At 37.1% G+C, this 144,179-nt stretch overlaps 6 protein-coding genes and 1 pseudogene across 8 annotated transcripts; 2 read left to right on the plus strand and 5 right to left on the minus strand.

Moving 5' to 3' along the window:
• Nucleotides 1-14,698: 14,698 nt before the first annotated feature.
• LOC104211223 (aspartic proteinase PCS1) lies at nt 14,699-16,474 on the plus strand. The gene has a single exon (XM_009760245.2). It carries the CDS (start codon nt 14,871-14,873, stop codon nt 16,161-16,163), a length of 1,293 nt encoding a protein of 430 aa, XP_009758547.1. The 5' UTR covers nt 14,699-14,870; the 3' UTR covers nt 16,164-16,474.
• An 8,274-nt stretch (nt 16,475-24,748) lies between these two features.
• Nucleotides 24,749-36,520, minus strand: LOC104211224 (peptidyl-prolyl cis-trans isomerase PASTICCINO1). 2 transcript variants are annotated; one of them, XM_009760247.2, is made up of 22 exons: nt 36,344-36,520; nt 36,155-36,204; nt 35,919-36,018; nt 35,264-35,348; nt 35,066-35,135; nt 34,223-34,320; nt 33,313-33,435; nt 32,623-32,655; nt 32,338-32,396; nt 32,129-32,213; nt 31,690-31,848; nt 30,445-30,502; nt 29,254-29,402; nt 28,989-29,086; nt 28,776-28,845; nt 28,592-28,651; nt 28,169-28,225; nt 26,745-26,813; nt 26,479-26,556; nt 26,289-26,390; nt 25,639-25,710; nt 24,749-25,558 (listed from the first exon to the last, which is right to left on the minus strand). In XM_009760247.2, exons 3-22 carry the CDS (start codon nt 36,002-36,004, stop codon nt 25,304-25,306), a joined length of 1,866 nt encoding a protein of 621 aa, XP_009758549.1. In that variant the 5' UTR covers nt 36,005-36,018; nt 36,155-36,204; nt 36,344-36,520; the 3' UTR covers nt 24,749-25,303. The 2 variants fall into 2 exon arrangements, with proteins under 2 accessions (XP_009758549.1, XP_009758548.1); XM_009760246.2 differs by having other exon boundaries at nt 36,155-36,207.
• A 26,261-nt stretch (nt 36,521-62,781) lies between these two features.
• Nucleotides 62,782-69,312, minus strand: LOC104218033 (nudix hydrolase 17, mitochondrial-like). 2 transcript variants are annotated; one of them, XM_070145714.1, is made up of 7 exons: nt 69,191-69,312; nt 68,962-69,050; nt 68,327-68,442; nt 64,001-67,842; nt 63,294-63,888; nt 63,123-63,207; nt 62,782-63,044 (listed from the first exon to the last, which is right to left on the minus strand). In XM_070145714.1, exons 4-5 carry the CDS (start codon nt 64,340-64,342, stop codon nt 63,382-63,384), a joined length of 849 nt encoding a protein of 282 aa, XP_070001815.1. In that variant the 5' UTR covers nt 64,343-67,842; nt 68,327-68,442; nt 68,962-69,050; nt 69,191-69,312; the 3' UTR covers nt 62,782-63,044; nt 63,123-63,207; nt 63,294-63,381. The 2 variants fall into 2 exon arrangements, with proteins under 2 accessions (XP_070001815.1, XP_070001816.1); XM_070145715.1 differs by having other exon boundaries at nt 63,294-67,842; nt 68,962-69,033; nt 69,191-69,311.
• Nucleotides 69,313-69,324: 12 nt separating this feature from the next.
• LOC104218034 (TMV resistance protein N-like) lies at nt 69,325-76,033 on the minus strand (annotated as a pseudogene).
• Nucleotides 76,034-96,924: 20,891 nt separating this feature from the next.
• On the minus strand, nt 96,925-97,203 carry LOC104218036 (auxin-responsive protein SAUR21-like). The gene has a single exon (XM_009768434.1). The coding sequence runs from the start codon at nt 97,201-97,203 to the stop codon at nt 96,925-96,927; it is 279 nt and encodes a 92-aa protein (XP_009766736.1).
• Nucleotides 97,204-98,132: 929 nt separating this feature from the next.
• LOC104218032 (auxin-responsive protein SAUR68-like) lies at nt 98,133-98,588 on the plus strand. Its single transcript, XM_009768429.2, has one exon. It carries the CDS (start codon nt 98,133-98,135, stop codon nt 98,586-98,588), a length of 456 nt encoding a protein of 151 aa, XP_009766731.1.
• Nucleotides 98,589-105,068: 6,480 nt separating this feature from the next.
• On the minus strand, nt 105,069-105,347 carry LOC104218035 (auxin-responsive protein SAUR21-like). Its single transcript, XM_009768433.1, has one exon. The coding sequence runs from the start codon at nt 105,345-105,347 to the stop codon at nt 105,069-105,071; it is 279 nt and encodes a 92-aa protein (XP_009766735.1).
• Between the last annotated feature and the right edge of the window lie 38,832 nt (nt 105,348-144,179).

The following is a 144,179-nucleotide window of genomic DNA, read 5'->3' on the forward strand; positions in this document are numbered from 1 at the left end:
CCCGTGCTATTTTTACATTTGTTTTAGAACGAAGAAATTAAGGAAAAATGACATTGTATATATAGCCGCTGTAAAAATAATATATATATATATATATATATATATATATATATATATATATATATATATATATATATATATATATATACACACACACATTATGTATGTTATATACAAAAATTAAGCAAATTTTATACATTTTTTCGGCTACCAGATCACATACTTATTCTGAATCTACTAACATAAATCCTGGATTTGCTTCTAGCAATCACATTCTTATGTCTTATTTTGGAAAAGCGTCAATCAACTTCGTATTCAGTCAAATATCACATATAACACGGGGACAGAAGAAATAGCTTTCAATGACATCCATGCATTATATTGTCTCAATCGTAATAATTATAACTTATAAATACAATTAAATTGTTCAAACTCAGTTGAATTAATATTCAAACTTCTCTCTCCTAGGTCCCTTTTTCTTTCTCTTAAATTAGAGGATAAGCATTGGAAAATTAATGATGCATAATTATATGTGAATGGGTTAGATAACGTGGTCCAAAATGGCATGCAAATATTTAGTATAGCAATATGGGCAATATGCATGTATTTAAATTGGTTTAAAATATGGTCCTAAAATTCTTTAAAGGAACTGAACTGGAGATTAATTGTGAGACATTGACTATCTCTACTCTAATGACTGATGTTGATGGAAAATACTTACATTTCGACTAGGAATTTCATTAATAACTGGTCGTTTTGATCCTTTTTGGAACAACTCGTTACTTCTACAAAATAAAAAATCTGGAAAATAGCTTACTGTAGATAGAGGCGGAGTCAGGATTTCAAATTTATGGGTTCAGGATTCTAATCGTTTTAAGTTACTGGATTATAAATTAATAATTTATACATATTTAATAGATTTTGAAGACAAATACAGAGTTGGAATCAAAGCTATTGAGTTCAGCCGAACCTGCTCCCGACACTCTAGTTCTGCCGCTCGTTGTAGAATTGATGGGTCTGATATAGTTGCAAGGTTCCAACCAACATGCACATTGAAAGAGATTTTATTTATGGAAAATTAACGAGTCTTCTCAATATTGTTCGTGTAGTACATTTATGAGTTTAAGTTTTGTTTCCCAATAATGCATAAAGTTTTTATATCATCAGTTAAGTTAACCTACAATAAAGCACAATTTTTTTCCCTATAATACCGATTAAAGTAATCCGAAAAAATAACAATAACTTGTTATAATCGATTTAATTTCAATATCAAGAGTATTGCATATATAAGTTTGAAAGGGTGCATCCATAAATTTTTAAAATCTCATAAGCTCCATGTCAAATATTCAGACAAAAACATCTAGAAAATCTTCATATACATTAAGCTATTATAATTCATCCAACACTTAATCTGTCGCTAAATTGATCATAACTAATCGAATTTTCTGATAATCTATCGCTAAGCAAAAATAGCAACGAACTTTAATGTTTAGCTACAGAATTTGTCCGTCGCTAATTCTTGTATTTTTAGTAGATATAATGCAAAATAATATAATGGAGACAAAGTGCCTAATGGGCGGATTATTTTTTTCCTTGTATTTATCCGGTTGGTATGCAATATAAACAAAATATTTACATATTCATATAAAAAATAAAAAATGAGAAGAATATACTAAAATTATAATCCTTGACACGAATGCTAATTTTAGTCACTAGGTTAAGAAGTTGTTCCCCTAGACCTTAGCCTTAGGGCAGGTCCCTACCATCAATTGACCAAGACAATAATAAAAAATCTTAACAGGAATTTATTATTTTAGTTCATTGAACGAGAATGCTCGAGTGCGTAATAATAAATTATATTTTCTTTTTATCATTTGTAATGTAGTGAGAATGTCAGACAACACAACAAACATTCTGCAGATTATTTTTTATTTATTTAAAAAAAAAAAAAAAAGAGAATCTTATTAGGTTACAGTTCTTATCTTGAAGACTGTCGTTAGCTAATGGATTTCTTAAAAAAGATACGTATCTTTATAACAATAGTCGTCCCAATTCACTATTTACTTTTTATAATCAGTATATATAAATTATAGAATAATTATATATTTTTTATATTTATTATATATATTTGTCGATTATTTTTAATTTAAGCGGTTGATAGACAAATATTTAAATTTCAGGTAGAAGTAAGGTCCGCCTACACACTACCATTTGCAGACCCCACTTGTGGAATTATATTGGGTATGTTGTTGTTGTAGTAGTAATTTGGACAAATATTTAGATTAACTCTTCTTAAAAGTAATAAATGTAGTTTCTTTTATTTAGTAGATAATTTAATCATATGGAGCTAAATAAAGGATACATCTTTTGGTGGTACAATGAATTATTTCGTAAAGAAAATAGTGACATTCAAAAAATAATAAAAAAATGATTCAAATTTGTCCATGTACTATTTGATGTATAATTGTAATTTTACTTTCCATTCTCGAACTCACTTTGTTGTTATATTTTATTCATGCTTTTATTGTTAGCAGATCCATCATAAAATTAAATGGGTGGATTTTATTTGTCCAAATATATATACTTCAAGGAAAAATATCCAAATTCAACCCTTTATTTTGACTAAAATCTAAAATTATCGTCATGTTGGAGCTTTATTAGGGGTCAAGTGTACAAACGAATATTTATTTTAATGAAAAGGGTAAATTAGATTATAACGGAGGAAAAAAGTTACTTAATTTTGAATAATACTAGGACAAATTCGAGCCATTTTTCCAAGAGAAAAAAAAATTAAATTAAAGATACCATTGGAATTGGAAAAATTTTGATAGGATTATTCAAATATTGTAGGATTCTAACATCATGAATTTGTATAACTAAACTAATGATATCATAAAAATAAATTATTTAAGCAATTCAATCAAGCAAGAAAACTTATAATTTAGTGTACTTGTTCAAATTCCTTCAACAGTTCGATGCACAAAGTATTTCGCATTCAGTTATTTAAGCAGGATCCGAGAAAGAACCGCACCCAAGGAGGGCGCTCGTCTCCCTTAGTGTACTTGTTCCAAACTCCATGGCTGCAAAATCTAAGGTTTTAATTTCTTCTTTTATTTTCCCTATATTGCAATCCACTCAGAAAAATTATATATCTAAAAATTTAACATTAGTCATAGTACCAATAAGTGATCATCATGTCTCATTTAAGGGAGGCAGCAACTTGAATGGATAAAACTTGACCTGCCACAGAGTTTGTTGCATGCATTCATTTTCAAATTTATTGTTAATTCAATGCTCAATTCGGACTAATTCAATAGTTTTTGCTTAAACTTTTTATTTATATTAAAAAAGCTATTAAATATATAAAAATATTTAATTGCATATTCAATAACTAAAACGAACTAAGGTTCAATGACAAAATCTGAACCCATAAACTTCAACTCCTAGCGCCGCCTCTATATAAAAAATGGTCAATGGATTTTTGGTTCAAAGTTCCAACTTTGCAATGTAATTTTTTTTGGTCTATTTGGAATTTTGAATTCAGTTTCTCTTTGGTACTTTCTCATATTCTTTTAGCATTTTATGTATTTTAACAAGTTTAAATTTTGTTCACTAATAATATATATACAGATTTTCTTACCCTATGATCAAGTTAAGTTAATTACTACAATAGTAATTAACTCTTTATAGAAAGTATAATATAGTAATTAACTTGAGATATAGAATAATTTTTTTGTAGCAAACTAAATTGCATTCAAACCTAAAAGTATATCTTTATTGTTAAAAGATTATACATAATTTGAACCTTTTATTTCTAAAGCAATATAAAGGATTATATATCTTGTTAAGATTACCCCAACTTAACCACCAACCACCACTGGAGCGGAGACACAAGCTGCCCTACGGTTCGGCCGAACCCAATAACTTTTAGTTAAACAGTATAAATCTAGAATCCAGTCATTTGAAGTCGTGATCCAAAAATCCTGAACCCATAAAATTAAAATCCTGGCTTTGCCTCTGCCAACCACTAACCTCCAAAAAGTTTTTTATTTAAAGAAAATTAAAATAAATATTTTCCCATACTTAATTATGTTGCATTAGAGCTTGTGGTAATTGGACAATAATTTTTATTCGTCTTGGTTAATATAGTTTCTTGCCTCAATCGACAAGGTAGAGTTAGCCTTTAGGTTGCGAGTTCGACCAACTTCAATAGCTTCAGTCGAAATTTTGTATTTGTCAATTTATTGAATAAATACAAATTATTATAAAGTTATAACTCGAACTCATAAGCTTCAAATCCTCATCCGCCTCTAATAGCGACTCGTGCTAAGTTAGAAATATATCCCTATCTTTTCTTGTTATTAATAAATGAAACAACAAAGCTTGGCCCAAAATTTCGTCCCTCGTTATTTTTGTCGAAGTACATTAATTAAGATATGCCCACCCCAGAAAAATACACTATTCATATATTTTATAAAGTTAAGAAAAGTTTATGTTACTATCTTCCCAAGGGAGAATCTTCCACCAATTTCTCTACATCTGTCCAAGACAATTAATAAAAAAAGTTGAAATTAACAAGAAAATATTAATGGTGTTTATTACTTGTTATGTCGAGGAAGAGGCAAACCCGAAAATAAAGAAGATAAAGAACACCAAATTTTAACGTGAAAAACCCTTCAAATCGAAGGTAAAAACCACGGGATCACAAAGATCCAAAAAGCTCAACTATAACAATAAGAGGGTTACAAAAGTTCTCCAAATTGGCTACACAACAAGTGTCAAACACGGAGTAACAATAGCAATAAGAGCAACAACTAATCAATTGAAGAAAAAATATAATCCACAAAAACGAAGCTGCTTTCAAGGCTCGAAATAAGATGCTACGAGCCTCCAAATCCGATATTCACCGTTCAAATCTAAGACCAAGATGTTACAAACACTCAATCAAAATTTCAGCCCGATCCAACGGTTAACGAATTGGTAAACGTGATTTGAAGTTGGCTGGTCGGAATAAAAATCTGCAGCAAAACAAATATTTTTCTTCTCTCTTCTCTCTTGACGAAATCTCTCTCAAAAACCACTCTTATGTGCTTAAGTCTTTCAAAGACTTGTATCAATAAGCCTAGAATAATTCTCCAAGGTTGTCATATTTATAGATCATGAGTGGTGCTTTCTCTTAAAGCCAAAACCCACTCAAAATAGGAATAAACCGAATCCAATTCCAAATAGGAATGGAAAACAAAAGAGAATAGGATTAGGTCATTGGGCCTTTGGCTGGACAACATGGACATGTGCCCAACAAACTCCCCCTCCAGCCAAGGGGCCAAATGTGTCTTTAAGTAGAGGAACTATTGACATGCTCCATGCCTGCCAATTTTCTACAAAATTCATATTTATCTGTAACCACCGCCTTTGTCAGCATATCCGAAGGATTTTCATCAGTGCGTATCTTCTCAACCTCAAATAATTTCTCTTCCACGACCATTCTTATCCAATGATACTTTCTATTTATATGTTTGGTCTTAGAATGAAAAGTGGAGTGCTTGGTAAGACAGATAGTACTCTGATTATCACAAAATAAGATGTACCTTGGCTGCTCAAAGTCAAGATCATTAATAAACTCCTTCATCCATAATAGTTCTTTCGCACCTTCTGTGATAGCAATATATTCGGCTTCTGTGGTGGATAGAGCTATGCACTTTTGTAGTCTAGGTTGCCAAGAAACAACTCCCCCTGCAAAAGTGATCAAATAACCAGAGGTGGATCTTGAATTATCAAGATTGCCTCCTAAATCAGAGTCTGTGTAACAAACAAGTTCAGGCTTGCCATTGCCAAAGCACAACTTCAAATCTGCAGTACCTTTCAAATACCTTAATATCCAGAATCTACTATTCATCATAAAACCTTCATCCCAAATTGTTAGGTATTTGCCATAATTTTCTTACCATATTTGGTTTTCCTATTTGTTGAAGGAAACGACAATATACTTACCTTAATTGGGTTTCTTTTTTGTAGAAAGAAATTATAATTCTCCTATACTTGGCTAGTCCTTTTTCTTGTAGGAAAAGGTTTGGACTTCTATAAATTGAGGATCCGTCCTTCTCATTCAGTAGCATCCACAATGTAGCCATAAGGGGCTTGAGAGTCAAGTTTAGGGGGAGAACTTTATGGGACAAGTGTTAGTGTGTCACTTGTGTTTGCCTCTTCGTGAGGTTGTTCTCTCGATATTTTGTACTCTCTTTTTATATAGTGGATTGCTCATCTCCGCCGTGGATATAGGTCAGTTGACCGAACCACGTTAAATGTTTGTGTCTCTTTTGGTATATTTCTCTTTTGTTGTCTGACTTATCATCGTTCAAGATTTGCTTTGCTAGCTTCCGCACGACACCTGATTTTTTCGGTCCTAACAAGTGGTATCAGAGCCAGCTTCGAGCGAGATTCAAGACAGGTTCATCTTGGAGGGTTTAGTTCTAGCCACAACATATTTGACGATAATCGTAATTTTTTTCTGAGAAATTTGACCGGTGTGCAACGCACGTTGAGACAAACTTTGTGGTGGAGATTTGGAGATGCGACCTGTTGAAGGTTATGTGAAGAAGGTGGATCAAGTTTATTTTGTCAGAAAAATCCGGCCAAGGGGGAGAATTGTTAGGTGTTTGCCATAATTTTCTTACCATATTTGGTTTTCCTATTTGTTGAAGGAAACGGCAATATAATTACCTTAATTGGGTTTTCCTTTTTGTAGAAGGAAATTATAATTCTCCTATACTTGGCTAGTCCTTTTTCTTGTAAGAAAAGATTTGAACTTCTATAAATTGAGGATCCGTCATTCTCATTCAGTAGCATCCACAATGTAGCCATAGGGGGCTTGAGAGTCGTGTTTAGGGGGAGAATTTTATGGGACGTGTGTTAGTGTGTCACTTGTGTTTGCTTCTTCGTGAGGTTGTTCTCTTGATATTTTGTACTCTCTTTTTATATAGTGGATTGCTCATCTTCGCCGTGAATGTAGGTCAGTTGACCGAACCACGTTAAATGTTTGTGTCTCTTTTGATATATTTCTCTTTTATTGTCTGACTTATCGTCGTTCAAGATTTGTTTTGCTAGCTTTCGCACGACACCTGATTTTTTCGGTCCTAATATTACTAACCTCTAAATCTAATGATTAATGTGACATCTCGTCTTTTTCATATCATAGGAGGAGTGTGAAATTGCAAACTTTTTTTTTTCAAACTCATTATGCATGCATTAATAGAAAGCCCGTGACTCACTTTTTTTCCTTTTTGATGACATTAATCCGTGAAAATTACATACTATATATATATATATATATATATATATATATATATATATATATATAGTTTTTAGTTATCAATAGTATTTTTTGTTAAATTATAAAATCTGTTTGTCTTTTTCCATGGTTGAGTCAGCTTTGCGTGCACTTTGATTTATCACGATGCGGAGTGTTCTCAGCGTTCATTAGGAGCTACTCCTATTGCCGCCACTATTTTTTTATATCTTATCATGAATTTAGGAATAAATATAACATATATTCTTTTTAAATTATATCATAGTAAAATATTAATTTTTATGACTAGTTTCAAAAGATTTAATTAATATATGCATATAACCATCAATACAATATGTTCTGAAATCATGCTTATTTTATGGCCAAATACACGACTAAGTAATGGTAAAATAAAAATTCTTTTTCCTCCTCATATAGCTCGGGGTTTAACAAACTAGAAAAATTAGTCATGATAATGATTAGCCAAGACGAAATTTTTTCGAAGGTACGTAGCTGAAATAAAGGAAATTTAGATAGAGATGTCTATTAATTAACATCAAATCTGAGTAAGAGTAATTTTCATGAGAGTGGCTTTCTTTCCTTATCCTAAAAAAAGAAAAGACTTCTTGATAGTTTGATTGTCGCACCATAATTATGTTGTTATTTTTTATTTGATGTTCGATATTCGCTTTGAATTCGACTAATTCAAATTTTTTCTGTGTAAGGCCCATGACTCTCTGTAATAAATTTTTCATACTTAAAATTTTCGAGACTTTTAATTATTTTTACCAGAACTATTGATAATTTATTTTTACACATATAGTAGTGGTGATATGTGGACACCTTTATGAAAGATTTGGAGAAAAAATTAATTAATTAAGATAGTTACTCTTCTTTTAACAATTTTTTTTTAATAAAGTTTTCTTGAAAGATCCAACTAACTATTTTTTTGTCTTTTTGAAAGAATAGAACCAAACAAGCAGATAGAGAAAGTTTGTACACCTTTTTAAGCACAAACATTAACAAAAAAAATTTGTAGGTTTTAGAGCAAAATGTGGGTGGAGTTGATTGTGCCATATGGCTTGAACTTGCCCATAATTCAAAGCTTGATTGTTACTTCAATTTATGGCTTTTTTATGCTACGTGTTAGAAATTAAGAGACTCTTTAAACCTTTCACATAGATAGAGTGAAATGATCGATAAATGTATGATTTAGATAGTGACTAGAGTAGCTTCTCATTGTAAACTCAGACGTGATGGCATGGATGAGATCTCTTACTCGTTAATTAGATGCTTCAGGTTCGAACTTGAAAATTAAGAACCTCTTGATAGGAAACGCTTCCTCTCGAACGTGCGTAACTCGATGCTATCCGACTTACTTAGCTAGTAGATTCCGGATTACGTTGATTACACAAAGGGTGTTTGACTAAGCTTATAAAGTGGTCAAACTGGCTTATACGCAACTTTTGGCTTATCTACGCGTTTGTTAAATACCCAAACAGCTTATAAGCCAAGTGCTTATAAGTTAAAATCGGTCATAAGTCATAAGTTGGTCACCCCCAACTTATGACTTTTTAGCTTATAAGCACTTATTGTTTGACCAAGACTTTTATTAGTATAGCCTTAATAATATTTTCTAATCACAAAATAACTTTCTTTTCATTCCATTTCCGTGGGTCATCTTTTTCTTCACAAAGAAACTTTTTAATTTATTATCTTCTGTAAAGTTTTAAGGATATTTTAGTCATTTTAATAAAAGAACAACTTATCAACCCTTTTCTACCAAACTTATTAACTGCTTATTATCAGTTTCGGCACGTCTATCCAAACACATAAATGTTTATTTAAAAAATCAGTTTAAGCACTTAAAATGCTTTTCAGCACTTCAAGTTTATCAGTTATTTATAATCAGCTAATCCAAGCGGGCTCACAAAACAAAAAAGATTCAGAAGTTGTCAATAATGAATATAATTTCTATGCATAAGTTGTGTTAAAAATTATTGACACTATATATCAAGTCACTTAATTAAAAGATAATAACAGGTAATAGTTCAGAAAATAGGATTAATAAGCTGGAAACAATATAAATTATCTTATATTTACCACTACAAGTTAAAATACACTTACTAGCATAACGGTTCTTCCCACTACTAATAACAGGTATTCCATAGAATTAATTGAGGTGGACACAAGCTGAATGAAAATCACCGTAATAAAAAAAAAAATGATGAACTAAAGAAGCTTTCATTGAACTCAATAGCGGTGGAGCCACGTTATAGCAAGGGGGTGTCAGTTATAGGCGGCTCAAGAACAATGGGGGCCTAAAGCTAAAGTTTATTAAGAGGTATTTTCTAAACCAATATTAAAAGGCTTTAAACTTTAAAAAATATCATATTAAGTAACACGATTCATATTTATAGTTGACATATTTAAATTCTGATAAAATAATGAAAAGCAATACACTATTATTGGTAAAGATACACAAATAAATTTCAAATTTGAAGAAAAAGATAGTAACAAGTTAGAATAATCGAACCCGATTCTAAATGTTGATAATTTGATATCAAATCAAATTTTAATATTTTTAATTTGTTTGTTGAAATGCTTGAGAAATAGAGAAAGAACCAGAAATGCAATTTTAATTTATTCAATGCCTTTCGTTCGTGTGTTTTTTAGAAAATAGAAAATTTAGTGATGACGAAGGAGAATTTAAAATACAAGATTTTTAATAAGAAAGAAAAAGAATATTAACATTAGAATATAAATTAATCATCAGTCATCATCAATCTTATACTTTTTTACCATGAATATTAAATATTTTCTAAGATAATTACCATAGATTAACCTATTTTTACTATTAATTTAAAAAATGGGGCCTTAGAAACTTAGGGACCTAAAGCCCTTGCTTCGGCCGCTTGGCCCTTGAGCCGGCACTGGTGTTAGTTTGTGGGAAAAATACAATGTAGATAGATAAAAAAAAATTATATGCATATATACTATATGTTATTTCCCTTGATTTTTTTAATATATTTATTTTTATATATTTTGGTACTCCTTAATAAAATTCTGGCTCCGCGAAACTCGACCCTAGAATTAAAACTGGGTACAGCAGAGAGATCATTGAATTCATGTCCAATATACATCATTATTTGTACTTGTTTAAAAACCCATGATAGTTTTGAAAGACACCATAGGACAGAATTCAATGGAGGAAATAATTGCTACTCCTAATTATCATATTCAATTCTATGGGTTTACCTACAAGTTTGTGTTATAATTTATGAAATGATGCCAATGAGCTAGTACAATCTCTTATAGCGTTTGGTCATAGATTCTCAAATTTATTTTGAAAATTTTGATTTGGGTGAAGTTTGATTTGAAGATAAAAATATGTTTCGACATACGTTTTCAAAACATATTTCCCAAATTTATTTTGGAAAAACATGTATATTATTAGTGTTTGTGAATATTTTGGTTCAAAACCAGCTATTGGGATTTGAGATTTGGGATTTTGCCAAATTATAGGCAAAATCTATGACCAAAGATATGTTTCCCAAATAAAACCTAAATTTATTTTGGCAAAATCTATGGCCAAACGGGTCCTTAATATCCTTCAACTTCCATTTTACGTTTTTTTTAATCATGCAACAAAGCAAACTAATGTTTTTCCTCTCTTTTAATTATTTTTCCAAGAAAAAAAAGGTGTTTACACTGTCATGCATAATCTCTCAGGCTATCTTCTTATTGATATTAACCTATGATTATTTTTTTCTTGGATATATAGGTTCATCGATCTGTATACTTTTTTGTATATATATATATATATATATATATAATCCCTTTAATGGGATTATATATAGTAAGAATCATGGATATTTATTATATGATTCATATAATTGCTTTTCCAAACAATTTGAGAAGTCTTGATAATTTTTTTTATTTTTGTTTTATTATTATTATTATTATTATTATTATTATTGTTGTTGTTGTTATTATTATTTGATTTGCAATATGCGACCTGTAATACGTTCTTGCATTTTTTTGGTGGGGTGGGTTGGGGTGGGGGGACAAACTAAAGGTAAATATATTATCATCATTATCATTATCATTATCATAAAATTGAAAACTAATAATTAAGCACTAGACACTTGTTGCTAGATCTTTATTTATCATTATTCAAATCAAATCAAAACAAAATTAAAATTTCCACATAATATATTTTCTGCTCAATGGTCTCAGACAAGGGATGTCAATTGGCAAATTATGATTGATGTCTGCAAAACACCAACTATTTGAAATAGACCTTATACCAATCCTTCTAATTTTTTTAAGCATTTGCATTATATTATACACTATGAAATTTAGTGCCAAATTATGTGATTTAACATACTAATTTTCAACTGTATGATTGGAACAACGGGGCCCCACCATTTCAACTGGGTCCCATTAACAAGAACATTAGTCAAGAAAAGAAATATGAACAGAAAATGACTGGTTAATAGAAGAAGATTCTATATATGTTCTAAACCACCTTATAATTTTAAGCAAGATTGATTTCCACTTTAATGCTTTTGATAAATAACTTTTAATTTTCTTAATAAGAAAGGAAAATTTTAAAAATATAAAAAAAAAAAAAAAGATAGCCAAAAGACATGTTCTCCCCTTTTTTCTATCGAATTTTATCATTTTTGTGTCTAGAAGATACCAATTCTTGATTAGGTGAACAACAAAGGATTATAACTAAGAAAAAATTAGGCCATAGGCTGTTTCTTTTACTATTATAATAATATAGCCCCTTAATATTTATAAAATTTATATATTCTAACTTTATATAAATCTGTAAGTGGAGAAAAAGGTGGAGCTAAAAGAATTACAAAAATTAGAAAAGAGAGAATTAAGAACAAAAAAGAAGAAAAATAAGAGAAAAAGAAGAATGCAATGATTACTGTTCTTGATTGTCCTAAAATGATAAGTAGAAAATGTTTGAACATTAAATTAAAATATACTCCCTCCGTTCACTTTTAAATTTCAAGTATTCCAAAAATAAATTTTAATTTTTATTTGCCACTTTTCTCATATCAAAAGAAAAATAATTTATTTTTCCTATTTTGTTCTTAAAATTAATTACTCATTTCAAATTATTTTTCAAATCCATTATGACAATACACCAATTAGTATGGTTATCATGATAAATTATGCACTTTATTTATTGTTTCTTAAGAGCGCGCTAAGTCCAAAGTGGACAAGTTCTGATTCTGCCTCATCTGATAATATAGGTACTTTCGTAAGGACTCCATCTCAATATCAATTCGCAAGGCCTAATTCCATCGATGAGTCATTCGAGAACGAATATAGCGAGACTAATCTAATCTTATTCAACCTTAGAAAGGAATTAGGGCGAAGCCTGGGGCGGTCTCTGCCTTCATAACACACGGCACACCAACTTGAAGTTTGATTTTAAATCTCTCTCTACCTTCACAAAACTTCTCGCGCGCTTCTCGTAGTTTTGACTTGTCCTTAGGCTACTGGAATAAAAGTGAACGGGTGAAGTAATTAAGAAAGAGTAGTGGATGAACAAAAATATACTCCCTCCAGTCCATAATAAATGATTTTTTGGCTATTTTTTTGTTGTCCAAAATAAGTGATTTTTCCAGATTTCAAGAATGAATTAATTATTTTTTTTCCTACATTGACCTTGGAGTAAATAGTATGGAGTATGTGTTAGGAGTGTTTATGTGAAGAGATAATAGACGTTAATATGGTCAATTTTATTGCTAATTAATGTTAAAAGGTGAGTTTTTTAATATGTGTGAAAAACAACTAAAAAATATCTAACTTTTTTTCATTACTTTCATGGTCTGTCTCGTGGCACGATATTACCCGTATTAATAAAATGGTTCGTCAATTGTCTAAAATACTTGGAAAAAGATATGGAGAAAACTATAAAGAAGATAGTGAAAGGAAAGAAATAATTAATGGCTAGTGAAATGGTTCGTCAATTTTCTTAAATAGTTGGAAAAAAATATGGAGAAAAATTATAAAGAGGATAGTGAAAGGAAAGAAACAATAGCTAGAGGACAAGTAATTGCTAACCAAACATCCACCTTTTTGGATGTGCCTTGTGCTTTGAGGAAATTAAAAATTTGTTCCTTGTGCTTAGAAAATCTTGTCCTCGTAAAAAGCTAAATACTTAAATTTCTAAATTTGTCTTCCTGATTAATACAATAGAATATAAAATTATTTCATCTATTTTTTGTTATTTTCCACCTTTCAACTTCATTCACTTGTTTTAATTGTGGATGTTAATAAATTTATTTTCCTTAGAAACAGAATGAAAGAAAAGGAGAATTCCCTAACTAGAAAACCAAAGCTAATTTTTTCAAAAAGAAATTCTTGTTCCAAATAAAAACTCTTTTTTAATTTATTTTTTTCGTTTTTAAGGTAATCGTATGTTGATAGAAGGGTCATTTCATAGGGAAAGAGTATATGGCTCACAAAAGGAAAGAAAAGAGGAATTCTCTATGAAGAGAAACAAAAGCTTTTTAATTTATTTTTTTTAAAAATCTTTTTATTTAATTTTAGATATTCACTTAATCTTGTTAGGTCTAGCGTTTTTTTTTATATATAGTATTCAAGGCTCTTTATTTTGTAGGCGTATATGATATTTGAGCTCCGGGAGGGAGAGATGTCATTCAGGTGAAATCCAATATTATAGATCCAACTTTCGATCGAGGAATCCTTCATCAATGATTGTGAATGACTAATTTTTTTCAATCTTTTTTACCTTAGTTTCAGAGGTGCAAGTCAGAAAAATTTAGAAATAGAATCATTTGAGCTAAATTCTTTATTTCATCTTCCTTTTTCTTTTTTCCTTTTTAGGTTCTCATAGGGTTGTAGAAGGATTATTTCATAGGGAAAGAGTCTATGACTATGAATTTATCGATGACTATAGTAAGACGATTAAAATTTCTTTATCTTTAACTAAAAAAATTAGGTTTGAACAATCGGAATAAAAAAACTCCTAACAGATAGTACTGCTTTCATCTTAGTGAATCTTACACGATACGAATATAAATTAGCGTCATCAATGGCGAAGCCAGAAATTTCATTTAGAGTATTTAAACTTGAAATAAATAAATAAAAAAAACCCAGATAAAAGATATTCAATATATGTTATATACCATTAAAATCTAATATTTTACCTATACATATAGTGTAATTTTTTAACGAAAGATGGTTAGTTGACCATCCTTAAGGCTATGTACCTTTTCCGCTGAGCGCAATATCAATTAATTTTTATTATCACATAGAAAAAGAAAGAAAAATAACAATCAGTGGCTCAACTACAATTTTCAGTAGGTAACTATGATCATTATAAAACAGCTTACAAACAACTCAAAATATTATCTTCAAAACCGCGTTTGGCTTTTGCTTTTCTTTTTCCCTTTTTTCCTCTTTGCCTTTCCTTTTCCTCTTTTTTCCTCTTTACAAAATCCATATAAATAGCCAAACATCCACTCCACTTTAACTCCAAATACCAACCACCCCCTTCTTCAACCCCTACCCAAATTCTTGAATTTTCTCCATGGAAATTTACAAAGCTTTCTTGCTTCTATTTCTTAGTTTTCTTCATATAACAATAGCTAAAAAATCCCATGAAAATAAACCATTTTCACTTTCTTTTCCTCTTACTACAACCCCTTTATTATCTCAAAAATCTTCTACTAAATCCATTTTTCAATCTTCTAAAACCATGACAAGAATGGCATCTTTAAGTTATAAATCAAATTTCAAATATTCAATGGCTTTAATTGTTACACTTCCTATAGGAACACCTCCACAAAATCAAGAAATGGTTTTAGATACTGGAAGTCAACTTTCTTGGATTCAATGTAATAAAAAAATTCCAAAAAAACCACCTCCTACTACTTCATTTGATCCTTCTTTATCCTCTTCTTTTTCTGCTCTTCCTTGTAATCATCCACTTTGTAAGCCACGAATTCCCGATTTTACCCTCCCAACATCGTGTGACCAAAAACGTTTGTGTCACTATTCTTACTTCTATGCTGATGGTACTTTAGCTGAGGGTAATTTGGTACGAGAAAAATTTACCTTATCAAATTCCCAAATTACCCCTCCTTTGATTCTTGGTTGTGCTACGGAGTCTAGTGATGATAAGGGTATTTTGGGAATGAATCTTGGACGGTTTTCTTTTGCTTCCCAAGCTAAGGTACAAAAATTCTCTTATTGTGTGCCTAGTAGACAAGGGAAAATATTACCTAGTGGAACATTTTACCTAGGTCAAAACCCTAATTCATATATGTTTCAATATATAAATCTTTTGACTTTTCCTCAAAGTCAACGCATGCCAAATTTGGACCCCCTAGCTTATACTATTGATATGGTGGGGATAAAAATTGGCGGGAAAGGATTGAATATCTCCGAGAGGGTTTTCCGGCCGAACGCTGGTGGTTCCGGCCAGACGATGATTGATTCCGGCACCCAGTACACTTTCCTGGTGGAAGAAGCATATAATAAAGTCCGAGAAGAAATTGTTAAGTTAGTAGGTTCGAAATTAAAGAAGGGGTACGTTTATGGTGGTTCACTCGATATGTGCTTCGATACTATAAATTCCATACAAGTCGGACAATTAATAGGCGATATGACGTTAGAATTTGGAAATCGAGTTGAGATTATGATTAATAAAGAGAAAATGTTGGATGATGTAGGTGGAGGAGTTCATTGTATAGGGATTGGACGATCGGATTCACTTGGAATAGCAAGTAATATTATTGGAAATTTTCATCAACAAAATTTATGGGTAGAATTTGATTTGAGTAATAGAAGAGTTGGTTTTGGGAAAGCAGAGTGTAAGTAGGGTATATTAGAGTAGTGTAGTGGGTGTTTCGAGTATATATTTTTATGAAACTTTTTAAAAAGTGTACTCCTTCCGTTCCAATTTATGTGAATCGGTTTGACTGGACACAGAGTATTAAAAAAATGAATTTTTTTTGGAATAAAGACCAAAAAAGAAATAGATTCACATAAACTGAGGTGGGAGTATATGTTAGTCCGGAGGAGTTGTTGGGGGCTTGTGTTTTGTACATATAAAATATTTTCTTGGTCAAAGAGATAATGTTATAAAATATGGATGTACACGTACTATGTATAAATTATTTTCTATTTTAATCTTCTTCCACACTATCGAATATTATTGGTAGGATCGAACTCTCTTGTTTTTTATTTTATTTATTAACGATGATATTCGAATTAGCTTGAACGTATCTGAGATTATGTGTTCAACCGATCGAACTATATAACCTCTCGCTAGTCTAAGCTAGCGTTTGGACATAGATTTAATTGAAACTTAGAGAAAGAGTTTTTGAAGTTGTGTTGAAATATAATTTTTGAAAATTGAAGTTGTGTTTGGACATGCATTTTATTTGAAGAAAAATTGAAGTTTTGTGAGTGAAAGAAAAAAAAATTTGAAAAACTATCGTGAATTAGTTTTTGGGAACTTAGAATTTTTTTTTCCCCAAAACATAATCATATTTCATAAACAAACAATATTTTTAATTTTTTTTGAAAAACAAAGCCAAAATCTATGGCGGCGCTAAGTATCAGATAATTATTCTTATTAAAATTAAGAAAAAAAGAATTTTATTCATTTTACCACAACTCTCGATTGCATTACTAGTCAATTTGATGATTGTGACATGACGAGATCACTCAAATTTCGTTAGTTAAAATTTTAGAAACTATGTATACTCTCCTTATTCGTTTCACTGCTATATATATGGATGACTACACATGAACCTAATTAAAAGGACAAGAAAAAATAAACACACAGGGAGAAAAAATTGTACATATGTCCTTGTCCATTAATTAATTTGCCGTGGCCAGTCACGTAAAGATTTAATTTTTGGACAGACTTTAGTGGATAGTTGTACTAACCACTACTACTCCATAATTTTTACGGTAGTTTGAGGCTAGTAAAAGAAATTAAGCTAGCGTTTGCATATAAATTTGGTTAAAATTTGAAGATGATATAAAAATAATTTATAAAAGTTAAAATTATATTTAGACATACATTTTAATGGAAAAGTAGTTGAGTTTTTTGAGTAAATAACTTCAAAAACTTGAAAACCTAGTCTAACCACTTTTTAAAAACTTGGAAAATACATTTTTAAAAATTGCCCGAAAATTGATCACTTTTTATAATCAAGCAATGTTTTTGAATTTTCTTTTAAAAAAAGTAAAAAAAATAAAATTTATGCCAAACGGGACCTTACCATTATAGAAATATGTGGTGGTCAAATAATAGTGGCGAACACAAAATTTTTAAAAACTGAAATAAGTCAATATCTGAAAAAGTTAAAAAGATTTAATATCTAATATATATGTCCATCTATCAATCGCCGGCATAACAATAAAAAGATCATTAAAAAAGCGTAAGTCGTTATTAAAACATTATAAAGTTGATGATTCCCACCAAGTATTTGATAGCCGGATCATTCCATACGAATCATTTATATATATACCATAAAATTTAATTTCTAACGGACAAAGTTCGAATGAACCCCTTCCGCTCCTAACTCCGCCAGATAGACTCAAGCAAAAAAACAATGATTACATGCAAAATAATGGTAGGGTTTACCATATCGGCAATTTGCATGCAACTAATAAGAATTAGAAGACAAGCACTTTAGAGTCTTTTGCCGGACTTTGTTAAAAGTGTATTCCCAACACTTGCATGATTAAGACGATTTTAGGTGTTAATTGAAGTCATTTAAATTAATCCCCCTTTCTAATTTTGTTTTCCTTTTGCACAAGTCTATTTGTACTTGCGTCATTATGTCGCGAATAGTTTATTAACGTCTAATTTCATTTAACCACGTTTAGAGAATGATCTCCTTTTGGGTTTAATTTTACCTTATACATAAAATTATTTAAAATCATAAATTTTAAAAGTTTTTTTTCTTTCATAAATTATGTGCCAAATCAAAAAACTGAATCGCAAGTTATGCGTTCGACCAAACTCAGTAGGTTTGTCCTAAAGTCTATATTTGTGTTAGGGGTGTGCATTCGAATCGATTTATCGATAAATCGAATCGATTAGTTGTTATCGGTTTATCGATTTCGATTTCAAAATTTTCCTTATCGAGTTATCGATTTCGATTTTGTCCTCTTCGGTTATCGGTTTATTGATAAACCGATAAGATACTAAAAAGAATTAATATTATTATTATTATTATTATTATTATTATTATTATTATTATTATTATTTACCCTTATTCTATAATACCCTTTCCTTTACCCTAAGTCCCTAAACCTATTTTTTCCTCTACCACATTTAAGGAATGATCATATTTAAAGTTCAAGGGAATGAAGTTCAAATTAATGGAAACCAGAATTAGCCGTGATGACGTATTTTTTTTATACCGTTGGAGTGTTGGTGGCATACATTTGATCTCTTACTTTAGTTTCGTTGCATGTGTTTGTTGACACAATTTTTATGTCATAAACGGTGTTCGTCTTATTTTTGCTTCTTTTTGTCCATATTAGTTAGGCGTGTTTATAGCGATATACTTTCCGTGGAATCCCGCAATTTTTCTTGTTGGTGTAATCGATAACCGAATCGATAAGCCCCAAAAATAAAAAAAATCGAAATCGAAAAATCGAAACCTTATTGAAACGATAACGATAAGCATATGTAAAAATCGATAATCGATAAGTAATTATTGATAAGGGTCAAAATCGAATCGATAAATCGAATGCGCACTCCTAATTTGTGTTATGAAAGTCACCAAACACTACTAAAAGATCAGATTTTAGCGACACACAAATTCTGTAGTTAAATAGAAAAATCTGTCGCTAATATCATTTCGCGATAAATTATCAAGAAATTCTGCTAGCTACTTAGCAACGAAATTCGTAGCTAATTTCAATTTTTTTTTAGTGAAAATGCACAATTTTAAATTTAAACTCAGTTATTAACACTAAATATTGTACATTATTATAGAATTTGAAACTCATAAAGTTTAAATTCTAACTCTGATCGAAATGGGTAGAATAATATATTAATGTGAAAAATAAATTAAATAGAAAAGGGGAAACCAGTTACCTAGGCTGGAAGGCAGTAGATATTTGGCTTTTTATCTTGTCTCGTCATACAATTATTACTATTTTTGGTCGGTACCTTAACTTCTCTTTATATTTGCCAACAAAATATAAAGTTTTAGGTAATCAGTAAATTGTAGACTTAGAATAAACTTCTTAGCTGTAAAAACATATGCATCTAAGAACAAAAAGACATTACTGTCACATATACTTTGAGAAAAACTTCTTAGCTGTAAAAACACACACTTGCAAGTAAGAACAAAATGATATTTTTCCTTTTTGGTTTTTCACTTAGGGTGTGTTTGGTATAACGGAAAATGTTTTCCGCAGAAAATGTTTTTCGAGAAAATATTTTCTTATAAAATAAGTAGTAATCTTATTCATTTTCCAGTGTTTGGTACGCAAATTAAGGAAAATGACTTCTCAAGAGTATTCACAAATAGTTTAGATATAATAAACATGAAGCCATAAACTTTCAAACCAATAACCGTCTGAACCCACAAATTTCATAAACTTTCGAACCACTAAACTTTCAAACCGCGGAATTTCGAACCCGTAAACTTTATAATTTCTACACTCGTAAACTTCCAAACACATAAACCTCCGAACTCATAATTTTGGAATTTATAAAATTTTGAACCTTTAATCTGATAAATAAAAAAATTAAGACTGAAAAATATATTTAAAAAATATTTTTTTAGGGGAGGGGGCGGCAGTAAAACTAAAAAAACAGGGGTAGTAACGGAAAAACTGAAATTTGATGAGAAGAAAAAAAAAGACTTTTTTGTAGAGGGGGTGAGGGTGGGGAAGGTTGAGAAGAGTTTTGGATAAGGAAAACATTTTCCTCCAATTGGAGGAAATGAATTGATAAGGAAAATATTTAAGCCAAACCAACATGGGAAAATTGAAAAATTCCTTCATACCAAACACACCCTTAGTGTTCTATATTAGTACTAGAAATTCAATTAATTCGGATTCGTATTGCGTAAAACTTTTTTTTTATTATTAAAGAGGAAAGCGTTTCCTATCAATATTTTTTTCGTATCTTGAGTGCAAAATTTCTGAGTAAAGACAGAAGAATCATATTCATCTCACTGTAATCTTTTACAGTAAAAAGAGAATATAATTAATTACTATCAACAATAATAGTAATAAATATAACGAAATTTACGAGTGGGGTCTAGGAAAAATAATGTATACGCATATCTTACCTCTAATTTCGGGAAGATATAATACTATCACATCATTAAATATCTTTGGTCTTGATTCTTTAGCAACTTGACTTCTCAGCTAGAAGAGGACTTTATTCTTTTCTTTTTGTTATAATTGACTAAACATTTGAAAAGGAAATTCTTTTCTTCTTTGAGGTCGAGAATTATTTTGTTCTTTTTTTACTATTACTGATCCTTTGATCTTTAATAAAGGAGTGTATTTTACTATGGAAAATAGGAGAATTGAAAGTGACAAATTTTTGACGTTCGATAAGGTTTCATAGAGGCTCTTTAATTAATTTTATCTTTTTCCCATGCCAAGAAAGTAAAATCTCAATAATTTTACTAATAGTTAAGTCTTGAAATCTAAATTATGTGGACAATCACACCTCTCTATAACAACGTCGCTATAAAATAACCATTGAAAATAAAAGCCCATTTTTTTTACGGAACCAATCTTTATGCTATGTTATAATATATGTTCTCTATAACAACACTTCGTTATAACATCCAAAAAAAATCCGGAACAAATGAGGCTATTATAGAAAAGTTTGACTATATATCATAAGTTACATGTGAAAAAAGATAACGACATATTTTAATAATAATTTGCTTTTTCTAATTGATTTCTAGTTGTTTTTTTTTATACTTGTTATATAGTTGACTCTTACCCAATCTTTTGTTAGTTTATTTATTTTAGAAAGGTACTCAAAAAAGAATAGCTGGCTCCTATTAGCATACAATTAAATTAAAAATATCTTTTCTCCCCTCAGTCAAAATTTAGACAATCTTTTGTTACTTTATTTTAAAAATGTCAAAAGAAATGAATAAAGTATCACGAGACTTAAATTTGGAAGAGCAAGACATTAGCTGGTACCAAACCTAAACGATAAATGCAAACCAAATACAACTAAAAGGAGCTAGTCTAAATATAGAGAAGCCAACGGCAGATAAAGAAAAATGAAAGGAAATTTAAAAGGAAACAGCTGGCTATAGCTATATAGATAAAAGAAATAGGGTTTAGGTTCAAGTTGTCCGATGACTTTGGTTCAGTAGTAAGAACGTATCGCATGATGTGTACGCAAATGCGAGACGCATATCATAATTGTTGGAACTTTGCCGTGCACAAAAACCTAATTTTAAGTCGAGAAAAATGGACGGATATTGAATTTATTATCCATTAAGTTAAGAATTGTAGTATACCACCAAGCATCGGAGGTTTCTCAATTATAAAAGAAAAAAAGAGAGAAAAAAGGAGAGAAAGAGAGATCGTCTTCAAAGTTGTCCCATGACTTTGGTTCAGTAGTAAGAACGTATATCATGATGTATGCATTAAACGCAAGGAGCATATCATAAGTTCGAACTCTGCTGCAACAACCTAGTTTTAAGTTGAGAAAATGGACGGGTAAATTTTTTATCTATTAAATTACAAACTGTATAACACTGACTTTTCGAGGGTTTTTAATTATAGAAAGAAGGAAAAAAAAGGTGAGAGAGAGATCGTCTTCAAAGTTGTCCCATGACTTTGATTCGGTAGTAAGAACGTATATCATGACGTGTGCGTTAAAGGTAAGACACACATCATAAGTTCGAACTCGATTGCGATAACCTAGTTTTAAGTCGAGAAAGATGGACAGTTTGATTCATTATCCATTAAGTTACGAACCGTATAACACTATTTTCGAGGGTTATTATTAATTATAAAAAGAAGAAAAAAAAGGTGATTGAGAAATCGTTTTCAAAGTTTTGATTTTAATAATAATTGCCAACTGTAGTTTACACGCACGCTTGGAAAATCTTACTTTAATTAAATGAAAAAGGAGACTGCAGAGAAATAGTAGATAAGCAAAGTATATAATAAATAATAGAAAAAATATTTTGGTCTGCTATGAACAAACGCCCACTACTTTTGACTCGATATCTTCACCAAATTTTGGTCCCCCTACCCCTACCAACCACTCCATAATTCTTTAAATCTTTTTTTTTCTTCAAAAAATATGTAAGTAAGTCAACTCATACATATGCGGATTCAGAATTTGAAGTCGGCATATATATATATATATATATATATATATATATATATATATATATAAATACGAACACATATAAATGATGCAAGAAAGTTTCTATTTTAATTGTTGATTTCGATCCGAAAGTAATATACGCCTTAGTTGTCAGTTTGATTTATTTGGATCTTCATTTTTATGATCATCTTTATTGATTTTGACGATTGAATCTCTTTACGAATGAAAAATAAATACTTTGAATAGCAACCACTAACATTAAGGCAAAAGGGACGACACTCGCTAGTGGCGGAACTAAGCTCGTCGGAAAGTTAATACTATGTAAATATAGTAAAAAATAATCTTTTTATTTATATGTGAGATGTTAAATCCCCTTGACACGAAGAAACAATCAAGTATAGTAATAAAAGGGGTAAAGAATTGTTTTAGGTCATAATTAAGTTCAAATTCCAAACTATTACATTTTAGAATTGTTTTGAATTCCCTTATATAAATTCCTGATTTCGCCCATGTTAATATTGTATCTAAGATTACCCGTCGCCACGCCGAATTCAAGATTGAAATCAAGGCATTTTACAAGTTTTGCACATTGAAAATAAAATCTAACTCTAACTTACTAATAGTAGTTTTTTACATTATTTTCTAAGTTATTAATCTAGGCTTTTATCACTTTTAGCTCGCGCCAGAAACTATTTATATTCGATAGCCAAAAAAGTATATAAAATTTGTATAATTTTTGTATATAACATACATAATGTATATATAAAATATATATTTTTTCTGCTATTATTTTGAGAGCGACTATACAGTATTATTTTTTCAATAATTAATTAATTAATCTACTTGCAATTGTAATTGGTTATTTAAATAACCTGAGTGTAACATATTTCAGTCAATGCAAAAATCCCAAAATCTGTTAGAATTAATAAAATCTTTTGATATGGTGTATAAAATAATGGGAAAATTGAGGCTTTTTATGTGCTTTATATGCTGAATTCAAACTAAAACTTTCTGAGCTTCAAAATTTTCAAAATCGACGGCAATTTTTGTTGTTACATTGTGCTGTTCTCCATTTGCTCCATTGAGTTAATCCCCAGGCACTTTTCCCCCTTTATTGGGACAATCCCTGTGCTCTAGTTTCTTATATCTGAATTCTATTTAAAATTCTATGAGAATATAATAATATAATATAGTGGATTCTTTGGCTTATTATTAGCCTATGGGACCAGTTTCACTAGACCTTGGCAGTTGCTATCCATTTTAGACTTGAAAATAGTGACATTCTACTTTGCTTTTTGATAACCATAGTGTCCCGACCAACTTGGTTATACCTCGATTAATTCCACACATCAATATTTGAACAGATAAGGCACACATATTTTATGTGACTATAAATTATCCTATAGAGTTATTATTTTCAGCACGAATTAAAAAAGAAATAAGTTCACATAAATAGAGAGAATAATATTTTTGTCTCCGTCGAGATTTGAACCTGACACCTCGTAGTTCTCAACCAACTTCATTTCATTGACTACTAAGTCATACCCTTTAGTGCCTTATAATTTTCTTTGATGGGGAAATAGTGACTTTTTCTTATACTTTTATTTTCCCCATCTCAATTGCAACAGTAAAAATGACAATTATCAATTAGTGTATGATTAGAAAACAATGTAGAAGCTAAATTTTACAGCAAGTGAAAAAAGTGTGGTAAATGGCGACATGAAGCAAATAAATTAATTTTTTTGACTTCTATGGGTGGAAAATTGAATTTGGTAACAATTTTTTGAACATTTTTTTAATTGCATAAGGAGACAAGGAACATTTTTTAATTGCATACGTCTACCTGAGACAAAGAAAGAACTGCAAAATGTTAATACTAGTAGTATTAAGCATCCTACACCCATGCTTTGCTAGTTGGTTTACTACTTAAACTTTATAATGCACATAGAAACACTTTGAGCCGAGGGTCTATCGGAAATAATCTCTCTATATCTATAAGGTCGGGTAAGGTCTGCGTACACACTACTATCCCAAGACCCCATGTATGGGAATACACTGGATTTTTTGTTGTTTTGTATCATTGACAGAAGATAAGTGCACATTAGAAATTGAAGTAAACTGGAAGTTGAAATGATTCAGATTAGTCATTCCTCAACAGAGCTATAAAGGGCAATCTGGTGCACTAAGCTCCCGCTATGCGTGGGGTCCGAAGAAGGACCGGACCATAAGGGTCTATTATACACAGTCTTACCCTGCATTTCTGCAAGAGGTTGTTTCCACGGCTCGAACCCGTGACTTCCCGTTGACATGGCAACAACTTCACCAGTTACGCCAAGCCCCCTTCAACCTCAACAAAGCTATAATTTGTAAAATTCTCATACACTGGCCTCATTGGTAGAAATGAAAATCCCATTTTCAGGAGCAAGGATTCCATAATATCTATCAACAACTCCAGCAACATCATCTATGTCAAAGATAATTTCTGTTTTTTGTTTTCTCATCAGTTTATTTTGTTGCTATCACAGTGAACAATCACTGCCAAAACTTGCCGGTTGGACTATGCTTTCTTAAGAAAAACTGACTAAATACCCGGCTCTCAAGGCTAGGGTGTAAATGACACGATGTTGAGAGATCGTTGCAGGGTATTTCGTGTTTTTGAATCCTCACAATATGGTGCATCGCTTCAGGCCAACAGATGCAAAAAGCTTTCTCAATTGGGACAAAATACCTGAGCGAGGTGGAGGCACTGTTGTCTGATGAGTTCTCTCTTCATGGCCGTCTAAATTGTCAAGATCGTCCTTCTCAAGATTTTCACCTGTAGCCTCATCCTCTCTGTCAATAGTCCCGACTTCAGAGATCTCACCAGGCCTTTTGTCAAACAGTCCCTTAAATTGCTTACGAACCCTCCTCTCGACTTCCTGGCTTGTCCAAATGATTGGGAATTACAGTCAAACAACTTAAAATGGATAAAAGGTTTGTGCACGGTACAACTACTAACCTGTTCCTCCTTTTTCAGTTTCAAAAGTGCTGCCTTAGCACTCGCCTCGGATGACTTGTCGATGCTCATCATCTACAAGCATTGCACGCGTAACTTAGAATGTCTCAGCATCCAATTAAGCATAATATTTAACTCTATCTTAAATTGAGCCAGGAGCACTTAACTACTCTAAATGTGGCACTGAACCCCTTTTGTCTTTGATCTATTCAGCACCTAAACTTCGAAAATTGACCTCATTAAAAGTTCTTACAATAACATTCAAAAGTGAGACATATCACTCGGTATTTGCTAGTCATTTCGGCCGACCTTGATGACAAAGACTAAGGGGATGATGTTCATGTTACTCGGTATTTGTTAGTCATGGCACCCAACATTGATAAGAGAGACTAAAGGGGAGTGACGTTCCGTGTTAGTTATTCCAAACCCTCGGAAAAAACTTCTGAAATCTCTATTTTAAGACTATCTAATTTAACATTTTTGCCATTGTTTACGGCATTTCTCACAAATGACAGTGGAAGCCTAGACGGACCTAGACCATCTGAAAGGTTAAGAACTATAATACTGTCAACGGGGTAAGTTATCTGTTCGTAAAATTCCAAATGCCCCAGTTCCTTTTGCCTAATAGCCTAAATACAAGAAGAAGAAACTACCTTATTAAAATCAGCTCTTGCTTCTTCGAAATCTCCAGAAGCCATGTAGGCCATCCCACGTCGATAGAGAGCTTTCACATGAACAGGATTTGCATCTAACACCTACACAATACCATCAGAAACAAGTCTAGCTAGATTCAAAAAAGAGAGGCCTGCATATATGCCAGCTAGCACAAAGTTCCAGGGTCACCTTATTGCACGCCTCAATTGACTTCTTATGCTCTCCCAGTTTCAGAAAGCAGGCAGCAACATTAAGATGCAACAAGTTCTTTGTACATTCACAAGGGAAAAAAAGCCTTTAAGAAGTTGAAAATTGACAGAAAGGAAATATTCAATCATTTTGATTGTAATGAAAGCAAAATTTTCCTCTTTTTTCAAAAAAGTAATAATAATAAAATCTTCTTTTTTGATAAGTTGAAATAATAATTATATAATCTGTTCTGCGAACAAAATTACCCTAGTGTTCGAAAATTCCTTTCCCTCCTCGTCATCTTGAGGATGAACATGATTAAACTCGCGAAGCACCTGTAAGAAAAATACAAGTTTAAAGTTCATCCCTCAAGTTTAGAATTCCTCATCAATCCAAATAGAAATGCCGCATAAAATGAAATATCTAACTTTATGGGAACCTTGTTTCTCATAAATGTGAAGTAGTTTGAGGAATCAATAGCTAGCAACGTCTTTAATTTCAAATAGATATTTATAAGAAGGCAAATTCCAAGGTTCTTGATTGCTTTGAAATATAGATCAAAACACAATGGAATGGAGGAGGAATCAATCAGAAGTCTTAAACAGGCAGTCCTTGAGAAACAAAACTCTGGCGATTATGATTAATCAAAAACCAAATAACTTAAAAACTTATTTAGTAGCAACAAACAGTTCGTTAGAGCTCTTTTGCTTGCCCAAGGTATGTGTAGTAAATTAGATCACGATGCTAACAGTACAAAAAACCAACATTAAGTCACATTATTAAACCCTCCTAGAAGTGACAATAGAATGTAATAGAGCTCCAACTTCAACCAGTAAAAAAGAACAACCAATATGAACACTGATCCCAACTGAAGTTAATCCGGGAGTTGGAGGGAAAAACACCAAAACAACTTCTGGTCAAGAACAGAGGCGGCTTAACCCCCAAGCCACTAAAGCGGCCGCTTTATGCCTCACAAAATTAGAGGCCCCAAATGCTACTCTTTTTATATGTAATTAAAATATTACTTATATTTATTACTATTAAATAGTGATAAAAAAATTCAACCATCTTTTGCTACCTCATCACCGATCGTTAATAACATAGTTTTATATTTTATGTTGTCTTTTTTCGGATTTAGTTGAGAAAATTCAAATGAAAGTGAAAGGCAATTAAATCTGCAGTTACTTTCTAGTTCTTCTTACTCCAACTTGAATAAATTTTATTTACAACTCTAACTTTGTAAGATATTTTCTTTCAAGATCTCTGTAGGCACGCTTCAAGCTAGTTAGATCATAAAATATTTATCATCTTTGTAAATACAAATTTCTATTTGATTGTTACTTTGGGAGGCAATGCTATATAGTAAGTTATGTTGACGGTCATGTGAAAAGAAAAAATTCAAAATTAAACTCTTAATAGAATCTTATCAAAGGTTAGTAATGTTTCAACAAAGATTAAAGGGGTTAGATTACACCGTAAAGATGAAATTGCATCTCAAAAAGTAAAAAAATAAAATAAAATAAAAAAATTCAACAAAAATATCTAGGATTATTAAACAAGTTTAAGGCCTTTTATTACGTCTTGGCTTTTGGCCTCCAATACTATTGAGCCGCCTCTGGTCAAGAAGAAAACCAAAAAAGAAGGGAAGAAAGAAAGGAAAAAGAACAGGAAAAGAGAAGAGAGCACTTGCCTTCTCATACTTTGCTTTCGCTAGTTCAAATTTCTCTTCCTTGAAAAGCCTGTTACCCTGAAAAGGAACATGTCGCAGCAAATGACTTCCCTTAGAATGGCATACCAGCTCTGTATTAACCAACTTATATCCAGGTATGACAGACTAAACTGGGAACTAGACTACGTGTTTCCAACTACAAAAGCAAACTTTCTTAAAGGATCAAATATATCCAGATTACAGGTTAACAGCTGAGGCCCTAAACCTAGTCCAAGCATCCAAATAAATATTAGGACAAAGCGCCTGTTTATTGAACGGATGCATATACCAACCATACTCCAAGCTATAGACATGTATCTACCGTGGAAACTCAATAATCATTTAAAAAGCAGGCAGAATATCTGTATTAATCAAAGTTTCTGCAAACATACACTTGATACATACCGTGCCTTTGATCTTCTCTACATCTTCCATAATTTCTCTGAAACTGAAACCAGTCCAGTCCTGCAATTTGGCACGGAGAGTACAAGCATTCAGTCCTATGAATCAGCAGAGCATGAAGATTCTTTCCCCTTCTCTCACCCTATCAAATTACTATCTTTTACATCGCCATTATTGATAATTTTACCTTCGGTGTGTTAAAGTCAAGAAGCTCAATTTCCCACTGCACATAAGCACCTTCAGGAACATTAGCTGGCCTGAGCACATGAAAAATGAATTATAAAATGCTACGATTAGTGGAGAGTTCTCATCAGAAAAGACGTGTTCGTGATGATCAGATTTCAAATCGAGAGCACCAAGAAAAGGCAAAAGTACAAGCCCAAGTTTTCTACCTCCTAACCTTTCAAATTTGTCATAAGCATAATCAGGCGGGCATGTCACAAGAGCTATCTCTCCAGGCAACATCAAACGAACACACATTTCAAACCCTTGAGGTACCTAGATGAATAAAGAACTTAGTCATACATACTGAAAGAATTAAAATCAAAAGAATGTTTAACTCCTACATACAGTATCCTTGTAAGCAAGCTATACTGACAATGGTGAAATAAAAAGATTAAAAAAAAAACAAGGAATAGATCATGTTATGAAGTCAAATGACTTACAAGCCCTTCTCCAGAGCTGAACTCCAAAGGCTGACCATTGTTGTCAAATCTTGTATCATAGAATACCGTCTTTTCTTCATTAAGAAGCAATCCTTTGTAGTGTACACGCAGTAGACTGTCTTGCAGAGGGCAATCCATAGGAAATTCACCTAATCATTTCATAGAAGTGAGAAAGCTTTTTTCAGTTAATATTAACCTTATTGTAGATAACCAACAGGTGTACATGGCATTGAAAGCAAAAGAACATGTAACACCTCCATCAAATAGGAACATCTTAAACACAAGGGTGAAAGCACCAAACTGCCGATTCCATACAGAAACCAAGCAAAACAATTATCATTTCTTACCATGACTGCAGTTAATAACCTTAACAATGTCTCATTTAAGAAACAACCTTGGTGCCTAAATAAGATCGTTGAAAGCTAGATTAGTCATAGCCCTTTTGTCCGTCAGTAAGTGTGGGCCACTACTTAAGGAGTCATAGGATAGATTAGCGGCCATCAGACACTAGTAGACAAGTTATAATGAGTGTCATGCAATATAATCTGAAAAAAGATGGACCAAAAAGAGTGGGAAAACTGTTGCTGGGTTTTGTAATTTAGCATCCAAGTGTTTGCACCTCACTGGACATCCTCCTCCTAATCTTTGTAAGCTACGTATAATCCAAGTTTTTTAACGAACGAATGCAGAAAGTGAGAATGACCCTTACACTATCCACACAACTGGGGTGGGTTATTAACACATACCTGCTGTCTAAGAGATTTGAAAAATATGAGGTTATGTCAGATTCAATTGTATTTACCCCAAAGGGAACAAATAAGCAAATCACATAAGTAAAATAAATGATCTATAGCTCAAAATAGTCAATCATAAATACTGCAGTTTAATAGTTGAGAAAGATAACCAAGAATTTATGAAAAGGAAGTTAATTTAGGGAAGTAAATACTGTGTGAAACAAGGGAATAAGATGAATCACCATATGGACAACAAATAGAGTACAATGTAGGACCCAGATAAGCTGTTTAAATCTGATATAAATAGTATTAAAAACCAAAAAAAGAATAATTCAATTGTCCTTATGCCATTCAGATATATTAGACAGTACTTGACAGATCATAGTGATGAGGTGTGTGGAAGAGGTAACAATACATAAGCTCAAAGTTGTGCGTGGAACTTAAGCCTCAAAAGTACCTCTTCCATCACGAATTCGGCGTTTTATGAGGCGTCCATCTCCGAGCACATCTCGCACCTGCGTCACTAATACCCACATTTAGATTTTCAAAGCAAAAAAGCAGTAAAAGATAAATCGAGCAGACTTCTTCCTTGCCCATAAAATGTAAATCGCATTGAAGTTAAAAGTCTGCACCACTTTTCCAAATCAATAAGCAAATGCATAAAACACAATCAACCAAACAAATCATGCCTCAATCCCAATCAGTTCGACTCAGCCATACAAATCTCATATATTCATTCTCGCTTTATTCAGACCTGTTTCGTTCAAACACTAAGTAATTTGTTTCTTACAGCAATTAGGAGTTCATTAATACTATATGTTCCCTAGATCACTCGCTTATCCTTAGCCAAATTCCAACTAGAATGAAAAAGACGCCTGATTAACGCCAGATCTAATGTAAGTGTAACAATAACAACTAAGTCTTAATTCCAACTAGTTGATATCACATATATGGATCCTTTGCTTCCATTGTATTTTTTCTCTGGTTAACTTTACCCTCAAGAGGCCCAAAAATCTGAAACAAATATGAGAAACCAAATTTACACTAATTTGTGCTCCATGGAACCTACACACCACACCAGTGCTTTGAAGAAACAAGTTCCTTTCTTTGGCCTCAAGCTTATTAGTCAACAATGGAGACACATAGACGTTTATGTTTACACTTGTGGTTATCATTGCACACATCCTTATGAAAGTGGAATTCAAGCATGAGATTATAAAATAATAGTAAAGTGGTTACAATTATAATGAAATACTTCCTACCAATAGAGAAATTATATCAAGCACAAGACAAAAGATCATGATTACATTCAGAGGAATACACCAAATTATAGTGGTAAGGCTGAACAAACACCAAATTGAAAGATTGAACTCATTAAACATGTAACTGCGAGTTACTGAGTGAAATGGGAATATCATAGAAGACCTATGTTACACTGACTTGCGTATTGGTATGTATCAGGGTATAGGTTACGCGTGTGTATACAACACCTACACGTTCAAATATTAGGAAGTCTTAGTGTAGCTTTAAGGATCTGTCAAGTACCCATACCCATGTGATATCTGCTCAGAACGGGTAGGTATTTCATTTATAATATAGTGAATGAAAGTTGAAGATGAAGAACACAAAAAATATAGATAAAAGAATATGTTCTGCGATAGAAAGAAGCGCCTTTGGAATAATCAAGACATACAGCGTCTACCTGAACAAAATGGACAAGTTCAACCTCGAAATGGACTTCGTCAACACCTTCTACCACAGGCATTAGAGGTGATTCTGTATAATATTGACTTTTAACGTAAATCACTGCTTTCTCTCCACGTGACATGGTCCCCGTTCCCAGTTCGAGACCTTTGGGTACCTAAAGTTGGTGAAAATAGAACCCAAGATTAGATAATAGATAGTTAGATACACATTTGCGGTCAATATAAAAGGAGAATTCAAATCCTGGACAGCAAGATTAAGGAGTTTGGCATCTGAACTCAATTTAAAATGAAACTACAATACTAGTATTAGATAGTAGCTTTTTCATTAAATAGGGGAAAAAGCGAATAGACAAGGGATAAGCTAGTGTATTAAATACTGGAGCAAGAATCAGCGATCAAGAAGGTATAGCAAAAGTTCACAAGGTATTAGCGAACCTCAGATTTACCAAATGTGAAGAAATATGGTTCATCCTGAGTCCGCGATAGAATCACTTTCCCATCCCCCGACTTTGCGGAAATCCTAGAATAAATAATAATTCAGATTATACACATCTGAGTGACATTTAAGGACGACTCAGATATACACAACTATCAGTGCAACATCCTTAGGAATTAGCTGCCTCAGGAGAAATAAGGGTTTCTACCAAGCTTTTACTTCGTAAGGTTCCCGAGGTGTTTCCCAGCTTTGTCCTTCTTCTATAACCTGTTTAGTAATGAAAAGAAACAGTTAGAAACAATCATTTTACTTATTCCATCTAATACACTTAAGTTCAATATGCTATTACACTGATAACCAGCTTCGAATAAAAACACCAGATTGTGACGGAGACTCAGACAAACACATATACACACACTTGCACATATTTTACCCATGCGTTCAAATAGGTTGATGTGGTGCAGGGCGGATAAAGTAAAAATATTCTTAATACCTTCTTTAGGACTCCAAGATCAGCAGTTATCACCTGAAAATTAAAAAAAAAAAGAACTGTTTGAGATACATCTTACCATCAATGAAACCACCAAAATTTCTTAAAAAGAGGATTAAAAAGGTAAGAATTCAAAGGTCCGAGAGAAAAGTTTTCGACAACTTTGGGAAATCTGGTACTGGTCTGAAAAGGAAAGAAAATAACAACAAATGCATATATAAGAAATACGATAAAAGGAAAGAACCCAAAATGATAGAAACTTCCTTAAGTTGGTAGCTGGCAGTTTTTTCTATGCTCCTTCAACCCTAGTCATTCTCCAAATTGAAGAAATATCAACAAATCTAAATAGTCAGCTATAGGTGTCCAAGCAGTCCATGCTTTGTATGTAAAGTGTACAACCCTAGTATTCATATTTTTTTAATGCCTCCACCTTCTCTTCGTTCCTACATGTTTCTAATAAAAATAGGACTACCATCCTTGCGGTACTTAAAGATATAGAATAGCAAACTAAGGGGCAAAATAAATGATATCGAGAGTTGCCATCGTCGGGAATAAACAACAGTGCATACAGCTCCAACAAGGCTATGAAGGCACCACCTCATATGAGCAATTACAAAGAGTAAAAGGGACTAGAGGGAACAGATTGGTCTTTCATTGTCACTAACATTATATAGGATTTACGATCATTCTTGCCTTGACTTTGGAGAATTCAATCAGCTCAATCTCAAAATGAAGCTCAGAATCCTTAGGAAAGTTATCTGGAACTGCAACTGGACAATCCTCCTCTCCATAGTGCATTTCAGGTTTCATTTTGAACTGCGATAACACGAGCCACACTTAAAGTGAGCTAGGAATATGATTATTCATATCATCCATGCAAAGGTGTAAGAACAAAGGGAAAATGACTTCACAAGCTCATATTAAGGGGCATATATAAAGCAGGTTGAGTTGGCAACTACATTTAACTTATCTGAATGATCGGAGATTATTTTATCAACTTTATCTCCTTTAACGGTATCCAAAATATTACTTGAATAAAAAAAATGTATGCAAAATATTGGAGATGTATCATATTCTGAAGAGGTTACTAAACAAGTAGATTTAACCATTGCTATAGTGTTGTCAACAGAAAATTAAGGTTTGACTGATTCACTGCATCTTGTTTGAGGAGATTAATTTACCATTGAAGTGTTTTGCACTTATACTTCTGTCCAGGTAGTATCACTAAATATTCGTTCTGGTTTTTTTTTTTTTTTTTTTTTGTGTGTGTGTGTGTGGGGGGGGGGGGTGTTGGAGCTGAGAAAGAACAGTTGAAACTATGCACTTGTCATGATAAGCAAATTAGTCGAGAAGATAAAGGAATTATCAACAATTTCAAGATTACTTAGCTGAAAAAAGTAGAATGTTATGATTTGTTTACTTTTAACAGACTTTTTTGGTTAAAAGGGGGGAGATATTCTATATAACTAGTTAACAAAAGATAATACAGCAGAGTCATTGTTAGGGTATTGTAGTACCCCCCATAGTAGTAATGTTATTTAACAGACTTTAAATAGACAGATTTGCATCATAATAACTAAATTTGAGGTTCAAAATGATCTACCATTGCAACTTCGCCCTTCAACATTGTCGGAATCCCCTCTAGCAATCCCAAAATCAACTTGCTCTTTCCCAAAACATGTCTTATTGGGGTACCCTTGCCTGTGTAACGAAAATGTAAAACAGAAGAGATTGCAAGGCAATATGAGTTGGCATATTCCAAATTGTTGAGTAGAGGCAAGAGGGAGTGAAGCAAAAAGAGTAGTATAATCAGGGGCGGATGTAGTATTCTAGTGACGGGTTCATTTGAACCCATAACTTTCGACGTGGAGTATAAATTTATGTGAAAATATTCATTACAACAACAGCGACCCGGTAAAATCCCACAAAGTGGGGTCTGGGGAGGGTAGTATGTACCCAGACCTTACCCCTACACCGATAGGGCAGAGAGGCTGTTTCCGATAGTGAAAATATTCACTAACATTTCAAAAATAGTAGATATGAACTCATAACTTTAAAAATATAATGAGTTCAATATCAAAAACCTTAAAGTTGAACCCATAGAGTTTATATCTTGGATCCGCCTCAGTATAATCATTCAAAGAAACAGAGTTAAAACAATTTTATGTCGCATGAAACAATGGCAAACAAGCGTGAAGTCCTATTGCATCCATGGAAATAAAACTGAGTTAACTTATATGACAAAATCAAAATGTAGAGGTGGGGTATATTTAATTTGTAAATCCTGTCATCATATAGTTATTTGTAAACTAAAGTATAACTCGGTATTCCTTATTCCAAAGCAAGAACAGTGAATTAAGTAACACGTCACATCCATAATCCTTCTGCATAAGTTGTTTGACAGTAAACCTATAGCTTCTCAAAGGTTTCATTATATTAACCCTACCTCCAAATTCTGACCGTGTTGATTCAACTGTAACTCCATCCAGTGTTCTAACTGTGCAATGATATATAACCTGTTCAAAAATTCATTGAAAAACAATGATATATTTCCCAACCTAACACTCACAAAAACTGACCTATCCATCAATATGAATCATCATCACAAGCACATAATTCAGAAAATCAAATACAAAAGTACTACCTGTTCACCCTCAGCAGGTCTTGATTGGCCACCACCAGGCCTCACCACAGCTTTCATCAAACTTCCAGGAACAATCTTTTTCCTTCTGCATACAACTTATCATTGAATAAAATGTGAATAACAGCTAAATACTTCATTAGAGACATTCTTTTTTATGATGGTGGTGTCCAGGCAGCTTGCGCACACCTCGACTATTCCACCGAGGCTTAGATAGATACATTCAAACACTTTTCTTTTCATAAATTCATGAATAAAGTGAACTGGGGTAAGTTCTTAACAAAAGAAACATTTGACCTTTTCATTCTAAGTCTCTGGTTTGTTGAAAAAAATTGATTAACAACTAAAAAACACTTTTCTTTCATAATTTCATAATAAAGTGAACTCTCTAAATTCTTAATTTATTAGACCTTTGTCACCCTCAGTCTCTGGTTTCTTGAAAAAAAGTGATTAACAGCTAAAAGCTTCATTAAAACACTTTTCTTTTCACAAATTTATGAAATAAGTGAACATTGTCAATTATTAAAAAAATAAAGATTACACCTTTTGTCATCCTCAGTCTCTGGTTTCTTGAAAAAAAAAGTGATTAACAGCTCAAAAACACTTTTTCATAAATTTATGAAAAAAGTGAACTGATAACAGAAAAAAAAGATTTGACCTTTTATCATCCTCAGACTCTGGTTTCTTCTTTTCTTGTGGTGGCTTAACTTGTTGCTCATGATCATCATCATCTACTACTGCCATTTTCCCTTTAGCTACTGCAAAGAGTCATAATATATTTTCCAAGAACAAATTTTTATAATCAGTAACTCCAATTAAGATCAAATAATGAACAAAAACACATAACCCACTTAATAAAAACAAACAAAAAATCAAGAATTTGAAGGATTTTACCTTAATGGATATGTAAAAATTGGAGTTAAAGATTGCAGCTTTTCCACTAGCTACTGCAAAGTGTAACAATACATAGCAAGAACAAATTATTATATTAACTAACTCCAAATTAAGATCAAATAATGAATAAAAAACACATAACTCCACTCAATAAAAACACAAAAAAATCAAGAATTTGAAGGATTTTACCTTAATGGGTATGTAAAAATTGGAGTTAAAGGTTGAAGCTTTTTATCAAAAAAATGGCTAGAAGTAAATGGGTGTCAGCTGATGGTTTTTTTTTTGCTGTTTGATATTCTTGTTCACCAACTAATCACTGACAGACGATCAAAAGGTCCAACCTTTGGCTCTGACTTTTAGTAATAACAAAATTTAGATGTAATTTTCGATTTATTGAACAAGAATACAAGATTGGGCATTTGGGCTGGAGCCAGGGTTAATGGGCTGCTACAAATAGGAGTGTGAATAGGTGAGTTGGTTCGAACCCAATTGTATCGGGTTATTAAATTTTGAGAAATTTTCATAAAGTACTATTTTTTAAAGACCAAATCAAACTAATAAAAGTCGGATTTTTCAATCTCGATTTTTTTTGGATTTTTCAGGTTTACGGGTTTGGTTTTTTTTTTATAAAGCCTTCGTAGCACAAAATATAGAATTTGTGCTCCAAATATTTCTTTAATTCTAGTAAGATAGAACTATATAAGGTATTTTTTAATAAAATAATATAAATATGAGATGAGTCATGGCATTATACTAAAATATTCAACAATAAAGATAATAAAATCGCATAAAATATGTATTATTAATAAGCCAGAATGAAAACAAACATAATTTAAAATTACTAATAAGTTGCCAAAATAAGTACGACTAATAAGTACTAATATTTACCTGACTAAACACTAAAAGAAAAATAAGTTATGCATTTTATCTAAACCACAGAAAAACTAAAAATTAGATATCCAACACTAATTTCATTCATAATATAATTGAATTGAATGTCTTTATTAACATTAGTATTTATTTGAGTTACTAATATTTATGAACTATAAAATTTATTGGAGCATCAAAAAATTATAAGTCCAAGCTTTAAATAATACGCGAAAAGATAAAACTATGAAAAAGCTTAAGAAATATTTATAAACTACACTAAAATAAATATGTTTATATATTAAATATATTTAAAACTTCTATACATATAATGTCGGGTTGGTTTGGTTACGATTTGACTTTTTTTAGTTAAAACCAAATCAAACCAAATATGGTCGGGTTTTTTTTCTCAACATCAAACCATAGTCAGGTGTTTTTTTCGGTTTGAATCGGATTATCAGATTGGTGCGGTTTATCGGTTTTATTTGTACACCCCTAGCTACAATAATCAGTGGCGTCACTATTAGCCCTCGCAAGAAGTTATTTATATTTAGTAGCCAAAAAGGTATATAAAATTCATATAATTTCTGTATATAACATGCGAATGTATATATACAAAAATATACAAACTTTTTATATTTTTTCGATTATTATTTTACGGTGGCTATACAATATCATTTTTTCACACAGTGTCATTTTTCCACTCATTAAAGACAAAAGTGTCCGCTAAATTTAGCTGCTGGATAAAGAATGTCACTGATAGTTCGTTTTTTCCACCAAATTATCCTAATTTTAAATTTAGGATGAAAATAATTTCCCTCTGTCCAAAAAATTTGGAGCACGAGGGTTAACTAACTTTAATATCCTTTTGGAATTAACTCCGATGATCTGTAATTTTTAAATATTATTTTAATATTTAAAACTACGAAAAAGGCCTAAAAATGCCACTCAACTTTCAGAAATGGTCTATCCATACCATCCGTTAAAAAAATGTTCATTTCATGCCACTGCCGTTACACATTTGGCCCATCCATGCCATTATTGACTAGCGGCTCAATTTTTATTTGGCTCATCCATGCCATTATTGACTAGGTACTCAAATGGTTTGTCCAAGAAAGGGCTAATATTCCTAGTTTAAAACCTCCAAAAAAGTGTCTAGAGTTGTAATCATCTCAAAGGCTTAGATTAATCTATGAGACTGAGGATGATAACATTGTGAAGAAAAAATAACTTTAATCAATTTGAGCAAGTCAACATTTCATTTCGTAAAACTCAAATAACTATGTAGAGGTCAAGAACAATAAATAAAATAGTGAATTATGACCTTAATCCCCCAAATAACTTTCCTCAATTAAATTGAAAAGCGAATATGTCGTGACCACAAGCGTGCAATAGAAAAAGAGAAATTTTGATCCTTTGCAAATCTAATGTGATTAAATGAACTCCAACAAAAGCAATATTGAAGATCAAATTGATGAAGATCATAACTAAATTACTAACTTTGAGAAAGGTGCATCTCCTGGTGCTGATAAAATATATTCCATCCGATCCACTTTAAATGATTTTTTTGTCCTTTTTTTGTCAAAATATTTGCTTTTTTTCAAATATCAAAAAATAATTAACTTCTTTATATTTTTAATGAACAAATTAAGGTTAATATGATTAATTATATTGTTAAAAGGTAGATTCTTTAATATGTATGAAAACAACCAAAAAATCACTTAAAGTGGACAGAAGGGTGTAATACAAAATATTACGATATTACAAACTCAAAGTTTCAAATTTGTGCATAAAATGAAAAGGTCGTTGCATGTCATGACCCGAATTTCCCACCCTCAGGAATCGTGATGGCGCCTACTAATGGGAGCTAGGCAAGCCAAACCTTAACTACTTGCTATACTTTTATTTTTGCCTCTTTTAACAAACACAAGCCGATAATATGATAAAAACGAAATTTTAAATAAATAAGCGGAAGTCAACAATTATATATCTTAAGGCTACGTCTATTACAACTTTTAAAACCTCAAATACCCAAAACCTGGTGTCACAGACTGTCTAAGAATTACTACATACAAGGTCTGAAGAAATACAATACACTGTTTCTGAACAAAATGAAATGAAACAGGAAATAGAGATAGAGGGAGACGCCAGGGCCTGCGGACGCCTGTAGGTCTACCTTGGGTCTCCTAGTGGACTGAAGGAAGCCCTCCAACTACTACCCGAAAGCTGCTTCTGGATCTGCACACAGTGCAGAGTGTAGTATCAGCATAACCGACCCCATGTGCTGGTAAGTGTCTAGCCTAACTTCGGCGAAGTAGTAACGAGGCTAGGACTAGACTACCACATAAACCTGTGCAATTTAACTAAATACAACAGAAAAGAAGTACAAAAAAAAACAATCATATACAGTCAAGTATGGGAGGGGAAAACATGTTGCGGGGAAACAACAAGTATTAACAAGAAATCAGCAATTTAGTGTAGAGAAAACCGTAACACAATTATCAATAAAAATTAGGAAATCAAAAACGAGTGCACGACATCACCATTCGTGCTTTAAATCTCTCTCACCAAAATAATACACGGCATCACCCTTCGTGCTTTACGCTCTTCCTCACCCAAACAACAATCACAAGGGAAATAGGGTAAGGGAATCTATAACCTCGAAGTAAATCAAATAACAACAAGTAATGAAAGAAACAACATCACTCGGATATCAACAAAGAATCAGAAATCAACAAATGCACGACATCACCCTTCGTGCTTTTACTCTTGTCCTCACCAAAGCAATCATATAATAAAAATGTGCACGACATCACCCTTCGTGCTTTTACTCTCTTTCCTCACCATATAATCAATAAAATCGGCACGGAATGGTACATCGTGTGGCACGACATTACCCTTCGTGCTTTACACTCTTTCCTCACAATAACAAACAATGCACGACATCACTCTTCGTGCTTTAACTCTCTTCCTCACCCAAACAACAATCACAAACAATAGGGTAAGGAAATAAAGAAAATTTGCAATAAGAATCCCGGCAAGGGAACAACAAGTCACCAATTAAATCTCGACAAGGGAACAACAATTAAACAATTAAATCCCGGCAAGGGAACACAAAATAAATCAACAATAACCCGACAAGGGTGACAACATAATGATCTATTCTCTTTCTCAATTTTTCTTCACAATTCACTTCACAACTCGATCCAATGTTCTAGAGGTTCGATTATCACTTATACTTTCACAACTCGAGCCAAAGCTCTAAAAGTTCAATTGTCACTTATACTTTCACAATTTCGCTATACAACCTGAGCCAACGCTCCTCAATGTTCATAGGTCACAATTATTTCCACAAACTTTGTACAACAATTAGAAATCTTCACCAAGGCATGAATAATACAATGAAATCATGTAAATCACAATATAAGACCCATAGTTATGCTTGATACAAACTTATAGATACTCGTCACCATGCCTATACGTCGTACTCGACATGAAGCAAATAGCAAATAGGACACAACTCCTAATCGCTCAAGCTAAGGTTGGACCAAACACTTACCTCGAAGCAACGAACACAATTCAAGCCTCAACTACCGATTTACCTCTTGTCTCCACCACCAATTCGCTTGTATCTAGCCACAATTTGCTTAACGATATCAATAAATGCTAAATGAATCAATTCTAATGCATGAAAATAGGTTTTATAAAGATTTCCCCAAAAAGTCAAAAATCGACCCCGGACCCGCTTGGTCCAAAGCCGAAATTCGGACCAAAACCCGATTACCCATTCCCCTACAAGCTCAAATATGTAATTTGTTTTGAAATCGGACCTCAAATCGAGGTCCAAATCCCCATTTTGTTTTTGAAAAACCTAGGTTCTACCTAGAACACCCAATTTTCCCCATGAAAATAATTGATTTGAAGTTGAAATCATGTTAAAAGATATTAATGATTGAAGAAAACTAGTTAAAAATGACTTACAATTGATTTGGAGAAGAAAGGTTATTTTAAAAATCGCCTCTTATGTTTTTGGGGTTTTGAAAAGTGAAAAATAACTGAAAAGTCCATTTAAATATACTCCTCTCAGACCCTCTCCGCGGACCGCATAAAAAGGACTGCGGCCGCGGAGCTCCACCGCGGCCCGCATAAAACGGACTGCGGGCGCAGAGCTCCACAACAGACCACATAAAAAGGACTACGGCCACGGATCTCTACCGCGGACCGCAAGAAATCGAGCGCGGACGCGGAGGCTTAGCCTTGCTCACCGCGGAGCGCACGAATCCCGCCGCGATTGCAGAGTCCCTACCGCAACCGCGAAGTTTCCACCGCGGACCGCGAGACCTGTCTTCAAAGACCTGCACCTTCTTTGAATCTGCAATTTTTTCCTAAGTTCAAAACTTGCCGAAACACATCCGAAACACACTCGAGCCCTCGGGGCTCCTAACCAAACACACGTACTAACTCAACAACATCATACGAACTTATCCGTTCAATCAAATCGCCAAAATAACCTCAATAACAATGAATCAAACCTCAAAATCAAGAACTTTTTCTCAAACTTCATCAAGTATCAAATTTAGCAATTTAGGTCTGAATCACGCCAAACGACGTCTGTTTTCAACCAAACTTTACAGAAATGACTTAAACTATATATAAGACCTATACCGGGCGCCAGAACCAAAATACGGGCCCGATATCATCTCTTTCTAATCAAACTTCATTTCAAATTTCCTTAAAATTTTTCAGAAAATAATTTCCTTTAAAAATTCATTTCTCGGGCTCGGGACCTCGAAATTCGATTCCGGGCATACACCCAAGTCCCACATTTTTCTACGGACCTCCAGGACCATCAAATCACGAATCCGGGTCCATTTACCTAAAATGTTGACCGAAGTCAAATTTATTCATTTTACAGTCAAAACTTATTATTTTTCACAAAATTTCATATTTAAGCTTTTCGGCTACGTGCCCGGACTGCGCACGCAAATTGAGGTGACTCTAAATGAGGTTTTCAAGGCCTCCGAATATGGAAGTTTTGTTTTAAAACAAGTTATGACCTTTTGGGTCATCAAATTCTCCACCTCTAAAACAACCGTTCGTCCTCGAACGGACAAAAGAAGGAAATACCTGAGTCGGGGAAAATATGGGGATAACGGCTCCGCATATCGGACTCGGACTCCCAGGTCAATGCCTCAGGAGGATGACCTCTCCACTGAACACGAACAGAAGGAAAACTCTCCGCCCTCAACTGACGAACCTGCCGGTCTAGAATAGCTACTGGCTCCTACTCATAAAACAAGTCCTTATCCAACTGGTCAGTGCTGAAATCTAACATGTGGGATGGATCGCCGTGATATTTTCGGAGCATGGACACATGAAACACTGGGTGCACTACTCATAAGCTCGGGCGACAATGCAAGTATATAAGACACATCTCCCACTCGATCAAGAATCTCAAACGAGCCAATGAACCTAGGGCTAAGCTTGCCCTTCTTCCCAAATCTCATCATGCCCTTCATAGGCGACACTCGAAGCAATACCCGTTCACCTACCATGAATGTCAAATCTTGAACCTTGCGGTCTGCATAACTCCTTTGCCTGGACTGAGCTGTACGAAGCCTATCCTGAATAATCCTGACCTTGTCCAAAGCATCCTGAACCAAATCCATACCCAACAATCGAGCCTCTCCCAGCTCAAACCATCCAATCGGAGATCGACAACGCCTACCATATAAAGCGTCATAAGGAGCCATCTGGGTACTCAGCTGGTAACTGTTGTTGTAGGCAAACTCTACTAAAGGCAAAAACTGATCCCACGAGCCTCCAAAGTTAATGACACAAGATCGGAGCATATCCTCCAAAATCTGAATAGTCCGCTCGGACTGCCCGTCCGTCTGAGGATGAAATGCTGTACTTAACTCAACCTGGGTGCCCAACTCTTGCTGAAATGCTCTCTAGAAATGCGAGGTAAACTACGTACCTCGGTCCGAAATGATAGATACAGGCACACCATGAAGATGAACAATCTCTCGGATATAGATCTCAGCTAATCTCTAGGATGAATAGGAGACTGCCACAGAAATGAAATACACTGACTTGGTCAGCCTATCGATAATAACCCATACTGCGTCGAACTTCCCCCGAGTCTGCGGGAGTCCAACAACGCAATCCATAGTGATCTGCTCCCACTTCTACTCGGGAAGCTCAATCCTCTGAAATAAATCACCAGGCCTCTGATGCTCGTACTTAACCTACTGACAATTCAAACACCGAGCTACATATGCAACGATATCCTTCTTCATTCTCCGCCACCAATAATGCTGCCACAAATCCTGATACATCTTCGCGGTGCCCGGATGAATAGTGTACCGGGAGCTATAGGCCTCCTCTAAAATCAACTCCCGAAGCCCATCCACATTAGGCATACATACTCGACCCTGCAATCTCAAAACTCCATCATCATCTAAGGTAACCTGCTTGGCACCTCCGCGCTGCACCGTGTCTCTAAAGACACACAAATGGGGATCATCATACTGCTGATCATGAATACGCTCCAATAAAGAAGAACGAGCGACCGTGCAAGCCAATACACGACTAAGCTAAGAAATATCCAACCTTAAAAACTGATTGGCCAAAGCCCGCACGTCTAAAGCAAGCGGTCTCTCACCGACCGGAATATAAGCAAGATTGCCCATACTGGCTGACTTTCTACTCAACGCATCGGCCTCCACATTGGCCTTTCCCGGGTGATATAAGATAGTGATATCATAATCCTTCAACAACTCCAACCACCTCCTCTGCCTCAAATTCAATTCCTTTTGCTTGAACAAATACTGAAGACTCTTGTGATCCGTGAACACCTCACATGCCACGCCATACAGATAATGCCTCCAAATCTTCAATGCGTGAACAATGGTTGCCAACTCCAAGTCATGAATCAGATAGTTCTTCTCATGAATCTTCAACTGCCGCGAAGCATAGGCAATGACCTTGCCATCCTGCATCAACACTACACTAAGCCCAATACGAGATGTATCATAATAAACTATATAAGGCCCTGAACCTGTGGGCAAAACCAACACCGGTGCCGTAGTCAGAGCTGTCTTGAGCTTTTGAAAGCTCACCTCACACTCGTCCGACCATCTGAACTAGGCACCCTTCTGGGTCAACCTGGTCATCGGGGTTGCGATAGATAAGAACCCCTCAACAAACCGACGGTAGTAGCCTACCAATCCCAAGAAACTCTGAATCTCTGTATCTGATGCTGGTCTAGGCTAGTTCTTGACTGCCTCAATCTTCTTCGGATCAACCTGAATACCCTCTGCTGATACAACATGACCTAGAAATGTAACTGAACTCAACCATAACTCACATTTCGAGAACTTGACTATCCCTTAATGTCTGAAGAACCACTCTAAGATGCTACTCGTGCTCCTCCCGGCTGCGGGAATATATCAAAATATCATCAATGAAGACTATCACAAACGAGTCCAAATAAGGCCTGAACACTCGGTTCATCAAATCCATAAAAGCTGCTGGGGCATTGGTCAACCCAAATGACATGACCAGGAACTCATAATGCCCATACCGAGTGCGGAAAGTTGTCTTAGGGACATCGGATGCCCTAATCCTCAACTGATGATAGCCAGATCTCAAATCAATCTTCGAGAACACCTTGGCACCCTGAAGTTGATCAAACAAATCATCGATCTTCGGCAATGGATACTTATTCTTGATTGTAACCTTGTTCAACTGCTGGTAATCAATACACATTCTCATCGATCCATCCTTCTTCTTAACAAACAACACCGGCGCACCCAAGGCGAAACACTGGGTCTAATGAAACCCTTCTCAAGAAAGTCTTGTAACTATTCCTTCAACTCTTTCAACTCCGGCGGGGCCATACGATACGGCGGGATAGAAATGGGCTGAGTACCCGGAGCCAAATAAATGCAAAAGTCAATATCCCTGTCGGGTGGCATACCTGGCAGGTCCGAAGGGAATACATCAGGAAACTCTCGAACAACGGGCACAGAATCAATAAAAGGGACCTCAGCACTAGAATCACGAACATATGCCAAATAGGCCAAACACCCCTTCCCGACCATACGCCGAGCCTTCACATACGAGATAACACTATGGGTAGAATGACCAGGAGTCCCTTTCCACTCTAAACGGGAAAATCCGGTAAGGCTAAGGTCACAGTCTTGGCATGACAGTCCAAGATAGCGTAGTAAGGTGATAACTAGTCCATCCCCAATATAACATCGATATCGACCATGTCTAGAAGCAACAAATCCACATGAGTCTCAAGACCCCCAATCACTACAATACAAGAACGATGGACTCCTACCACAATAGAATCACCCACCGGTGTAGACACATAAGTATGAATACTCAATGAATCACTAGGCATGACCAGATACGGTGCAAAATAAGATGACACATATGAGTAGGTAGACCGTGGATCAAATAACGCTGAAGCATCTCTATCACAAACCAGAATAGTACATGTAATGACTACATCTGAAGTCTCAGCCTCGGGCCTGGATGGAAGGGCGTAACATCGGGGCTGGGCCCCACCACCCTGAACTACATCTATGGGATGGCCTACAGTTGGCTGGCCTCCACCTCTGGCGGCCTGAGCTCTACCTCTAGTACCTTTACCTCCACCTTTAACACCTCTACCCCCACTTCTAGCTGGCTGGGCGGGCTGTGGAACACTTGGTACCTGTACCATAACACGAGAACCCTGATGTTGAGAGCTACTCGGTGCTCGAGGGCAAAACCTGGCAATGTAACCCGTATCACCACAAGTGTAACAAGCCCTCGACTGCTGAAACTACTGACCCTGATGGCCTGAATGACCACCCCGAAAACTCTGAAGCGGCAGTGCATTGATAGGAGCAGGTGGTGCACTATAGGACTGCTGATCGGGATACTGCATCTAGAGACCACGACCACCTGAAGTACCGTGAGAAACCTGGAGCACTAACTGAAAGGGCCTAGGAGGATGGCCTCTACTATACGAATCTCGACCTCCGGATGAGGTACCACTGAATCGGACTAAATTATGAGGCCTCTTGTCTGACCCATGTCCGCCTCTCTATGACAAACCATCTCAACTCTACGGGCCACATTGGCCGCCTCCTGAAAAGTAATCTTACTCCCAACCTGTCTAGCCATCTGAAGACGAATCGGCTAGATAAGACCGTCAATATACCTCCTCACCCTCTCTCTCTCGGTGGGGAGTATAATGAGAGCATGGCGATCTAAGTCGATGAACCTTGTCTCATACTAGGTAACAGTCATGGAACCTTGCTGGAGGTGCTCGAACTGCCTCCGATAAGCCTCTCGCTGAGTAACAGGTAGAAATTTCTCCAGAAATAGCTGTGTGAACTCCTCCCAAGTCAAGGATAGAGATACGGCTGGTCTCACTAGGCAATAATCCCTCCACCAAGTCTTGGCGGATCTAGACAAGCGAAATGTAGCAAAATCGACCCCGTTGGTCTCAACAATGCCCATGTTCCTGAGAACCTCATGGCAGCTGTCTATATAATCCTGGGGATCCTCAATAGATGCACCGCTGAAAGTAGAAGTGGAGAGCTTGGTAAACCTATCCAGTCTCCACAAAGCATCGGCGGATATAGCCGCTCCATCACCGGTCTGAGCTACCACACCCGGCTGCACTGCGCTAACTGGCTGAACCGCTGAAGTCTGAATCTGAGGAGCTACCGGCTCTGGAGTGCGAGTAGTAGGAGTCTGGGCCCCTCCTCCAGCCTGAGAGATGGCTGGTGCTACAGGAAGCAAGCCTGCCCGGGTGACACTCTCCATGAGGCCCACTAATCAGACCAGCGCATCCTAAAGAATTGGGGTAGCAATAAACCCCTCTAGGACCTGAGCTGGGCCCACCAGAACTGTTGGAGCCGGAACCTCCTCATCAAAATCAACCTGAGGCTCCGTCACTGGGGCTGCTGCTCGGGGCTGAGATCTGCCCCTACCTTGCCCTCTGCCCCTCGTGCGAGCGGCTGCTGGGGGCTCGGGCTGCTGAGCGGAGGATAAGTAAGCGCGTGTTCTCGCCATCTGTGAAAGAAAAGAGTAGAAGTTCAATTAGCATTGAGAAACAAAATCGCACGATAGGAAAGAATAAATGTGAAGTTTTTCCTAACTCTGTTGCCTCTAGGGGATAAATACTGACATCTCCGTACCGATCTCTCAGACTTTACTAAGCTTGTCTGTGAATTGTGAGACCTATGTAACCTAGAGCTCTGATACCAACTTGTCACGACCCGAATTTTCCACCCTCGGGAGTCGTGATGACGCCTACTAATGGGAGCTACTCAAGCCAAACCTTAACTACTTGCTACACTTTCATTTTTGCCTCTTTTAACAAACAAAAGCCGATAATATGATAAAAGCGGAATTTTAAATAAATAATCTAAAGTCAACAATTATATATCTTAAGGCTACGTTTACTACAACTTTTAAAACCTCAAATACCTAAAACCTGGTGTCACAAACTGTCTAAGAGTTACTACATACAAGGTCTGAAAAAATACAATACGTTGTTTCAGAACAAAAGGAAATGAAACAGGAAATAGAGATAGAGGGAGACGTCAGGGCCTGCGGACGCCTGCAGGTCTACCTTGGGTCTCCGAGTGGACTGAAGGAATCCCTCCAACTACTATCCGAAAGCAGCTCCTGGATTTGCACACAGTGCAGAGTGTAGTATCAACCCAACCGACCCTATGTGCTGGTAAGTGTCTAGCCTAACCTCAACGAAGTAGTGACGAGGCTAGGACCAGACTACCACATAAACCTGTGCAATTCAACTAAATACAGCAGAAAAGAAGTACAGAAAGAAACAGTCATATACAGTCAAGTATGGGAGGGCGAAAAAAACTGCAGGGAAACAACAAGTATTAACAGGAAATCAACAGTTTAGTGTAGAGAAAACCGTAACACAATTATCAATAAAAATTAGGAAATCAAAAACGAGTGCACGACATCACCCTTCGTGTTTTAACTCTTTCTCACCAAAATAATACACGGCATCACCCTTCGTGATTTACGCTCTTCCTCACCCAAACAACAATCACAAGGCAAATAGGGTAAGAAAATCTATAACCTCGAAATAAATCAAATAACAACAAGTAATGAAAGAAACAACATAATTCGGATATCAACAAAGAATCAGAAATTAACAAATGCACGACATCACCCTTCGTACTTTTACTCTCGTCCTCACCAAAGCAATCATATATTAAAAATGTGCACGGCATCACCCTTCGTGCTTTTACTCTCTTTCCTCACCATATAATCAATAAAATCAGAACGGAATGGTACATCGTGCGGCATGACATCACCCTTCGTGCTTTACACTCTTTCCTCACAATAACAAACAATGCTCGGCATCACCTTTCGTGCTTTAACTCTCTTCCTCACCCAAACAACAATCCCAAACAATAGGGTAAGGAAATAAAGAAAATTTGCAATAAGAATTCCGGCATGGGAACAACAAGTCACCAATTAAATCCCGACAAGGGAACAACAATTAAACAATTAAATCCCGGTAAGAGAACAACAAATAAATCAACAATAGCCTGGCAAGGGTGGCAACATAATGATCTCTTCTCTTTCTCAGTTTTTCTTCACAATTCACTTCACAACTCGAGCCAATATTCTAGAGGTTCGATTATTACTTATACTTTCACAACTCATTTCACAACTCGAGCCAAAGCTCTAAAAGTTCAATTGTCACTTATACTTTCATAATTTTGCTATACAGCGTGAGCCAACGCTCCCCAATGTTCATAGGTCACAATTATTTACACAAACTTTGTACAATAATTAGAAATCTTCACCAAGGCATGAATAATATAACGAAATCATGTAAATCACAATATAAGATCCACGTTCATGCTTGACACCAACGTATAGATACTCGTTACCATGCCTATACGGCGTACTCGACAAGAAGCAAATAGCAAATAGAACACAACTCATAATCCCTCAAGCTAAGGTTAGACCAAACACTTACCTCGATGCAACGAACACAATTCAAGCCTCAACTACCGCTTTACCTCTTGTCTCCACCACCAACTCGCTTGTATCTAGCCACAGTTTGCTTTACGATATCAATACATGCTAAATGAATCAATTCTAATGCATGAAAATAGGTTTTATAAAGATTTCCCCAAAAAGTAAAAAATCGTCCCTGGACCCGCTTGGTCCAAACCCGAAATTTGGACCAAAACCCGATTACCCATTCCCCCACGAGCTCAAATATGTAATTTGTTTTGAAATCGGACCTCAAATCGAGGTCCAAATCCCCATTTTTTTGAAAAACCTAGGTTCTACCTAGAACACCTAATTTCCCCCATGAAAATAATTGATTTGAAGTTGAAATCATGTTAAAAGATGTTAATGATTGAAGAAAACTAGTTAAAAATGACTTACAATTGATTTGGAGAAGAAAGGTTATTTAAAAAATCGCCTCTTATGTTTTTAGGGTTTTGAAAAGTGAAAAATAACTGAAAAGTCCGTTTAAATATACTCCTCTCAGACGCTCTCCGCGGATCACATATAAAAGACTGCGGCCGTGGAGCTCCACCGCGGACCGCATAAAATGGACTGCAACCGCGAAGCTCCACCGCAGACCGCATAAAAAGGACTGCGGCCGCGGAGCTCCACTGCGGACTGCTAGAAATCAAGCGCGGTCGCGGAGGCTTGGCCTTGCTCACCGCTTTCCGCACGAATCCCACCGCGATCGCGGAGTCCCCACCGTGGCTGCGAAGTTTCCACCGCGGACCGCGAGACCTGGCTTCAGAGACCTGCAACTTCTCTGAATCTGCAACTTTTTCCTAAGTTCAAAACTTGCCGAAACACATCCGAAACACACTCAAGCCCTTGGGGCTCCTAACCAAACACACGTACTAACTCAATAACATCATACGAACTTATTCGTGCAATCAAATCGCCAAAATAACCTCAATAACAATGAATCAAACCTCAAAATCAAGAACTTTTTCTCAAACTTCATCAAGTATCAAATTTAGCAATTTAGGTCCGAATCACGCCAAACGACGTCCGTTTTCAACCAAACTTTACAGAAATGACTTAAACCATATATAAGACCTGTACCGGGCGCCAGAACTAAAATACGGGCCCGATACTATCTCTTTCTAATCAAACTTCATTTCAAATTTTCTTAAAAATTTTCAGAAAACAATTTCCTTTAAAAATTCATTTCTCGGGTTGGGGACCTCAGAATTCTATTCCGGACATACGCCCAAGTCCCATATTTTCCTACGAACCCTTCGGGACCGTCAAATCACGAATCCGGGTCCGTTTACCCAAAATGTTGACCGAAGTCAAATTTATTCATTTTACAGTCAAAACTTATCATTTTTTACAAAATTTCATATTTAAGCTTTCCGGCTACGCGTCTGGACTGCGCATGCAAATTGAGGTGACTCTAAATGAGATTTTCAAGACCTCAGAATACGAAAGTTTCGTTTTAAAACAAGTGCACCTCCAAATAGGAAGAGTTAAGATTGGTGCTAAGCAGAAATATTGTAGATTTGTTACCTTCAAGTTTACCAGGATATCATGTAATTATCCAGCCGGCACAAGGAACTAAATCATACAAAGCATATTAAGGACTAAATCAGAAAAGTATTCAAAGTGATGAACTTAGACTGACGAATAGCTCACATCCAAAGTTGCACAAACATTTGGTATGCTCATATAGTAGATAAAAGAAACTACAAACAAAGATAATACAACTTAACTAGAAAAGAGAAAGACGACAATGTTTCACACAAACAATTCAAAAAAAGACCAAGAGGCAAGAGACCAGCTTCATGAGATGAATTGATCAAAATAGCAGCAGAATACCACGTATTAGATTAGAGAAATTATATAAGAGGCAATTTTAAACACTTGGAGGCTTCATCAACTTGATAAATAAGAAAGAAGTCCAAAGAATATATGTAACGTTCCAAACTCCTAGTAATTATTACCACATGTATTATAACATTAAATTCTAACAATAAACATAAGTTGCCAAAAGAATCAAATACATTGTACATTATAGTTTCATTCTTATTCGAAGAAGTGGAAGAAACTTAATCGTCTTATCATAGTTATGATTATTTTTATATTTTGTATTAAAAATTAATTATTGTCTTCTCAATTCCATTCCATTAGCTTCAAATTAAAAGATTATAGAATTGAGAAAATGAGGAGAGGGAAAATATAGAAAAAGATAACTTGGAATGTATATTTATAATTTTGTACAAAAATATTAAAGAAGTTGTGTTTGATTGAAGGACAAAAAGGTCGTTTAATTATAATTATATATATATATATATATATATATATATGTGTGTGTGTGTGTGTGTATTTACTACACGAATGAAATTAATTTCGGCCAATCGATCAATTTTATGTATTTTTTCCTTAAAATAGGAATGACCCAACCTGACCCAAATATCCATATACATAAATTAACTAATATTAAAAGTGAATCATCCCCTCGCAAAAAATTTAATTTGGAATGCATGAGATTCTCACAAATAATAAATTAATAATAATAATAATAATAATAATAATAATAATAATACTACTACTACTACTACTACTACTAATAATAATAATAATAATAATAATAATAATAATAATAATAAAAGGTACAATTAGCGAGCGTTGAAAACAAAAATGCCATCAATTTGAATGAAAATCTTGAAAAAAAGAGAGAGGAAAGTATCGTGTTTTGAAGGATTCACTTTTAGTATTATTTTAATTTGTATATATCGTTGTTGGGTCGGTTGGACGAGGTTTGGTTGGGTCATTCCTATTTTAATTCAATTAGTATTTATTAATCTGAAAATAAAATATAAAAAATCATGGAATAAGAAAATACTACTGAAAACTTATATTTTTCGGTCACTATGATTTTGTGTAAGCTAGTAAAAATTTTATTATTTTTATGTGAAAAAACATAGGTATATGACTTTGATGATGTCATAATTATATGACCATTTGTGAAATTTACCCTAACTTTCACAATTTTGATTTAGATTTCTTTTATATGGGTTCCAAGTGATTTGTTTTCATTTCTGTCACGACCCGAATTTTTCACCCTCGGGAGTCGTGATGACGCCTACTAATGTGAGCTAGGCAAGCCAATTATTTGAACAATTTATCTTTTTACCTATTTTATATCTTTTATCAATTAAGAAGAAATAACATTTAAACAGCGGAATTTAACGTAAACGGAAGAAATACAATAAGCTATCTGAACATGAATATCTAATACAACTGTTAAGTCTCGACTACCCAGAACTAGTGTCACAGTTTCACAGTCGATCTAAATACTACAAAAAAAGGTCTGAAAGAAATAAATACAACACTGTCTCTGGAAATGCATGAAAGAAACAGGAATAGTAGATAGAAGAAGACGCCAAGGCTTGCAGACGCCTGCAGGACTACCTCGGGTCGCCTGATGAGCAAGAATCAGCAATCCCACCGCGGTCCGAAGTCTATAACACTGGGGTCTACACAAAAGAGTGTAGAGTGTAGTATCGACACAACCGACCCCATGTGCTGGTAAGTGCCTAGCCTAACCTCGGCGAAGTAGTGACGAGGCTAGGACCAAACTACCAAATAAACCTGTGCAATTTAACTATATATAGCAAAAAAGAAGTACTGAAAGAAACAGTTACAGTCAAGTATGGGAGGGGGAAACATGCTGTGGGGAAACAACGAATAGTAACAGAAAAACAACAAATAAATATGAGGATCACTACAGTTCAATTGAAAATAAGAAGGGGAAATCATGTTGCGGGGTACAACAAGTATCAGCAGGAAGCCAACAATTTAATGTAGAGGAACTGTAACACAGTTATCAATAAAAGTTAGGAAATCAAAGACAAGTGCACGACATCACCCTTCGCACTTTTACTCTCTCAATCCAAAACAATACACGGCATCACCCTTCGTGCTTTACGCTCTTCCTCACCCAAACAACAATCACAAGGCAAATAGGGTAAGGAAATCTATAACCTCGAAGTAAATCAAATAACAACAAGTAATGAAAGAAACAACATAACTCTGATATCAACAAAGAATCAGAAATCAACAAATGCACGACATCACCCTTCGTGCTTTTACTCTTGTCCTCACCATAACAATCAATATAAATTGTAGGGCATCACCTTCGTGCTTTTACTCTCATCCTCACTATGAAATCAATATAATAGGTACAGAATGGTACATCGTGCGGCACGATATCACCCTTCGTATTTTACACTCTTTCCTCACAAAACAAACAATGCACGGCATCACCCTTCGTGATTTAACTCTCTTCCTCACCCAAACAACAATCACAAATAATAGGGCAAGGAAATAAAGGAAATTTGCAATAAGAGTCCCGGCAAGGGAGCAACAAGTCAACAATTAAATCCCGGCAAAGGAACAACAAGTCAACAATTAAATTTCGGCAAGGGAACAACATCACTAACAACCACATCCCGGTAAAGGAGATAACAAATAAATCAACAATAGCCCGACAAGGGCGATAACATAATGATCTCTTCTCTTTCTCACTTTTGTTTCACAATTCTCTTCACAACTCGCGCCAATGCTCTAGAGGTTCAATTATCACTTATACCTTCACAACTCGAGCCAATGCTCTAAAAGTTCGACTTTCACAATTCATTTTACAACTTGAGCCAACGCTCCTTAATGTTCATAAGTCACAATTCTTTCCACAAACTTTATACAACAATTAGAAATCTTCACCAAGGCATGAATAATACAACAAAATTATGTAAATCACAATATAAGACCCACGGTCATGCTTGACACCAACGGATAAATACTCGTTACCATGCCTATACGTCGTACTCAACAAGAAGCAAATAGCAAATAGGACACAACTCCTAATCCCTCAAGCTAAGGTTAGACCAAACACTTACCTCGAACTTCCACGACCAACTCAAGCCTCAAACACCACTTTTCCTTTCGAATTCAGCTCCAACACAATCGTATCTAAACATAATCGACTTAATAATATCAACGAATGCTAAACAATCTAATTCCAATAACAATTATAGCTTTCTAATCATTCTTACCAAAAGGTCAAAAATTGAGCCCGACCCGCTTGGTCAAAATACGAGGTTCGGACCAAAACCTGATCACCCATTCACCCACGAGCCCAAATATATAATTAGTTTTGAAATTCGACCCTAAAACGAGGTCTAAATCACAATTAATCAAAAAGCCCTAACTCTATCCAAATCCCTAATTTTCTACCATTAATCTCATGTTTTAGGCCTAAAAATCTACTAGGTGTTGATAAAAATAGAAGAAAACAAGTTAAAGATTACTTACCCAAGAGAGTACGGTGAGGAAATGCTTCAAAAATTGCCTAAGAGCTTTGGAGAAGAAGAGGTTTGTGAAAATTTATGAAAATCCCGTAAGTGTTCTGTTTTTGAGACTTAAAAATAACTGGGCGAAATTACTCTATGCGTTCGCGAAAGGCTCACCGCGTTCGCGATGAGTCAGGCCTGTAAACCTTCGCGTTCGCGTAAAGGGCTCGCGTTAGCGGAGAAGAATCTCCTCGAGCCCTCGCGTTCGCGTCCAATGGGTCGCGTTCGCGTAGAACAAATGCCCCACCCCCTGCCCAGGCTCATTTAGCCTTCGCGTTCGCGTGGCCAGGACCGCGTTCGCGAAAGGATAACCACCCAATGCCTCGCGTTCGCGATCTGTGCTACGCGTTCGCGCAGAAGGAATTTTCTTCATCAAAATTTAACATATCGCGTTCGCATGGGTCCTCCTGCGAATGCGAAGAAGGAAACATCAGAAGCCCAACAGCTGAAAACCTACAATTTTCCTTAAGTCCGAAACCTTCCGAAACACACCCGAGCCCTCAGGGCTCCTAACCAAACATCTGTACTAACTCAATGACATCATACGAACTTATCCGTGAGATCAAATCGCCAAAATAACCTCAATAACAACGAATTAAACCTCAAAATCAAAGACTTTTCTCAACCTTCTTAAAACATCAATTTTTGCAATTTAGGTCTGAATCACGTCAAATGACATCCATTTTTTCACCAAATTCCACAAAAACATTTTAAATCATATATAAGACCTGTACTGGACGCCAGAACCAAAATACGGGCCCGATACCATCATGTTCTAATCAAATTTCATTTCAAATTTCTTTAAACAGTTTCAGAAAATAATTTTCTTTAAAAATTCATTTCTCGGGCTTGGGACCTCGGAATTTGATTCCGGGCATACGCCCGAATCCCATATTTTCCTACGAACCATTCGGAACTGTCAAATCACGGGTCCGGGTCCGTTTACCTAAAATGTTGACCGAAGTCAAATTTACAGTCAAAATTTATCATTTTTCATAGATTTTCACATATAAGATTTTCGGTTACGCGCCCGGACGCACGCAAAATAAGGTGATGCTAAATGAGGTTTTTATAGTGTAATCAAGAACATTTATATAGATTTTGAGTAGAAAATGTTATTAAAAAAACATGGCATTAATGATACCTATGAATGAATATTGTTATGGGTAAAAAAAGTAATAGTATTACGAAAAATGTGATAGTATTACGGGAATTGTGAATTTAATAGTTAAAACAGAGCAAAATATAATTGCTTGTAAAGAAATATAAGTTCACCTTGCTCTTAAAATAAAGAAATTATACCAATTACCCTTTGAAGATTTGAATGTGACGTTTCTATTTTTTTTTTACTGCATCTGAAATTTTATTTTATTTCACAGGGGGTATAAAAGGAGAAATAGATATTGTCACACAAACAAACACATATTGTATGAAAAACCTTTTTTTAATGGTACACTTGAAAAGACTAAAAAAATTTAAAATCGTTCTTAAACTAATTGACTTAAATCTACTACGAGAAGAAACTCCATATTTTCAAATTAGCAAATCTTATCTATATTATATTAAAAAGAGAGTAGTGAAGCATGAGGTTAAGTCAAATGGCAGACACTTGACAATTTTAAGACAACATTAAAAATTTGAATTATAAATAAAAATATAATTAATGAAAGTAGTTTAATGAATCTTATACATAATCTAAATAGATCTTAGACAAATCTAATTTATATATCTATATTTATATGTATATTGTTATCTATCTATTTATATATATATTGTCAGTCATAGATTTTCTTCTTTGTTAGCTAGATATATGAAGGTAAAAAATTAATTAAAAACTATAAAAAAAATACATAAATTGAGATAACCTATGACTATTTATATTTTGGAGTAAGTTAAAATATAAAATAAAACTGAAATTTACTTAAGATGCTAAAGATTTATTGAGTTTAAAACTAAATAAATTCAAGCAGAAAAATAAGATCTTACATAAAGTATACAAATTATTAATAAGGTAAGAAAAAAATTAAATAATCAGTAAAAATATTTTAATAACAAGAATAATAAAGTCATATTAATATCGATAAATCGGGTAAACAAATATTTTATACGTAAATATTACTACAACATTTAGATATAATTTGTTCAAACAATTAAGAAAATATTTTTGTATGATTAATATTTGAATTGAGTGCAATTAGTTTAAGTTTGAAAGTATAACATAAATTTTTGAAAATACGGTCCAATTTAGAAAATAGAATGATAAAGATTATTTGAATTTGAGATGAAAAAGTTATTTAATTTTTGTCTATATTATATTAGAATGAGTGTGGTAGAAATAGATATTAAATTCAAATAAGCTAATAAAAATCCGCATGACAGTGTAATAATATTAGGAATTGAATAATATAATATTAAAAATAAATAATAAATAGAGAAAAAATTAAAATTCAGATTTTTTATCATAGAGAAAAAGGGTTAAACTAATTTAAATTTGAGACGAGAAAGTTTTTTATATTGTGATAAGAAAAGTCATAATATGGATAAGTCCACGTAACTCAAGTCTAATAGATAAAATCAAAAACTAAAAATATTGAATAATAAAAATAAATTCGAGATAATGTAAGGATATTTATAAATCATACGTTTAGAAAATAAAATAAAGTAAATGTACAATACTTAAAAATATTATTAAAATTTAAATAATTTAAAATTTTCAAGCAATATTTTTAAAACTAAATAAGTATTTATTTTTTGATTAAAAAAGTTATATATTTATCTATTATTATATTAAAGAATAGTAGTTGATAATGATATTAAATAAAGTTACAAGTTAATGACAAGTCACATAAAGATTAATAAGACTATATATTAGATAAAGAAAATAGCAAAATTACTTTAAATTATTAAAAATTTACTACTAGAAATGAAAGGGAAAGACTATTTGAATTTGAGATTAGAAAATTCTTAAAACTATGATGAGAATGCTCAAACTATGGATAATTGGTTATGACACATAATACAAAAATAAAAATTATTAAAAATTATCAGTAGATGTTATAATAAAATAACAAATTTGATTTTACTTTGGACAAACCCAATATCACAAATTAGTACTACTAAATATGATATTAAAGGTAAAAAATTTAGATGCTAAAAACCAATTAAAAATATCACAACAGTTTTGAAAAATGTATAAATAGGGAGATAGAGATAATATGAGGACATTTATACATTGAATTAATAAAAAAATGAAGTAAGTACATAATACACAAAAATATTACTGATTAACTTAGAAAATTAAAAATAAAGTAATAAAAAAAGGTACCAAGAGTAAGATGTATATATATATATATAAAATCTAATATGCTCAAAATAACATATATCACAATTTGAAATAATTAGTATTTTTTAATACGATCCGCGCATCACGCAGGTTCTAATACTAGTTCATCTTAAGTGCAGAAATAAAGCCTCTTTGAGACTTTGACCTTCTCAATGATTTGATCTTGATGGGACTTCCAATGCAGTGTCACCAGTTTAGTCCTCACTACTCAGAAGAGTCCGCAACTGAAATGATGCCTTTTTGGACATAAAATACGCTTATACAATTAAAAAAAAGTTACATTTCTACATAAAATGCAATATAATACTGCGTTTTACTTTAACGGAAAGTTAGCCGTTAAAGTAAAACGCAGTATTATACTGCATTTTATTAAAAAAATGTTTTTTAAGGGAAACATAGTATAATACTTCGTTTAAGGAAAACACAATATTATAATATGTTTCCCTATAAAATTGGGCCTACCAATAATAAGAGTTCTGCAGGACTGCAGAGAATATTTGTTTTTTTAGTGTAAAACGAATTATAATACTACGTTTTACACTGAAACATGGTATTATACTGCATTTTACACTGATTTTTGGACCCACCAATAAGTGTTCTGTGGATAACTGACATAACAATAATTCAAATACATAAAACGTGGTATTATACTGCGTTTTACATAAAAAAAATTTTACACCCCAAGATCGGACTTACCTTATTTAAAGGTGTTTGATTTTTATGAAAATCCATTCAAAACTTTCTTTCAAATTTCCGTTCATACTTCTCTCTTCTTCTTATCAAGTATTTTTTACAATGTCTGAAGAGCCAAAAATAAGGGTTTCATTATATTGGGGTGGGGGAGGGGGAGGGGAGATGGGGTTGTAATGGAGAATAACTCTGTGAGGTATAACTCACCTCCACATTGTCATGTTAAATTGCCGCTTACAATGAAGTATGATAAATTAGTATCGTTGTTACGTAAAAAAATGAGTGTGAGGAAACACTCGATGAACCTTAAAGTAACCGGTAGGTCTCCGTATTCAGTGACTACGCAGGGGTTTGCTTATTATTCTGAGTTTAACATCGAAGATGATGAAACTCTTAGAGATTTTTTGCGGATTCCGGATGAATACAGGGAATTTATTGTAATAAAATTATTGGAAATGTACGTCAAGGTTGAAGACGTTCCCAATAATGAGGGTGCGCATAGTAGGGATAACCCCCAGTCATCAGGTGGTTATTCTGGAGCAGTTTTTGCCAGACAGATTGCTGATGAAAGAGCTTGTCTTGATTTAAACTTGTCACCACCGGCGAATGAGCAGCCACAAAATAATTTTTCGACTTTATATAATCCACAAGACGACTGGTAAACTTCAATTTTTCTACGCTTTAGCGATATTTATTTTATGTTTTAATTGGATTTGTAATAACACTCTTATTTTTCATAGGGGGTACCGTCCGGATATGAATTTTACAAGTTATGACCTCGCCTCTAGTTGGAATATGCGTAGTTCTGGCGTATCGGACCACGGTGGTCCATCCGGGAGTCTTCACCAACAAGAAAATATCCATTATGGAATGTCAACACAGTATGACTTGTAAGTAAAGTGATATAGCTATATATAAAGTATTTATCTAGTTGGGTAGCTTATCATTTTGTTCTTTTTGTGCAGTGAAAACGAGCAATTTGATTTTCCTAACCTCACACAGTTGCCCATAGACGACGTACTGACTCATGATTTGGTAGATGCGCCGAGTCAGGAAGATGATAGTGATTATGACAACAATGCCGATGAGTTTGGAGATGACACACCCTTCTATGATGAGGAGGAAGTGGATGCCGAACCTGAGCTGACGAGGGAGCATGCTCCTCCACCTCATGTTAGACCAAGAGTGTACGAGTCTCACGTGCCCTTTCATGAGCGGAATATTCCCTACCTTGATTTCATGAGCGGAATATGAATTTCGGTCAGCGATGTGGGATGAGTCTAGACCAGCGGTGCTTGCAAAGGGCATGTATTTTCCTGATAAAGCTCGCCTAAGTAGGGCTGTAAAAATCTACAACGTAAGAGAGTATCGTGAGATGACGGTAAGGGAGTTAACTACGGAGGTATACAAGGCTGTATGCCGTAGACTTTATGGGTTGTCACTGGATGTTGCGTGCCAGCAAGAAGAAATCAGGTTTGTGAAAAGTGGGTAAATTTATTAGCACCCACAGATCTGAAATGGACACATTCAATGAGAATCACTACAATCTGGATGTAGACTTGATTTATCTTGTCTTGATTCCATATTTGGAAGTGTCCATTAGGTTCAAGATTAAAGAGTGTATTACAGCCGTCCACTAGGATTATGGTTGTACTATAACCAAAAGAAAGGTATATCTCAGCCGCAAACGTGCCTTTGAACTTATTTATGGCGACTGGGATAAGTCTTTTTCATCTCTGACCAGGTATATGGCCGCACTACAACACTTTAACCCCGAGACTATTGTTGAATAGAGGCGTGAGCAGAGTTCGGATAGACCCGAATATATTTTCAACTATGTGTTCTGGACATTTAAACCAACAATTGATGGTTTGTGCATTGTCGTCCTATAATTTCCATAGACGGTACTCATGTCTATGGAAAGTATGATATTAAGCTTTTGATTGCAGTTGTAGTAGATGCTAACGGACAAATATTTCCACTAGCTTTTTCCATTTGTGCCAATGAAAGCAAAGAGACATGAACGCTTTTTTTGAACCACTTGAAGCAGCACGTTGTTAAACAACGTTTAGGTATTTGTCTAATATCTGATCGACATGGTGGTATTTTAAGTTCTGTATGGTACTTGCCTGAATGGCAGGAACCCTATGCATACCACCGTTACTGTGTGATGCACCTGAAGGCCAATTTCCAGAAGAAATATCCTGACAAGGCCTTGCATGATTTAATATGGATGGCTGTAACTGAGCACCAGCAATGCAAATTCATGAGACGCATGGAAGCGATCCGGCAGTTAGATCCACGAGCCTATACTTGGCTGATGGGACATGAGCTTCACATGTGGACATTGCATGCTGATGGCGGCAGACGATGGGGAGCCCTGACTACAAATGTGTCGGAGTCATTCAACGGCTTGTTGAAGTCTACCCGTGGATTGCCTGTCACTACCATGGTCCGCATAACATTCAAACAAAGTGCGGAGAGGTTTGTTGAAAGGCATGGAGTTGAATCGGCATTAATGGACAGGGGTGTTCAATTTATGCCAATACCGATGAGAAGATTTGAAAGGTACAGGAGGCGAGCACATTTGCATTCATTTTTATAGTATGATCACGACCGGGGTGTTTTTGAAGTTAAGACCGCTATCCGCGGACACCGGGGGAATAATCTACAGACGGTAAATGAAGCCATCATGTTGTGTTCATGTGGGAAATGTACCATCTACCACATATCGTGCGCATATGCCTTGAAGTGCTTTCAATAAGTTGGTTTAGGGGCAACCAACTATATTGATAGGCAATACAGTGTTGCTGCATACGTAGACATGTATAGTGGGCAGTTGCAGCCATTAGGTGCTGAGCATTATTGGCCGCCGGAACCTTTTAAGATGGTGTGTATCAAGGACTATTTGCGCAAGCTGCAAGTGCAAAAGAGAACGCGTATACGGAACCAAATGGATGTTGGTGTCACCATTTATGCGCGTAAATGTGATATATGCTCGCAAACAAGACACGACCGTCATAAATGTCCTTCAGGTGGTGTGTGTGGTGGTGGTAATCCAGCTCCTGGTGCAAGTTCATTGAATGTACCAACTATCAAGGAAACACCTAGTCTTTTATTTTCGTATTGTTTTTTGTAATACGTGTCTGTACTTGTGTATGTTGCAATATCTATCAAATAAAATTATGTTCCACAATCTCGTTAAATCTTATTTTTTAACATAACCTTTTGAATTGGGATGCTGATATGGTTGTTCAAATATTAAACTTATTGGTATTAGTAAAAAAGACCAATCTAAAATTTTTAAAAACTATAAAATAAGACATCCTTTATTATCCTTCTTAAAATTAAATATGTAAAGCGTGGTATAATACTAAGTTTTATGAGTTGTCTTCTCATTCTGAAAAAGCTGAAAACCATGTGAAAAAGCTGTTTTGTTCCAGAAAAATTAAATATGTAAATCGTGGTATGATACTACGTTTTGTGAGTTATCTTGTCGTTCTGAAAAAATTGAAAACCATGTGAAAAAGCTGTTTTGTTGCAGAAAAATTAAATGTGTAAAGCGTGGTATAATACTACATTTTGTGAGTTGTCTTGTCGTTCTGAAAAAAGCTGAAACGACTGCAAAAAAGCTGTTTCGTTTCATAAAAAGTTAAATATGTAAAGCATGGTATAATACTACGTTTTATGCGAAATCTTGCCTATAAATAACGGGCGCATTCTAGTTATTTTCTACACTTAACAATAACCAATAACAAATATTTCCATAAAAATAAAGTTTCTCTTTAAGAAATATTCAACAACCCCTTTATGTCCCAAGATGCGAGTGCAGAAAAAAATGTATGATGTATGATTGTTGGGAAGAAGTTGGACGCCGGCGTGTATGAACAAGGTTTATAGGCAACCCGACGAGCCTACATGCAATTTTGAGGTACGGATTGATGAAACCTGTCAGCAGGAATACTACAAAGGTCGGTTATATTTTCTTCATAATTTGTGTGCAAGGTACCGGGAAAGAGAGCGTCAATCCAAGCAAGAAGTTGAGAAGTTGAAGGCGAAACTCAAGAAGGTGATAGAAGAAAAAAAAAGCTGGAAGACCAGCTCAAGTGGTTGGAGCAGAGAATACTAGGCGGTCATGACTAAATAATGGCATGCACGTGTTGAGCGCCGTAGTGTATCTTTATGTTTTCCTTGTCAAGCATTTTCATTAGTTGTACTGTTTGTGTTGTGTTAGGTTTGCTATGTTTGTGTTTGTGTTGTACTGTTAAAATAAAATTGTTGTTCAAATGCAGTTAAAATAAAATTGTTGTTAAAACAGAATTGTTGCCATTATTTACATAATGTAGTATTTACACAAAATACAAACAAAAGTAAATCAATGAGTCCCGCATCCTGTGTGCTTCAATGCTGCCACTGGCCTGAGTCACATCCATTGTCGCCCGTGTACACTATCAGGATCATCATCATCAAGTCGCCTCTTTATGTGAGGATGCGCAGCAGTATCGACAGTACAGCTGGCAGGATCGGTAGAAGGGGCCGTCTGGCTGTCAGCAACCTACAAAATAATTACTAAGCTTAGCATGTGAAAATGTATATTAATATTGTACGTGTTAAGACAAAAACATTTTCTCACCATGGTCTCTCGTTGGCCTCCTGAGTATACGCATCTGTGGTGTCATCATCGCATACAGTGGCCTCCGTGATGGGCTGCGACGAAGCTTTAATAAGAAAATTGAAAATTAATTTATGGCAAAACATTAAAGAAAAGAAAACCAATTGAAATTTTACAGTAATACAAATATACCTGCGCCTGTGGTAGATCCGCATCAACCGCCGGGGAAGAGGCATAACTCAACTTGCGCCCGCCATCCACGTCTCGAGTCGGCCGATCCTCAACTGTGGTCGATGGGCCTGAAAAAGAACTGGTCTACATCTCCGTCAAATGTACCCGTGATCAACAATGTATCTGACGCGGTGACTTGCGATGCTGGTAGGGACAACAGAAGGCTGTACAACGGCATGCTGCTGGAAGGCTCATCTAACTGAGGGAAATAACCCGGCTGATCATCTCCAAGATCCTCATCATGTGCCTCCACATGTGGGTCGACAGGTGCCTCAACGCCCCCTTGCTGGGGACCACCTCCTCGCCGTCCACCGCGACCCTGTAGGGCAACCCTGCCTCGTGGGACAGCCCTGCCTCGTGGGGCAGTCCTAGCTCGTGCCCTACTCCTGCCTCGTGGGACAGGCCTACCCTGATGGTACTCCTCTGGAGCCGCATACTCAGCCTCGTGATCCAACCTCGTGCCATCTCTGGCTCGCTGCAGGGTCTGGAGAGCCAACTCTTCCACCTGCTGGCCATACTCAACGACTGCAGCATTGTCGCCATGCTGCTGCATCTCCTGTCCCAACCGGTAGAACATGTGATGTCCAATAGCTTGCGCAACATTTATAATATTGATTAAATAACGCTATATCACAATTATAAGATATTAATAAGCCACAAAAAGATACCAGTGTCTCGTGCTTCCCGGCGTATGGTCTGTACCGATTGCCAAGTACATGAATGGGGTTCCCAATCATCAGCCGAGTGTGACAGCGGTACCATGACATATACAACTCAATAATCGCCTCGTGGATCTGTGAAGGTGGTGGCGGAATCAAGTCCTCTCGCTGGTCCCAAATATGGACCTGCGCCTCTAGCCATCTTACAAATTTATCGTCCACCCTGGTACGATCATCCCGCTGATAATGCATAGGCACCCATGCAGGCTCCCCCGGTATCCCCTGGGGATGGTGAAACTGGCGAAGTACACGCTTTGTGGCATGATGCTCCCCCACATCAAAGTACATCATCGGGACAGAAGTGCTCCAAAGCAGTCGGTTGACTGAGCAATAATCGGGCAGATGAGCTAGCAACTCGTCGTTGTATGGCCATGCTCGCCCAGCACATACTCTTGTACATGTATGCTAGAACAGCAGCACTCCAGCTGTACTGGGGTAACTCATCTAGCTGCTGCAGATGATGCAGAAAACGCATACTCACTAGATTTCCCGAAGTGTTCGGGAACAAGACACCCCCAAAAAGAAGGAACAACGCCAATCTCGTGTACCAGTCAATATGGATATCCTCTGTCTCGCCGGTAATATCGGGGTGCAATATCTCCATATGCTCTCTGATAGCAATCACAGAAATGCGACTGTCCCCTCTAAGTGTAGCCTCACCCTTTGGTCTGAAACCAGTATACTGCCCCAGCAAATCCAAATACTGGGGATGCGTCATAGCTCTCATATACTGGGACAGTGCAATGACCAGTCCATCTACACGTAACCCATACAAAACCTGAACATCCTGAATCGTGATGGTAGCCTCTCTAGTGGGTAGGTGAAAAGTGTGCGTCTCCGGTCACCATCGCTCTATCAACGCCGTGATGAGAGACCAGTCGAGCTGCAGCTGCCCAATCTCAAAAATCCTAAGGAAGCTCGTAACACGTAGGCGATGGACTACGCGGGCATGGAAAACTCTCCCCCTTAAAAAGTCCCACAAGTAGTCCGGTCTCCTGGCGCGGAGAGTCTGATCTAATAGATGTCCCTCCCATACATAGGAGGACCTATGCTCGCCCTGTAACACTAATACCTGATCCGCAGTTGGTCCAAGATGCATAGGCGGCAAGTCCATGTCGTCTACTGTAATTCAAATAACATTAATTGTGTGTTTGTGTTATAATAAATTAAATAATTAATTTTATAATTGGATAGAGTAATTATCTATGGGTTCCAGGCTCGATATTTGAGGCCCATAGCACCAAGCTATCCTTAATTATTATGTATGTAAATTTCAATAAGTTTAAAATTTTGTTAGTTTAATAAATAAAATAATTAATTTTATAATTGGACAGAGTAATTATCTATGGGTTTCATGCTCGATATTTGAGGCCCATTAGCACCAAGCTATCCTTAATTATTATGTGTGTGAATTTCAAGATTTTTAGAATTTTGTTAGTTTTATATATAAAATAATTAATTTTATAATTGGACAGAATAATTATTTATGGGTTCCAGGCTCGATATTTGAGGCCCATTAGCACCAAGCTATCCTTAATTATTATGTGTCAATTTCTAAATTTTTTAGAATTTTGTGTGTTATAATAAATTAAATAATTAATTTTATAATTGGATAGAGTAATTATTTATGGGTTCCACGCTCGATATTTGAGGCCCAGTAGCACCAAGATATCCTTAATTATTATGTGTGTCAATTTCAATAAGTTTAAAATTTTGTTAGTTTAATGAATTAAATAATTAATTTTATAATTAGACAGAGTAATTATCTATGGGTTCCAGGTTCAATATTTGAGGCCCAATAGCACCAAGCTATCCTTAATTATTATGTGTGTCAGTTTCAATAAGTTTAAAATTTTGTTAGTTTAATAAATTAAATAATTAATTATTTAATTGGACAGTGTAATTATCTATGGGTCCAAGCTCGATATTTGAGTTAATTTGATAACATATATTAATTTGTTAGTTTTGTAAGTTTATTTTATAAATTAAATAATTAATTTTGTAAAGTGTAATTGGATAGAGTTTGTAGTTAGTACATGCTTAAACTACAGAGACTCTACGCTAAAAGGCTCTATATTTTACTACGCTAAAAGACTCTATATTTTATTACGCTATAAGGCTCTATATTTTACTATGCTAAAAGGCCACTATTCTTTAAGCAAATACATAATCTAAACTAAATAAAAACAATAAACATATGAACATAACATTCACAAAATTACATATAAAAAAGTAAAAGATATTTGTGAACAATTTCATTAACAATAAAAATTATTTATCAAGTTTTAACTATTTTTTGTCCCAAGGCTAATAATTCAATCCGGAAAAAAATAACATACAAATTTAATCGCAAACATAACACAAATCAACGTGGTAACACATTCAACAAAATAAATATGCATTTGCACTCGATTTAAGTTTTTTGAAATATCAGAAATTCAAAATTTTGACCCCGAAAGAAGGAATCCAAAGCTTGGGTTGTATGCGGGACCTACGCTCTTCACTTTTTGTGTGACGGGTGGGGCCCAGGAATTTTTTCAATCGCGGGGGGGGGGGGCAGTAGTGGTGGGGTGCATTTTTTAAAAAATGGAAGGAGATGGATCGTGGGGAAGAAGAAGGAGGGGTTATATTTTATTATAGGGAAACGCAGTATAATACTGTGTTTTACTTTAACGACTAACTTTCCGTTAAAGTAAAACACAGTATTATACTGCATTTTATGTAGAAATGTAACTTTTTTAACTATATAAACGTATTTTAAGTACAAAAATACGTCATTTCAGTTTCGGTCTCCTCCTCAAAATACCTTGTTCCCATTTGAACTGCAAAAATAGTCCAAAAGCAAAAGTGTAAACCACTTATATCGTTCTAGTCTATGTGAATATCTATTTCTAAACCACTAATATCTATTTCCTTTTTGGTCTGTTCCAAAAAGAATTACCCATTTCTAAATTTAGAATCAATTTAGCTTAAGCTTACAATTTTATCCTTAATGAGAAGTTTTTATAACCACACAAATACTCTGGCCCCTTTTGACTTGTTTAGAACCACAAATTTCAAAAGTATTCTTTTTTTCTTAAACTTTGTGTTTAGTCAAACAAGTTCACATAAATTAGAACGGAGGGAGTAGAAATATAGATGTTACTCTCTCCGTTCCACTTTATGTGAACATATTTTCTTTTTGGTCCGTTCCAAAAAGAATGACCCCTTTTTAAATTTAGAAATAATTTAGCTTAAACTTCCAATTATAACCTTAATGAGAAGCTTTTATAACCACACAAATACTTTGGACCCCTCTTTGAGTTATTTAGGACCACAAATTCCAAAAATCTTTATTTTCTTTAAACTTCATGTTCAGTCAAATAGGTTCACATAAATTGGAACAGAGGGAGTATTACTTTATCAAGGTCCAATTTAGCAAGTAACAACAGACATTAAGATTGCATATTCCTAATTTGAAATGATCATATTAGATGAATTAGAGCACACAGTCTTGAAAGGAAAGGGCTTCTAAGTAACATTTGGTATAATAAATTTGGTATTAACACTCAATATTTTGCAAGAAATTTGAAAGCTCGTGAGCCTTTAACTCTACCACAAAGCCGTAGTTGTAAATATTAATCAAAGAACATTTACTTGTGTTAAATATACTATCCTCGATAATTTTCACCTTTTCCTTAAAAACCCATAAAAGAACGGAGAGATCATAAGGGAAAACGAACCTCAACTTCATCTCGTACTCAGCTTTTTCCACAGTCTCACGCTGTGCTGCGTCATTTGTTTCGACCTCCCTACCATAACAAGAGAGATATTTGTATTTAAAAGTTAAAACAGAGATTTTCCCCTAATATAACAATCAGAGTAAAGCAAAAATCTCCCCAAATGTAACAATCAGAGAGCCAAAGAAGTTTAGGTACATGTCCTTATTAAAGACTCCGATTAATTACCAGTGTGAACAGAGCAAATAAGAATTAAACTATTCATCTTCTCAAACGAAACATGATATATCAACCAGTTTTATCAAATGCGAAAAGCGTAAAAGAGCTCTAATAATAAGGTCTGTTGGGCTTACACGCAAATAAAGCGGGGGCTTTATAATGAAGAAAGGCACAAATGGAGAAAAGAACACAAATATGTATGTGTAGTCCAAGATTAATAATTATACGCATGAATAACAAATATATGGATAAAGAAATTGAAAAAAAGAATTACGATAATATCAATTATTTGGTGTAGCCTCTTCAGGGTTACGCTCATTAGCAAGGAAAAGTATACCTTACAGCCTTGATAACGATACTGAAGCGCCCTCTAAGCAAGGCGAAGTGCTCGACATGTTTTGCACTGCACTTCGGGGCTTAAGCTAGCTTTAAGCGTGCCTTTGCTGATATCAACTGAAAAGGATGAGCAACTAATTAAAGATACAAAATAGTTTATTTCATAGAACACATTGAGAGCCAATATCGTAAAAAGAAGCATCATAAATGAACAAGTCGAAAATACAAATTTGAATTTAGCATAGAAAGCTAGCATTCAAGACTTGAAATTTCTGATTTCTGCTCTTTTCATGGTATATAAAGTACGATTAATTTTTTACTTCTGTGATTGATGTTCCAAATGAAACAGATTTTTCCTTTTCAGGAACCTTTTATGAAGAAATAAAAACAATATTTAAGATGTTGTTTTACTCCCTCTATAATAAACTGAACCTCCACATTTAACTTGGTACAGATATGAAAATGGCCCAGTAAAAGTGTATTGCTAAAGTTAGAGCATGATCATTACTACAAACAATGTTTAAAGTTATGTAGCGCGTAAGAAACTTCTGTTTTTTTTAAGATGAAAATTATTTTGCAAGTGAAAAGTGAACATCAGTTTCTGATGGAGAGAATACAAGACTAGTTGAGCTCTACATCGATGAATAGTTCCAAGGCTGTTTTCATCCATCCATTTTGGCACAGCTTTCTTGCTTGGCGAACATTCATCTGCAATTGGTTTTTACCTGTCAGCAAACACGAAGATGTGATTTCATTTCACAAGACTACTATTCTGGTCTAAGAGAGGAGTCACGTCACCTTTACTAATAAGACCAGTATATAGTATAGATATATGTAGATTTAAAAAGAATGGATTATTGCATACCCAAGTAAGTTCTCTTGCGCATCTCTTTCTCAGGCCAAGAGTCCAGTTGTTCTACTACAAACAAAGGAAACATATGCTCTTCATAAGCAATGCCACCGGCTTTAGAGCAAAGGGCTTCCATACTTGCAACTTACTTTCATTAGAATGTGACCTTTGTTTCTAATGTTATTAGAGTATGCGACAGCGACAACAACTGGATTCATCGGTCATGGAGTCATTGTTATTTTCCCTCATTTGTGGCAAGGCCTCAACCTCAGCTTCTTCTTTATACAACAAACGAAGTCCATACTCCTTCGTTTCTCCAGAAAAAGATAGCCTAATAATCCCATAGTCATTTTTGTTTTTCCATTTGCTTTAGATGTATCCCATAAGCCATCAACCAAGAAAAAATTAATGTCATCTTCTGCCTCCCACCATTCTGAATTGTCGGATGATTCTATATCACATTCTGAATGGTTGGAAAATGCAAGTTTCTGGGTCATGCACGACATATCGTCATCACATACGGGAATCAATTGAGCTGTGGTGTCAATTAAGCTGCCACAGTAACATACAGCAAATCCCAAGAATTTATCAGGTATATACCAATTTTCAGGCAAATTGACTGATACACTACTATCCCTTCCCTTATGGTGGAACCAACTTGGGATCTTCCCCTGAGGATGAGGATGCCAAATGGTAAACACATTTTCGGACAAGGAATCTGAAGCAGAGATGTCATGCCTCAAGGAAGATATATTCTGAAACAGAGCATGTGCAAACAAATTATATATAGAATCATTGTGTGCACTAAGTTTCACCCTCTGCAGTTTCTTTCTTTTTGTTACTAAATTATGGATACTTTTCATAGCCACATGACAATCTACACGCAATTCATTTAATTCAGGGGGAAGTTCTGGTAGCTGTGTAAGCCTCTCGCAATATGATAAGCCCAAGTATCGAAGAGCACCAAGTTGGGCTATGCTTCCAGGCAAATGCTCAAAATTATTTCCACGAAGCTCCAATTTTTTCAAAGAGGATAAGGATCCAATATCTTCCGGAAGTCCTCCATCTATTAGATTGCAACAAGTGAGATCCAGATGTTCCAATGACCGTAATCCTTCAGCCACCGGAGGGAACTCAAAGTGTACTCCATCTTTGAAGCCTCCAAACATCAAGATTTTAAGTTTGTTCAAGCGTACGATGGATGACGGAGGTCGTGAAATTAGAGTATCAGTGGCACGAAGCTTCTCCAAGTAGTCTAAATCCCCTATCTCTTCTGGCAAGCTTTCCAGTTTTGAGCACTTCGACACATTTAGAGAAACCAAACTTTTCAACTTATAGATGCTGCTTGGAAGAGCTACAAGGCTTCTCATACCGCTCAAATCTAGCTTGGTAATATGTGTTTGGTACTGAGTAATAGATGATGGTCGTTCCCTTATCTCCGACTTCATTCTCCCGTGAATTTCTGGAAATTTCTCTAACATATAGCAAAATTCGAAATCCAGATATTTAAGAGATTCCACGTTAACACATGGAAACCTCTTAAGGCTTTCACAATGTCTCAAATTTAACCGAATGAGTTTTCTACAACATCCCAGGGAATGGTGAACCTCTTCAAGATTACTACATCGCTCCAGATTCAAATACTTCAAATTTGGCATCCCTGTGAAATCTGGTGTTCGCATCAGGTTAATCATATTACTCAAATCTAGCTCGGTGATATGATTTTGATACTGAAAAATAGAGGATGGTAGTTCCCTTATCCTAGAGCTTTGTATGTTAATATGTATCTCCGGCTTCATTCTCCCATGTATTTCTGGAAATTTCTCTAACCTATAGCAATGTTCTAAATCCAGATATTCAAGAGATTCCACGTTAACACATGGAAACCTCTTAAGGCTTTCACAACAACTCAAATCTAACTGAATGAGTTTGCTGCAACATCCCAGGGAATGATGAACCTTTTCAAGATTACCACAACCATACAGATCCAAATACTCCAAATTTGGCATCCCCGTGAAATCTGGTGTTTGCATCAGGCTTCTACACTTCCTGAGATCTATCCTCCGTAGAGATGGCAAATGCTGTTCAGAACACAGATAGAATGAGAACCTATTTTTGTTTTGTTTTTTCATTTGTATGTGTGGGCATCAAATGACCTTTGTTGCTACCGTACTTCCTAAAAACTACTCCATTTATTAATCCCTAGAAAATAGTTGTACAGAATGAACTCTTTTTGTTTTACTAATAAGAATTCCTTCCATCACACTATATACAATCGAGGATGAAATTCAAATGAATCTAATCTTACTATGAGAAATAATTGAATAATACGTGACAAAAGCAATAATATTTGTTCATTATCACTAAATTAAAGGACAAAGATAGTTAGAGAGAAATAGATGGCAATAAAATAGAACTCAACTATTGTACCTTTGTTTTCATCCATAAATAACGCAGTGAACTGTCCGAGAGTGCAAGGTAAACAAGCATTTTGGGTTCAAATGTAGATGGCAATGACTTCCAAGGATAGCCTTCCCACACAAAATAACGCAAGTTGTTGGGCAAATACTCAATGGCATAACGGGGCGACGACCTCTCATCAAATATATTTTCACTAATGTTAAGTATCCTAAGCCTTTTCATATTTTTCATGACTTTTTTGCTAAAGCGTAATCTACCAGAATTGAAATTAGTAAGAAAGATTGCTTCCATTGCGGTCCCCTGGTAAGAAGAAGATCATTAGTCTACAAAGTACAATTTCCAATGTCGTATAAAATCCACTCACTCCTAGTAATGCCAAAGTTTCGAGATACAATATTAAATAGATATTTTTTAAGAAATATTGATGTTACTTCAGAAAAATACTTTGTGCAACTAATTCTATAGTTCTATTTTCTAATATTACAGTTTTTTTAGAAGTTCATTAGAGTCAAGTTTATAAGCTTTTCATGTTGGAATAGAAAGAAACTGCAATTGAAACAATACTAATAAATTGTAGTAGTAACTTTTTAAATTTTAAAAAGAAAATAAGCAATGGTAAAGTGAATCTCTAATTGAGTTATTATGTAATAACTTGTCATAAAATTTTCAAGTTAATCCGAAGAATGAAACTGGATTAAACAGATTAAGTGGCTACTAGACTAATTCATCACTAAAAAATATAAGAAAAACGAATTAGGCAACATAAATTAAAGAGGCTACTAAACAAATTAGGCAATTAATGTCTTTTTACTAATTAGGCAATTAATATTACTTTTGCTTCTTCTACTAACTAAAGCAAACAACTAAAATGACGTACCTGCAAGACTATGAAGCAAGAGGAACAAATAATTGGAATTGACTAGCCTATGTATCTTTGGAATATAAAAATTAGAAATTAAATATTATTGCATTGTTTAGCCTACTTACTGTATTGTTGATCATCACTTCTTCGAAATCCTCGGCGAGCCATAGTCTGCTACGTTCTCCTGGATTCTTTTGCAAGTTCACTATATATTTACCCATATCTTGAATTAGGTCATGCATTTGAATCTCATCATATTCGGAGATGGACACAAGAGATTTTTCAATTAAAATACGCAATCCGTATTCTGCTCCAATATGACAACTCTCAAGAACTTGCATGACGTAATCTTTTTTTTCTCCTCGCAAGATGCATGCAATATCTAGAAACATCTCTTGTTGGATGGGCTCCAATCCATCATAACTGATTTTGAGCTTTTCAACAATTTCCGAATTCGAATTAATTTTCATGTGCTCTATCGCACTTTTCCATTCAGTTAAGCCTAGGTTATGCAGCAAAGAACCCCACACTTTGAGGGCTAAAGGAAGGCCTTTAGCATAATTTACAACCTCCAATGAAAGCTCCTTAAAATGCTCATCTGGACATTCTTTTCCAAAAGCATACTGATTGAACAATTGCATGGATTCATAATCAGGTAGTGCAGTCATTTCATATATTACATTACATTTCCCTATCAAATGCTTGTCTCTAGTTGTTACAACAACCCTACTGCCATTACCAAACCAACCAATATCACCTGCTAAATACTCTAAATGATCTTCATGATTTATATCATCAAGCACAATTAGCACCTTCTTACAGAAAAGTCTGTCCGGAATCATCCGCTTCCCGTCATGCTTATTATTGACGTAATCATCTTTTCTTCTTAACAATTCAGAGAGAAGGGTGTTTTGCAAAGAATGCAATTTTTCATTTTCTTTAATATCCTCAAGGAAACAAGAAGCTTCAAATTGATGAGATAAATTGTCAAAAATGGCTCTTGCTATTGTCGTCTTCCCTACACCGCCCATGCCCCAGATCCCCAATATGATCCGAACATTATTGATTCCTACCTTAAGTAAGGACTTTAATTTCTCCAGATGTGTATCTATTCCGACAATATCTCGCAAAGAAGACAAAGTAGCTCTATTGCACAATTTGGAAATTTGGTCAACAATCTGCTGAATATTCTCTGCTTCAATCCTACGAAAATAAAGAAAATTAATTGTAGATAAATATAAGAAAGTCAAGTATTAGTACGCATTTCATAATTAATTTTTTTGTTTACATAGGGGTAGGGGAAAGGGAGAGAAACTAAATATTGAACTAAGCTACTAAATATTGAGCTACTAGAGTCAAGGAATCAAACTCTCATCAACTAGGCAAATAGCCAACAAACAGGGGCGGCTCAATGGTGAAGCCACTCAAGCAATTGCTTGAGGCCCCATATTTATGGGGGCCCAAAATTTTCTTATACTATTATATATTTGTATTTGTATTTGATAAAATTTTTTAAAAATATTTAATATATAAAAAAATATATTTCATAAATAAAGAAACTATGAGACCAATATAGATAATTTGAGAATGGGAATTGCGAACTCTATCAAATATGATAGCATAAAACAATTGCGAACTCTTTTTTTGTCAAGCTTTCCCGGCATTGCACTAGAAATATTGAAATAACAAAAGTAATATCAAGTTATCTATGACTATTTGTTAAACAAGTTCAATTGTTCTATACTTTTCTTATTACTTTGCATCTAAAATTTATTTTTTTTTTGATATATTTTGTTAGTAAGTATATGTATTATCTTTTTTAATTTATTAGAATTTTAATATGTCAACAAGAAAATACGAATTCGCATATTAAAAATGCCAAAAAAAAGATAGAAGAATTGAAACTTTAATATAATTCCCAAAAAAGGAAGAATTTGTGGTAGATAAATAAATTACTAATATATTTCTACTTTCTAGGATTATTATTCAATTATATTAGGATTTTCTGATTTTCTAAAAGATCTAAGTTACACAATCTAATTTCATTGATTGTCATTTACACGTTAAAAAATATTTTATCTTTATTTTCTTGAAAAAAAAAGGAATGATGGTTGTTATATATGTCTCTATCAATAAGAAGATATTGTTCCTATCAATATAATTAGAGAGAATAAATTAAAAACATCTTAAGCTATTCACGTTTTGCTATTACCCCAGAAGATACTATAGTTCCTATCACTACAATTCCTCAATAACATTCTTGCACCTATAATATTTTGATTGCTCCTTCAAGCGTTTGTTTTATGTACGTAGTCTTTTAATCATCTCTATGTAAATTAACAATATTCAGCAGCTCAGTTTCTTGGCAGGGGCGGCTCAACAGTATTCGGGGCGTAAAAACCTTAAGTTTTTCCTTATTTAAAAACTCATTTAATAAAATTTTATTTTGAAATTTATATTTCTAGCTTTTTGAGATGTAAATTTTTTAATAATTTATTTATAATCAATTTCTTAACTAGGATTATATATATTTCTACTTTCTAGGATTATTATTCAATTATATTAGGATTTCCTGATTTTCTAACAATGAAATTAGATTGTGTAAGCAGTATTCTTAACAAAATAAATTGATTAAGCTTCCACCTTTTAATTTTTATTTTGTACATATGATAAATTTATTTAGTGTCTCACATAAGCAACCACAGTTGAAAGAAAATTATTCCTTCTGAGCTCCTCACTTTGCTCCTGTAGTAACTTGAACCCGCAACTTCTCTTTTTAATATTCCATTTTTTTCATTGTAAGAAATTACTATGTGTTCTTAACTCACCCGTCACGGACATCATATCCTTTTAGATTTGCGGCAGCAGTTAGAGCATTCCTCCATCTTTGGAGCTTCTCCATTCCTTCATCATCATCCTTATATCTTGTTTCATGTTTGTCAAAGGCTTCAGCAAAGCTCTCCCTCTGGTATCGAACGTGTGATGGTTCCACATCATAGAAGACTGGTATGACAGTTTGTCCACATAGATCCTTGCATTCCATGATCTTTACTAACTCATCTAAGCACCACCTCGATGTTGCATACTTCTTTGAGAAAACGACAAGCGCAACTTGAGACTGTTCGATAGCTTTCAAGAGTTCATCTGATATTGATGAACCATGCTCTAGCCTTTTATCATCTTGAAACGTAAATATTCCACTGTTTTCCAAGCATTTGAAGAGGTGACCTGTAAAGGTTCTTCGAGTATCTTCACCTCTAAAACTTAGAAAGACATGGTAATTCCACCGTGGAAACTGTGAAGTACTTGTAGACGAAGTAGAAGATGATGAACTTAGAAAGACTTCGTGTGGAAACTGTGAAGTACTTGTAGAAGCAAAAGATGATGCCATTGATTCAGTTAATTATCTGAAAAGAAAATAACTTGTATGTGGATAAGTTGTAGTTGTGGTAAGAGATCAACAAGTAGCTACTGGCACTTCAAATAAGAAATAGCTATGGCTCTACTCTATAGAATTATTGGTACTGGGTTTTCTTTGAACTTTAATACAAGGAAGATCACTGTATAGTACACACAATGGTCAGCCAAAAGTACAAGTGGGTGTATTGAATTGAATTATTGCTCTAAAGCACAAACACAAACGTCCCTGTCTCTCTTTTTGCCAAAGAAAAAGGACCCCATTGATTGAATTTCTTTTTCTATTTTAATCAAAATTGAATGACTTTTTGATAATGAATACGAAATTTAATGATCTTTACATAACCAAAAATAATAACTTTTGGATAATGAATACTCATTCCGTTTCAATTTATGTGAACCTATTTCCTTTTTAATCCGTGCCAAAACAAAAATCTCTTTCCCTATTTAGAAACAATTTACCTTTATGCAATGATTTATAGCCACACAAAATATATGTGCCTCATTTTACACCACAAGATCAAAAGTCTTCTATCTTTTCTTAAATTCCGTGTCCAGTCAAATGGGTTCACATAAATTGAAACGGAGGGAGTACAAATTAAATGACCACCTATATAAAAATTTAATCGCAGATTTGCTTCCAATTTATTAAGGTTAAGAAAGTTACAATAAAGTTTCGACAAAATTGTACAATATACTGTGGAACATATCATTCTGCAAAAAAGGGAAAATAAAAGGAATTATCTGGTCGACTATTCAATCCTTTTTCCTATTGATTCCACCTTTAACTGTAGGTTTGTAAAAGAAAATGAGTGACAATCATAGACACGTCCTCAAAAAAGAGACTTTTATTGTTAACTAAGGGTGTGTTTGGTATGAAGAAAATGTTTTCTATGAAAAATATTTTCTTAGAAAATGTTTTCATGGAAATGAGTGATTTTATCATCTTTGTTTGGTTGGTATGGTTAGAAAGTAGAAAATATTTTTTTTAGTAAAATATTTTTTATCCAACTGAAATTTGAAAAATAAAAGTCTTTTTGGAGAGAGGGGTGAGGTGGGGTTGGGTGGGTGGGTGTGGGGTGAGGGGAATAGGGTGGGGAAGATTGAGAAGGAGTTTTCGAAAATATTTTCCCTTCTCGTAATAAGGAAAACATTTTCCTCCAATTGGAGCTAACCAAACATTTAAGCTAACCAAACATGAGAAAATTAAAAAATATTTTCATTTACACCAAACATACCCTAAGTGAAGGTAATTTTTTTAAATATAATATAATTGCCGAGATGGAAGATGTAGATTAGGATATGTAAGTAAGTGATGCTAACTTTTAAAATAAGATATGTAGCACAGAGCGTAAAATCTTTCTTATGCTTGTAGTAAGACTTTGAGTTATTTATTGTGGTCGTTTGCGGTAATACAGTTGATGATATTTCTAATTAAGTTATACTCACTTCATTCACTTTTATTTATTTAGTATGTTTTGACTTTTCACGCTCCTTAAGAAATAATAAATGAAGTCCATAATTTATCATGATATCCATATTAATTGATACATATTTTATTGAATTTGAGAAAATAATTTGAAATGAGTAAAAAATACTGTGGGTACGTATAACTTGAATTTTTTTTGCCTTCTCTTGATATGCGTAAAGTGACAAGTAAAAGTGAACATTGTTCTCAACACCTTGGATCCAGTCCCCTTCCTCATTCTTAATTTTGTGGATGTAGAGTTTCCTTCTTCTTCCTCTGATCAGGGCCTGCTGCACTAGAGGTGATGAGAACATTGGAAAGGCTGCTTGTGAGTACTTTCATGAACTATTCTCAGACCATGGGTAAATCGTTAGGGAAGATCTACTCTCCATCATTCCAACCATGATTACCAATGATGACAATGACAATCTTACCAAAGATCCTTCAATGACAGAATTTAAAGAAATTGTCTTTTCCATGAATCCCTCTAGTGCAGCAGGCCTTGATGGAATGAATGGGAAATTCATTCAAGCATGCTGGGAAGTGATTAAGGAAGACCTACTCAATGTTGTTTTGTCTTTCTTCAGGGGCAGCCCAATGCCCAGATACATGACAAATGCTTGCCTTGTTTTACTACCTAAAGTGGAATTCCCCAACAGTCTCACAGAATTTAGGCCAATCAGTCTCAACAACTTTATCAACAAAATCATTTCCAAGGTTATATGCTCAAGGTTCAGTCCTATTCTTCCAAGAATAATTTCTGCAAATCAATCTGGATTTGTAAAAGGAAGGAACATCTCAGAGAATACTATGCTTGCACAAGAAATTGTCCATGGAATCAAGAAGCCAAATGTGGGGTCAAATATGGTCATCAAGCTGGACATAACCAAGGCATATGACAGAGTTTCCTGGAGTTTCACTTGCCTTACGCTCAGGAGAATGGGTTTTAGTGAAATGATCATTGACATGATCTGGAGAACCTTGTCTAACAACTGGTATTCAGTCATTGTCAATGGCACTAGGTGTGGATTCTTCCACTCTACTAGAGGTCTCAAACAGGGTGATCCCTTAGCACCCTCCCTTTTCATCATAAGAGCTGAACTCTTGTCAAGGATGCTCAACACTTTGAACCATAATGAGCTTTTCCATGGCTTCTATATGGAGAAGAGAGGTCCTCAGATCAACTACCTAAGCTTTGCAGATGACATTATCATTTTCACTTCTGGTAGAAGATCCTCCCTAAGGAAAATCATGTGGATCCTCACCAATTATGAAAAAACATCTGGCCAACTCATAAACAGACAAAAAAGCTATTTCATGACTGCTAACTCTGCTCTACCAAATGTTGTCAGAAGAATCCAGAAAGCGACAGGTTTTAACAAAAGGGATTCTCCACTCACATACCTGGGTTGCCCTCTGTATACTAGAAGGAGTAAAATTATGCATTTCAATATTCTCATTTCCAATGTGGTGGGCAGAATTAAAGGGTGGCAAGGCAAGATGCTATCCTATGGTGGCAGAGCAACATTAATCAAGTATGTACTTCAATCATTACCAATTCATCTACTTTCAGCAGTCTCTCCTCCAAAGACTGTCATGAAGCAAATTGAAAAGCCGACATCTAATTTTTTCTGGGGAATAGATAAGGACAAACAAAAATACCACTGGGCTTCATGGACTAAGCTATCCTACCCTACTAGTGAAGGTGGGGTAGGCTTCAGAACCATCCAAGACTCATGTAAAGCCATGGAGCTCAAGCAATGGTGGCATTTCAGAACAACAAACTCTCTTTGGAGTTCATTTTGAAGTCAAAATATTGTCAAAGATCCAATCCCATATCCAAAAAATGGCACCCAAGACAATCTCAAGCATGGAAAAGACTGATGCTAAATAAGAAGGAAGTAGAAACAGTAATTCATTGGAGACTTCACAGTGGGAAATGCAGTTTCTGATGGGACAATTGGCTTGGTTCTGGGCCTTTGGCACACAGTAGAACAGAAGGGGGCAAACCTGGCAACATCTTAGTGTCCAACTTCTGGATTGAAGGCCACGGGGATCTCTGAAAGCTCAGTGAGCATGCCCCAGCTCACAAAATCACAGAAATCATGCAAACAACCATTCACTTCAACCCTGATTTGCCTAATAAGCCTATCTGGACTCCTATTGCAAAGGTAAATTTACATGTGCCTCTGCATGGGACTTTATCAGAAAAAAAAAAGCACCCAATTTCACCAACAGGAAGATATGGCATAGTAAAGTTCCATTTAAGTGGTCTTTTTGCTTGTGGAGAGCAATTAGAAACAAACTCCCAACCGATGATAGGGTGCAAATTTTCAGCAATCCAACAGCCACCAGGTGTGTCTGTTGCTCCATGCATGCTTTGGAAACAGTGAACCACCTTTTCAACTCTGGGAATTTTACAAGAATTATATGGAAGAAATATGGTGGGTATGTAGGCATCCAAACCTAGAACATGCCTCTGAGGTTGCTTCTTATGAAATGGTGGATGTTGAAAGCTAATAATACTGTGCATAAACTCATCCTAGATACTCTTTCCATCATCATTTGCTGGAATCTTTGGAAGAACAGATGCAGCGCCAAGTATGGGGCCAAAAAGTCTTCCCTTACCAGGGTCCTCTACTTAGTCAATTCAGATATCAACCTACTCCTAAGATCCAACTACCCAGACATCCAATGGCCTTTTAATTGGGGGGAAATTTACCCACTCATTGAAAACCTCCAGCACTACATCATCATAATTCAAGTTACATGGAACAAGCCAGACAATGGATTTGTCAAGATCAATTCAGATGGAAGTGCAATGACAAATCTTGGTAAGATTGGAGGGGTTGTCATCATCAGGAACCAAAATGGTCATTTCATTCATGCAATGGTCATTCCATTGGGAGAGGGTACCAACAATTATGCTGAAACCGAAGCAGCTAGAATAGGAGTTTAGTGGTGCTTGGATAATGGATTTCCCAGAATCCAGTTGGAAGCAGATTATGCACTCCTAGTTAATTGGTTGACAGAGGAAAATGACCCTCCATGGGCTTTAAGTGAGAATATCTCTCAACTCAGGCTCCTATGCTCTCTCTTTGAGGATTTCAAGATTACTCATGTCTATAGAGAAGCAAATTGCCCGGCTGATTCTCTTTCAAAACTCAGTCATGAACTCACTCTACCAGCTCACTTCACCAATGTTGCCTCACTATCATCCCACATCAGAGGTCAAATAATCCAAGACCAATGGAGCATCCCAGCCTTCAGATACAAAACTACCAAGAAAATCAAAGTTCCTTCACACATGGCATTTACTTCTTCTCATGGCTATGGATGACAAAAGAAAATCTAGGGGAGTTGAACTAATTGTCCAAATGATTCTAGCCATTCACTCAACCAAAAAGTTCACCAAACAAAGGCACTGGCCAGACAGAATCCTACCACTAACCTTGTTCTCTTTTTTGCAGGTCCTTCTCATTCATGAACTTCCCATCCCATTGTTGTTATTTCAGAGTGTGGTATCAGCACTTGTGCTCATTCTCCTAAAATTACAACAATGGTTTGATGAAGGTCATAAAGAGAAACAGGTCATTCAAGGCTCAGAAGCCACTCTCTAGTATGCTATTTGCATAATATCCATGATAAGCATACTGGGGAATGTCTCTTGGTTCAACACAAACCACACCACACAGGCCTTTCACCATAGTAGCACACCTTTTTTCTATATTATTCACCACAACAGACCTCCAGATACTCACCATATGTAGGAGAATCTTCTCCAAAAAGAAAGGAAATACCTGAAAATCATAGTCCTCGGATGGCTTAAAAACCAGTTTTTCTTTCTCTTTTCTTTTCATACTCCTAAACCCCGCAAGAACCTAGGAGATCCCCTCCTCTTTTGGCATCTCAACTCTGTACACCCCATTGAACTTTCCAAACAAAATAGTCCCAAAAAACTGGGCAGAACTACCTATTTTTTCACTGACTTTGTTTCTTGTTTTGCAGGTACATTCTCTTCCTCCTTAATCATTCAACTAGTATGGTTTTTGAGAGTAGTAACAACTTCCCCTTTGTTCATTCTCCTAAATCCAACCCAGCTGACATTCATCCATCATCCCCACAGAAAAAACACAACACAATTGCAATCAAAAGTGCTGAATGCAGTACTCGCACCTGTAGGTTGTGCAGATTTTGCAGCACCGCTTTTACCAGTTTCTGAAATCAGTTACAGCTCACCCTTCTCATATAAATCTCATTTCCAATCCAAAGAACTCCACCACCCAAACTGTTCTCACCACTACTGCAGCCCCCCTTATACATGCAGTCATGGCTCTTTCAGCCAAGTTCCTTCTTTCAGCATGAGCATCTATTCAGCTGATTGCAGTCACAAGAACCTGCAATCAACTGTTAGACCAAGGATCCCAATTTCTCCCCTTCCCCCAGACTCATCTCCAGAATCTACAAGAACCTGGAGATTGAGCTCTCTTTCACTAACTGTTTTTCATTTTGCAGGTTCAGAGAATTCACTTGATCAACTGGTACTGTCTCAGCCAGTGGTATCAATATTTCTAATGCTCATTCTGCTGAGAAAGTATCTTTTGATCCAAGTCTCTCCCTTCATCCACACACACACACACATATTTACATGGTTCATTGCAGGCATATCACCCACAGCAACAAACCATCAACCAGACATCCCAGCATGAACAAGTGTGCATTCAACAGGTTCAACCATACTGGAACAAATGTGCCCCTTTCAGTTACTCTATGGCAACCGCACTCACAGGCTGGATCACTCTACCAGGAAATGAATCAGTTTTTGGCTCTCTTTTCTGTCAGAATTTCTAGGCAGCAGCAGCACATTTCAACCTCACTAGGACTATTTTTGTCAACTATCTTCCATTTGGCTTTCCTTGACCTCAATGTCAAAGCTAAATGGTAGATAGTCCAGCTCTTTGAATTGGATTATGTACCATTCTTCATTAATCTTTCCTACAGGTACATGGAAGAAAACCTTACATCTCTTTTGCTTAACATTCATAGGTTTACTAGTACTTTTTGTATAGTTGACCTAGGCTTAACAAAATTGTTTTTTGTATCACCAATTGACTATATTTTTTGGATAGACAATTGGTCCATCCTTATAGGTCTAACCTACCATAGTGTTAGAGTGCATCTTGGCTACCATATGTGGTTGACCAAATGTATTTTCATCTTTATTGTGGAGGTAAGGTTCAGGTCCCCCTCCACCTTTCTTGTAATATATGTTTTATCTATGAAAATCAGCACTAGGCACAATGCCTAGTGAATTCAAAAAAAAAAGTGAACATTTATTTTTAGTATACATTCCAAGTAAAAGTAAACGGAGTAAGTAAATAGGAGACAAAATAAGCTATTATCACTCCAAAAATGAAAAGTTTCTAAAAATGATGGGCTCCACTCCATACAAGTATTGTATTGGATAATGTACCATTATATATGGTAGAGTCTCATTGAGTATTACTTCTTGGGCGGAAACATATGCTCTCCTCCCTAGATCATATATATAATATTGGTGCATCACTGTAAGTGAGATTGTGAGTTTAAATATTATGTCAATCTTATTGTTTTTTTTTCCTCCAAAACTAGGCATCACATGGTGCGTGTTAATTAAGTACAATTCTTTTTCTTTCTTTCTTTGGGATTTATTCTTTCAAAATTTTCACATATTAAAATTCTCAATTTTTTGTTTGCACCGAAAAATCTTATATGATTAAATAAAATGTGCATGTTAAACTAGTGGATAATGCAGTTCAAACAGTCTTAATGACTAGTAATTTGAAGCCTTAAGAAAGCAGTTTTTTTGGCACTCGCTTCCTTCGTCTTAAGTCAATTTCAGTTTAATTTTTCGATGCGGAACTCTTAGTCGAGCTGATGGCAAGATCGATTTTTTTGTTTGGACTGAGCATATCCAAGAAAGACACAAGTGGTCGCCTTGGGGACAATTTTGATCTTAACTACGCAGGAATATGAACAAAACATGTGTTGATCCCAATATTTTCAGCGCGGATTATGGATACAGATGTAAGAAAATTACTATTACAAAATAATAATTTTGAACTTATAATTGCAAAAGTGTAATGAGTGCAATAGTAAGGACCAAACGCTGAACCTGTACAATTTATATCCTGGATTCAGTACCTCTTCATAACAGTGCACCCAAGGGCGAAGCTATGCTCTTTTAAGGGTGGTCAATTGACCACCCTTCGTCAACAATTTGCACTATATATATAGGTAAAATATTAGGTTTTAGAGGCATATAACTTATATTGAACACCCTTTGTCAGAATTTTTCTTTTTCTTCTTTCAAGTTTGAACAGCCTTGAAAAAATTTCTGGTTTCGCCACTGAGTGCACCCATCTTTTCAAAATCTTGGATTCGCCTTCGATTACTCCTAATAGAAAGTAAATAGTAGGATTTTTTGTGAAGCTTCTTCTTATTGTTCTACTCCAGTTGATTAGAATTATTATTGTTACTACTGGGTTTTCTTTGAACTTTAATAGAAGAAAGTAAGAAATTCCCTATATCAATGGACAACGAAAACTACAAGTGGATATATGAAGCTACAAAAAAAGCTCCAGTTGATTAGTATTTTTATTGTTATAGAGGTTTCTTTGAATTTGTGACGACCCAAAGGGGTCATCACCTATTTTCTCTCTCTTTTCGTGCTTCCGAGGCCTTGAAACCTCATTTTTAGTCACCTCGATTTGCGTGCACAGTCCGGGCGCATAGCCAAAAAGCTTAAATATGAGTTCTGTGTGAAAAATGATGAATTTTGATATTAATATGATTAAAGTTGAGTTTGGTCAACATTTTGGGTAAACGGACCTGGACCCATGATTTGACTGTCCCGAGGGTCCGTAGAAAAATATGGGACTCGGTTGCATGCCCGAAATCGAAATCCGAGGTCCCGAGTCCGAAAAATAATTTTTTAAAAGAAATTATTTTTTTGAAATTAATATGGAAATTTGTAATGAAAACGGATTAGAAAGTGTTGGTATCGGGCCCGTATTTTGGTTCTGGCGCCCGGTACAGGTCTTATATGTGGTTTAAGTGCTTTCTGTAGAGTTTGGTTGAATTCGGACGTCGTTTGACATATTTCGGACTCAAAGTTCTAAATTTGAAAGTTTATGAAGTTTGATGAAAAATTGATGATTTTGAGGTTGATTCCTCATTTTTGATGTTATTTTGGCGATTTGATCGCACGGTTAAGTTCGTACGAGGTTGTTGAGTTAGTGTGTGTATTTGGTTAGGAGCCCCGAGGGCTCGGGAGTGTTTCAGAAGAGTGTCGGAGTGGCTTTTGAACTTAGAGTTGCAGAAAATCTGCTGTCTGCTGTAGCCAGTTCCTTGTGCTATGCGATCGCATTGCTTGACCACGATCGCATAGTGCAAGTTTCAGAGGTTCAAATTTACTCTATGCGATCGCATAACTCCCCCGCGATCGCATTGTTTTACTTTGAGAATCCTGTTTTTGTTCTATGCGAACGCATTACCTCTACGCGACCGCAATGCTTTAGCCCAGTTTCATTACAAATTACTCTATGCGATCACACTCTCCTTATGCGATCGCAGAGCACTGTCCCCCTCTACTCTATGTGATCGCACTCCTTGTCCGTGATCGCATAAGACAATTTTGCCCAGTGATTTTTATGTTTTAAAACAGAACAGTGACGGGATTTTTCACCCAAAAACACACGAACTCTTCTTCTCCACAACCCCTAGGCGATTTTTAGAGCACTTCTTTACCAAAGCTTCTTGGGTAAGTATTGTTTAACTTGTTTCCTTCATTTTCCTTCATCATTTATCAAATTCCTAGGCAAAATCATGAAATCTAGGGTTGAAATTGGGGGAATTGGGTAGAGTTAGGGCTTTTCAATTTTCTTTGATTTAAACCTCATTTTGGGGTCGAATTTGAAAACAAATTGTATATTCGAGCTCGTGGGGGAATGAGTGATATGAATTTAGTCCGAACCTCGTATTTCGACCAAGCGAGCCCGGGGTCGATTTTTGGAATTTTTGGAAGAAAGGTTGGGAATCTATAATCATGCATTGGGTTTGATTTGTTTAGCTATTATTAATATTATAAAGTCGTTATTTCATAGATTTGATTGAGTTGGAGCCAAATTCGAGAGGGAAAGCGATCGTTGTGTATTGATTTAGCTGTGGAAGTTGAGGTAAATGTTCGGTCTAACTTTGGCTTGAGGGAATAGGAGTAGAGTCTTGTTTTCTAATTGCTAATTGTCGAGTATGGTTTATAGGCATGGTGACAAGTATCTATACACTGATGTCTAGCATGACCGTGAGTCTTAAATTGCTAAATTGTTGTATTTTTAATTGAAACCTATGAGAACTGGGTTAGAAATCTTTAGAACTGAACAAGTAATTATTATGAACATGCATCGGTACTAATGGTTTTAAGTAAAAATTGAATAAGTTTGGTTATAGCTGGATCTCCCTTGCCGGGATAGTTGATTTGACATTTTGTTCCCTTGCCGGGAGATCACTATATTATTTGTACCCTTGCCGGGTAAATCGTTGTGTTATTTTGTTCCCTTATTGGGATTTTCTCTCGAAAGATTGTATTGGAAATGAAATGGGAGCGTGTGGTACGCCTACCACGTGATATTATGAAATGGGAGCGTGTGGTACGCCTACCACGTGATATTATAAAATGGGAGCGATTGGTACGCCTACCACGTGAGATGAGGAAATGGGATCGTGTTGCACTCCTGCAACAAGAGGAAATTGAAACAAGTGAAAGTAGTTTGTTTACCAATATTCCATGTTAGAAGAAATCAGACGTAGTTTCTTTTATTATTCCTGATATTCTGTTTTTTCGTCTGCCATCCCCATTAGCATGTTTCCCCCTCCCAGCTTTAATTGTTTACTTTCCGTTGTTATTTCGTTGTACTTGCATATATATCTGCACAAGTTTGTTTGGTAGTCTGGTCTAGCCTCGTCACTACTTTGCCGGGGTTAGACCGGACACTTACCAACACATGGGGTCAGTTGTGCTAATGCTACACTTCTGTGCTCTTTTGCACAGATCACAGTGATGGAGCAGCCTTTGGACATCAGCAGTAGATCGGGAGCAGGCCTTCAATCCAGAGTGAGATACCGAGGTAGCCTTGCAGGCGTCCGCAGGCCCGGTGTCTCCCTTATCCTGTTTTAGTTGTTATCCCTTGTATTTCGGGACAAACTCTTGTCATTTCTTTCTAAACATTGTATTTAGTAAACTCTTAGAAGATCGTGAGCTATATGACACCAGGTTTTGGGGTAGCGTATTGTGTTAACTTCCATAGTTTTTATTCAGTTTCTTTAATGTTAAGTCTTCCGCTTTAATATTTTAAATGCAAGGTTTTATGTTATTATTATGAACTGTGAAAAGGGGAATTAAGTTGGCTTGACTAGATCCTATCAGTAGGCACCATCACGACTCCCAAGGGTGGAAAATACGGGTTGTGACAAGTTGATATCAGAGCACTAGGTTACATGGGTCTCACAACTCACGGACGAAATTGGTAGAGTCTGAGGGATCGATACGGAGACGTCTGTATTTATCCCCCATAGGCTACAGAGTTAGGAAAACTTCACTTTTGTTCTTTTTTGTCGTGCGATTCAGTTTCTCAAATACTGATTGTCTTTCTACTCTGTTCTTTCACAGATGGTGAGAACACGTGCTTCCTCTTCTACCGCACAGCAGCCCGAGCCCCCAGCAGCAGCTCCTACGAGGGGCAGAGGGCAAGGCCGAGGCTGTGCCAAAGGCCGAGGCAGGGGCAGAGCTCAGCCCCGAGCAGCAGCCCCAAAGATGGATCCTTAGATTGATTATGACGGGTAGGTTCCAGCTCTAGCAGCTCAGGTGGGCCCAGCTCAGGTCCCAGAGGGGTTTATAGCCACCCCAGTTCTTTAGGACACTTTGGTCAGATTGATAGGCCTTATGGAGAGCATCACTCCAGCGGGTTTGCTTCCAGTAGCACCAGCCACCTCTCAGGCTGGAGGAGGGGTTCAGACTCTTGCTATACGTACTCCGGAGCAGGTAGCTGCTCAGGCTCAGGTTCCAGTGGTTCAACCAGCTGTGTCAGTTCAGTCGGGTATTGTGACTCAGACCGGTGATGGAGCGGCTATGTCCGTAGATGCTTTGTGGAGGCTGGATAGGTTCACCAAGCTCTTCACTACCACATTCAGCGAAGCTTCTTCAGTGGACCCCCAGGATTTCTTATACATCTACCATGAGGTTCTTCGGACTATGGGTATTGTGGAGACTAATGGGGTCGACTTTGCCACCTTTCGTCTAGCAGGATCTGCCAAGACTTGGTGGAGGGACTATTGTTTAGCCAAACCAGCGGGGTCGCCATCTCTGACTTGGGACCAGTTTGCAGAGTTGTTCTTGGAGAAGTTTCTCCTCGTTACTCACCGAGAGGCTCTTCGCAGGCAATTTGAGCGCCTTCAGCAGGGCTCTATGACAGTCACTCAGTATGAGAACCGGTTCATTGATCTAGCTCACCAAGCTATTGTCATACTCCCCACCGAGAGAGAGAGAGAGTGCGGAGGTTTATTGATAGGTTGATTCAGCCGATTCGTCTCCAGATGGCCATGGGTGCCGGGAGTGAGATTAGTTTTCAGGAGGCGGCCAATACGGGCCGTCGAGTTGAGATGGCTCTGTCATAGGGAGGTGGTCATGGGTAGGATAAGAGGCCCCGTCACTCAAGCAGATTCAGTGGTACCTTGTCTGGAGGTAGAGAATCTTATGGTAGAGGACATCCTCCTATGCCCTTTCAGTTAGCTCTACCGGTCTCTCATGGTACTTTATATGGTAGCGGTTCTCAGCCGTATTATCCTGATCAACAGTCTTTTAGTGCACCATCAGCACCTATCAGTGCACCACCACTTCGTTATTCCCAGCGGCCGAGGGCTTGTTCACGTGTGGCGATATGAGGCACATTGTCAGGTATTGCCCTCGAGCTTCTGGCAGCTCTCAGCATCAGAGTTCTCGTGCTATGATTCAGGCACCGAAGGTTCCACAGCCTGCCCAGCCAGCTAGAGGTGGAGGTAGAGGTCATAGAGGTGGAGGTAGAGGTCATAGAGGCGGAGCTCAGACCGCTAGAGGTAGAGGCCAGCCAGTAGCCAACCGTCCCAGAGATGTGGTTCAAGGAGGTGGGGCCCAGCCCCGGTGTTATGCTCTTCCAGCCAGGCCAGAGGCTGAGTCTTAAGATGCAGTTATTACAGGTACTATTCTGGTCTGTGATAGGGATGCTTCAGTGCTATTGTATGTGTCGTCCTATTTTGCACCGTACTTGATCATGCCTAGTGATGCTTTGAGTATTCTTGTTTATGTATCTATACCGGTGGGTGATTCCATAGTGGTCAACCGAGTTCATCGTTCTTGTGTAGTAGTGTTTGAGGGTCTTGAGACCCGTGTTGACTTGTTGTTCTTAGATATGGTGGATTTTGACATCATATTAGGGATGGATTGGTTGTCCCTATATCATGCTATCTTGGATTGCCACGCCAAGACTGTGACCTTGACATTACCAGATTTGCCCCGTTTGGAGTGGAGAGGGACCCCAAGTCATGCCACCCGCAGTGTTATATCATATGTGAAGGCTCGACGCATGGTCGAGAAGGGGTGTTTAGCTTATTTGGCATATGTTCGCGACTCCAGCGCAGAGGTCCCTTCTATTTATTCTGTTCCTATTGTTCGGGAGTTCCCCGAGGTTTTCCCCTCAGACCTGTCGGGTTTGCCGCCCGACAGGGATATTGATTTCGGTATTGACCTGGCTCCAGGCACGCAGCCTATTTTTATTTCGCCGTATCGCATGGCCCCGCCAGAGTTGAAAGAGTTAAAGGATCAGTTGTAGGATTTGCTTGAGAAGGGTTACATTAGACCCAGTGTATCGCCTTGGGGTGCGCCGGTGTTATTTGTGAAGAAAAAGGATGGGTCGATGAGGATGTGCATTGATTACCGGCAATTGAACAAAGTTACGATAAAGAACAAGTATCCACTGCTGAGAATTGACGATTTGTTCGACCAGCTTCAGGGTGCAAAGGTGTTTTCAAAGATAGACTTGAGATCTAGCTACCATCAGTTGAGGATTAGGGCATCCGATGTCCCTAAGACAGCATTCCACACTAGGTATGGGCATTATGAGTTTTTGGTCCTGTTATTTGGGTTGACCAATGCCCCAACGACGTTTATAGAGTTGATGAATCGAGTGTTCAGGCCCTATTTGGACTTGTTCGTGATAGTCTTTATTGATGATATTATGATATACTCCCGCGGCCAGGAGGAGCACAAGCAGCACCTCAGAGTGGTTCGTCAGACTTTGAAGGATAGTCAGTTATATACTAAGTTCTCGAAGTGTGAGTTTTGGTTGGGTTTGATTGCATTTCTGGGTCACGTTGTATCTGTAGAGGGTATTCAGGTGGACCCAAAGAAGATTGAGGCAGTCAAGAACTGGCCTCGACCAGCATAAACTATAGAGATTCGGAGTTTCTTGGGGTTAGCAGGCTACTATCGTCGATTCGTGGAGGGGTTCTCGTCTATTGCTGCCCCGATGACCAGTTTGACCCAAAAGGGTGCCCAGTTCATATGGTCAGATGAGTGTGAGGCGAACTTTCAGAAGCTCAAGACAGCTCTGACTACGACACTGGTATTGGTTTTGCCCACAGGTTCAGGGCCTTATACAGTCTATTGTGATGCTTCCCGTATTGGGCTTGGTGTAGTATTGATGCAGGTTGGCAGAGTTATTGCCTATGCTTCGAGGCATTTGAAGATCCATGAGAAGAATTATCCGATTCATGATCTAGAGTTGGCAGCCATTGTTCATGCTTTGAAGATTTGGAGGTATTAATATGGTGTGATGTGTGAGGGGTACACTGATCACAAGAGTCTTCAGTACTTGTTCAAGCAAAAAGAGTTGAATTTGAGGCAGAGGGGGTGGTTGGAGTTGTTGAAATATTATGATGTTACTATCTTGTACCACCCGGGGAAGGCCAATGTGGTGGCCGATGCATTGAGTAGGAAGTCCGCCAACATGGGTAGTCTTGCTTATATTCCGGTCAGCCAGAGACCGCTTACTTTGGATGTTCAGGCCTTGGCCAATCGATTTGTGAGGTTGGATATTTCTGAGCCTAGCCGAGTGTTAGCTTGCACGGTCGCTCATTCTTCGTTATTAGAGCGTATCCGTGATCGGCAGTTTGATGATCCCCATTTGTGTGTCCTGAGAGACACGGTGCAGTGTGGAGGTGCCAAGAAAGTGACCTTAGATGATGATGTCTTCTTGAGATTGCAGGGGCGGGTTTGTATGCCCAATGTTGATGGGATTTGAGAGTTGATCTTAGCGGAGGCCCATAGTTCTCGGTATTCTATTCACCCGGGCACCGCGAAGATGTATCAGGATCTGAGGCAGCACTATTGGTGGCGCAAAATAAAGAAATATATTGTTGCATATGTGGCTCGATGTTTGAACTGTCAGCAGGTTAAGTACGAGCATCAGAGGCCCGGTGGACTATTTCAGAGGATCGAGCTTCCCGAGTGGAAGTGGGAGAGGATTACTATAGATTTTGTTACTAGACTCCCATTGACCCGGAAGAAGTTTGATGCGATTTGGGTCATTGTTGATAGGCTGACCAAGTCAGCGCATTTTGTTCCTGTTGCAGCCACTTATTCATCCGAGAGGTTAGCTGAGATCTACAGTAGAAAGATTGTTCGCCTTCATGGGGTGCCGATATCTATTATTTCGGACCGGGGTACGCAGTTTACCTCGCGCTTTTGGACAGCAGTTCAGTGAGAGTTGGGCACCCAGGTTGATTTGAGCACAGCATTTCATCCTCAGACGGACGGACAGTCCGAGCGGACTATTCAGATATTGGAGGGTATGCTCCGAGCTTGTGTTATTGACTTTGGAGGTTCGTGGGATCAGTTCTTGCTTTTGGCGTAGTTTGCCTACAACAATAGCTACCAATCCAACATTCAGATGGCTCCTTATGAGGCATTGTATGGTAGGCAATGTCGGTCTCCAGTTGGATGGTTTGAGCCGGGAGAGGCTCGATTGTTGGGCACAAATTTAGTTCAGGAAGCCTCGGACAAGGTCAAGATCATTCAGGATAGGCTTCAGACAGCTCAGTCCAGGCAGAAGAGTTATGCAAATCGTAAGGTTCGAGATGTGGCTTTCATGGTTGGTGAACGAGTATTTCTCCGAGTGTCACCTATGAAGGGCGTGATGAGATTTGATAAGAAGGGCAAACTTAGCTCTAGGTTCATTGGCCCATTTGAGATTCTTGATCGTGTGAGAGAGGTGGCTTATAGACTTGCCTTGCTGCCTAGCTTGTCAGCCGTGCATTCAATTTTTCATGTGTCCATGCTTCGAAGGTATCACGACGATCCAGCCCACGTTTTAGATTTTAACACTGTCCAATTGGACAAGGATCTGTCTTATGAGGAGGAGCCGGTGGTTATTCTAGACTGGCAGGTTCGACATTTGAGGTCGAAGAGTTTTCCTTCAGTGTGTGTTCAGTGGAGAGGTCAGCCTCATGAGGCATCGACCTGGGAGTCCGAGTCTGATACGCGGAGCCGTTATCCTCATCTATTTCCCGACTCAGGTACTTCTTTCTTTTGTCCGTTCTAGGACGAACAATTATTTTAGAGGTGGAGAATGTGACGACCCAAAGGGGTCATCACATGTTTTCTCTCTCTTTCCGTGCTTTCGAAGCCTTGAAAACCTCATTTTTAGTTGCCTCGATTTGCATGCACTATCCGGGCGCGTAGCCAGAAAGCTTAAATATGAGTTCTGTGTGAAAAATGATGAATTTTGATATTAATATGATTAAAGTTGACTTTGGTCAACATTTTGGGTAAACAGACCCGGGCCCATAATTTGACGGTCCTGGAAGGTCTGTAGAAAAATATGAAACTCGAGCGTATGCCCGGAATCAAAATCCGAGGCCCCGAGTCCGAGAAATGAATTTTTAAAAGAAATTGTTTTTCTGAAATTAATATGGAAATTTGAAATGAAAACGGATTAGAAACTGTTGGTATCAGGCCCGTATTTTGGTTCTGGCGCCCGGTACAGATCTTATATGTGGTTTAAGCACTTTCTATGGAGTTTGGTTGAATTCGGATGTCGTTTGACGTGTTTCGGACTCAAAGTTCTAAATTTAAAAGTTTATGAAGTTTGATGAAAAAGTGATGATTTTGAGGTTGATTCCTCGTTTTTGATGTTATTTTGGCGATTTGATCGCACGGTTAAGTTCGTACGAGGTTGTTGAGTTAGTGTGTATTTGTTTAGGAGCCCCGAGGGCTCGGGAGTGTTTCAGAAGAGTATCGGAGTGGTTTTTGAACTTAGAGTTGCAGAAAATCTGATGTCTGCTGTAGCCAGTTCCTTGAGCTATGCGATCGCATTGCTTGACCACGATCGCATAGTGCAAGTTTCAGAGGTTCAAATTTACTCTATGTGATCGCATAGCTCCCCCGCGATCGCATTGTTTTACTTTGAGAATCCTATTTTTGTTCTATGTGAACGCATTATCTCTACGCGATCGCAATGCTTTAGCCCAGTTTCATTACAAATTACTTTATGCGATCGCACTCTCCTTATGCGATCGCAGAGCACTGTCCCCCTCTACTCTATGCGATCGCACTCCTTGTCCGTGATCGCATAAGACAATTTTGCCCAGTGATTTTTAAGTTTTAAAACAGAACAGTGACAGGATTTTTCACCCAAAAACACACGAACTCTTCTTCTCCACAGCCCCTAGGCGATTTTTAGAGCACTTCTTTACCAAAGCTTCTTGGGTAAGTATTGTTTAACTTGTTTCCTTCATTTTCCTTCATCATTTATCAAATTCCTAGGCTCAAATCATGTAATCTAGGGTTGAAATTGGGGGAATTGGGTAGAGTTAGGGTTTTTCAATTTTCTTTGATTTAGACCTCGTTTTGGGGTCGAATTTGAAAATAAATTCTATATTCGGGCTCGTGGAGGAATGGGTGATATGAATTTGTCCGAACCCCGTATTTTGACCAAGTGGGCCTGGGGTCGATTTTTGGAATTTTTGGAAGAAAGGTTGGGAATCTATATTCAGGCATTGGGTTTGACTTGTTTAGCTATTATTGATATTATAAAGTCATTATTTCATAGATTTGATTGAGATGGAGCCGAATTCGAGAGGGAAAGCGATCGTTGTGGATTGATTTAGCCGTGGAAGTTGAGGTAAGTGTTCGGTCTAACTTTGGCTTGAGGAAATATGAGTAGAGTCTTGTTTGCTAATTGCTAATTATCGAGTACGGTGTATAGGCATGGTGAAGAGTATCTATACACTGATGTCTAGCATGACCGTGAGTCCTAAATTGTTAAATTGTTGTATTCTTCATTGATGCCTATGAGAACTGGGTTAGAAATCTTTAGAACTGAACAAGTAATTATTATGAATGCGCATTGGTATTAATGGTGTTAAGTAGAAATTAAATGAGTTTGGTTATAGCTGGATCTCCCTTGCCGGGATAGTTGATTTGACATTTTGTTCCCTTGCCAGGAGATCATTATATTATTTGTACCCTTGACGGGTAAATCGTTGTGTTATTTTGTTCCCTTATTGGGATTTTCTCTTCGAAAGATTGTATTGGAAATGAAATGGGAGCATGTGGTACGCCTACCACGTGATGTTATGAAATGGGAACGTGTGGTACGCCTACCATGTGATATTATGAAATGCGAGCGTGTGGTATGCCTACCACGCGATATTATGAAATGGGAGCGTGTGGTACGCCTACCACGTGATATTATGAAATGGGAGCATGTGGTACGCCTACCACATGATATTATGAAATGGGAGCGAGTGGTACGCCTACCACGTGAGATGAGGAAATAGGATCATATTGCACGTCTGCAACAAGAGGAAAATGAAACAAGTGAAAGTAGTTTGTTTACCCATATTCCGTGTTAGAAGAAATCAGACGTAGTTTCTTTTATTATTCCTGATATTCTGTTTTTTCGACTGTCATCCCCATAAGCATGTTTCCCCCTCCCAGCTTTAATTATTTACTTTCCGTCGTTATTTTGTTGTACTTGTATATATACCTGCACAGGTTTGTTTGGTAGTCTGGTCTAGCCTCGTCACTACTTCGTCGGGGTTAGGTCAGGCACTTACCAGCACATGAGGTCGGTTGTGCTGATGCTACACTTCTGTGCTCTTTTGCACAGATCACGATGTTGGAGCAGCCTTTGGACAACAGCAGTAGATCGGGAGCAGGCCTTCAGTCCAGAGTGACATACCGAGGTAGCCTTATAGGCGTCCGCGGGCCCGGCGTCTCCCTTATCCTGTTTTAGCTGTTATCCCTTGTATTTCGGGACAAACTCTTGTCATTTCTTTCTAAACATTGTATTAGTAAACTCTTAGAAGTTCGTGAGCTATGTGACACCAGGTTTTGGGGTAGTGTATTGTGTTAACTTCCGCAGTTTTTATTCAGTTTCTTTAATGTTAAGTCTTCCGCTTTAATATTTTAAATGCAAGGTTTTATGTTATTATTATGAACTGTGAAAAGGGGAATTAAATTGGCTTGCCTAGCTCCTATCAGTAGGCGCCATTACGATTTTCGAGGGTGGAAAATCCGGATCGTGACAGAATTATAATAGAAGGAAATAGGAAATTCCTAAAAAAATCACCCACCCTCACAGGTGGATGTAGTGTAATGATTATGGATTAATGTGAATCTAATAACTTTTGTCTAAACCCTATATTTTTATTAAAAATTTAACTTGAAACTTAATCCGTAGATCGATTATTATTATATATTAATTTGAGATTGATATAGAAACTCATAAACATATATAAAATCCTTCGTCTGTCTCTAAACCTCCCTGCACTAAAATCCCACTGTAATATGTACACAATGGTCAACTAAAAGTACAAGCTGATATATGAAGCTACAAAGAAAAGGAAGGGTAATATCCCAGCAATTTCTTTTGTCTCACCGACAATAGTTGTACTAACCAAAAGCAGTATTATGGTCTTATTTTTCTTTGTGCAAATAGGAAGTGACAACAAATGTAGGTCATAAATCAGAGGGAATCTTACTTTTCTCAAATGCTTGATATAAAAGAATCAACTACAATAATTAATTAAAGTTCAAATACATATCCAACCCCTGAAACAAGATGCCACGAACTTAATGTTAATTCTATGAAAAAGAATAAGAAAATTGTATGTGAAAAAATTACATTGTGGTAAGAGAATAGTAGATGATATTTTCAAAAAAGTTATACAGTACTATATGTTAGAAGAGATAGAGAATTATTGGTATTGGAAAAGTTTGTATGAGATGGGGTCTACTCCATAAAATTATTGGTATTGGACCTAGTCAACTAGGGTAAATTATTAAAGGGTAATATTCCAGTAATTTCCTTTGTCACAGACAACAGTTGCACTAATCAAAAGCAATACTATGGTCCTATTTTTCTTTGCGCAGATAGCAAGTGACAACAAATATAGGTCCATAAATGTGAAGGAATATTACTTTTCTCAAAAACTTTACATAGAAGAATCAACTATTGTAATTAATTAAAACAAAAATTACCTTTGTAACGTCCATGTTGATGACTTGAAATCTAAATCGTCACTTTTTCCTTTTGGGAATAAGAAGCAATTTTGATATATGCATTATATCCTTTGTACCAATTTTCCGAAACCCCAATAAATTCTTACTATTAAATACAATTGAATCCCGCAATTAAATTCATTAAGAAAATATTACTCCCTCCGGTTCACTTTAATTGATTTTTTAACTTTTTTTTTTTAATTAACCTAAGCTAAATTCTCAATTCTAGTTCATAATCTTGTTACACAGTGAAATGAACTCAAATTCATAAATTTTGAGGTTAGAAATTGTCCATGCCAAAGCTAAATTTGGCATACAACAAATTCAACTTTACCCATATTACCATTTGGATATACAATTTGATGGACCAAAATTTAGTAATTTGGTCAAATTAGACCTCAATGAGTTATAATTCAATGTGTTTCTATCAAAAGACTAAGCGAAAATTGAGATAGGTTGACCAATTTAGTAAATATAAAAGAACGATTAGACTAGTGGCGTATACATGATTTTGCATAAGTTGTGTAGACACGTTAAAAAATAGAGAACCAACATATACTTGTAAGTCAAAACTCGATGAGCAGGGCGACAAGCCCCTAACAAAGGCAATGGTCACATCGAGTATGTCCCCCCAATAGTCCGGCGCGTTCCTCGCTTATTTACACATTTCTTTCAGCACTTAAAGTCCATTTACTTGTTTGATAGAAAGAAATAAGAATGAAAAACAGCAGGCTATAAAGCAGACTAAATATCTAAAAGCTGAAAAACTGTAAGACTGTGAAACAATAAGAGCTGTCTATGTCATAAATTTTACATGGGAAATGTTCCATCCAAAAGTTCTTGTGGTTCTGAACTATACAATGAACTCTACAATCTCCTCTTTCTCATCTCTGGTCCTACTCCTTTACAAAATTTCATAGGCAAAAGAATTTGCACCACAGTCCTACTCATGGTCTCCTCAAGCGGGAAGTGAGATCAACGAACACATCCTCTTTGATAGGTATTGTGAGACCGCCCATTGGATGATCAAATCCAAACTCTTCTTCAGCTTGAGCTAACAAGTCTTGAAATAAAGGCTGGCTCAAGTATGATATTGGCACGACGAATCTCTTCTTCTGGCTCTCTCCTACATATACTGCGCAATGTCCTTTTGGAACACCTCCAGATATTGAAGACCTTCTTAGGATTCGATTAGCCTGAATAAATGGAGTCATTTTAATACCCATTGTCTCAAGAAGTATTTGGTAACTCTAAATGGTGAAGGGAAAAAAAGAACAAGAATTTGAGAAATGTACAGAAAATGGAAGTTTTCTTTTGTAATCTGGATACTTGTGTTTTGCTCAAATCTTTTGTTGTCTGAGTATATATAAGTTAATGGCAAGTTTCATACTCAACTAGTGATAGACAACGGCACATGAAGTTTTATATTGGTTTGCCTACTCTGTTATTGTCAAAGAACTTAGATCATAAATTTGTTGAACAACAACATTAGGCCCCACTGCTTCTCATGATTTGGAACAGAAGACACCCTTAAAATTCACAAGAGTGGATGAAGTTTATGACTAAGTATCACATGGTATTGCCTTCTAACTCCTTGACAAGCACTTAGAATTTTGGGCTAACATGGTTTCTCATAATCCCATTAACCTAAACTATTCCTACAGAGTCCCTCCTCTAAAACTCAGCTTTAATGCATTTGTTTTTACAGCACAAATAGACAAGATGACAATTCAGAGGTCCCCTATCTACATGACCAAGAAGGGAGAAGCACATGGTTTTGCTTCTAACGTGCAATTGCTCATCTAATGGTTTCAAATTATTGGCATTAGTGAGAAGTAACCAAGTATGAGCTGATATCATTACTAATAGGCCCCGGTTGTCGATCAAAGTAAAGAATAGAAGAAACTTAGCTTCATCCACAAATTTAAGGCCCCATATCAACATAGCCAACAGGCATCAGCACATGGCTTTGCCTTTGGTTGTTAGTAGCAAAACTTCAGCTCCAACTCAAAGCTTGTTTACAACCTCTTGTTATATAACCCCCTTTTCTATGGACCTTTTTCATCCTCAAGTAAAAGCATTATCTATTCAGCCATCAAAAGTTTCTAAATTGCTTGTTTACTTTCTTGCTTCCTAAATTTCAAGAAAAAGAAAAATGGAAAGAAAGACAATGCTCAGTACTAAGAAGCTCATCAAAATGGCAAGGAAATGGCAAAAGTTCGCGATCAAGCAGAGGAAGAGGATTTCACTTCCAAGAAATGGTAGTGATGCAGACAGTGGTAGTACATCTTCATCCTCTATTGCCGGAAAAGGCCATTTTGTAGTCTATACAATTGATCAAAGGCGCTTCGTTATTCCTTTGGCTTATCTTGAAAACGAGGTCATTATGCAACTTTTAAGCATGTCCGAAGAAGAGTTTGGACTACCAAGTGGTGGTCCTATTACATTACCCTGTGATTCGGCGTTTATGGACTACATCATTTCACTAATCAAGAAAGGCATAGCCGTTGGAGATCTTCTCAAAACATTGCTCCTCTCAATTCCATCATGTTGCTGTTCAACTTCTTCTATTCACCAAGAAAGTGGAAATCAACATATTCTTGTTTATTGAGTCATGAGAGACTCTTTTTGTAAATGACAGCTCAAAATTGATTGTATAGCAGTAAAAAATAGGCAACTGAGAGCTTGTATTATTACAGATGGAATAGAGCTTTACCTTGAAATTAACCAGATCTATAACTCCTTTGCAATTTGACAATTGAGAAGCTTTAACATTCTCATCTTGGAGTAGCACTATTATTTTATTGCAGGCAATCAACTTTGTCCATTGAAACTTACATTTACAGACATATGATCCCACCAACGCAAGGGATTATCTATATGGGATAACTAATACCACCATTTTGGTATAAAATTTATACCAGTATTAGCTAATACCCCCAACCAAACATGGGATTAATAATCTTATCCCGGTAACCAAACGACCATGGAGTGTTCCTCTTGCGGGCTTTCTTTCCGGTTAATTTCATACTGGATCAATCTATATTGAAAAGGAAGCTGCAAATTACAGCAACCATTTTAGAGTGTAATGATAAAGCTCAGTGATTCCTCCTATAGGGCACTAACCGGGCTACCACTTCAGTTCTTATTTCTAGTAACAGGTCATTCATGATTCATATCTAAATATACAAATGGATCCTACAAGTTTTCCTAAGGCCAAAATAACAGAGCCCAACAATTACGAGATGGTGACATGGTCACAAATATATCAAAGATATTTACATGTGTATTTTCAATTAGCTTAAAGCATCAAATTCTGCACTTCCCCTAGCTTCCAGATATTCAATTCAAGAAACTAAGCTGAACATGCCCTTTTCTCACACTGCACTCACAATCATGTGATTTAATACCTCGTTTTCGCTACCACTAGACAAGATGTGGAGTTCATCTGCTCAGAAGCATGTTCAGTTTTATTATATATCTGGAGATCTGGAGAATGTAAATTTAAGAATTTTATCATACAACCACACAAAGTAGGTCGGAGAGCTGTAAATAGTGATAGTAGTACTTAATTGCTGGTGTCAATAGAGTCAGCAGCATAATTGTGCAAAATGTCAGGCACATCAGTCTACTGAATTAGGAAACATGAACATATAAAAGTATTGAGTCTTCTAATCAAGTGACTTGAAAAAATTTGCTTATATAAAAACTGGCTATATCCATTTGACAGAAGGTTAGTCATTTTAACTAACTTTACAAGCAGAAAATCCTTGTTTTCTAGTACTACTATACAAAATGGTTAAGAAAAAACAAGGAATTTTTTCCCTCATTGTCAAGTCCCACTTAAATGGAAGTGACATCTCTACTCTCTCTCATCTTTCTCATTTCTCAAAGATTAAGCCATGCATGTGTAATGTTACGCAACGCCTTCCTGATGATCTTTGGAAGGGCAACGTAAGGCTAAGCAACCGATGTCAGTGCGGTTGCTGTCCGCCAATGAGGTCCTCGCCGCACGCTAGACTAGATTGTCAGTGCCGTGCGGGAAAACCAATGTCGTGGGCAATTGCGGAAGCTTGAGAGAGAGAATTGAGTTTTGAATGATGATGATGATTTTATTGCTGAATGAAAATGATGATTACAATGATGTGGTGTCGAGGGGGAGAGACACCAGAAAATGCTGATTGAAATGTTTGATTGTTTGGTCCCCCTTAATAATGCTTAAAAAAAATAAACCAACATTACAAGACTAGTCCTAATAAAGCTGTAGAAGCACACTGAAATGAAAATGATGAAAACTAGTCTATGATTACAATGAAAAGGACTTAGATTATTACAAGGAAAAACTAAGTCCGATGGCAGCATCTTTGTCTTGCAGGTCTGCGCGCGCGTTGCTGTGGGCGCGCGCGACACTTGATGTGCTGGCCTGAGGCTGGGCACTGGTGCTTGGCATCAGGGTCTGTGCGCGAGGCGCTGTTGGAATGGGCCTGCAGCTGGGCGCTGGCGAGGCATCAGGATCTGCGCGCGCGGCATTGTCAGGGCGCGCGGCGCTGTTGTCAATGGCCAGCCCTTGGGCGCTGGCGAGAGGCATCGGTGGGGCGACAGAGGCACATGCGCGCTTGTCACTTGGCGCAGCCAAGACCACGGGGCCGACCATGGCGCTAGGCATTGTGAGGCTTGCTAGGCCGCCATGGGGCGCGGCCAAGGGGTCATGGGGCATGTCTGGAAAGCAGCCCATGACATTCTCCCCCACCTGAGTTGGCGCCGTCCTCGGAGCCTTATGATGATGATGATGATGATGATGATTCTGATGGTTGTTGGATGGGAGGTCTGCGCCCCTCTGTTCTGTGAGCTTGCTGTTGTAGCGAAGCAATGATTTCATGCGGCTGACATGGAAGACTGGATGGATCTTCCACCAGGATGGAGTTTTGACCTGGTATGTGGACTTCCCAATGCGTTTTTCAATGGGCAGGGGCCCGATGTATTTTTGTTGCAGCCGAGGGTCATGGGTCCTTTCTGCAAACAAGTACTGCTTTGGGATGCGTAGCATTACTTTGTCCCCTGGTTGATGTTGGGAAAAGCAACGCTGTTGTTCGGTGAACCTTTTTGCCCGCTCTTGGGCCCTTGTGAGATAGCTCCGCACTATCTCCATGTTGCGCTCCCATTCGCTCGAGAAGTTGGCAGCTCGAGGAGATTTCGGCATGGTTGATGCATTCACCGTCTGCGGGAGAAGCGGTTGCTGTCCGGTAACAATTTCAAAAGGGCTTTTGTTTGTATGATGGCTCTTTTGAGAATTGAAACACAGTTGAGCAGCACCCAGGAGCTTCACCCAATGCTTTTGTGATCCGGTTGCGAAGTTGCGGAGATATTCCTCCAGCATGTCATCGAACCGGTCTGTCTGGCCATCCGATGGTGGATGGATGGATGTGTTGTGACTCAATGTTGACCCAAAGCACCTGAAGAGGTGGGTCCAAAAGTTGCTAGTGAAGCGTGAGTCGCGCCTACTAACAATGTTCTTGGGCAGGCCCCAATGTTTGACAATGTGCGAGAAGAAGAGTCGAGCTGTATCTTCTGCTGAGATGTTTTGCGGGGCTGCTATGAAAGTTGCATAGTCTGAGAACTGATCTATGACAACCATGATGGATGCAAGATTGCCGACTTGGGGCAATCCCATGATGAATCTGAGGGAAACACTTTCCCATGGTCTCTGAGGGACATGTAATGGCTGCGAGGGTCCCGGCTGTGATGAGTGATCCGACTTGTCCTTGTGGCATGGCTGACAAGTCTTCACACGATGATGAGCGTCACCAGTCTTTTGAGGCCGATGACATGATGACTGATTGTTGCTGCGAAGGGTAGCCTGAACCTGAGGTTCATGTCTGTTGACTACTTTCTCCAACTGCATGGCCGAGATGTTTTCAGCGGCCATCTTTATGGGGAAGCATGGTATGGTGCAGGGCTTGGCCCCTTTTTCTCCCATCATCAGGAGCATGTTGGCAAATGGTACCGGAATGGTGTTGGTTTGCCTCATGAACTCTAAACCCACTATGATGTCGAAGTCATCTATGATTGCGATGCGCAGGTCGATGCTTCCTTTGTATGGGCCAAGTTTCACTGGGACATTTGTAGCTGTTCCACCCAATGTCTGAGGTGGTGAGTTGATAGCCTTGACGCGGCCTTTGCTCTTTTGTACCACAAGACCTAGGCGCTCTACTTGCGTTGATGACAAGTAGTTATGGGTGGCACCCGTGTCTATCAATGCGTGAAGGGGCTTGCCGTTCACTTTCAATTCGACGAACATTAGGGTCCTCGCTTGCTTAGGAGGTCCTTCGTCCATCTTTTCTTTCCCTTTCCTGGTGATCGGGACTGATGTTTTCTTAGGAGGACATGCACTGGTCCCCGCTAAGGCATGAGGGATAGAGCCAACAATTGCATTGAAGGCGCCTACCTGGTCGTCGTCTGATGAGTCTGATGTGTCTAACTCATCCTCGACCGTCTGATGAGCATTGACCTTGATGTTTGGGCATTCATTGTTCCAATGTGCCCCGCCGCAATGACGGCATTCTGAGGGAGGCTTTCTCCCCTGATTGTTGTTGATGGATGCAGCACTGTTGCTGTTGGAGGGAGGAGTCTTAGTTTTGGATGCACTCCGATCTCCCCCACTTTTGCTTGGGCCACCATTGCTGGGATGGTGCCCGTTGGATCCTCCTCGGACAGACGGCTGGGGCCTGTCGTTCTGAGTTCCCAAATGATAATCGCCAAGGCATTCTGCAGCTTGAATGGCCTTGGGCAGGGTGTCTACCCGTTGTCGCTGTAGTTCCATACGGGCATGAGGTTTCAAACCTTCTATGAATGCGAAGAGTTTGTCTTTGTCCCCCATGTCGCGTATGTTTAGCATGAGTGCGGAGAATTCGCGCACGTACTCCCTCACTGATCTGGTGTGGCGGAGGTCCCGTAGCTTTCTCCTTGCATTGTATTCCACATTTTCGGGAAAGAACTGCAGGCGTATGGCTACCTTCAATTCGTCCCATGTCTGAAGAGTATCTTCACCGGCCTTGATGGCTTCGTGTTTGACCCGCCACCAAAGTTTGGCATCGCCCTGAAGATACATGGCAGCAGTCGCTACCTTTTTGGATTCCTCCAAATGGCCCACGGCATCGAAGTATTGTTCGATGTCGAAGATGAAGTTTTCCACTTCTTTAGCATCCCGAGATCCGTCGTATGGCTTTGGCTCCGGTATCTTAAGCTTTTGTGGAATGGGGGTGAGGTTTGCTGCACCCCTGATGTGATGATCGCCTTCCCGAAGTAGGCTCTGTAAGGCAGCATTGACAACGTTGAGCTTGTCAGTCAAGTCGTTTATGGTTTGCTGCATGGCAGTTAGTCTGTCTGCCTCATGTTGCTGATGGGCTAAATCGTCGGCACGCTCCTGTTGGAGGTCCTCAAATTTGCCATGGATGTTGGCAGTTTCAATGGCTGCCGTTTGTCGGTCCTCGTCGGAGTCACGACTGATGTTTGCAATGTCATTTTCGGCCTGCCGCATTCGGCGGTCCAGGTCGTCCAACCTTTGCACTAGGTTGTTGCTTTGATCAGGCACCGTTTCTACGATGGGTCGTAATCGGTCAACCGTCTCTTCTAGGGATGCTAGACGCTCCCCATGATTCACCATGGTCAGAAATGGTGATGATGGCAAATGTTTTCCCTCGTCCGATGTCGAGCCTAGGCTCTGATACCAACTGTTACGCAACGCCTTCCTGATGATCTTTGGAAGGGCAACGTAAGGCTAAGCAACCGATGTCAGTGCGGTTGCTGTCCGCCAATGAGGTCCTCGCCGCACGCTAGACTAGATTGTCAGTGCCGTGCGGGAAAACCAATGTCGTGGGCAATTGCGGAAGCTTGAGAGAGAGAATTGAGTTTTGAATGATGATGATGATTTTATTGCTGAATGAAAATGATGATTACAATGATGTGGTGTCGAGGGGGAGAGACACCAGAAAATGCTGATTGAAATGTTTGATTGTTTGGTCCCCCTTAATAATGCTTAAAAAAAATAAACCAACATTACAAGACTAGTCCTAATAAAGCTGTAGAAGCACACTGAAATGAAAATGATGAAAACTAGTCTATGATTACAATGAAAAGGACTTAGATTATTACAAGGAAAAACTAAGTCCGATGGCAGCATCTTTGTCTTGCAGGTCTGCGCGCGCGTTGCTGTGGGCGCGCGCGACACTTGATGTGCTGGCCTGAGGCTGGGCACTGGTGCTTGGCATCAGGGTCTGTGCGCGAGGCGCTGTTGGAATGGGCCTGCAGCTGGGCGCTGGCGAGGCATCAGGATCTGCGCGCGCGGCATTGTCAGGGCGCGCGGCGCTGTTGTCAATGGCCAGCCCTTGGGCGCTGGCGAGAGGCATCGGTGGGGCGACAGAGGCACATGCGCGCTTGTCACTTGGCGCAGCCAAGACCACGGGGCCGACCATGGCGCTAGGCATTGTGAGGCTTGCTAGGCCGCCATGGGGCGCGGCCAAGGGGTCATGGGGCATGTCTGGAAAGCAGCCCATGACAGTAAGTATGAACAAATTCAGACTGTGAAACTGCGAATGGCTCATTAAATCAGTTATAGTTTGTATTATATATCTGGAGATCTGGAGAATGTAAATTTAAGAATTTTATCATACAACCACACAAAGTAGGTCGGAGAGCTGTAAATAGTGATAGTAGTACTTAATTGCTGGTGTCAATAGAGTCAGCAGCATAATTGTGCAAAATGTCAGGCACATCAGTCTACTGAATTAGGAAACATGAACATATAAAAGTATTGAGTCTTCTAATCAAGTGACTTGAAAAAATTTGCTTATATAAAAACTGGCTATATCCATTTGACAGAAGGTTAGTCATTTTAACTAACTTTACAAGCAGAAAATCCTTGTTTTCTAGTACTACTATACAAAATGGTTAAGAAAAAACAAGGAATTTTTTCCCTCATTGTCAAGTCCCACTTAAATGGAAGTGACATCTCTACTCTCTCTCATCTTTCTCATTTGTAAAACTATTTATTTACAAAATTTCATGGGCAGAAGAATTTGCACCATGGTTCTACTCATAATCTCCTCAAGCGGGAGGTGAGATCAATGAACACATCCTCTTTGCAAGGTATTGTGAGACCGCCCATTGAATGATCAAATCCAAACTCTTCCTCAGCTTGAGCTAACATGTCTTGAAATAAAGGCTGGCTCAGGTATGATATTGGCACGACGAATCTCTTCTTTTGGCTCTCTCCTACATATACTGCACAATGTCCTTTTGGAACACCTCCAGTTGTTGAAGTCCTCCTTAGGATTCGACTAGCCTGAATAAATGGAGTCATTTTGATACCCATAGTTTCAATGAATATGATGTAACTGTAAATAATGAAGGAAAATAAAGAACAAGAACTTTGATAATTGCACAAAAATGAAAGTTTTTTGAATGTCAGGGTACTTGTGTTTTGCTCAAATGCTTTGTCTGATTATATATACGTTTATGACTAGTTTCATATCCAATGTTTAGTGGTTAAGAGAAATTGGTGGCTACTGGGGAGAGACAATGTCACATGGTTTTGCCAACTCTGTTATTGTCAAATGACTTAGACCATAAATTTTGTTGAACACCACCACTAGGCCCTACTGCTTCTTATGATTTGGAGCAGAAAAAGACACCCTTAAAATAACACCCATAAGTTTAGAGGTGAGGTGACAAAGAATGCCAGAAGAGAAAGAAAGATAACATGACATGAAATATCACATGCCACCGCCTTCTAACTCTTAGACAAGCACATAGAATTTTATACCATATTCCAATTAAATGAAAATAAGAAAGAAAAATTATATGACTCATTCTTTTCTAGTCCCTTTCGATATGTCTGCGATGTTTTTTTAAGCAACAGAAATACCACAAGAGAAAGAAAGATAACATGACATGAAATATCACATGCCATTGCCTTCTAACTCTTTGACAAGCACTTAGAAAAAAATGCCATATTTGTGGAATAACAACAAAATTCTCATAATCCAATGAAATGAACTTGTCTGCTATTTTCATCAATTCAATAACAAAGAAAAACTATATGACTCACTCTTTTCTAGTCCCTTTCAATATGTCTGCGATATTTTTATTTTTAAATTCTACTTTAGCTTAGCCCATATGTTGTTATTATGCACATAAAAAGGGAAGAAATGCATTAACTTCTTTTCTTCAATTGCAGAACTAGACAACCAGCCATATCCACAATTCATTAGGTCCCATATTCAACAGCAGCACATGATTCTGCCTTGCCTACCTAACTCAGGTTGACAACTTTAGCTACAATTCAAATGCAATCTCTAGCCTCAACTATAAATGAACTGCTTCCATGAGCCAATTTGATCATCAAGCAGATAGCAATTACTCAAACCTTTTATAAAGGAACCAACTCTTTTTTCTTTCCTATCTTCCAAAGAAATCAATATGGTCAGTGTTAAGAAACTGATAAAAATGGCAAGGAGATGGCAGAAGTTTGCAGCTAAGCAAAGGAAGAGGATTTCTTTACCAAGATCAAGTTACAATGATGCAGAAAGCTGTAGCACATCATCTTCTATAGTTGGCAAAGGGCATTTTGTGGTCTATACAACTGATCAAAAGCGATTTGTAGTTCCGTTGGCTTATCTGCAACACGAGATAATCGGAGAACTATTGCACATGTCTGAAGAAGAGTTTGGACTTCCAAGTGATGGCCCTATCGCATTACCATGTGATGCACTATTCATGAACTACATTATATCACTCATCAGAAGAGGTGTATCTGCCGATCTTCAGAAAGCGTTGCTTGTATCAGTTGCTTCGAGCCGATGCTCATCAGCTTCATTTCTTCAAGAACAAAGAAATCCTCAAGTGCTAGTTTATTGACCTATGATAAGTTTTGTAGTAGCCTAGTAGATACAAACTACTCCACGAGTGTACAGCATATTAAAATCTCAATTATTCATCAGAAATCTATATTCTTGTCTCTAAACTCTTTAATTATCTGATCATTTAGGAGAATCTGATTCTTTTATTTGCATTCTAGTAGTCCTATAATTCGAACTGAAATCCACTAACAATGACAGCACTTAGTGACAATGAATGAACAGAGAATATACAATATGAATCATAAATTTTATGTGGTCAATTTTGGGACCAGCCTAGAAAATTTTCACAAAACAAGCAGTGAACAACAATAAAGTAGGTATCAAATCTTTTTGATTTTAGAATATTACAACATCACAGAACTTTAATATTCTAACCAATAGGGTTATAGATTTCTGTAGGCCGCGCACCCTTAATATCCAGATCGTGGCATAATCAAATGGATAAGGTGGTAGTCGCAGTTAGAAAGAAAGTTGTGTCAAAAACCATCTTTTCAAATTAGATAGAGCGCAAACTTCTATACTTAAGTAAAAGTCAAGAACCATTCTTATATCTGTGTTGCAGTAGTTTTTATCACATTTATTTTTCTCAAGGAAACAATATCCCTAAAATGAAACTAATACTTAGCTATGCTGAAATTTTAAGAAAAGGCCGATGTAATATAATAGATGAACCACCAAAATACAAAAGCAGGAGTAGTCAACCCATGTCTGTGGTAGCCTCTTTATGTTTTTCTTTTTTGATCAGTAGTCTGTGGTAGATTGTCATCAAAGGTTAAGCCTAATCAAGAACGACTTTTTGGGGGTAAGATAAGGCAGTTTTGTTATAATTAATACCAAGAAAGTACTGAAAAAGTACAATAGAGGATTACAAGTTCCCCATTACAGCTTTAGCCACAGAGGATGCAAAAGTTCGAAAAGGTGCCACATTTTCGAGCATACTCTCTTTACACCCGAAGTATAAATTCTGCAAACATCGATTCTTTACAAAAGAAATGGGTTGTTACTTTCCTTCAAAACATCTCTTATTCCTCTCCCCCAAAGAAAAGAATAGGAACAAGAAAAAGACTTATTGAATTAATTGATAAAAACTGAACTCTTTGGTTGCTACCCCCTCATTTGTTTCGACACTATCAAACAAAGATTGAGTTCTCTTACTGTTAATGTGTCTTTTAAGTAAAATTTTTGAGTGTTAACTCACAATATTTTCAATTTATGTGTTTTATGTGGCAGAGAATTGGAAACCTTCACTGCCCTATTACTAATCAACTGTGGCAATTGTTCCTTAACATTGTTGGGCTAAGATGGTCTATGCCAGCTACTATTGTTGAGTTACTAAAATCTTGGAACAACACTGGAGACTCAACGAGTCAAAAGACATGGTGGAGACTGATACCTGCATATGGTGGACAATATAGAAGGAGAGAAACTCATGAGTTTTTGAAGACTGATACAAATCCGTTCAGGATGTCAAGATGGACCTGTATTCTTCTATTTCACTCTTGGTGTAAAGAAAGTCTTGTAGAGGATACAGAAACTCTGGTAGACATGTTAGGCCTTTTGTAATTAGGTAGATCAAGATTGATCTACTATTCCCTGTACATATGGTTATGCACTGCCTTGGTGCACTTTTATTAATACAAATGTTACATTCTCAGAAAATATCCTTGTGTCCTTATCTAACAACTTTAATGGAGTGGTTTTCCTAGCACAACTCCAAAGATAACTTTATAGAAAAAGAGGATAATTTTTTAATATTTGAAATAATCAAATAGTGTGGATCATAAAAAAAGACATAAAATTCAATTAAAGTAGTGACATGCCTATGTATTTACTAGATTGATATAAACCTAGGGGCTAGTATGCAGAAAAGGTAAAAGTTGCCCCTCATATTGAAAATAGAGCGATTGTATATTTGTATCCTCTGTTTTGATTTTGGTATAAAAAATCAAAACAAATGGAAGGTTAAGTTTTAATTTTTCTGAAATCTTGGGATTTTTTCACGTGGCCTTTTAAAAAATAAAAAATACCCCTCCCATTGATTTTGGGCAGCCATGTCAGCAAAGAAATTTTAATGGGTTAAAAACACATTTGGACATCGGTTAATTCAGACTTCAGAGGGGCATACTTACATCCCGTTTGGATATAAGAAATTTTTCCTTTTTTCCAAAATATTTTCACTTTTTTTCCAAAATGAGCGCTTGTTCATAACATTTTCAATTTTCACTTAAAAATACATTTTGAAAAACTCCAAAAAACAGTTTTTCAAAATTTTCACTCAAATCGCTCACAAAACTTCAAAAAACAATCCAAAATTATATTCATGTCGAACACAATTCTAAATTTCAAATACCATTTTCACATGAAAAAAAAATTTCACCCTATTTTGCAATTTTACAATTCTTATGTCCAAACGCCCACTTAAGTCAAAATATTAGCGGCGAGGACTTTTTGATACCAAAATTAAATGGAGGGTATAATTGTTCTATTTTCACTAGTTGAGGGGCAATTTTTACCCTTTTCCCAAAAAAGGGTGTTTGTGCTCTTATTTTGGTTGCTACTCCCTTCATTTCAAATTAGAAGAGGTATTTTCCTTTTTAATTTGTTCCAAAATATATTTTTAAATTTGGAAATAATTCAATTTTAAACTCTTCATTTTATCCATTTTACCCTTAATGAGAAGTTTTTATAACCACACAAATGTCATGGCCCACAAAGCTTTTACCCCTTAATCTTTTATGACCACAAGTTTCAAAAGCCTTTTTTTCTTCTTAAATTCCGAGCCGAATCAAGCTATATCATCTAAATTGAAACGGAGAGAGTATAAATATTTGCCCGGAGGGGACAAAGGGTCTTATTCCTCATAAGTTGTTGGCATGTGACCAGGAATCATGAATTCAAGCCGTGAAAACAGCCTCTTGCAGAAATGTAGGGTAAGGTTGCATACAATAAACCTTTGTAGTGCAGTCCTTTCCCAGATCCCACATAGAGCTTAGTGCACCGGGCTGCCCTTTTTATATCCTGAAACAAAAGTCAAGAACCATGACTCTTCAAATAGAAGACTCTAGCCTGTATTTTCCATTTAACAAAACTAAAGGTCAGAAGTACCAGTTCAGCACTACTATTTATATTGGATCAGGTTCTTCTAAATCCTGCATTCCAATAGCTAGCAGTGAGTGATCAAATATGTTGCACTGGTTTTAATCACATTTAATGCAGTGGTTTTTATATAAAGAAAAACCAGTCAAGATGACAATTTAAAGATCTCTTAGCACATGGTTTGTTCTTCTACCAGCAATTCTTCATTCATTAAGGGGCCGTTTGATTTGAGGTATAAGAAGGTATAGAGGTAGTATGAAAATTTAATACCACTTTAATATTCTGTTTGGCTAGCAAATTAGGTATAAGTTATTCCGGTATTAATTTTAACACTGGGATAACTTATACCATATAGAGGGTGGGGTAATTAGCACCGGTATAACTTATACCTTCTTCTTAGAAATTATGCAATTATCATTCTTAATACAACATGCCAAACAGTGAATAAACAACAATTCCAACATAACTAATTCTAGCATAACTTATCCCAACATAAGTTATATCGGCATAACTTATATCGGCATAAGCCGTATTCCAACCAAATGACCCCTACTGGCATTAAAATTACTGGCATTTTTATGACAAGTCCCATGTTTAAGATGATAGCCTAACTAATAGGTCCAAGTTGTTGTCTACCAAAGTGAAGAAGGGAATTTTTCACCAATTTAAGGCCCCATATATACATGACCAACAGGCATCAGCACATGGCTTTGCCTTCATAAAACTTTAGTTTCAAAACTAAAGCCTGTCTACAGCCTCTCTTGTGTATATATATATCCCCTTTTCCATGAGCCTTTTCATCATAAAAACAAGCAATATCAATTAAGTCATCAAAGATGTCTGTCACACCTTCTTTTTCCGTCCCCGCAAGGGGTGAAAGAGTTTTTTCAATTAAAGGACAATCGAAACAGGATTTATTTATTTATTCAGAGTCGTCACTTGGGAGATTTAAGGCGTCCCAAGTCACCAATTTAATCCCGTATCGAGGAAAAGAATGACTCTGTATTACAGTTTGCGAACCAGAAATCCGGATAAGGAATTCTGTTAACCCGGGAGAAGGTGTTAGGCATTCCCGAGTTCCGTGGTTCTAGCACGGTCACTCAACTATCATATTCGGCTTGTTTATCTGATTTTATACAATTATGAGCTCATGTGCAAATTTTATCACTTAGCCGCTTTCATTATTTTAATTTATTGTTATTATTTTACGGAGAATTGCAACATTGTGAAAACGTATTTCAAACCACGTCGCAATCAATGCACCCGTGGTTATCGACACATTTCGACTCCGTTGAGATTTGGATTTGGGTTACATAAATGCACACCCATATTTAAGAAAATAATTTGTTAAAGACGCGCCTAGAGCGACTAGCGTATTGTTGTTTTGGGAAAGGCCGTAAAATTTCACTAGACGGCCAACTCCGATGTTCTAAATAATTAATGCCTACATTTGTGAGGGCCCCTCAATCTATACATTTTACTAGGCGAGGCTCATCTCATTTTATTTTAAATGGACAAATCTTAAAGCGACTACATTTTTCTATTAAAATTAGTCTCTAAATTAAAGAAAGAAAATCCTAATTAATTACGAGCTTTTTTATTTAAGAAAGCATGACATACTAATTTCTAGATTAATACAAATATTGATGAAAAGGAATTTTACTAAAAAATTTGAAATTATAAATAAAAATAAAAATTCGACAACTAATATTCAAAAGAATCAAATATAGCTAGATTAAAACTCGCATTGTTAAAAAAAACTATTGAGATTAGTTATTCACAATCATTTGAAACTAGATTTAACCATAATTACTAAAGCTTATTAGAAAGTTTATTAAACTTAAACGTTCTTCTAATCTTGTTTGAACTCAAATCATGCCTTAATGCCTAATTTACGAAATTTAATTTAAATTCATGCCTTAGCTAAATTTAGCTACTTGTTCATGATTAACCAATTGTTGATAATCTTGAAACCTTCATAACTAGTGAATTAACCCGTTTTGCCAAACCGATTCATTAAAGACTAACTTATGTTATCTTCTCTTATTCCAATTATTATTCAGTAATACATGAAATAGCCTAAATACAATCAATAAAAGGAACAAAGAAAAAGCGAAATTAAAACATCAAAATTCCATTCTTCATATGTATTCATGCTTCCACATTATTAGCTTGCAATAGCTAGTATTACAGTCGTGTACCTGGTATTGGAAGCAAAAGAAAAGGGAGATCAGCAGAAATTTAGTAGCATACAACAACAGCAATACCCAGCAACCAGTAACAACCATCAACGAGAAACCCGTGACAGATTTTGAAATCAAGATAAAAATCCAGAAACACCGACAACAATCAACGGACAGAAGCCAAGGGAATCTTTTCAGATTTGAAAGACTAATTAATGTTCAACCCTTAATTTCTGAATCCGTATATCAGAATATTTAAATTGTATATCAGGTGTATACTACTCTCTCTTTTAATTTCCAGAATGTTTTTATTTGTATGTTTGGAAGTTTTAATATTTTCGGAATTTTTCTCTCTCTTCAATATTCAGTTCTCTTTTTTCTCTCCCTTCTCCTTTTAAATCTGTCCAAGTCCCCCTATTTATTACCATCTTTCAGCATTTTTTTAAAAATTAAAACCCACTATCTTCCACTCATCCCCTTTTTAATCCCACTACCTAATGTTTTGTCCCCCATTATATTAAACAAATACATTATCCTCCCCCATTATATCTTCTTCCCCACGCTTATATTAAACAATTGCATTATTCCCCACCATTATATCTTGTTCCCCATGCTTATACTAAATAAGTATATTCAAATCATGAGCTCAAATTATATGATTAACAACAAAGAAATAACTGGAATTATTTTGATTGAACAATCTTTAAACAACAAATCTACTTTCAGATTTAACAACAATAACAAACAAGTATATTCAAATCATGAGCTCAAATTCAAATTAAACTTAAACAAAATAAATAAATAGATTCAAATCACTAAACTCAAATAATCAATTGATCTTCAAATTAAATCCAACAAAATTACAACAAAGATACATGATTCAACTAAATCAAAAAATTAAAAACCAAAACATAAACTCACATTAAATCACGGGATTAAAACGAACTTCATAAAAAAAGGAACACGAATTAAATCTAAATTAAACAACAAAGAACGGATTCAAGCGTTTTAAACTAACACTCTTCTATATTAAAATTAAATCCTTTTAAATTAATAAAACAAACTGAAAAATAATTAATTGAATCTTCAACTTAAATCTAACAACATTATAATTAAACTAATCAATTTCTTCCTAAAAATAAACAAGAAAAATGAATGAAAGAAACTGAAGAAAGATAAAAAAAACGATGAACATGAAATTAATATCAAACATATTTGATTTCAAATCCGAAAAATATCAAACAAACTACGGACAGAAACGAAACTTAAACCAACTAACCGGATCGGAACGACGAAGAACTTGAATGAAAACAAATCCGTCCGGAAGCGATTATCGCACCAAAACATTTCGACGCCGAAGACGACCCCGAACGGACCATCGAAGAACTTGAAGAAGGAAGCAGTAGACAGTAGCAGTGACGGAGCAGCAGTAGCGACGAGGTGGAGCTGGGTTTTGACGAAGAAGAAGCAGCGGCGTCCATGGCGACGTGAAGCTGGCAGTAGCAGCACGATGGAGCAGCATCGACGCAGCAATGAAGGATGAAGAATGCATCAACAACAGTGAAGGATGAAGAAGACGCAGCAGTAGCACGATGGAGCAGCAGTAGCGACGAAGAAGAAGACGCAACGCATGAGCTCGTCGAGGCAGCTGGGCTGTCATGGTTGACGTTCAGCCATGGCGGACTGGGGACGATGCAGTGATGAAGCAGCAGGGATGGCTATGGAGCTCGACGGTGCGATGAAAAAGAAGAAGAGGCAACAACCATTAAAGCTCTAGCTCGAGCTCGAAGAAAATGGCGACGACGAACTCGACTGGGCAGCCATGGGCGAAAAGAAGTGTTGTCGGATGATGGTGGAGCTTGACATGTCTGTGTAGATATGCGAAGAAGAAGAAGCAGCCATGGTTGTGTGTGTGTGTGTGTGGTCGTGAGGGGGAAGAAGAAGGTGAAGGTAAGGGGAGGTGGCGGATGGTATTTTCAACACTGAAAGAGAAAATACAATTTTAGGGTTTTGTTTTTTTTGAAAGATAGGGAAATAGGGGTGTTGGGTTATGGACTGGGTCGACCCGGTTTGAAATGGACCGGGTCGTAGGGAAAGGTGGGTATATTTGGGCTTGTGGTTCAAAATTGAAGAAGATGCCTAATTCCGATTTTCTTTTATATTCTTGCTCTCTTTTCTTTTACTTCCTAATTAATAAAACTAAAATTCTAAATTAACTTATAAACTAAATTAACTTATAAAAAATACTAATTAATTCCAAATAACTATTATCGCACATTTAAATAGCAATTAACGATAAAATCGCACAATTTAGACGTTAAATGCTAAAAATGCAACGTACATTATTTTTTTATGATTTTCTCATTTTTGTAAAACAAACTTAAATAAATACTAAATGAAAATGCGACATATTTTATATTTTTATTAATTTAAACAAATAAACATGCACAGACAAAAATACAAATAATTATACAAAAATACCACAAAAATACAAACATTGCACACAAAGGAAAATTATTTTATTTTGAATTTTTGGGAGTGATTCTCATATAAGGCGAAAATCACGTGCTCACAGCTGCCCCTCTTTGTCCGAAAACACGAAAGGGTTTTCGTGCAAAGATAAAGTGAGCGGATACGAGCGATTTTTGCCCGTTCGAGTACTCCGTGTGAAGCATTTTTTGAAAGATTTGACCGAACCTTTGCTTCAGAGGTTTCCTACATATCCTGGGCTAAACAGGAATCAGGTCAATGTAGTTCGGGAAGTTTTGGTAGCGGGGACTACCATGAGACTGCAATGTTACTGTTGTTGCATGCTACTTTTACTGCTTGCTGACCTCCTTATTACACTATGCTTAAAAGAAAAATCAAGAAGTTAGGCTAGACTATGGATTACAATATCTCTTCATTTGTTCTTGATGCCTTGCTTTCTTGTCGGCTTGCGTCGATTTCGGTGCTTCTTTCTTCCGAGAACTGACGGGGATGACACCAGCCTCTTGCTTTCCTGAATCACCAGTTTGCATCATTTTGTTGGGTCCACTGGGGATATGGCTTCCTTCATTAAGCTTTGTTATGCTGGGCATAATTTAATGTTCATAGGCTGCTTCTTTCAAGACGCGTCTTTTCTTCCTTTTGACTCATGCGCTTGAATTTGTGCTGGGACCTCTTGTTGCATCCTTCTGCTTTCTGGTACTGGGGATTTTTATTGTTTCCTACTGGGGATTCCTGTTGTAACCTTCTGCCTTCCGGTGGGTTACTGATTTCAAGATCTGCAGTATAAGACTGAAAAGTATTCCTCTCGTTATACAGGTGGGCGCCTGAATGCAAAAATATGAAATGTATTCCCTCGTTATACTGTTGGGCGACCTAGGACATGAAATGAAAATCAGAAATGTATGCCCGCATTATACTGGTGGGCGACCTAGAAAATGAAAGAACAGAAATGTATGCCCGCATTATACTGGCGTGCGGCCTAGAACATGAAATGAAAACGGAAGTGTATGCCCGCATTATACTGGTGGGCGGCCTAGAAATGAAAAAACAAAAATGCATTCCCGCATTATACTGGTGGGCGACCTAGGACATGAAATGAAAAAACAGAAATGTATGCCCACATTATACTGGTGGGCGACCTAGAAAATGAAAGAACAGAAATGTATGCCCGCATTATACTGGTGAGCGGCCTAGAACATGAAATGAAAACGGAAATGTATGCCCGCATTATAATGGTGGGCGGCCTAGAAATGAAAAAACAGAAATGTATTCCCGCATTATACTGGTGGGCGACCTAGGACATGAAATGAAAAAACAGAAACGTATTCCCGCATTATACTGGTGGGCGCCTAGGACATGAAATGAAAAACAGAAATGTATGCCCACATTATACTGGTGGGCGACCTAGGACATGAAATGAAAAACAGAAATGTATTCCCGCATTATACTGGTGGGCGCCTAGGACATGAAATGAAAACAGAAATGTATTCCCGCATTATACTGGTGGGCGACCTATGACATGAAATGAAAAAAATTAGAAATGTATTCCCGCATTATACTAGTGGGAGCCTAGGACATGAAATGAAAACAGAAATGTATTCCCGCATTATACTGGTGGGCGACCTAGGACATGAAATGAAAAATAGAAATGTATTCCCGCATTATACTGGTGGGCGACCTAGGACATGAAATGAAAAAACAGAAATGTATTCCCGCATTATACTGGTGGGCGCCTAGTGGTAAAGACATGAAATGTATTCCCTTGTTATACAGGTGGGCGCCTAATGGTAAAGAATAACTTGAATTTGTTTCCTCGATTCTCCGAGAAAATTTTCACTTGTGGCAGAAAATTTTCTGCCCCAGTTCTGGCGATCTTTCTTATGGCGTGTCTTTTGGCCATCATCAACACTTTATTTTCTTGTTCAAATCAAAGAAAATTTAGTTTTTTTTAAAAAAAATATGGCGAGTGGTCATGTCACTCCTGATGGGGATGATTGTTCCCTTCCCCTTATTCCGGTTTGGCGTTCCCAAAACTTGTTGTTGATGATGTTATTCGCTGGGGATAACATTCTGCTGGGGAGGTTTTTTCCATTTATCCCTTCCCCGTTCTGTATCTCAAAACTTGCTGGGGGTTATTTTGCTGAAGATGGATTTTCCTTTCTTCCTTTCCCACTCTGTGTTGTCCTGACCACCTCGGAACTTGGTCGATATTCGGTCGGAGTCCTGCTGGGGATCCTCTTGGAAATTGGCCCACAATTTCCTCAACATGTTTTTTCCGGTTCTTCTCCGTACTTTCCTTTTCATTTTAGACCAATATTATTCGGCCTGGCAACCAACGTCTTTTGTCTTATTGCCTTGTCTCTGGCCTGCCCTCTTCACATTTTACGTTGTACCATTTTAGCAACTGGTAGTAAGCTCTGAAAGACCTTTCTAAAAAATAAATTTCTGGAAAAAGTCTTTAAACAAAGAAATGAAAAGATAGAAAAAGATAAAATCTTTCTGAGCAAATGATGGGGAAAGAAAAGAAATGAACTTATCTGGGTGGTATAACCGATTCCAACGATCATGTTATGCATTTCGGATTAATCAACCCAGTCTATTTGTGTCGATCAATCTTTCTGATGTCTTCACTTACTGGGGATAAATAGGTGCCCACCTCTTTGCGAAATGCGGATCCTTTCCGCCAATCTATCTTGTCGCCTATAGTGCCCTTCGCGGGGTTTTCACTAATAAGACTCTCTCATTTCTCTCAGTTACCGTCGCCTTATGGTGCCTGTGAAGGTTTTCACCGATAAGACTCTCTCATTTTGCTTCTCTCAGCTTACGTCGTCTTATGGCGCCTGTGAAAGTTTTCACCGATAAGACTCTCTCATTTTGCTTCTCTCAGCTTACGTCGCCTTATGGTACCTGTGAAGGTTTTCACCGATAAGACTCCCTCATTTTGCTTTTCAGCTGGGGATTGGAGTGTTGCCGGTAAGATTCTCTCTGCGGGGAATTCTTATGGCTATGAATTCTTTCAGCTCATGATCCTCATTCAGTCGGGGACCGGCGTGTTATTTTCGGCTTTCATTTGCCTGTCTTGGCACCCCTCGGATACTGATCGGGAGGTCTTTTTGGATATCAATATGGGTTTTAGAAGAAAAGGATGTAAAATTCAAAATAACTTTGATAGGTAAAACATTACAACTCTTGGAATCAAACTCTTTTTTTTTCAAAATTTAAAAACATAACTTCTGCCCCAGTTTTCTTGCTTGGGGTTTTTTTTTCGATTTTTTGTTACATTATGACCGAGCCGTGAGGCGCCTACGTATCCTCTTTGAGGAATCAGGTCGAACGTAGTTCACTTGACTCCTTTGTTTTTCTTGCGACCTTCACCTTTTTTCTTGTTTTTGTTATTATTTTCCTTCTTTTCTTTTTTTTTTCTTTTTTCTTTTTTCATTAATGATTCCAAGAGAGGGGTATAAAAGGATAAGTAAGTCCCAAAGGGGTAAGGCAAAGGTTAAAAGTGTTTGGATAAAAGAAAGAATTGCCTCTGTCATTTCATTATCCGATAAGCACTAAGTACAAACAAACAAATAAACAACAAAAGAAATTACACATAATATCTTTTGACTGCATCAGAATTGATAGCCATGTCGATGCATCTTCCTTCGACATCTGTCAGACGTAAAGCGCCGTTGGATAATACTCTGGTCACAGTATACGTCCCTTGCCAATTCGGGGCGAACTTGCCTTTTGCCTCGATCTGATGTGGGAGGATCCATTTCAATACTTGCTGCCCTACTTCAAATTTCCTAGGGCGCACCTTCTTATTGTATGCTCTTGCCATTCTCTTCTGATATAACTGGCCATGGCATACTGCTGCCAATCTTTTTTCATCAATTAAACTCAACTGCTCCAATCGGGCTTTGACCCATTCATCATCATCAATCCCGGCCTCAGCGACAATCCGAAGGGATGGAATCTCAACTTCTGCTGGTATCACTGCTTCAATTCCGTATACCAACGAATAAGGAGTTGCACCTACTGATGTACGAACAGTAGTGCGATAACCCAACAATGCAAATGGTAGCTTTTCATGCCACTGTCTGGACCCTTCTATCATCTTCCTCAAAATCTTTTTATGTTTTTGTTGGCTGCCGCAACTGCACCATTCGCCTTGGGACGATACGGGGTGGAATTACGATGTGTAATCTTGAACTGTTGACATACTTCTTTCATTAAATTGCTGTTAAGATTAGCACCGTTGTCCGTGATGATCACTTTCGGGATCCCAAATCTGCAGATGATATGAGAATGAACAAAATCCACCACCGCCTTTTTGGTCACTGACTTGAAAGTCTTGGCCTCCACCCATTTGGTAAAATAATCGATGGTTACCAGAATGAACCTGTGCCCGTTTGAAGTTGCCGTCTCAATGGGTCCAATGACATCCATGCCCCACGCAACAAATGGCCATGGCGCTGACATTGTATGCAATTCTGTCGGCGGAGAATGAATCAGATCTCCGTGTATCTGACACTGATGGCATTTTCGCACGAAACTGATACAATCATGCTCCATGGTGAGCCAATAATACCTCGCCCGCAGAATCTTCTTTGCCAATACATACCCGCTCATATAGGCCCCACAGACTCCAGCATGTACCTCTGTCATCACTGTCGTGGCTTGACTAGCATCTATACATCTCAGCAATCGCAAATCCGGGGTTCTTTTGTACAACACTCCTCCACTGAGGAAGAATCCATTTGACAATCGCCGAATGGCTCTTTTTTGATCTCCAGTGGCCTGCTCCGGGTATATTCCCATTCTGAGGTATTCCTTGAAGTCATAAAACCATGGCTCACCATCCACTTCTTCCTCTACCCTGTTGCAATAAACATGTTGATCACGAACCTGGATGTGCAACGGGTCAACATGAATTTTATCTGGGTGGTGTAACATTGATGCTAAAGTGGCCAAAGCATCAGCAACCTCATTGTGAATTCTCGGGATGTGTCTGAACTCCACTGATCAAAATCGCTTGCTCAGATCGTGCAAACATTGTCGATATGGTATGAGCTTCAAATCCCTTGTTTCCCATTCACCCTGGATCTGATGTACCAGAAGGTCTGAGTCTCCCAAGACCAAGACGTCCTGGACATCCATGTCTGCAGCTAAACGTAAGCCCAAAATGCATGCCTCATATTCAGCCATGTTGTTGGTACAATAGAAACGTAGCTGAGCTGTAACAGGATAGTGATGTCCTGTTTCCGAAATAAGTACTGCTCCTATTCCAACTCCTTTTGCATTCGCAGCCCCACCGAAGAAAAGCTTCCACCCTGGTTCCTCATTCAGTTCTAACTCCTCTATATGCATCACTTCTTCATCTGGAAAATACGTCCTCAAAGGTTCGTATTCTTCATCAATAGGATTCTCAGCCAAGTGATCGGCCAATGCTTGAGCTTTCATGGCCGTCCTCGTCAAATAGACAATGTCGAACTCTGTGAGTAATATCTGCCATTTTGCCAATCTTCCTGTGGGCATAGGCTTCTGGAAAATATACTTCAATGGATCTAGGCGTGAAATAAGGTAAGTAGTATGTGACGACAGATAATGCTTAAACTTCTGTGCTACCTAAGTTAGAGCACAACATGTCTTCTCAAGTTGAGTGTACTTATTCTCATAGACTGTAAACTTTTTGCTGAGATAATAGATGGCTTGCTCTTTTCTTCCTGTGAAGTCGTGTTGCCCCAACACGTAGCCAAATGAATTCTCCAGGACCGTTAGATAAAGGATTAATGGTCTCCCCGGCTCAGGTGGAACCAAGACAGGTGGATTTGATAAATATCCTTTGATCTGGTCAAATGCCTCCTGACATTCTGTTGTCCATTATATCGCAACATCTTTCTTCAGTAATCGAAAGATGGGTTCACAAGTTGCTGTGAGTTGAGGAATAAATCTGCTGATGTAGTTCAACCTTCCCAACAGACTCATTACTTCTGTCTTGTTCTTCGGCGGTGGCAAATCTTGGATAGATTTGATCTTTGACGGGTAAAGTTCAATACCTCACCGACTGACGATGAATCCCAACATCTTTCCATATGGAACACCAAAGGCACATTTAGTCGGGTTAAGCTTAATATCATACCTTCTAAGTCTTTGAAAGAACTTCCTTAGGTCTGCTACATGGTCTTCTTGATGCTTAGACTTTATGATCACATCGTCCACGTACACCTCGATTTCTTTATGGATCATGTCATGAAACACAGTAGTCATTGCTCTCATGTATGTTTCCCCAGCATTCTTCAGACCAAATGGCATCACCCGGTAGCAATAAGTTCCCCACGGCGTAATGAATGCCGTCTTTTTCGCATCTTCTTCATCCATCAGAATCTGATGATACCCAGCATAGCAATCTACAAAAAATCCGAGCTCACGTCCGGCACAATTGTCGATAAAGATATGGATGTTGGGTAAAGGAAAGTTATCCTTTGGGCTTGCCCTGTTCAGATTGCGGTAATAGACACACACTCTGATCTTCCCATCTTTCTTTGGCACCGGCACCACATTAGCCAACCAATCAGGATATCGAGTGACACAAATAACCTTTGTTTGCAGCTGTTTGGTTACTTCTTCTTTAATCTTCACACTCATATCCGTTTTGAACTTCCTCAATTTCTGCTTGACGGGAGGACATGCCGGGTCAGTGGGCAATTTATGAACCACTAAATCTGTGCTTAACCCCGTCATGTCATCATATGACCATGCAAAAACATCTTTGAACTCAATAAGTGTTTTGATCAATTCTTCCCTGATATTTGGTGCAATGTGGATGCTTATTTTAGTTTCTCTGATATCGCCGACATCCCCTAAATTGATGGCTTCTGTGTCATTTAAGTTGGGCTTGGATTTTTCTTCAAACTGACTTAACTCCCTGTTTATCTCCTCGAAGGCTTCATCCTCATCATATTCCGATTCATTATCATAATCGACCTCTTGTATAGTTAGTTCAGAACCAAATTGATCTTTTAGACTAGGTTGAAGATCCGTTGTGCATGCCATGTCATTAGAACCAGTATGAAAAGAACTGTTCAGAAAAAGAAACGAGGGAAACAAAATTAAAAATAACATATAAAATAAGGAATAAAGAAGAAACTTTTTCGTTTTATTGAATTATGGGATAACAAGGTTTCACACTTTGTTGAGCAGTAAAAAATAAAAGGAATCTGGATTACAACCCTGGAATAATCCAGAAAACAAAAAGGAAAATCAGAGCCAACTACTAGGACTCCCTCCGAGTAGGAAAAAGAGTAGCTGTCCAATTGTTCACACTGGCCCTAGGTCCTACAAACTGTATGTCTGCCTTACTGGGACCCTCTCCAGCTTCTATTGTGTTGACATCTGCGAACATCCTTTCTAAGCCCTCATCCAAATCTCCATCTGACCCAATCAACGGTCCACGAATTTTCGGGACTGACGACCTTGTGACACCTGCTCTAACAAAAGATCTAGAGAGACGCGGGACTGGCTTGGGAAGAACCCAAACTTTCTTCTTCATTTTCCGAGCTCGCTTTATATCTGCTGCAGTTGGTTTGAATCCTAATCCGAAAGTCTCTAAATTCTTGGGCAAAGAGACATATTGAACAATTCCCTGGAGTTCATCCCCCAGACCTTTTCCTGGCACGAACCCATTACTTAGCATCTCCGAAACTATCATGACGTTTGCGGAAGCTATCCTGGGGTGCGGAATGCTTTTACCCTCGGGAATCTTGTTTGCTGACACTGCATCAAAAATCTGGTAAAACCAAGGACCTTTGTCATCGTTGATTTCTATGAATGGAACAATGGCACCTCCCATGGTACACGCAATGTCTTCCCCATGCAGCACGACATCTTGTCTGTCCCATTCAAACTTGACCATTTGATGCAATGTGGATGGCACTGCTTTGGCCGCGTGGATCCACATCGTCCCAACAAAAGGTTATAAGATACTGCGGCATCCAATACCTGGAACTCCATAGTAAACTCGACCGGGTCGATGGTCAACTCGAGTATAATATCCCCCACGGTGTCTGTTCCACTTCCATCAAATCCTCGGACGCAAACGCTGTTCTTGTGGATTCTATCATGGTCAATCTTCAACTGGTTCAATGTGGATAATGGACAAATATTGGCACTTGAACCGTTATCCACCAACGCCCGAGTAACTGCCGAATCTTCACATTTGACAGTCAAGTAGAGAGCTTTATTATGTTCTGTGCCCTCCACTGGCAAATCGTCATCGGAGAACGTTACCCTGTTTACCTCAAAAATTTTGTTGGCAATTGTTTCAAGGTGATTCACTGAAATTTCATTGGGAACATGAGCTTCATTTAGTATCTTCATCAGGGCCCGGCGATGCTCGTTCGAATGGATCAATAGTGATAACAACGAGATCTGAGCCGGTGTTTTCTTCAATTGTTCGACAATGGAGTAATCCTGTACTTTCATCTTTTTCAGGAATTCCTCCGCCTATTCTTCTGACATGGGTTTCTTTGTTACTGCTGGATTGGACCTTCTCAACTCCACGGGAGCAAAACTCCGTCCCGATCGAGTTAGTCCTTGCGCCTCACAACTATCCTCCTCCACTTGCTTTCCCTTGTACATTACCACTGCCTTTTCATACTTCCAAGGCACGGCCTTGCTATCAATCACTGTTAATTAGACTACTGGCTTTATGATGACCGGTTCCCTGCAGACCCCCTTCACAACAACCGCGGGTGCAGATGATGCTCCCGCTATTACCAATTTGGCTGGTTCTGGTTTCCTTGCAGCGGCAGATGGATTCTTCCCTAATATCACTACTGGCTTGACATCCTCCCCTTTCACCTGTACCCCTGCTTCCCCACCGGTTGATTCTTCTTTCGGAGTGGCACGGATCATCATTACTGTCTGTGAGGGTTTCTTTGGCTCCCCTCCTTTGTGCACAAGCTCGATCATGTGGGTGTCGTGATGTGTCGGCAACGGGTTCTGGTTAATATTGGGTGCCTCCGGTGTTTGTACCTAGATCTTGTTGGCATCAATAAGATCTTGTATCGCATGTTTCAGCCTCCAACATTTCTCGGTATCATGTCCAGGAGCTCCCGAACAATATTCACATCTTACCGAGTGATCCATATTTTGTGGTAAGGGATTGGGCAACCTAGGCTCAATAGGATTCAATAAACCCAACTGCCTTATCTTGTGGAACAGGGCAGTATAGGTTTCTCCCAACTCAGTAAAGGTTCTTTGCCTTTGCAGTCTTTCATTTCTGGAAACCGGATTTCCCCTAAAACCTGTCCCTAGAGGGTTTCTGTAGGCTCTTGGTGGTGGATAGGTATTTTGTGGTGGTGGGTAGGTATTATGTGGAGGTGGGTATGTATTGTGGGGAGCTGGCGCGCGCCATTGTGGGCGAACCGGAGGTTGGGTATATGTCTGGGCTTGATGGACGGTGAAATGTTGTTCTTGTGGTGGGTAGTAGGGTTGTGGAGGGTAATTTGGAATGTGTGGGTAGTTTAGATGATGGGGTCTGGGTTGGTAATGAGGGGAAGGACCTCTAGATCTGGACCAATTGCCGGCCTCTATTGTCGTGACCTCTTCTCTCCTTTTCTTTTCGAGCGCACCTCCCGTGCAGCTCTGAATGGCCTGAGTCGTTGCCTTAATTGCTGAGTAACTTAGGATCTTATTAGACTTAAGTCCCTCTTCTATCATGCTTCCCATTTTCACCACTTCGTTGAAGGATTTGCCAACTGACGTCACCAAGTGACCGAAACCTATCCATAGGCTTGGGGATCATAGGCCTCTCTTCTTTGATAGTAGTGATGGCTTGGGAAACTCGTTGAAGGACCGGGAGAGAAGTATTCTGACGTGTGTCCTGGTTGGAGAGTAGGAGTAACAGGTAATTCATGCCCCTTTTGGGCTCTAGCTAAGGCTATCTGCATTTTATTCATTTCCAGCCTCATCTTTTCCATTTTTTCCATGGCTTCCTTCAGTATCTGATTTGCCGTCTTTTCTGACTCAACACTGTTGTCTGAACCAGTCATGCTTTCTGGTATGGGCCCTTTTGATCTTGTTTGATAACGGTATGGTGCCAGTACGCTTTAACAAACTAACTGATATAGATTGGAAAAACAACAAACTTGTCAGTGTTAGAATCTTAACAGATATTGTAATTGCACGTTGGGGGATGCCATGTTCTTAGGCAGTTAACCATTTCTAACATGCTTTTGCTCTGACCGCATGCATCATCCCAGCTTATTTTATTTGTACCTCTTTCGAGTGTTTCAGGGACCTTTCTTTTCTTCTTCTCTCTCTTTTTTTCCTTTTTTTTAATTACGATCGAATCCTATAGAGATTGCCTACGTATCGTGACCCCGCACGAATCAGACCAGGCGTAGTTCGTGCATCAGTAAAATAAAGACCCAATTTTACATTCTATTACCCAAATATGCTATTACAAACTGTTATTTGAAAGAAAACAAACGAAATACAGACTCCACACTATTAACAATGTTTGAAGAGAACATAGGGGTAGACAACAGACTCTGAAAAACAAACAAGTGCAGACTTGAACTAGAGATACATTAAAGCCTTGAATTTTGGTGCTCGCGAGGTATTGTTCGGCCTTTCCGCGGGCTTTGGTGTAAGACCCCTTTGTAAGCTTTTCAACTCATTCATGATCCGGTGGACATAGCCCATGATGGAAGCAAGAAGGGTATCATGAGGTATTTGCTCACATGCTAGGCATCTCATGTAGATGTAGTGCCCAATCTCATCAATCCTACCTCGAATGTTATCCCTTTCCCCTAACAGTTGCTCTATTCATCGGTTCTTTAGTCCCAGTACTTGAGCATTGTCAGCGAGTGGATCCTGAAACCTATCCATTTGTTCTTCCATTTTGGCCATCACATCATAACAGTGCCTTCTGTCTGCTTGGGCATCTCGGACTTGTTTAAAGATCCGCTTCTGAAGAGTGGAGTTTGTTTCTCTTAATAGTCCAATGCTTATTTCAGAATCCCTTATGACTTGTTGTAGATGTTTTCTCTGTGCCATTGTACCTTTTGCCCATATGACCTGCATTCTTGCTATGCAAGCCTCGGATCTCTCCAAGTCTTCTCGGCTTTTGCTGACTTGATTTCTCAACTCTGCTATCAACCTTTCATCGGAGAGACGTTTCTGTCGGTCGTTGTTACTCTTACTGACTTGGCGAATTCGGGCTTTTAGTGCCTAGTTTTCTTTGGTTAATTTGTTCTTTTCACCCTGCTCCGAGGTAATTTGCACGTTGTTCTCAAATTTAAGCCTTTCAACTTGTTGCTTCAGCTTCCCGATTTCAGCCCGGTAACCTTCCTCTCTCGCCAACCAACCCCACTATTCCTGCGAATCATCCATAAATTGTTGGACATGAGCTCTTTTAGCAGGCTTCTGATGAATCTGGAACCTTTTCCCGAACCAAACATCGTACTTTGGTTCTACCTCACCCTTAGCCAGTTCTCGAACCATAATCTTGGGCTCAAGGAATCTACATTCGTGCCACAATTTTCTAATTTTTCCTTCGGGGAACACGACTCCTGGACTCAATTCAATGGCGTGCTTGCTTATATCCTCATCAGTGGGAATTACCTGAAATCTTCCTAGTTGGTGCAATACCCGATGAGGAGCATATGGTTGGATACTGCGAACTCCCATCAAAAGAATATGACATTCCTCGGCCTCCATGTATATTACCTCAGTATCAGGCAACCACCCAAATGCCCATTCAATTTGGTCGGCTGTTGTTGTCCTTAATCGTGCAAGCCACGCTTTGACACCTTCAGGGAATACAACGCCTATCATCCGTTTCTCAAAACCACTGATACAATTTTGTTCAGTCAACCCGTGATTCATGTATCCTACTCGGTGACATAGATGTTCTTGCATCCACAGCTGGAGTAACAGATTGCATCCTTGGAAGAAACTGCCTCCTTCTCGGCATATAGTTAAAGCTCGGTAGATTTCGGACAAAACTAAAGGGACCACAGTACTGTTAGTTTTCTTGATTGCAACATCAACCATCCCTACAAGGCCTATCTCTATTTTCTTATCTTTGCGGGGACAAACCACGATTCCCAGGAATGCTGTTATGAATGCCAAAGTACGTCTCGCCTCCCACTTGTTCCTGTTCCCAGCATGAGTTAGTCCGAGGTTCAGCTCTTCAAAACCCTGAGGAGTACCATACCGTTGATACAAGAATTGGAGAGCGCAACATTCTCTCGACAAATCATCATTTTGCACTTTCTGACTAATGTTTAGCAAATCCAAAAACCCGTGCGGAGATACCGGTCTTAGTGAAAGCAAATATTGTCCCCTTAATTTCCCATTCAATCCCGCATATCCGGCGATTTCCTCTAGTGTAGGTGAAAGTTCAAAGTCAATAAAATGGATTACATTGCGGGTTGGGTCCCAGAACGGTATTAGAGCCTCGAGGATATCTGTCCTCGGTTTGATATTCAACAGATTGACAAAACCTCCTAAAATTCTTCCCACTATCTCTTTACTATCGTCTTTCAGATCATTCCACCACATGTGGAGTTGTAGAGGGGCCTCGCTAAAGACTGAGAATGGTTCATTTTGATTTGTGCTCATCCTGCACATTTATTAATGTGATTAAACAAAAGAAAATTTATTTGACTAAAATGATTTGATCATTTATCCTAAAAAAAGACCTTTCAGCACTTCAGGGACGAAGATTTTAAAGTTGTGCGAGTTAACCAATAAATAATAATAATAAAAATGACAGAAGTGACCTATTATACAAAGTCAGCCTTCCGGCGTTCCTTTTGGGAACATTCGACTATTTTTGATAAAAACGGCATCACCCGACTCTATGACGAAAAATTAAAATTTTGACACATTTTTCTTTGTGCTATTTCTACAAAAATGAGAGGTTAGACCCGACGAGGGTTGCCTACGTATCTCATGCCCCGTGAGAATCAAACCGGCGTAGTTCGCCCATAAACTGAACTTTGTAAACAATATTCCTTTCTTTCCAAATAAATCAAACTTAAAAAAAAAATTCAAAATTTTGGCAGGGTTTTGACACTACTTGCCATTGTTTTATTTTTTGTTTAAAATAAGTAGTTATCTCCATATACTGCTATATACTCTTTTTTCGTTTTTTTTTCTTTTTTTTTCAAAAAATGTTTTTTCAAAAATTCCCTATTTCAGAAGCCGGTCATCATGCAGATGAGGCAAATAAATGTGCAAAACAAACAAGATGCAGCAGGATGGTCTTTTTTCATTTCAGGTTGCTTGTCCTAGACGGACTCAACTCCTGTGTTGAGTCCCCTAAGCCAAATGCAAAATGATGCAAATAAACGTTCCTACTAGGGATCCGGCATGAAGTCAAGTTATTCTTGGTTTAGAACCTGGGTGTTTGTTCTAGACCTGGCTTACCCGAGCGGACAGCTCGAGCCGAGGGGGAGGCAGCAATCCGGGAATACAGAAGCTTCGCCGGCTTTACAACTTATCCAAATCTCGTTCTAAATTGGGATTTGACACTATACAGAAAAGAAGTCGTACGAAGTACACCCTTCTTCATGATTTAGAAGACTCAGAGAGGAGATGGGTTTCGGCACAGTTTATATACAGTTCACAAAATATCAAAGCGGTTAAAGCAGTTAGTTAGCACATTATACACAGATCATGTAACAAAATCAGATAAAACCAAATATAACAATTTATCTAAGTTCGAATTTCTAACCCTGAACCAGTTATTCTGGGTCTCTTCCCCAGTAGAGTCGCCAGAGCTGTCACACCTCCTTTTTCCGTCCCCGCAAGGGGTGAAGGAGTTTTTCCAATTAAAGGACAATCGAAATGAGATTTATTTATTTATTCAGAGTCGCCACTTGGGAGATTTAAGGTGTCCCAAGTCACCAATTTAATCCTGTATCGAGGAAAAGAATGACTCTGTATTACAGTTTGCGAACCAGAAATTCGGATAAGGAATTCTGTTAACCCGGGAGAAGGTGTTAGGCATTCCCGAGTTCCGTGGTTCTAGCACGGTCGCTCAACTGTAATATTCGGCTTGTTTATCTGATTTTATACAATTATGAGCTCATGTGCAAATTTTATCCCTTAGCCGCTTTTATTATTTTTATTTATTGTTATTATTTTACGGAGAATTGCAACATTGTGAAAACGTATTTCAAACCACGTCGCAATCAATGCACCCGTGGTTATCGACACATTTCGACTCCGTTGAGATTTGGATTTGGGTTACATAAATGCACACCCATATTTAAGAAAATAATTTGTTAAAGACGCGCCTAGAGCGACTAGCGTATTGTTGTTTTGGGAAAGGCCGTAAAATTTCACTAGACGGCCAACTCCGATGTTCTAAATAATTAATGCCTACATTTGTGAGGGCCCCACAATCTATACATTTTACTAGGCTCATCTCATCTCATTTTATTTTAAATGGACAAATCTTAAAGCGACTACATTTTTCTATTAAAATTAGTCTCTAAAATAAAGAAAGAAAATCCTAATTAATTACGAGTTTTTTTATTTAAGAAAGCATGACATACTAATTGCTAGATTAATACAAATATTGATGAAAAGGAATTTTACTAAAAAATTCGAAATTATAAATAAAAATAAAAATTCGACAACTAATATTCAAAAGAATCAAATATAGCTAGATTAAAACTCACATTGTTAAAAAAAACTATTGAGATTAATTATTCACAACCATTTGAAACTAGATTTAACCATAATTACTAAAGCTTATTAGAAAGTTTATTAAACTTAAACGTTCTTCTAATCTTGTTTGAACTCAAATCATGCCTTAATGCCTAATTTACGAAATTTAATTTAAATTCATGCCTTAGCTAAATTTAGCTACTTGTTCATGATTAACCTACTGTTGATAATCTTGAAACCTTCATAACTAGTGAATTAACCCGTTTTGCCAAACCGATTCATTAAAGACTAACTTATGTTATTTTCTCTTATTCCAATTATTATTTAGTAATACATGAAATAGCCTAAATACAATCAATAAAAGGAACAAGAAAAAGCGAAATTAAAACTTCTAAATTTCATTCTTCATATGTATTCATGCTTCCACATTATTAACTTGCAATAACTAGTATTACAGTCGTGTACCTAGTATTGGAAGCAAAAGAAAAGAGAGATCAGCAGAAATTCAGTAGCATACAACAACAGCAATACCCAGCAACCAGTAACAACCAGCAACGAGAAACCCGTGACAAATTTTGAAATCAAGATAAAAATCCAGAAACACCGACAACAATCAACGGACAGAAGCCAAGGGAATCTTTTCAGATTTGAAAGACTAATTAATGTTCAACCCTTAATTTCTGAATCCGTATATCAGAATATTTAAATTGTATATCAGGTGTATACTACTCTCTCTTTTAATTTCCAGAATGTTTTTATTTGTATGTTTGGAAATTTTAATATTTTCGGAATTTTTCTCTCTCTTCAATATTCATCTCTCTTTTCTCTCTCCCTTCTCCTTTTAAATCTGTCCAAGTCCCCCTATTTATTACCATCTTTCAGCATTTTTTTAAAAATTAAAACCCACTATCTTCCACTCATCCCCTTTTTAATCCCACTACCTAATGTTTTGTCCCCCATTATATTAAACAAATACATTATCCTCCCCCATTATATCTTCTTCCCCATGCTTATATTAAACAATTGCATTATTCCCCACCATTATATCTTGTTCCTCATGCTTATACTAAACAAGTGCATTATTCCCCACCATTATGTCTTGTCCCCCACCATGTACTATTTTAATATTATAAAAAATTATTTAATCTTAATGGACAAAACACTCAAAATAAATAATTGTTCAGATTTTTAATTCCAAAAATACCCCTCTGACCTTACTGAAATTACCATTTTGACCCTGAAAATACTGTAATTTACCAATCTACCCCGTCAGCTATAACAAATTCAACTAATCAATTCTAACCAAAATATAGCAGCTATAACCAATTCCTAATCAGATTTTATGAACAAACTCAAACTACATGATGAACAACAAAGAAACAACTGGAATTATTTTGATTGAACAATCTTTAAACAACAAATCTACTTTCAGATTCAACAACAATAACAAACAAGTATATTCAAATCATGAGCTCAAATTCAAATTAAACTTAAACAAAATAAATAAAAAGATTCAAATCACTAAACTCAAATAATCAATTGATCTTCAAATTAAATCCAACAAAATTACAACAAAGATACATGATTCAACTAAATCAAAAAATTAAAAACCAAAACATAAACTCACATTAAATCACGGGATTAAAACGAACTTCATAAAAAAATGAACACGAATTAAATCTAAATTAAACAACAAAGAACGGATTCAATCGATTTAAACTAACACTCTTCTATATTAAAATTAAATCCTTTTAAATTAATAAAATAAACTGAAAAATAATTAATTGAATCTTCAACTTAAATCTAAATACATTATAATTAAACTAATCAATTTCTTCCTAAAAATAAACAGGAAAAATGAATGAAACAAACTGAAGAAAGATAAAAAAAATGCTGAACATGAAATTAATATCAAACATATTTGATTTCAAATCCGAAAAATATCAAACAAATTACGGACAGAAACGAAACTTAAACCAACTAACCGGATCGGAACGACGAAGAACTTGAATGAAAACAAATCCGTCCGGAAGCGATTATCACACCAAAACAATTCGACGCCGAAGACGACCCCGAACGGACCATCGAAGAACTTGAAGAAGGAAGCAGCGGACAGCAGCAGTGACGGAGCAGCAGTAGCGACAAGGTGGAGCTGGGTGTCGACGAAGAAGAAGCAGCGACGTCCATGGCGACGTGAAGCTGGCAGTAGCAGCACGATGGAGCAGCAGCGGCACAACAATGAAGGATGAAGAACGCAGCAGCAGCAGTGAAGGATGAAGAAGACGCAGCAGCAGCACGATGGAGCAGCAGTAGCGACGAAGAAGAAGACGCAACGCAAGAGCTCGTCGAGGCAGCTGGGCTGTCATGGTGGACGTTCATCCATGGCGGACTGGGGACGATGCAGTGATGAAGCAGCAGGGATGGCTATGGAGCTCGAGGGTACGATGAAAAAGAAGAAGAGGCAGCAGCCATTAAAGCTCTAGCTCGAGCTCGAAGAAAATGGCGACGACGAACTCGACTGGGCAGCCATGGGCAAAAAGAAGTGTTGTCGGATGATGGTGGAGCTTGACATGTCTGTGTAGATATGCGAAGAAGAAGAAGCAGCCATGGTTGTGTGTGTGTGTGTGTGGTCGTGAGGGGGGAAGAAGAAGGTGAAGGTAAGGGGAGGTGGCAGATGGTATTTTCAACACTGAAAGAGAAAATACAATTTTAGGGTTTTGTTTTTTTTGAAAGATAGGGAAATAGGGGTGTTGGGTTATGGACTGGGTCGACCCGGTTTGAAATGGACCGGGTCGTAGGGAAAGGTGGGTATATTTGGGCTTGTGGTTCAAAATTGAAGAAGATGCCTAATTCCGATTTTCTTTTATATTCTTGCTCTCTTTTCTTTTACTTCCTAATTAATAAAACTAAAATTCTAAATTAACTTATAAACTAAATTAACTTATAAAAAATACTAATTAATTCCAAATAACTATTATCGCACATTTAAATAGCAATTAACGATAAAATCGCACAATTTAGACGTTAAATGCTAAAAATGCAACGTACATTATTTTTTATGATTTTCTCATTTTTGTAAAACAAACTTAAATAAATACTAAATGAAAATGCGACATATTTTATATTTTTATTAATTTAAACAAATAAACATGCACAGACAAAAATACAAATAATTATACAAAAATACCACAAAAATACAAACATTGCACACAAAGAAAAATTGTTTTATTTTGAATTTTTGGGAGTGATTCTCATATAGGGCGAAAATCACGTGCTCACAGTGTCTATAGAGTTTGCTTGTTTCCTACCTTCCAAAGAAATGACGATGATCAGTGCTAAGAAACTCATCAAGATGGCCAGGAGAAGGCAAAAGTTTGCGGCCAAGCAGAGGCTCGCTTTGTCATTCCATTAGCTTACCTTGAAAATGAGGTCACTAAGCAACTTTTAAACTTGTCTGAAGAAGAGTTCGGGCTACCAAGTGGTGGCCCTATTAAATTACCCTGTGATTCAGACTTCATGAACTATATCATTTCACTAATCAAGAAAGACGTAGCTCTTCAATTACTTCATGTTGTTGTACTTCAACTTCTAATTTGCACAAAGAAAGTGGAAACCAGCAACTTCTGGTTCATTGAGTCATGATATCATGTTCTGTAAATAATAGCTCAAAATAGATTGTATAGGCAACTGAAAGCTTGTATTATTGCAGATGGAATAGAGCTTTATCTTGAAGTAGTCCCAAATTATGAGTTTTAGTTCTATGCACTAAAAGCGTAAAACTTAAAAGGTAGTTGCAAGTAACTCTATTTAATAACATTGATTGGTAATCTAGAATAGATCGTAAGTAATTTGCTTCAACATGTTAAACTATTCAGATCCTGTAAAAAATTTATTACACGGGCAGTTTACATAACTTTACACATTGCACTGTATAATAACACTAACAGAAAAAAGTCAAAACAAAATATTTCACTTTCTTAACATTTAAATAGGAGACATAACACTTGAAAATAACCACACACAAAAAAAGAGTTCATAAATCAACGAAAATTACCTAAAACTGAGCTTAACGGTAGTAATTTTCTAAACGTGCAACCAAACAGAGCATAATAAAACACTTACTACTTAAATCTTCCCAAAATAATGAAAATGATTGAAAAATCCTCCTTTTTTGTCACTGTACGCAGTTCCAGGTGGGTAAAAATCTTATGCATAATCGCAATAGACAAAAACGATTTATAAGTTATAGGTTTTTATATTCTCATCCTACAAATTTGATTTTCCTTTCGCACATTAATTTTAAACTATTAGTATTAACTTTATTTTGTAAATTTTAAACACGACTTATATAAGTCGCAATTATCGAATGCGATGTATAAGTCGCAATTTGTAAATACGATTTATAAGTCCAATTGACAAATGCGATTAATAAGTTGCAATTTACAACTCCTATTAATAAGTCTCAATTTAAAAATGTGATTTATAAGTCGCATTTCAATCCGATCTATGCAAGTTATAAGTCTCATTTGCATCCGTCATACACTAATTTTAAACTATTAGTGTTAACTTTATTTTGTATTCATGTAAATTTATCATAAATCTATGTTAATTTACATGTCTAAATGGCATGAAAATTAATTGTAAAGAGTTTAATTGAGGTGAAATTATAAAGTGTTCCTCTTCCAAACATTTTTGCATTTAAAGTTTCATACTTTATAAATTTAGATTGAAAAGACGCTGCAAATCTCACTTTTTTTTTTTTTTTTTGGGGGACTAATTTTTCTGAATGTATAGAATTTAATACTATGGAACACCAAAATTGGGTATCTGGTATGATCAAATATATGCACTAGAAAGCTTTAGATATTCCTTTCCGAATTCAAAGTCCATTTACTTGTTTGATGGAAAGATTTGATGACCTTTTTAGGGAAAATGTATAAGTACCCCCGACCTATACCCGAATTTTTAACTACACACTTTTTCTTTGCGGGAATTCTATTACCCCCTAAATTTATTTTAAATGGAATTATTTGCATCCTTAACGCTGACGTGGCAGAGTGTGAATATTTCACTCTCCCAAAGGAGAGTGAGAAACAAGAAAAAATGATTTTCAGATTATTTTTTATTCTTTTTACCATTCTTTCTTACTTTTTTTTTTTCCTTTTTCTTTTCCTTTTCCTTTTGCTTTTTCTTTTACTTTTTTTCGTTTCTTCTCTAATTCCGGCGGATATTCATTCACCGACGACTTTGTCTAACCGTTTTTCTTCTATTTTTTCTTTCCACACACAAATTAAACTCTCAAAAAAATCTATTCATAAGCAAAGTAAAATACACTCAGATTTGGGGGAAAAAATTCATCAAGAAAAATTTATATATATATAAAAAAAAAAACAAAACCCACTAAGATAGGGATAAAAATCCGTCGCTAGAAAAAAGAATTCGCCAAAAAAATGGTGTTTGTGAAATTCCTACGACCACTATTTTATGCCGCCGGTGACCAAAACAAAAAGAAAGAGAATGAAATAATAAAAAAAAGAGAATAATAAGAAATAAGAAAAAAGGATAAGAAAAAAAAGAAAGAATAAAAAAAGTACTAAAAATACATGTGGGGGTGCATGTAGCTCACCACTTGCTAAGAGTTTGGTTGTCAACGTTAAGTGTAAAAATAATTACATTTAAAATAAGTTTAGGAAGTAATAAGATTCCCGCAAAGAAAAAGTATGTAGTTGAGAATCCGTGTATAGGTCAGGGGTTTACTTATGCATTTTCCCACCTTTTTAGGTCATCACTTGTTTTAGAAATAAATTCTGCGTTCCGAGGCCTTAGAAACCTCTTTCAGCATCACCTCAATTTGCGTGCGCAGTCCTGGCGCATAACCGGAAAGCCATTATATGAAAATCTATGGAAAATAATGAATTTTGGTTTTAAAATGAATTTAAGTTGACTTCGGTCAATATCTTGGGTAAACAGACCCGGACCCATGATTTGTCCGTAGGAAAATATGGGACTTGGGCATATGCCCAGAATCGAATTCCGAGGTCCCAAGCCCGAGAAATGAATTTTTAAAGAAAATTATTTTCTGGAATTATTTATGAGTTTTGAAAATGAAATTTGTTTAAAATTTTATAGTATCGGGCCCGTATTCTGGTTTCGGAGACCGGTACAGCTCTTATATGTGGTTTAAGTTGAGTCTGTGAAATTTAGTAAGAACCGAACTTGAAAGGACGTGAATCGGACCGTATTTGAGAAAATAGGAAAATTTGAAGTTCTTAAGTGATTTCATGATTTTGATGTTAAATTCATAGTTGTTGATGTTATTTTGGCACTTTGATCACACGAGTAAGTCCGTAGGATGCTTTTGAGGTAGTGTACATGTTTGGTTTGGAGCCCCGAGGGCTCGAGTAAGTTTCGGATAGGCCTCGGAAGGTTTTCGAACTTATGAAAAATTGCAGAACTGCTGTTATGATGCACAGGCATTATGTGCTTCGCGATCGCGAAGCCTATCACGCGATCGCGAAAGGGAAAATTGGGCAGGGGTGGATTTGTTCTATGCAAACGCGAAGTAAGGGACGCGAACGCGAAGCACTGGGGGGTTGCTCTACGCGAACGTGACCCATTTCCCGCGAATGTGTAGTGTAGATGGGGGGCTGGTCTGGGAGGTAATCGTTCTTCTACGCGAACGTGTGCACAGGCTCGCGAACGCGAAGGTCAGGGGGGCCAACCCTTCGCGAACGCGTAGGAGGACTCGTGATCGCGTAAGTCCATGATTTGGCAGCTCTTCGCGATCGCGACAGTATTCTCGCGAACACAATGAACATTGTCGCCTAGCTTTTTTAAACATTAACAGAACATAGGGGATTTAACCCAATATTCATAACTTCTTCCTCCAAACTCCAAATTGGGAGATTTTTGAAAGAAAACTTCACCACAAATTCATAAGTATGTAATCTTAGACTCATTTTCTTCAATTTTCATTTACACTCATTAGATTTCTAGGCCTAAATCATGTTCTTAAGGGTAGAAAATTAGGGATTTTTGTAAAGTTAGGGCTTTTTGTATAATTGAAATTTAGACCTCGTTTTGGGGTCGAATTTCGAAACTAATTATATATTCGGGCTCGTAGGTGAATGGGTGATCGGGTTTTGGTCCGAACCTCATGTTTTGACCAAGCGGGCCCGGGGTTTTTGGGAAGACTGATAGAAAATCTATAATTAAGCATTGGAATTGAATTGTTTAGCGTTTATTGATGTTATTAAGTCGATTATGTCTAGATACAATTGATTTGGAGCCAAATTCAAAAGGAAAAGCAGTGTTTAAGGCTTCAGATGGCTGTGAAAGTTCGAGGTAAGTGTTTGGTCTAACCTAGCTTGAGGGATTAGGTGTTGTGTCCTATTTTCTACGTGTTACTTGTTGAGTACGACGTATAGGCATGGTGACGAGTATCTATACGTTAGTGACAAGCATAACCGTGAGTCCTAAAATGAAATTGTTGTGTTCTTAACAAATACTATGAATGCCTAAGTTGTTGATTCTCTATGTTGAGCAAGGATTATGATTATCTTGTGGTAATTACTTATGAATAAGTATTGGTGCTAGTTGAGGAAGTTAGATGTTGGAACAAGTTTGGTTATAGCTGATTTTCCCTTGCCGGGACGTATTTACTTATACTGTCGATTCCCTTACTAGGATAGTGTTGTTTCTTTATTGATCCCTTGTCGGGACTCTCTTTATGATTGGTGTTAAACTGTATATGTGGATCGGATTGCACGCCGCAATAATATTATGTTTGGATCGGGTTGTACGCCGCAAAAATAATATAATTAGATCGGGTTGCACGCCGCAACAGTGATAAATGATTTGGATCGGTTTGCACGCTGCAATAATGTTTTTATGATTTCGATTGGGTTGCGCGCCGCAACAATAGATAATAAAAGTGTTTATTGGTTGGTTATGATTTCCTTATTCTTTTTCTGTAAATTCTACACTGTCTTTATGCTTTTCTTGTGAACTACTATTGATAAATGATATTATCCTGCAACATGTCCCCCTCCCATCTTTAGTTATTTATTTCTATTTTATATTCTATTGTATATAATATAATTGTATAGGTTTAGTTGATAGTCTGGTCCTAGCCTCGTCACTACTTCACCGGGGTTAGGCCAGGCACTTACTAGCACATAGGGTCGGTTGTGCTGATACTACACTCTGCATTGTGTGTAGATCCCGGAGCAGCAGCATTCAGACCTTAGTTTGGGTGGTTGCCTTCAGTCTAGTTGGAGATTCCGAGGTAGTCCTGCAGGCGTCCGCAGGCCCTGGCGTCTCCCCTATCCCTTCATTCTGTTTCATATACTTATTTCAAAAATAGTGTATTAGCTATCTTTCAAACCTTGTTTGTAGTAATTCTAGACTGTCTGTGAAGCATGACACCAGTTCTGGGTAGATTTTGCATAAGATGTTGTATTGGATAATTATTCAAATATTTTTATCGTTTTCTTTCGCTTGCTTTAAATTTCCACTGTTTATAACTGTTGATTCACACTTGTTAAAGATTTCAAATGGGAAAAAGTAATTTGTGCAAATGGCCGGCTTGCCTAACTTTCACGAGTAGGCGCCATCACGACTCCCGAGGGTAGGAAATCCGGGTCATGACAAGTTGGTATCAGAGCTCTAGGTTACATGGGTCTTACAATTCAACAACAAGCTTAGTAGAGTTTGAGGGATTGGTACGAAGACTTCTGTATTTATCCCCCCAGAGGCTATAGAGTTAGGAAAAACTTCACATTTATTCTTTCCTGTCGTGCAGTTTGGTTTCTCAATGCTAATTGAATTTTTACTCTATTCTTTCACAGATGGCGAGAACACACACTTCCTCATTCGCTGATCAGCAGCCCGAGCCTCCAGCAGCAGCTCCCATGAGGGGTAGAAGCCGAGGCCGAGGGCGTGCTAGAGGCCGAGGTAGGGGCAGAGCTCAGCCTAGAGCAGCAGCACCATCAGCGGAGCCTCAGGTTGACTTTGATGATAAGGTTCCAGCTCAGACAGTTCTGGTGGGCCTAGCTCAAGTCCTAGAGGGGTTTATTGCTACCCCGGTACTCCAGGATGCTCTGATCCGTCTAGCGGGCCTTATGGAGAGTGTCATCCGGGCAGGCCTGCTTCCTGTAGCACCAACCGTCTCTCAGGATGGAGGAGGAGCCTACACTCATGCTACTCGCACTTCGGAGCAGATGGCTCCCCAGTTCCAGACTCCAGCAGCTCAGCCAGTTGGAGCAGTTCAGCCGGGGGTGGTAGCTTAGACCGGTGATGGAGCAACTATATATGCCGATGCTTTGTAGAGATTGGACAGGTTCACCAAGCTCTTCACTACTACTTTCAGCGATGCATCTTCTTAGGATCCCCATGATTATCTAGACAGCTGTCATGAGGTTCTCAGGAACACGAGGATAGTGGAGACCAATGGGGTCGATTTTGCTACCTTCCGCTTGTCTGGATCCGCCAAGACTTGGTGGAGAGATTATTATTGGCTAGACCATCCGGATCACCAGCTTTGACTTGGGAGTAGTTTACTCAGCTATTTCTGGAGAAGTTTTTCCCTATTCTCAGGAACACGGGGATAGTGGAGACCAATAGGGTCAACTTTGCTACCTTCCGCTTGTCTGGATCTGCCAAGACTTGGTGGAGAGATTATTATTGGCTAGACCATCCGGATCACCAGCTTTGACTTGGGAGTAGTTTACTCAGCTATTTCTGGAGAAGTGTTTCCCTATCACTCAGAGAGGATCTATCGGAGGTAGTTTGAGCGTCTCCAATAGGGTTCTATAACCGTTACTCAGTATGCGACCAGATTCATTGACTTGACCCGTCATGCTCTTATCATACTTCCTACCGAGAGAGAAAGAGAGAGAGTGAGTGAGAGAGAGGGGAGAGAGGGAGAGGGTGAAGAGGTTCATTGAGGGACTTATTCAGCCTATTTGACTTCAGATGGCTAAAGAGACAGGGAGTGAGATTTATTTTCAGGAGGTGGCCAATGTGGCCAAGAGAGTTGAGATAGTTCTGTCGCAGGGGGGTGGTCAGGGGTCTGACAAAAGGCTTCGTCATTCAGGCAGATTCAGTGGTGCCTCGTTTGGAGGTAGGGATTCATATGGTAGAGGCCATCCTCCTAGGCCTTTTCAGTCAGCACTTCAGGTTTCTCACGGCGCTTCAGGTGTCCGTGTGAGCACGTGATTTTTGCCCTATATGAATCACTCCCATAAATTCAAAACAAAATAACTTCTTTTCATTATTTGGAATTTTTAAGGATTTTGTGGCATTTTCTGATAATTGTTTGCATTTGTCTGTGCATTTTTATTTTTGTTTAATTAATGAAAAATAACAAAAATATCATGCACTGCATTTAGGATTTAATTTTACATTTTCGATTAATTGGTAAATTAATTTGTTTTATAAGATATAAAAATCAAAATAGCCCATTTTTGCATTTTAACTCTTTAATTTTAATTTTATATTTTTCTTTGAATTTAGAATTTAATTAATTATTGTAAATACTAGGGTGATTGATTAATCTAATTGGGTAGGTTAATTTAGTTCAAAATTTAATTTAGGTTTTATTTTTAATTTAAAAAAGAAAAGGATTTGAAATTGGAAAAGAAAAAGAAAGAAAATAAGAGAAAAATCAGATTTTGGGCTTTTCCATCGAATTTTTCAAGCCCAAACGACTACACACCCAATACCCGGTCAAATTGCCCCACACCCGGCCCATATCCGGGTCCAACCCGGTCCAACCCCCCTCCCTAGTACCATACAATGTCATTTCGAGTTAGTAGGTTTAAGATGATATGAGCCTTTAATCTGGGCTCATCCAACGGTGGGGGTGGCTTCTTGTACATTGATTAGATATGTCCAAAGTTCTGAGATTAACTCAGAACAAACCCCCCCCCCCTTTTTTGAACATCACCTTTGTCTCTCATCTCCTTGCCAAACACTAACGCTACCCTTCATCCCTTCGCCATTTCCAGCCGGCGGCGAAGCTCGAACACACCCAAATTTCATCCATGCAACCATCGCCCTTCCCTCAACCCCAATACACCACCATTTCTCCCCAAGTCCTCACCAAATCAGTCCAGTTTTGAATCTGAAAACAAAGAAGAAAAGAATCCGTCAAGCCTTCAAACTCCCTTGAATGACATGGTTTGAAACGGGCATTGACCGTTTGTTTTCTTTGAGAACATACGGTTAATGCTTGTTTTGAATCAAATCGAAGCCGTCGAGTACATCAAGCTTTGTTCGGGCGACCTTAGAGGTATTCTTTCCGTCTTTTCTCTGTCGTCTTCCTCGTCAGTTTTATTATTTAACTCTTTTTCTGCTGTTTCTCCTCCATCTTCATTCTGCCTTTTTCTTTTCATTTTTCCTTCTATTTCTGTTTGAATTCGTACAAGCAATAGCCATGAGTTAACTTTAATTAATTTTGTTAAAGGGAAAGAATTAATTCGGTTTGTTAATATTAAAATTGATTGGACTCTTTTGGGGCCATCATTTGCGATAATGTGTTTGAGTCAGAGTTTTGGGTCTCAGAATATTCATGGGCTGGTTGAATTTCTTGGGCCCTCAATTTATTGTGACCCATCCCAACAACAGCCTTAGAGTTCTGGTTGTTCGATTTGGCCTGACCCATAGTTGGATTGAGTTCAGGGGTAGTAACAGGGTTTTAAAGGGGTAGTCTAGGTAATTGGATTAGGGAATCTAGGTGTAATTAACTAGGGAAGCTTCTAGGAAGCTGGGGTTGGGGTTATTCTGAATTTTTAGATTGTACATTGAGGACTCGTAAGCAAAAACAAAAATTTCTGAAGGTTTGAAGTGCAATTGTGAATTCATTGAAGCTACCCTAAATGCCTTGCCTATAAAGGCTCTTTAACTTGGCATTTCAAGGGGGGATTGAAGAGAAAAAGTTCAGAAAATGAAGACGGCTAGGAATTTTTAGTAAAAGTTACTGTTTCATTGGTTTTTTCTGTGACTTATCAAGTTTCAATTCCTAAAATGCTTTCTGACCTAAGTGTAGCTGAAATGGTTTGAGTTTGATGGTTTAAAGGGCTTGGTTTGAAGTTCTGGTTGCTTGTTTTGTTTGCTGCATAACAATTCTTGGTTTTAAGTTGGTTCTGGGAGGTTTATTTTTGTTGATGCTTACTGCTATGGTCACTACTGATCTTACATCCCCTTTCCTTTCATTTCAGGTATTTGTCAATTCTGTGGACACCACTTAAATGTAGTCTGAAGCTTGAATCTGAAATGTGAACAAATTGGATGATGATTGCTATTGAATTCTCACTTTTGTCTCTTTCAATTTCATGCATAATGTGTATTACTTAGTTCAGGAAATAGCTTGGTCGAGTATATTTATGGTTGAATAGAGTATGCCTATGTTTGTGATCATCTTATTGTTGGGTATACCTGCTAAGTTCTTTGTTCTAGAATTAGCTTTGGTCTGAAACATGGAACAAGTTATGGCTTAGTTACTTGGATTTCACGGTTTGAATTGGTGTATATGTATAAAGGGACATTCAAGGACATTCATAATAGGTATTTGCACATGCAGTATTCTGTATTACTTTTCTGAATTTCAGTTGTTTGTTTGAAGTTTCCTTTTAGGAGTCTGGGTTAGTAATTTGTTTGCTGGTAAAGACTATTGGTGCTATTAGATGCTGAATGACCAAAAATAATTTGATATTATAGCCTCTGTACAAAAGTAATGTGATTAGCCGTGTTGTTATGATGTTGAAACTGTTAAATTCCGCTACCTACTGTTAGTTATTAGGATTGGAACTCACAAGTGCTTTCAAGATCAAATCATTATTGAATGTCATGTAATTGGCGATTGATAAGTTAAAGACGATTCCAAAGTTTGCTTGCATATGTATTAGTCTCGTTGTTGTCCCTTTGAATTCATTTGCAACTTCAAGCTTACTTATGCATTGTAAGGATTCGATATTGAGCCTGGTACTCAGCAGCTACAGGGCTCCGAACTTGGGTTCAATTATGAGGCCCAATTCTGAAAGTTCTTCGAACGAGATCCAGACCATTTCTTTCGTTGGACCATCAGTCCTCTTATTTTGGCTCGAGCCTTTTTGTGTAATGGATTGGTTTTCCCTCGCATAAGCCATCTTAGTTAGTTTAAATGGAACCTTTAACTACATTTAGTGTTAATTAATTAGACTATTAACTAGTTAATCAATAACATAAATAATTTATGGCCCTCAAACATTTAGCTTGAATTCTCTTTTGAAATTGGAAGTCGAGGTGTGCCGTGCCGAAAAAAATGACGATTGCATGGCCCTCATTTAATTAATTTTGATTTAATCCTTAGAATTCGAGGCGTGCCATCTAGTGGAATCTCCATGGCCCTCGCAAAGTTGCAGACGCGTAGTTGCTTTAGGCACGTATTTTAATAATTTACTTTCCTAAGCTCAGGTCCACATTTATATGACCCAAATCCAAATATCAACGATGTTAAAATGTGTCAAAAACCACGAGTGCATTTATGTGATGTGGTTCGAGATGTGTTTTAATAACGTTGCAATTTTCTTTAAAAAAATGAATAAAAGTGGTTAAAACTAAAATCTGCACATAGGTTCATAATTGTTTAAAATCAGATAATTAAGCCGAATATAACAGTTGAGCGACTGTGCTAGAATCACGGAACTCGGAAATGCCTAACACCTTCTCTCGGGTTAACAGAATTCCTTACCCGAATTTTTGGTTCGCGGACTGTAATACAGAGTCAATCTTTTCCTCGATTTGGGATTGGAACAGGTGACTTGGGATACCATAAATCATCCCAAGTGGCGACTCTAAATCTTTAAACAAATAAATCCCGTTTCGATTGTCCTTTAATTTGAAAAACTCCCTTTATTTATACCCTTCTCGGGGTGTAGGTGAAAAAGGAGGTGTGACAGCTTTGGCGACTCTGTTGGAGATCGAACCCAGAATCTCTGGTTCAGGGTTCAGAATTCGAGCTTAAATAAATTGTTATATTTGGCTTTATCTGATTTTGTTACATGATTGGGCCTAATGTGCTAAGTGATACTTTTACCGCTTTGATATTATCTGAATTGTATATAAACTGCTACGAAACCCTTCTCTTCTCTCTCCCGAGGAGTGCACGCTCGTCGTGACTTCTTTCTGTTAGTGTCAAATCCCAAATAAAATGAGGTTCAGACAAGTTGCAAAGCCAGATGATCTTTTGGTTACCCGTACGCAGCCCCCCTGGCTCGAGTTGTCCGCTCGGGTAAGCCACGTCTAGAACAAATAAACCTAGGTTTTTGAACCTAGTATAACAATACCTCATGCCGGGTCCCTAGTAGGAACGTTTGTTTGCATCATGTGCATTTTGACTTTGGAGAATCAACACAAGGATTGGGTCTGTCTAGGACAGGTGCACCCAAAATAAAAAGACCATCATGATGCATCTTACTTGCTACTTGCGCATTTATTTGCTTCGGATTTGCATGCTGACCGGCTTTAGAATAAAAGGAGAGAATTTGGAAGAGAAATAGCAGTGTAGAGGGTTAAGAGAGTGAATCACCTGTTTTAAGAAAAACCAGTGTCCAAATAGCATTGAAACTCCGCCGAATTTTTGAAAAAAAAAAAAGAAAACAAAATGAAAAATGAGAAAAGAGTTTTGTTTTAAAAAATAGTTTGTTTTATTTGCTCGAACTACGCTAGTTTGATTCCCACCGGATGTGGGATACGTAGGCAATCCCCATCGGGTCCAACTTCCTTTTTGCAAAAATAGCCTAAAAGAACAAAAAATTTACTTTTATTTGAAAATAATTAGGGTGATGCCATTCGTCT

This window comes from Nicotiana sylvestris, chromosome 5, assembly GCF_000393655.2.
Source record: "Nicotiana sylvestris chromosome 5, ASM39365v2, whole genome shotgun sequence".
In the NCBI taxonomy this organism is placed as follows: Eukaryota; Viridiplantae; Streptophyta; class Magnoliopsida; order Solanales; family Solanaceae; genus Nicotiana; species Nicotiana sylvestris.

Bases quoted from the DNA above. Each gene is read 5' to 3' on its own strand.
- LOC104218036 (XM_009768434.1), bottom strand. From the start codon at position 97,203: ATGGGTATTAAAATGACTCCATTTATTCAGGCTAATCGAATCCTAAGA.
- LOC104218033 (XM_070145714.1), bottom strand. From the start codon at position 64,342: ATGATGTACTTTGATGTGGGGGAGCATCATGCCACAAAGCGTGTACTT. The intron at 63,889-64,000 runs GTATCTTTTTGT...CGGTTGGGACAG, and splicing joins CCGGGAAGCACGAGACACTG to GAGATGCAGCAGCATGGCGA.
- LOC104218032 (XM_009768429.2), top strand. From the start codon at position 98,133: ATGGAAAGAAAGACAATGCTCAGTACTAAGAAGCTCATCAAAATGGCA.
- LOC104211224 (XM_009760247.2), bottom strand. From the start codon at position 36,004: ATGGCAGTAGTAGATGATGATGATCATGAGCAACAAGTTAAGCCACCA. The intron at 33,436-34,222 runs GTAGATCATTTT...GTGTTATCGCAG, and splicing joins TGAAGGGCGAAGTTGCAATG to TTCAAAATGAAACCTGAAAT. The intron at 32,656-33,312 runs GCAAGAATGATC...TTTAATTTTCAG, and splicing joins TTGAATTCTCCAAAGTCAAG to GTGATAACTGCTGATCTTGG.
- LOC104211223 (XM_009760245.2), top strand. From the start codon at position 14,871: ATGGAAATTTACAAAGCTTTCTTGCTTCTATTTCTTAGTTTTCTTCAT.
- LOC104218035 (XM_009768433.1), bottom strand. From the start codon at position 105,347: ATGGGTATCAAAATGACTCCATTTATTCAGGCTAGTCGAATCCTAAGG.